We start from the raw sequence: 128,166 nt of genomic DNA on the forward strand, positions 1-128,166 counted from the left end.
ATCACGTTTCAAACTGCGCTGTAGCTTTGTTCTCCACAGAAAAGGCACCTGCGATTATCCCAGTGTGTGTTTCCTCTGCGAGGGGCCAAAGAGAACTTCACCCCGCGCGTCCGAACTACAGACGGGATCGTCGGTGTGTGGGTAACGCGCACCGCTGTTACCTCGGGATACGACACAATAAACACGGACTAAACACGGAATAAAGACGAGAGTGAGACTTTGTTACCAGTTCGCTGATCGCCGCTCGCTGTGGTCCGGTGTGCGTCCTCGCGCGAGCCCGCGAGCCGCGCACAGACACGCGCTCTCCCTCCTTTATATTACGTCCCATTTGTGGCGTTCGCGCTTGGTCCATTTTCAGACCCCGACAGCGAATCGATTTGCATTGACACGGACGACGCACGGCCGTCCCACACCAATGGCAGGCTGTGCCCCACCCTCCCCCCCAAAGGGCCCGGGAGGAGGCGAGGGGGGAGCGGGGAGCGGGGAGAGCCCGGAGGAGCACCGGGCTCCACTAATGCTCCACGGCTGAGGTGCGTTTGTTCCACTTCTACTGTGGGAAATCACAGTTGAAATTGGCTTGATGCATTTGCTTTGGTAAATATAATATTGTGGCGCAAAGTTGTATAAATAACTCTTTATAATATAACTCTGGTGGTTATTACACATTTACTAACACTGAACACGGTGTAGATTCAAGTAGACAATCTCTTATGTGTCTTTGTGAATTCAAGGCCAAACTCCACAGTCTGAATAATTTTGATGTTTTTGTTGCCAAGCAACAGCAGTTGTTCTGTAAAAAAAGATGAATTCATTCAATACCTCCAACTCCAATATGTTTTAGAGTGTTGTAAATTATATATTCACATCCAGATGTTCAAACTAAGGCAAGAAGTGCAAACACTAACACACGGTAGAAATGACAGTATGAGCATAAATATCCTCTATCACAAACCAAATTGCAAGGTTAAGAATGTTGTTCACTGACAACGGCAATACAACTTATTCTGATTTTGGATTAGGCTAGTTAACTTCAGTAAATTATTTTTGTGTTGTACTTTATAATGTTATCTTCTTTTTGATGTGTTTTTGAGTGTTTGGTCCTTTCATTTGAATATTGCAAGGACCAGTTTCATATGAATGTATCTGCATGGGCTTGTTTATACGGACTAAATCCATTTCCATAATGACAACCCAGTATTTGTCTGTCCAACTCACGCAAAATGAACCCCTTCAGCAATTTGCACCTTGTACGTCGGGCTTTCATCCAAATGGTTGATGTGGATTGTTTAGTGTGTAAGGGAACTACATCAGTGACATGACTGGAAAAACATACCCTTCTATTGCACGAAGCATTGGTCATTCTAAAAGAGGGTTTTACTCCATCAATAATCACTACATAGCAACTTATTTTTGTTTTGTAAATACATCCAATAATAAAAATAAATTGTAGAAAAAGCTCAATTTGTAGTCATCTGGACATTGTATTTTTCCCTAAATTTTTCTTCAATGGATCACTCTTAGAGGAATGAGGGATAACACCAACTTAATAAAATTTAATCTAAAGAAATATTCCAAAAGGGGTGCTGTTTTTTTTACAATGTTAAAACATTAAAAAGTTTAGTGACACAATTTGTTTATCAAAAACACTGAACTACAAGCACATTCTAAAATTGTTAAATGGCCTCAATAACTGCTCAAATATATTAAGGCAGTATTACTAAGGGAATATCAGATTTATGTGAGCATTACATTTGTTTTGTCCTGAATAAGAATCACACACATGAAATGTAATACATTAAAAAGGCTGACATTCAGAAGTTGTTGTTTTTTTAAATCTTGGAAGTGATAAAGCATGTGCAGTGCACACTTCGGTGGATCGGTCAACATAATCTTTGGTGAAAATGTAAACATTGCCACAGATCAGACAGATGGGAAATGTGCACAGATAAATAGTGTATATTTGACTGCATATTGAACTCAACAACATTATAGAGTGCATACATATTTGTTTTCCTGTCTAAATGAAAAAAACAACCAACTATAGAAGAGACATCCCCGTTTAGACAATGAGTGATAATAGATTGTTGCTGCATCAATGATATTCAGCGAGTATCCCATTCCTGACAAACACTAATGGAAAGACTGCAAAGGCACTGTGTGTAGTGACGAGGGGTGTATGTACATGGACAGAAAAAAGATAAAACAATATTTATATGTTTACATGCTTAAGAGAAATCTGATCCCAAAAAAATGGTGAAAGGTGTAAGGTGGTGAAAGATAATTAGCTGTTTTTAACTGTTGTATTTGGAAGACAAAGTACCAGTGCATTTTAGACCAAGTCTTTCATTACATGTTTTTCATTACATCGTTAAATTTTGCATTTGCCACATTGGTTTGCCCTTTTTTGTACACAATTTCCTTGTCAAAACCTGCAACAGTCTTAACAATCAGAAACAAAAAGAAAGCAAAAAGATAAACACAGCACTCTTTGATCCAAAAACAGTGTCCAGATCAGGACTACAATTGAATATTTTTCTACAGTGGAACACTCCTGGACGAATGAGGGATTACACCGACCTGTTTATTACAATAATCTGATAACTCCAGAAGTTAGAAAATCATCAGATCTTTGGTGTGCGTGTAAACACAGCCAGTGTCTTTGGGCATAATTTCAAGCTGAAAAAAAATCTAGACAACAAAATTGAACAGAACATATTAAGGACCCACATTATAATGTCTGTAGACATACAACTGCCTTTCTGCGTTACAGTATTAAAAGGTAAAGCAACACAATCTGTTTACAAACATGTGCCTGTAAATGCGGAATATCATATATAAAATGAAACAACGTAATTACAATAGAAAAGTATACACTTTTGTATATGCTTCCAGACATAAGGCACTTGAGCAGACCCCTGTACAGTGCAGAACACAGTAGCCTGTTATTCTGCAGTCTGTCCATTCATCCATCCATCTACACATCTTCTTGTGTGTTTCCTGTGCTCTACCACTGCTCCCAGCTGAAATCATCACCACCTCCAAACACAACAAAAAATCCAAGAATGGTGAGGAAAATGACAGCGTTTCCAGTCATTACCAATCCACAAGCCCCCCATTGAATCTGCAAGAGCAAAGAAGTTTGTCATTAGAAACGCAGTAAAAACAAAACTATTACGGTAAAATATGTGTCTGTTTTTTTCTGACAAACATTGCAATTGCAATTCAGAATCAGAATCAGGATTCAACATGTGTTAGAAGACTTTATTTTACTGAGCTAATGATAATTTAAGTAAGTTGAACCTGTAATATAAAATGTACTTCTTTCATTGTTGTGTGCCCCTGCCCAGGGCGGAGACTGCATACAGAAAGTAGCAGTTGCTAAATCTGGTGAAAATCTTATTTTCTTTTGTAAGATTAATGCATTTTTACATGGTCACTGACAAATGAAGGATAAATAAACAAACAAATGTGAAATGCTAAACTATTACATGAATAAAATGGATTTAAGAGCATGTTTGTAGCGATCTAAACAACTGAGTTAGCAGGTTTTACACATGATACAATTATGTTATAATAATTGCAGTCTTTGCAATTTGCTAATTGAGACTGTTCATATAATTTGATCTCAATGCCTAAAACTCAATCACAATGACCCGTACGAATGAGTGTTTGTACAAATATCACTGCAATTTAGATGTATTATTTGTCATGATGAGAATATGCCAAATGAATTGTTGAATAAGAAAATCTCAGCGCTGTGATGAAACCTTTTGCTTACATACAATAATATTAGGGAGTAAAAAAATAAACTGGACTCACAGTGCTGGTGCGGGCAAGTATAATAGGAAGCCCAAAAGCTGATACAACAATGCCAGTGGTTAAGAAATAGGCCAGCTCTCTGCAGGCGTTGCTGCTGGAGTCATCATCACTGAGACGTCTGGCGATGAACGTCGGGATAGGGCTCAGGACGTAGAAGATCAGAACAAAGAGAGGCCAGTAGACCCTGTTTGAGGAAATGTGTAGAGTTACAGCACACAATTTCTAATAATGATGCTCAAACTATTGCTCAGTGCCATACAACCGATGAAAAACCTTACCCATATTGCTCCAGTCCACATCCCAAAAGAAGAAAAGTCAATCCAATAGCACCACTGAAGGACAACCCAACAAGTGCTGCGAAGATGGTAAAAATATATGACCAAATCAATACAACTAAACAATATTTTACACAGAATACAGCTAAAATCAAACAAAATAAAGATGTATTATAACCTCGATTGAGTAGGTTGTATGTTAAACGCAATGGAAAAGTGTTGACAATGTTTCCAGATAAAGATCAAACAACAAACGCGTCGTGTCATCGTCACTAAATAACTCATAGACGTATAATCTGACAGTAAAACGTACCTTTTATACCAGCCATTTCGTCTTTTGTGGAAGAGTTCGGTTCCTTTCTGTTTTGTTTATTTGCTCTTTCTTCGTAGGCGAACTTCCTGCTTCCGACTTTTTCGTGCTTCAGTGTCACGTGACTTTCTTAAAGACACAGTACCGAGAAAACAATGAGTTACTCTACTTATGTCAAAGTGTTTTGTGTGAGGACTGATGAGTGTAATGTGGCCTTTAAAGGATTACACTGACATGTTGAAGGTAGGCACGACTGACTGTGTGTTTTAAGCAAACGGCAAGCTTTGGGCATGGATTTTGAGTAGTAGAAATAACCTAAAGAATTACAATGTTTATATAATGATCTTTAGTGTTGTGTGTAATATCTTGCCTTACTATTGAAATCATAACTAGGCTTTGACAACTAGGCCTACTACAATAACCTAGGCTATATCATTATTTATAAAACGGCTTATCAAACCTAATACAGTGGTGTTTTGTTGCAGCATTATGTGGAGCTAAAACCAGAACAATGAGGGCGTCAAAGGGCATCCCATCAAAGGGCATCTGTGATCACAGATGTACCTGATGGAACTGGAACTGTGTGTTGGCTGCGCGGAAACAAGGGTTGTTGTTTTTTTCAGCCTCGCAGGCTTTTTGCTCTTTACAGGTATTTTTATGCACCTAAATCTATACTTCTCACTGGGGGTGGGCCATACTGACAAAATATATATATATACATTTTTTTTTTTTTTTTTTTAATTCACAATAGTCAAACTATATTATGTCAAAACATGTTTTTATGTGTATAAGTTGAGTTTTAATTATCAGACATTAATCACAAAAGTTCATATAACATATTTTTCATCATTATTTTAATCAGCTCTCTTAATAGCATGTTTTACCATACATAATGCACTCAATATTAAAATTTAGTACATCGTTAATGCCCACCTCACCTTGCCCCCTGAATGTTTGCTTACAAATAAGCATCCCACATTGTGCATCATTTCTTCTCAGACATGCCTTCATAAGTTCAATTTCAGGATGTTAGTGACTGTGAAATTTAAATGTATCCAAATTAATGAAAATTGGATGATTCCCATATTATTAGCAGGCGCTCAGGAGGAAAACACCCAGGTCTTTCAGTCACAATAATGGCTGTGAGTATTTGAATAATAAAACATTTCCTGTCATGAATTCGCATAGAAAGTAACAGCAACTGGAACTGATTTGGAACCACATGCTTGGTGAAGGGTGTCAAGAGCTAAAAAAGTATGAATGATATGATAACCATGGTCCAAAAACACAAAATCACAAGCGCTAAAAACAAAAGTAAAAAGTTTAATGTTGTTCAGTATAATACATTTCAGCCCAAGCAGTAAGTACTCATATTATGGAGTATGGAAGTGCAGCTCAGTTTGTGCAAAACATACATTGACATTAAATAACACAACATTAGTCCAGTATCATGTGATGACTGAAGGGCCCGTTCGTCCTGTCCTGTGATGCAGCTGAGAAATCTTCACTGCGATGGTTGTTAGGGGCGACAGCATCACCTGTTCAAAGAAGCCATCTTTAAAACACCTGGCTCCCAGATGGTCCTGAATATTCAGCCATGAATATATATTATAAACTATGAATTCATTAATATAAAAAAGTCATATCTGTAATATCTCAATCATCCAGGAGATTCAGTTGTAATCACCTGGAATTTTTTTTAATTTTAAGATGTTTCAACTCTTCTCCAAGAGTCATTCTCAAGCCGTGGCTCTAGTCTAGTCGGATACTTATACTACTCTGAGTAAGCCCTGTCCACCGGGTGGAACCTCCTGATAATAGCCTGTCCTGCTTTTGTTTACACTGTGAGTTTCACCTGAAACCAATATTCTATTATTCTTTTACCCTAACACCTCTTTGATGGGCCATAGGGGTGAGGATATCTGATTCTCACACTAGATCCACAGATTGAGAATGACTCTTGGATGAGAGTCGAAACATTTTGTTTTTCTAAAACAGTGTCCAGACGACTACAACAAGTTTTTTTCTACAGTATAAAATAAACCTTATGCAATATCTTTTCAGCGTACAGTGTGATATGTATATTTATACAACCAATAGTTGAGTAGTAGATTATTGCAAATGTATACCGCTGATAACCACATATTAATATGGCAGATTTGAAGACCTAATCCCTAATAAATTGAAGGTTCAACATTTATGGATTCTCAGTTTGAATTTGTCTTTCCAAAACAGTGAATCACCCATAGAATGATATAGTCTCCCCTCTATCTGAAATGAAGACATCATATACTCTGTCATGAACACTTTCTTTCATAAGTGGCCTAAGAACAAACTTCTTTTGTTCAATTTATGATATCGTACAATACATTGTACGCACTAATTTACTATTATCACATTACTCCAATACCTGAGTATCTTGAAAAACATTGTGTTGTTCGTAGCTGTCGATGTATATTCTGACTATGGCCCCCTCACTGCTCGTTCCACTAAGTCTGTAGATGATTCGAGAGCCATCAGAGAAAATGATCCTCAACCCCTAAAGAGAAAATAGATGTCTTTTCAGTACACACTGCCACAATAGAGAATGCCAACAGAATGATGCTTGCAATTTCCCATAACCACTGAATACACCATAACAGGAAAAGCATGTCATAAAAATGAGCCATTGGCCTGTACCTGGTTCCTGGAGATTGTGCTGTCAACGGGGTCTGTGTACTCAAAGTTGTCTGCTTTTTCTACTTGAAATATTTTATCTTCCACAGCAAATCTCTGTCTCACAAATGACTTTTCAGTGATCAATATTTCCAAATCTTCCATCATTTCACAGGCTGTGTCAATATCTACATTCTCATAGTCATATCTGAAGACAAGACAGCAAAATATTACTGACGATGATGTATGTTATTAACTTAGCAATAACAAACCTAGTGTAGTAGTTTCTTCCATATTTTAACCAGTGATCTTTAAGAATGTCTTCCACGCTTTGTCTTCTTGCAGCGAGAATGGACAGCCATGCCAGCACAGCCCAGAGTCCATCCTTTTCACGAACGTGGTCACTTCCTGATGCACACTGTTACGTAAGTCATTCCTCTTAACATACAGAAGCTCTACACTCGATTTACTTGTACCTGTGCCAAAGCTTTCTTCCCCACACAGAGATAGACAACCAGCATCCATCAAATTCCCAAAAAACTTCCAACCTGTGGGAGTCTCGTACAACTCTATTTTTGTGGCCTTCGCGACTCTGCAAACAACACATCTATTTTTAGGCCCAACACAATAACATATAACTTGCATCTTTATTATAGTTAGCTCTAAAAGTAATTAGGCAAAACCACATTGTTCATACATGCAGTTAACATTCTTTAATCTCTGGGTTTCATAGTCCTTAGGCCAGCTGGTTTCACCTGTCTAAAGCGGCACTTGTGGGCATACTGCGGGCAAAGCCTCTGACCCCCGTTTGCTGAAAGTACGGGATGGAAAAGATGTTGTCCGCGATAACAGCCACAGAGTCGGATGGTGACACAAAAAAGCCGTTCCTACCAAGGATCATGTTACGATCCTAAACAACCACAGTGAGAAGACATGGCTCAGATAATGAGCTGTTGACTTTGTATAAGATAAGCTCTTCACATCACAACTATATGTTTTTGGGGTGTTAACAAACCCCATCTCCGTCAAAGGCTGCACCAAAATCCCACAGTCCACTCCTCATATCTTCCACCAGGTCTGCAGCGTAGGTGGGATTAGGAGGCTGGCCCCCAAAGTCCTCCAGTGGAACACAGTTAATGACTGAGTTGGCAGGACAGCCCAACTCCTCACACAATATCCTCTTCACGTACGGACCAGCAACTGAAATGAGAATGTCTGGTTTAAGACTTTTCAAAACTTCGATTCAAATAGTTTAGTAGTATAGTCATAATGATTGGCAGTGTTACCTCCATGCATTGCATCCACTCTAATTTTTATCTGGTTTTCTTCAAATAAAAGTTCTTTTAAAGCAGCAAAGTCAAAAATGTTCCTCAAAAGATTGGCATACGATTCCACTGAGTCCACAATTTCCACTAAAACAGACATAGAAAAATACAAACATATCAAAACAAATAATAACAACTTTATGGCAGCTTGTTGATTTTTTCTTCTGCAATTCACCTTTAAATGGCTTGAACTTGTTCTCCAGGTCAAATGACTGTTTGCCGACAGTCCTTAGATCCACCCTGAGTCCAGGGCAGATGGCAAACTCCTCAATAGTTCTGCTGATCTGAAAGATCTTGTTGGTAATAGCCTCTTTAGCTGGCCCTGAATATAAATATGTCAATATTTGAATCACTCAGGGGAAATGGAATTTTTATCATTTGTTTATGACTCAAATCCACATCAACATTTAGAGACTCTTATGCTAAGCTACAGCATTATCATGCAATGCCTGTCCAGACAAAGTCTTTATCCGAGCACGGTTCACTTGAGCCTTGTTAAATGTCTCTCTGACTTCTCTCCTCACACTATTTTTTACTTGGCCTGTGCCGCTGCGTGCTCTGGCCTCTCCAGTTACTCTACCTCCATTTGCCAAGTTGAACTTAATGCCAAAGTATCCCTCCAGTCCCCCGGGGTTATGGCTGGCGGTGAGAATGATGCCGCCGATAGCTTTGTATTTCCTGATCACACAGGAAAGGGCCGGCGTGGAGAGTATCCCATGGTGACCTATGATAACACGTCCCACCTGCACAAATGCCACAGATGTAAAGGAAACTCATGTGCAGTCCTAATTTATCCCCCTGAGAGGGGAAGGTATGATCAAACATTAGGTTAGTGTTTCATATCACTTAGAAAGACTAACAAGATATTCAGTTTCAGAACACAAGTCACAGTCCAAGCCAGTCACATGATATTCAATCATAGCGTAGTATAATGTGTCTATTTTTCAGATACTGACACAGAGTTTAACACTGTTTATCTCATTAGTCCCATAGGGGTTATAGGTCGAAAAGTATAGTCATCTGGACTAGGTGACGATATATATTTTTATTGTGTTTCATTTTCTTCAAATGCAGAAAAAATTGTTAAAAAGAAAGACAAATATTGGACATTTTCTTTCCAACCATGAGTCAAGCTTCACACAGGTGACTCTGATGTTCACTCTTCACAACTTTGCTCACATTTATTCACGCACACATTCCACAGCACAACACAAAACACTGACCCCATTGGCTGCTGCCATTTGCACAATGACCTCGATGGCAGGCTTGTTGAAGAAGCGCCCATCTCCTCCCAGCACCACAGTGGATCCCTGCCGCTCACGCAGGTCAATGGAGAAGAAGATACTCTGGATGAAGTTGTGCAGATAGTAGGGTCTGGTCTGAAACACACAGACCCTCTTCCTCAGGCCGCTTGTGCCTGGTCTCTGGTCCTGATAGGGAGCTGTGGCCACTGTGAGCACCTGCAGAGGACCAGGATCCATCCTTTATGGAAACTTCAGGCTAAATGTGCAGTTTGGAGACCTATTGTTGAGAGGAAATCCCCAGCCTATCGACATGGGGGGTATTACATTGGCTTAGAATGGGAGGGTGAAGGCTTAGCCCCTCCTTTAGTACTACGCAGCCAGGAAGCACATGGGGACTTCTGAATCCCAAAATAACATTTCAGTTCAGACCAGTGTGTGGCAAACTGAAGACTCTGCCCCACACATGTGCAGGGATGTCACTGTCAAGGCTCTGGGCCCAGTCACAAAGAAGGGGGCGTGGCCTAAGTGTTATGGGAGCAACTTATCTGGGTGTGAAGGCAGCAGCTGTGTACAGTGAAATGAAGTGTAAAGAGAAGTGTTGCGATGAAGCGGCACTATTTCAGGAGAACAATGTGCAAAAGTGTGAACAGAACATTTATAGTGGTTGCAAAGGGCATCAGAAGAACATACTGATAAATACATAGCTTTATTTTTCGTCATAAGGCGCTGGTACAGCTGGCAGCCCGGTGTAAACGCTCTCTCTTCTTTCTCACACTTAATGTGCTTTATCTCCTATATGTTGTAAATATAGTTAGTATATTTTTTCTATTTTACTGTACGATAGGGACACGCGCTGGAATAGTTTTTTAATTCAACTGTTTTTGACTTTTTTCGGCTGGATTTGAGCGTTTTTCGTTGCGTTCGTTGTGTTGTTGTGACGTGAGCTAGCTCCGAGTGAGCCAACCAGCCCCCCCCCGCGCCCTCCGGCCGCGCTAAAGTACTGCGTGTCGTCGGTACACGTTTATATACACGTTTATATGAAAGAGGAACTTCACGAACGATCGGGACACGCACTGGAATCGCTTTAAATTAACTTGTTTTGACTTTATTCGGCTGGATTGAGTGTTTTCGTCGTGCCGTTGCGATGTGTTTTGGCTCCGGCCCCGCCCCCCGGCTCCGGCCCCGCCCCCCGGCCCGGCCGGCGCCGTACCGCGTTTCCACAAAGGAGGAACTCATGAAACTGCGGAGAACTGTCGTCTTACCCGGAGATCGTCACGTTATCCCGTCGCAATACTGACCTAACCTAATACTGATGTGCAATTCTGTCATATGTGCAATTGCTGTTGGAATTCATGTGCAATTCATGTGCAATTACTGTGAAATTCATGTGCAATCTATGTGCTGTCGTGACACATATTCATGTGCAATTACTGTCGTGATCACATGCAATGGTATTTATTTATTTGTCTATGGGAGTTTTTATTTATTTATAGGAGATCTTCTACTGAAAGTGTTTTTCAGACTTCCTATAAGTGATCTGTTCTTCTGTATCTACCTCTGTATCTACCTGCGTTGCACCAATGAAATTTCCCCATGTGGGACAATAAAGGAATATCTTATCTTATCTTATAAATAATGACATGTTTAGTAACAGTTCAATTACAATGAAACTATAGCAATGTAGGATGCAAATTTGTGCTAAACAACAGTGCCCCCTATAGTTCATTCGTGCTGTCCTAAAACACGTATGGAAAATAGAATATAAAAGAGAATATCAGTAAAATTATAGTAGTAGCAGCAGTAGTAGTAGTAGTAGTAGTAGTAGTAGTAGTAGTAGTAGTAGTAGTAGTAGTATGATAACTGATGTTGCCTGATCATATATTTTATTATGTTATAACGTACAAAAGTTTGTTTTAGTTTTAGTTGTAGTAGTAGTAGTAGTAGTAGTTGTAGCAGTGAAGTGTATTTGTGTATGTAACATTATCAACACATGTTATGTTGTAACACAGTTGTTTGTTGGTTTCTAAAGCAGGATTTTATGAGCTTTTAACTGTGTCATAACGGTGTTCCCTCAGCATCAACTTACTCGGAGTGGAATATTGATTTTTGGTTGAATAATCTTGTATTATCCTGTGTAGGAGGCTTGAGAATTTCACCTACCCACTATCCCCGCCCACATCCCTGAACTTCATACTGATGAATACTTTGATCATTCAAAAAAAATTTGACTCATACATACAGGGCTCAAAAATGTGAAAGGTGAAAGGCCACTATGAAGAGGCGGGGCTTCTCATTTTTGCAGTTTTGAAAAGGAAGTCAATGATATGGTTAACTAAAGCTGTTTTAGATCAATGTGGTTAGCAATGATCAAAATGGTACATATACCCCAAAAAAGCATAATCTTCTATTCTAAAGTGTTGTTACATATGCACATATTCACATTGTATTGTGTACAACAAAGTTCTATAAGTTTATTTTATTAAATGAATCCAGCATAAACATTTAGGTGGTGGTGACCGCCAACATACACAAAATACATCAATAAAAAGCCCTGGGTTAATATGACCTAACTTGTAGGGTTTCACATGACATCACAACTTACTATTGATTTGTATAGTTTAAATTATATAGGGTTAACTTACTACCTGAGAACAGCCAACATTTAGAAGAAAATACCACTATTTGATTTCCCCGTGTTTTTATGTCCCGAGTTGTCCACTAGAGGTCGCTGCACATCGCAAGTGTTTTCCATCCCGCTCCACTCAAGAGGTATTTATGAACATAGACAAGGGCCTGAAGAGGCCGCACAGACATTTGGGCAAACTTTAAAGAGCTGGAGCCCTTTTTGCCCATTCTCCACTGGATCCCCTTCTTTCGCTCCGGATTCTCTCTTGACTTCAAGTATTTTCCATTCAGGTTAGCACCTTTACATTCATTAAACCACCATACACCTGCAAGAAGTTTAATATCAAATATCCAAATCAAATCACTTTTTAAATTTCAAATTTAGAAATAGTTGTGACACTTGCTGTTTATCGATGCTGCCATGTATAAACTATCACAAGCAGTTTAAACATAGCTCTTTTATTATGAATACACATTGTGTTGCAAGATTATATTCTCTTTTTATACTGGTTTCCACCTTTACCCCATATACTGAAAAGGTATTTCATTTATTATTTTGGGAGTGTCTACAGAGCCGCAAAACTGCCATGTTATTTTGTGCCGCGGCTCCTGAAACTGCTGAGCTATTTGACCGCGCCGGGTTAGACCGCGCAGGGTTAGACCCCGCCGGGTTAGGGTTAAGGTTAGGGTTAAGGTTAGGGTTAGGGTTAGGGTTAGGGTTAAGGTTAAGGTTAAGGTTAAGGTTACGGTTAGGGTTAGCCATGGCCGTGCCGGGGCTCCCGAAACTGCTGGGCTATTTAACCGTGCCGCGGCTCTGCAGCCACGGCCTATTATTATACCTATGTCTTGGGCACAGTTGCAATGAGGCTGGTTGTCCAGCAGGGCGGAGGGCCTATTGGTCCTGCAACACTGCCTTGCAATTGTTGCGACCCTGAACCCCGTCGTCCCTGGCACAAACCGTGAATATGCCCATGCCGAAGGCGTGGATCATGCATACTTATTCCAGCTATGACAAAAAAAGTCAACAATGAGTGAATGGGCGCAGCCTCCCATCTTATCCCTATGGAAAAATTGCTAAATCGGTCCAATTTCCATGTGTCACACTATAACGAACTCCTCCTAGGGCGTTTGCCTGACCAACCTAAAATTGAGTGTGAATCATAATCTTGGGCATCAAAAGTTATCCAAATTATTATGATATGTTTAACGGTGTATGTGAGGCTGAACTTTTCCCAGAATTTGGACTAGTTACTAAATAGTTTTTTTCAAATGACATTACATTTTGCACAATTTTTCTAATTTGGCATCCCGATCAAAAAAGTCTAGGGGCCGAAGACATATTTTGTACGGCGTATGACAGAAACCTCCCATTTTATCCCTTTGGGAAAATCACAAAATCTCTAAAATTACCACATTTTTACACTTCACACTATTATAAACTCCTCCTTGGGCGTTAGCCCAACCAACTTCAAATTTGGTGACAATCATCTTCAGGAGCGGGTAATCAAAATTTATAATTTTTTTTTATTTCAATCGCTACGGTCTCTGTGCGGCTCTGCCACAAAGTTGACTGTCACTAATGGGAAAATTGCAAAATCTTCGAAATGTTCACAATGTGAACGTAAAATGTGAAGCGTAACATTTTAACAAACTCAATAGCCCAATCAGGTTCAAATTTGGGAAATATCATCTTTAGGAGTGTCGCATCAAAAGTTATCAAATGTTTTATTCGGTCTCTATGTGGCGGAGCCAAAAATTTGACTGACAGTTGCGTTAATGTGCACTGAATTGGCCATGTCCAATGTGTCGCCGTCTGTTTAGTTCTTTTTAATTCTACACACAATGAGGGGGCGTCAGGGCCATCTTTATCAAGTCAAAAGTGCAGAGTACGAGGGCCGGCGACCCGCGAGGGCTGTTGGATGCCGCTTGCGGCTTTAATTGTCCTTGTCCTTTGTGGGGTCCGTGTTGTTACCCATGAGGTTGGGCAGATCTCCAGACAGAAGAGTGAGATGAATGGTGTAGTTGCGCGGCGGGCCTTCGAGATCAAATCTATATTAAAAAAACGCCTGGGCTGTTTCCACTCCTTCAGCTGGATTTGGGGGACGGAGTTGCCCTGGGCAGAAAAGAGTGGCTTCGCCTGAGTCCAAGCCAAATCTCCCCTGAGAGAGACAGAGCTATCAATACAGTTCAACAAGAAGAAGTGAAAGTGACGGTATCAAGACTTATTCTAACCTATGAAATAACCTTGTAAATCTCCAAATCTACTTTTCCCAAAAGGTCAAAGAGAGTCCAGCGGGGCAGTTCTGTGATGAAAATAGGTACTAAAATAGAACATAATGAGCTTTTAATGTGCTTGGATGTTGTCATGCAAGTGCTAATCCTAATATTAGACATGGGATATTGCTGATGCCTCTTTTGGCCTTTCAACTCATCACTTCAACAAGCAACATGTTAAACTCAGTGCATATCCTATTTCTTATGTTAATATAACGAAATGTAATGTTAATATGTACATAACTTCTTTTAAGAAAACATGGACCAAATGGACTCAAGCAGGAATCAAACCCAGGCCGCTCTGGCACATGGCGCACAAACATCCTGGCCAGTCTTCTGTTCAGTAAACTCAGTGCTGTAACAGATGAATGATAATAACACAATCAAATTTGGACACTCAAATCGCTTTACATTGTTACATTACATTAGTCCTTCAGTCCAAAACTTGACGGCGGTAAGCTTCTTCTTTGGCTAAAAAAACAAAAACTGATACTCTTTCAGAATTGTGGATAAGCACTGTAAAACACTGAGCTGTTTCCTCCCTTTTGTTGGTAAATAGAGGACATACATGGTTTGTTCTAACTGAGGATTCACCAAAACATTATAGCCAAAAACAACGTAATTATTCAGTGGCAGTTCAAACAAGTTCATGGACATACAGTCAATACCCAAAACAGCAAAAGACCTTAAACATTAAAAGAATTCTGCAGTGACTAAAGTGAAAAGAAAATGAATATCCTGCTGCTTTCTGATCCCTGCAATTTACTTTGTGGTCCCAAAACGGTCTTTCAAAGTTAATAATTAATAAGTAAATATTCAGTTTTTATTTTGAGTTAATTACAAACTTGATATATAGTCCAGATTGCTCTTTTCTAAATCCCTCTTTGAGCAGACCGCTCTATGTTCCCTTCTGGCCAAGTTTTTGCTTATGTGGTCAGTCTGTCAGCAGCCGTTTGGCTTAATGGAGTATTTTTTTTAATGTCTTCTCTCCAAGTCCAACCACAATCCCGCTCGGAGTCAGTTGTCTGCCTGTGTAATGGAAAAGAAGAATTTCACAGTAGTTTGAGCTTATTTCTTTTCCATCTTTTGGAGGACAAAGCAGCAATGGGGCTCTTACTTTAGATCTCTTTCTAACCGGTTGATTCATTTTCGTTTAAAGTCGGGGGTGTTAAGTGAGTGTAAAGTCTGTAATGTATTACTACCATCCATCCAAACTTGAAATGCTAGTTATAAAATCCTATATTATACCCCATAATATATCAATGTAAAGGGGAAAAAAACTCCAAAAACAGGAGAATAACTGAGTCAGCTACAGGAATAATTTCATTTATACCACATAATGGCTTCAATATAACACATTATGTGTCTCATAGTTTGTAAATTTCAACACAAAAAGTTGGAAGAAAGTTTAGTTGTTGTAGTTTGGACAGTAAACATTAACCACTGATGTTGCTATATTGCGTCACAGAAAAAGATGTTGGTGACAGTGAGAGAATGAACCCTTATGGACACCCAGCCCTGTGCTCTGCCCCCTCTTTGCCTCATTATATGGGCCGCACTGCACATAACATGGGATAGTGTTACACATACTGAACAGGGGCGGTCTGAGTCATCTGAAACCGTAAGTTCACTCCGCACGCTGTTAACTCTTGCCCCATACCACATTATTTTGTCGCTGTGTGTCCCGAAAGAGCTACTTCGTTCTCATCCTCCACCTCTGACTTCCGATTGGTCAATATGCGGGGGCTGTGAGCGGGGCTGACCACAACATCTACCCTCCTCCTCCCTGTCAGTCTTCTTGGACAGACGGCGTGTTCCCAAGCCCCTCCTAGGTCTGGACTCCCCTTCACACACATGAGCTTCTGTTATGGCAAGGCAACACTCTGGCATTTACCAAAGGACCACAGGAGACCAGCAGACAAGCCCGACTGGACTGACAACAGCAAAACACAGCACATACTATGCCCCGAGGTAAGCAAGTAACTTATCTTCATCTCTCATCTGTTGAACTCTTATTCAAGGCAGTGATGCTCGAAAATGGTAACCTTGACTGTTTTCGATCCAGGGCAAAATTCCGGGTCAGAGAGGCAAACGACTGCTAACATGTTAAATGAAACAGGGGGCAAACCACTTAACATATGCTGAATAGTAATCTAGATGATAGCTTTTATTGATTAAATGTTAACCCGTATATTTATTGCAATACTTAACAGAGAAACTGTGCTCTTTCTATTTCAACCCTGCTGTGTGTTAACATGCCATGCCTTCCTACTGGGGCATGAAGTCCTTGGCAGCTGTTTGATCCACATGCCGTACAATGAAGCTCATCTGGCACGATCAAAAGTCCGGCCCGTGTTAGTTTTGGATGAGGAATTCTCCAGAAAGACTTAATATAAATATATAGACGTCTACAGCCATGCAGGAGATTAAGGAGGAGCAGACGAATGTAAAGTTTCAGTTTGTTTGAATGGAAAAAACACAGTCTGTACAGCCAGGAGAGGAAAGAGTTATATTTTCCATGAATAGACTTTATGAAGATGGCAATAATGTTCAGGTTTACTGTAGACATGCATCTCTAGAACGTTTTAAATATGTTGAAAAGCTTCATCACTGTCTATTTTAGAATAAGTGAATAATGTGTCCATAAAGTATATTTGTGGTTTACAAAATAGAAAGAACGGGGTGGTGCCCGCGACTGTGTGGGCACAATATAGTGCAATGTGTTCAGACTGGCATCTGGCAAAGTATTTTCTCCTCTTGTGAACTTGTGAACACACAACATAATGAGACAACCACAAGTTACAGAGTTAATACCACGATTTACAGTGTGTGTATATATATACCGGTGTGTATATATATATATATATATATATATATATATATATATATATATATATATATATATATATATATATATATATATATACCGGTATATGGTAGTTGTGATAAGTCAAAGTAATAGATTAGTAACAGTTTTTTGTCAGTTTATTATCTGTAAGGATTTTTTGTCAGGTATTTTTTGTCCTAAAATGTCACCATAGTGTGTCTTGACTTAACATTTCATTTGTGACTTGGAAGAAGAATGCTGTGGACAGAGATGTGATTATGGGTTTAGGCTGATGCAAAGAAAGGGATCTGTGAGGAGTCGCATTTACACAGAGCTTTTGAACAGCTGCGGTGAGAGAACTAAACACAAGTCCACATGACTTTATTCTGAAATGAGTTGAATTTGACTCTATGTTTTGGGAAGGACGTCTTGACAGAGCAGAGTTCTTTAGTTGGGGCCTGGTTTGGGGCAACGGAAATATTTGACGTTTCATTTCTTTGGGTTTCCTGTGAGGCGAGCCTACAGACTACTAAGTGTGGACGGTTTCGACCTGTGCTAAAATATGTACAAAATGGAATAGTTTCACACACACTTAGCCTGGGGATTTGTACGCTTAATCCACTACTTTACTTTAATTTGACTTGGAACTGGCCCAAAGAGGACACTGTCTTGTAAGGCGGTGAAGTTTATCACATTTAAATGCTAATCATGCTTTAAATTATTTCTGTCTTTAATTACAAAATGTTGTAATCGAAAATACAATTAATTACTGCCTGTTCAGAATGATGATGATGGTGTTCTGTTCTTCAAATCAGAGCCACTTTTTTCATCTGCAAAGGTGATTAAAACAAATGTGTCACAGAATATGAACTATATTAGGTCTATACTTTCCCTACATGTTCATTTTGACAATTATGAGCCATAATCAGCATCCCTACTGTAATGTGCACATACTTTTAACAGTCTTTGATCATATGCACTGACTTGTGATTGATGAACTGTGAATTGCTCAGGTCAGAAGTGAATATATGAAGTAATCAATGGTGAAATGAAATATCATGCTTTTATTTGCATATTTATTTTTTTGTCAGATTATGACACCACCCACTGAATTGAATGCATCTAAAACTATAAGACCGTCTTTTCTTTTTTATTGTTGAATTAAAGATGCAGCTTTTTGTTTTGCTCTAAATGTTGCTCTTACGTTGTGCATGTTAGACCTACAATCTTCCTGTTTGTCTCTCAGCAGGTAATAATTAGATTAAGTCTCCGGGAGTGGTTTGTGTTGTAATTTAATTTGGTGGTACAGAGCAGACAGACATCTATCATAGGCACTGTAACATTGGCAAAGTTTTGTGCTCCCTTCTATGGCAACAGTGTGTGTTTGCACTGAGACTTGATGATAGGCCAGACACAGTGATATTTAGTGAGATGTGAGCAGGTGCACTGGGCACAATCTGATTCCTCTCTGAGGAAGCGTGTACCAGGTTTATATGGGTGTTTTGTCTCTACAGTAAACAGAATAATAATGGTGCTTGGATTAATTTGAATAAAATCAAAATTGCTGTTTAAATGGTCACAATTAGTAAATCTCAAGCACTGCAATTAAGTGACATGATTTTCTCTGCTTAAAAAAACCTGTGAACCCTGTCATAGGAGCTGATACAAAATGGGGCTTAGTTACTTTAGAGAATGTATGGGTTCTCTTCAGCTCATTTTGTGCCTGTGTTAACCCAATGATCCCTGGTCCAGTGTGTCTAAGGTCTAAGGTCACTTGGAAAGGCTCCAGTCACCCACGGTCCCTAATGGAAACAAGCGGTAGAGGATGAATGAATAATATAACTTTAAATGCCTGTTTTTAATGGTAATGTGAATAAAATTGGTCCATACATCTACAGTTTGTTGGTTTGGTTTTCGCTATATTGCAAGCTGTTATTAGGGTTGAAAAAGGTACATTTAATAGCTCTGCGGCCTGGAGGTCATGCAATCCCATTCAGTAAATAATGTGAGAACGTCAGGGTGTTTATCTGTAATTTTTAAAATGGTTGCAGTTTAGTGCTCGCTATCAGAATAACTATGTGACTGGTGGAGGTCAGAATTCCCAGCAGAGGTTTTGGTGGTGCGCGCCTGTTTACTGCATAGCTCACATTGTTTGGGGCTGTGGCCGAGCTCCACACAGGACACAGAGCTGCCACAGAGGCTGGTGGTGGTCAGGACGGGGGGAGCGCCCGGAGGTGAGGGGCAAAGGGAAAGTGCAAGTACTTGGGGGCATTGGAAAGTGATTTATGATGGTGTCAGTGAACCACAGCTTGGGGGAAACCGGAGGGAACTAAAGTGTCTCAAAGTTTAGTTTTGCCAAGAGGAGATGGCACCAGAAGGATGCTGTCCTAAATGCCTGGCATACTAGAAGGCTATTGAATATTTATCGTGATTCTTGTGTCTTTTATTTCATTTAATGGTTTTACATTTTTACTTTTTTGATACAGTTGTTCTTGGTTGTTTTGTTGCTTAGGACTAGTAGAGTTAAATATAACAAAATTTTAAATATCTGTTCTTGCATCAAACTGGTTCTGTTTATGAATTATACTATATGAATAAAGTGGATTGGATTCTATGAAACATGTTGTTTGGTAATGAAACATCTATATTTTCTTTTCTTGTTGCCTGGTTAGTGTAGCGATTGAGTTGGCTTATTTTAATTCCAAATAAATGTTTTTAATCCTTGGTCTTGACTAAACTTTGTATTGGAGATTGTGATATCATGTCTGGCTGTGGTCTTTGCTCTTTGAGGGCTTTTGGTTTAAGCTAAGTGTGTATGAGAAACAATTTGATTGCATAAAAAAACATAAAACAAGCAACAAAGAGACAAACGAGTGCAATTAAACTTACCAAAATATAGCGGCTAAAATGCCGAGGGGAGGAAGATGGTGACTCAGAACAATGGTCAGGCTGTATTTATGTCTGTAGGAGTGTGTTTTCCTGCACTGGCCAAGGCTGCAGAGGAAAAAGTCCAGAGTTATTTTCAACTCTCATCCTCCTCTCTCAGGGCTGTAATCAAAAGAACGTCAGCTGAACCACTGGTGAATAATGAGTGCCCAATGCATGGAAGAAATGAAGGAGCCAGAGTGTGAGAAAAACAGACAGGTTTGTGGCAAAGGTGAACTGCGCAGGGAGAGGAAAGTATGTTTTGCCTTGTGAGACTGAGGGAAGGAGTGAGCAAGAGGGAGATGCAAGAGGTAGATTTGAGTGGAATGTAAAAATGTCATAAAGAGGTTCCATGTGGTTATAAAATCCCATAAAACACCCCGCAGCTCATGGTCAGGTCATGGAGCAGCAGCAGAAACTTGGAAAGATATCCAAAGCAAGGTTTATTAATTCATGAGTGCATGTTTGTGTTGACATGAGATTTCTTTGTGTTGACAGATTCTGAAGGTAGCGTCTGATGCAAGTCACAATGATGGAAGGGCAAAACGGTACGTCAACTGAATCCAAACAAGTCATATCTGGGAAAGTTGGTGATGTGAGTGCACCGATAAAGTGTAAAATTATGACCACTGAAAGGTTAAGGGAAATAGGGTGATGTAAGAAGGGGAAATGTGGCTTTACTTGGAACTTGTTACGTAGTTTGTGGAATATTATATTGGCTGTATGCTATGAACAACAACTACAATTTAAAAACTAAGTAATGATAATAATACATTATATCAATATTGCACTTTTCTAGACAAATGATACAAATAAATTTAAAAAAAGCAAGTAGACAAGGCAAAGTAATTTTGGATGTGGAGAAAAAAAGTTGCATGTGAGAAAAAGCAAGAAGCAAATCATTTCAAGCAAGTTTTATATGTTTCAAAATGTAATAAACTAAGCTTCTATAGATCAACTCCAAACTGGAACTATAAACGTTGAGTGTAAAAGTGTAAAACATTCATTTGTCTGCATCTTTCAGGAAATGGATTTGCTCATAAAACCAATGGATACAAAGGGAAGCCCCTGTACTCCGTGGAGACTCCGTATGGCTTTCAGCTGGATTTAGACTTTCTTAAATATGTGGACGACATTGAGAAAGGCAACACAATCAAACGCGTCTCCATCCAGCGCCGGAGTAAGGTTCCCCGGGCCAGCACTCTCCCCCGCCACCTCCACCTCTCCTCCTCCGGCTCCCGTCCGAGCCCATGGGGGTCCACTGGGGCACTCGGGCCGAGGTCACGCCAGTCGGGTTCCAATCACGGTTACTCCTCCTGGTCACATGACAACACGGCACCCCTTTCATTGGCCGGTTTCAAATCTCAGGCTGAAATGGAAGCTAGGATAAAGGAGTTCGACGAGCAGCCTTTAGGTGAACATATTAGGCCGCATCTCCTCCGGGCCTCCAGTCTACCCCTAACTGTTCTATTAAGACAAACCTCTGAATCCACAGATGATGCAAGCAGCCTAAGGAGTTCTAGGGATTGTCTCACGGAGAAAAACAGATCTTTTGAAGACTTATTGGACTCCCATCCCAACTCTGGACTGATAAAGCGTCTTTCCGAGGCGTTAGAACGTGTTGGAGAACTTGAAATGGAAGTGAGGGTCATTCCAGAATTGCAATCTCAAATTCGCAAACTCCAAGAAGAGCGTGAGAGATTGCGCTTGGCCCTTAGTTCAAACATGCAACCACCATCTTTAAATGGATCTTACACATCATGCCACTACAATACTATCGATGTCAAAAGGCCCAGACATGATGGCCACATTAGTGACAGGCTCAACAACTTGGACTCAAATCTTTCGCATGAGTGGAGGAGTAGTACAGATCTGGACGAGCTACTAACAGTGACATCGCTCCAGGCCAAAGTAGCAGCGTTGGAGCAGAAACTTCACGAGAGCGGGCTGGAATTGAAAAGAGTCGCTGAGATGCTAAAGGAACAGCAACGTGACAGTAAGAGGAAAGAAGACAAGATTGATGAGCTCATTTGTAATCCTGGAGTCTGGGTGAAAGCGAAGCGAGTGGTGGTGGAGCAGGACGGAGACGAGACGGTAGTGAAGAGTCTGGAAACAAGAAGGCAGAAGTTTGACTCGGCTAAAGGGGTGCGTGAGGAGGCAGCAGAGGATCAGGTGGACACAGACGCAGTAATCCGTCACATAAAGCAGATCAGACATCGCTTGGATCAGCAGTGGGATTGTCTGTGTGAGGAACAAGGAGCACAACACATTGACACCAAAGTGAGGTCTCTGCAGCAGGAGATGGTGGGCCTGGTGGATCTACTTTCATTCTCCTACGATCAAGAGAAAAACACACAAAAGGAGCAGCATGTGGTTTCAGAAGCCTCTCAATGTGACGTGAAGAAAAACAGATGTGGACAATTAAAAAGCCTGGACCAAAGGTTTGTAGAATTTTCAAATTGAAAAGTCAGCTTGTTTTGTTTTTTTTGTTTTTTTGTTTTCACATACTGTATCTTTATCAAATACAAAATATATGTTAATCTTATATTAAAAACATATTCTACATATTTGTTATACATAAGGCAAGGCAAGGCAAGTTTATTTGTTGAGCACATTTCATACACAAGGCAATTCAAAGTGCTTCACACAGCAGGAAAAATGCATTCAAATCACAAAGAAATTACAGAAATACAATAAAATTAACTAAATTAAAAATTATCAATCCAACTGATTTTCTAAACTAATAAAATCACAAACAAAAGAGAAGAGTGCAAAGATAAAAATTAACTACAATAAAATTAACTAAATTAAAAATTATCAATCCAACTGATTTTCTAAACTAATAAAATCACAAACAAAAGAGAAGAGTGCAAAGATAAAAATTAACTACAATAAAATTAACTAAATTAAAAATTATCAATCCAACTGATTTTCTAAACTAATAAAATCACAAACAAAAGAGAAGAGTGCAAAGAAAAAATCCTTTCAGTCATATGTGCAGCTAAACAAAACTGTTTTTAGCTTAGATTTGAACATTGTCAGAGTAGAAGCCTGTCTCACATCTCACATCTCACATAATAAATCACACATTTAAGATTAGGTCTGAAACCCATTCGTGCTATGAATTATGAATGAATTGTGATTCAGAATGTTAATGCGTTGTGACAGTAAAGGTCAAGAGTTGAACTAACGCTCTCATTTAAATACACATTGACTAAATCTAAGCGTATTACATTTCTTTCAAAAGGCACCACTCCACCACAAGTGGAAACCAGAACAACATGGAACAGAGTAAATGCCCCAGAGAGAAGATGGCGGCTGCCCAGGTGCATGATGGGCCAGCGGAAATAGGCGCAAGTCCAAACAGACACGTGAAATCGGGAGGAACAGATGGAAACACAGTGTCTGCAGAGGCTCCAGAGAAAACAATGAAGATGAGAACGGCCCCAGGAGAGCAGATGGAGAAGGAGCCTGGCTCTGACACTTGTGCTGCCAGCAGGTGAGACCATCAGAGCCTGTGAGTGGAGAGAAACAGGCCTTAGTCCTCAAGAGTATTGTGTTATAAGTATAGAGCATATTTCCTTCATAATACTGTCCTCTTCCTACAGTGAAGTTAAAGCTGAATTTATTGCTGCTTGCCAGTTTCTCAAAGATCACATGAACAATATGGATAACCCCAACGATGACATGGTACGAGATTACATGCATAATACAAACATTTACCTTTTGGTATGCAATAATAATACAGTAATAATGTAATTATATTCATTAAGACACCTTTATGTCACAGTTTTTTTTATACTGAGAACTTCTATGCTCTCTTGTTTGCTTGCAGAGGAAAGCTTTGGTCGTCCTCTTCCAGAGCTGGTTTGGTACAGCAGCAGAGGAAACGTCTAAATCCAGCTCTGTGGCAGCTCATGTGAGAGAAACAAAGACAAATGCACCGTCACTTATGGCCTTCCTGATCAACCTGGCAGACGACAACGGAAACACTGTGTTACATTACAGTGTCTCCCACTGCAACTACAGCATCGTCAGTGTTCTTCTGGACACTGGTCAGTTTACTCTGCATAGTAAAGTATGTGGTTTCGACTGCATAGAAAAATGTGTATACAACACTGTATTATTCAACACAGGCGTGGCCGACGTGAACATCCAGAACAATGCTGGATACACTGCCATGATGCTGGCCTCACTAACAACCCCTGATGGTCCCAGTGGCATGGAGGTGGTTCGAAAACTTATGGAACTGAGCAGTGCCAACATAAAGTCCAGCCAGGTAACTAACTGTGAACTAACCTGGTCATTTAGCTCAGAAGATTTAGGCCAATGTCTACTATATGAGTGATGTGTTCTTTATTGCTGGCAGAAATCCCTAACATCTCTTATTGGCCTCCTGCAGACAGGCCAAACAGCTCTGCACTTGGCAGTGAGACACGGGCGAGTGGTGATGGTGCGCCTGCTGCTGAGCAGTGGTGCGGACGCCAACATTCAAGACAAAGAGGGAACCACTGCGCTGATGTTCGCCTCCGAGAGGGGCCACACACACATCGCTAGACTGCTGTTGGAGCGCAGCCAGTGTGACCTCCACCTGGCAGACAAGGTGGGAGGGTGACGTCAAACCTCCATAATCAGAGGATTCTATGACTAATCTGGAAAGAGAAAGCACAAATATTATAGAGTCAGCTCTGTTTGTTAGATTAAGCCAATGTGACGAGCCAATCTATATTTGTCATTAATCTTGTTAGTGTCTGTTAAACAGAATGAAATATGAACTTATTATAGGACTAGATGCTGTGCGAGTGTGGGTGGTCGGATTGGGTTTGAAGAATAAGGTCTTTGAGATGAATGAAGACACTGAGATGAGCTTATCCTCTGTCAGTGACAGATCTACCAGTCTAAGAGGCATACATATCTCCTACTTAAGTGAACCAGTTAAGAAGCACGACTCACCTTGGCTCCAACTTAGGTTAATGACACCAATTAAAAGCAAATTAAATCCATTCATAACACATTCATCTCAGTTTATCTGTATGCAGGACAGCAGTAGTCGCAGTACATTGAATTATTTAGACATACTGGTGATTACTTTAATTAGGATTTATTGTGTCAGGCCATTGCCTTGGCTTATGGCTATCTTGTCTTCTACAGCATGGTCGAACTGCCCTGTCCATTGCCACGCAGGGGTCCAACAGTGATACAGCCGCTCTGCTGAAGGCCCACGCTAAAGCCAGGGCGCTGTAAGTGTGGGAGAACATGCAACGTGTTGTTCCTGTTGTACGTTCATCCACAGGCCTGAAAAAATGTCAGCGAGGAAACTTTAAGCTGTAATTTTCTTCTGATGTCCTTATTCTGTAAACATTCTTCTTTGTATATACTACTGTACATTTGCAGTTTTACCAACCTATATTTGTGTTTGAGATCTTGCACAAAATGGAGACGCAATGGAAAACATATTTATTGGTATACTCTGTAAATGTGGGGATAAAGTTGCTTGATGGTCATTGATCATGTGTTTTAAACATATGTATATTGCTCACTGCAGTGTTGCACTTTTACAAAATGCGTGTTTATAGATTAAATTAAATGTGCATTGTGCTATTTTTGCAAGCAATAAAGACTTGTGATTTTGGATTGGATTTTTTGTCTGGTACACTGAAATGCACATAACTAACCACTAGACGGCGCTGATTATCCAGTTTAAATCGGCTACAAAAGTCTGCCCTTTAACCAACCAGACCCTGTTACTGACTCATCTAAAAATAGGACTTTGTGAACAGTTCTGCAGGATGATGTGAGATGCACCTGTCTCCAGATTGTACAGTGGTTGTAAAGGCCCAGTCAAGCGAAAGAGCGCACGTGTCTGAGTGGCCTTTGTTTGCTCAATTCTCAAAGGACACAGAAGATACAGCTTCATCTTCCAGGGAGAGCTCCAGATCATGTTTGAAGATAAGATACAGAGGACTGAGACAGGAGACGGGCAAGACGGACAGAGCAATTCCACTCCCAGAACTTCTGTACATAATTGAATGTTCCTCAAGCTACTGTACACTTGATGAATTTAGTACACCATGTGTCAGTAGCATCCTCCATTTAACATTGTGGCAATTTTTTATGTTTTAAAAAACGACTGAATTTGAATGTATTTAAAAAGAGGACCCGGGATTTGTATTAAAATAGCACCAGATGGTTTGATTCAATATGGATGATGCTGTTTTCTGGTGATGGATTTACAAGAATGAATAGGAAATGCTACTTTGTTAAGAAGTGGCTTTCACAGGCACTAAAATAAATTGATGTAGTGGCAGATTTGTTTGAGCATTTGTATTCATTAAGATAAAATCATAAATGGTAGTACATTTTCATAATTAGTGTGACATTAAACAGCAAGAACAATAAATTACATTAAGGAATATGCTCTTTTGTTTTTGTGACACTAATATGCATGCGGGAGATTGTCTCTGTTTTTATATCTGTCCAGATACAGATTAACCAAATAAATGATATTAAAATGAACTGACTGTTGTTCTACACTATGTATGTCAAATGTTTCTAAAATGAATAATGGTGAAAGAATCATCCACACAGAAAGATTTTTGTCATATTTTATATATCAATATATAGCGTTATCCAAAGTAATGATTACAGAAAAATAAGAAAATGAAACCACTTTGGTCTTGACGTAGTTTACAGGGGTCTCAGTCTTTTCACTGTGAACAAAAATAACACACAAAAAAGAAAACCAAAGGCACAAAAGAACAAACATTGATGTATAAACACTGAAGATTTTGGTCAAAAATACATAAATAAATGGGCCAACCTTATAAAAAATTACTCACAGCAAGAACCTACACAAACCACTTTCAAAAAATCCAGCATGATTTTACAGTGTTCTTTTATACAAATAAATTAATACTCCGTCAAGACTTTATCTAAAATCTTATGTACAACTTCTTTTACATAACTGTATAATACATTATCAAAAAAATATGAAAATGTATTTACAAATCAATGGGTTTAAAATCATCCTCAAATCTCACTCTTTCACTCAGTCATGTCTCCATTCACAGCTTCATACAGCAGTCCATGCAACAGCACAGAAGGCATTCTCAGAGGGTTGTGCAACAAAGAGCATTCGAACAGTTCAGATATGATATGGATGGACAGTAACACTCATGCAGAATCACAACAAAGGTCAGACTTAAAAAAATGTATTTATAAAAAAATTGGGACAAGACAATTGGGTAATTTTGGCAAAGTGGTACGATAAAAAGTTGTAATTTTGTATTCAGCACTGAGACTGAATTGTGAATATGCATATAACAGCTCGAATGATCCACATAACTTTAGGACGGATGTGCGTGTCTCTCTCCTCTTTCATTGAATATGCATATAAACCACAACTAAACCGGGTCTGAATAAGGTCAAGACCAGGTCCACACTCACTGCATTAGGATTTAATTAAATAAAAAATGGTTTTGTCATTAGTCAAAGTACTACTGCCCTATTTGTCTGTCATTTGTTTTTCCTGAGCATTTTCTCTCCACCAAATAAAGCTTAAATATACTGACATAGAGCCCATCCTTCATTTTGAACAGGCAGTCACATAGACACGTGAAGACCACATACTAAGTTAATCAATAACAATTAACAATATTGCAATGTGTTCCTAATGCAAACATTGTTGTCAACCAATAACACGCAAAACACAATAACACATTTGAGAAATATTGAGCAGTCCTACTCATTTCATTCACACATTTTAAATTGGAATTTCTACACTTGATTCTTCTGAAAGGCGGTGCACATAGTCAATGCCTGTGACTAGAGGAGCACTTCCACACTCTGTAGGGAGAGAAGCAGGGCAGGGCCGCCTCCTGTTATGAAGTACAGGACAATGAATGGCTGTGCTGTCAGCGGTGAGCCATTATGCATGCTGCAAGTGTTTTCAGAGGCCAAGTGCACACTGTCTCTGTCATCTGGAGAGAGTGTGCTCCTGTCATCTCCGCACCCAGGTGTAGTTTGTCACAGTGAAAGACAAGTGATCAAAAAACAGTGCAAGCAAATGACACAGGTATTGCTTATTCTAAAGCACTCACTATCTAAATACTTAGCGATGTTCATTCAATAGAATGTTTCTTTCAAAGCGCCATTCATTCGTTTAGGTTTTGTCACCAGTTTCCTTTTAAATAAAGAAGATGTAGTTTTACTCTGAAAGGAAAAGAAAACTATTCATGGTGAAATCAAAGTTAATACTAAAAAGTGATGGCAATTCCCAAAGACTATGATGGAAAGTAGGTTCTAACAGATTGTCCGATCAATGCAAACACTGCCTCCTGAAGAGTCTAATTCTCCTCCACATCACAGTGGCCCAATAGGTTTAAAACTAACCCACACAAACAACAATGAAAGACACTTTTATGTCACAAACACAGCCTACACTTCACATCACCACACAACCACACCACTGAGTTTTCACACAGAGCAATGAGAGCAGACTCTTTGAATGGTTTTCAAATAAAAAACATTATAACGCCAAACCTCTCTGTTATGAGTGGCTCAAATCATAGATCAAAAGGTGAATAATTCATATCTATCATAGAAAGTAATTCAAAAATTGCACTGCTGTTTTTGTGGAAATTTGCATCTGGCATGGCTCTAAATGGCTGCATGTGTTGAACCCTTGGCATTCTTCAAGTCACTGCTGAGTCCAGCAAGTGTGTGTGTGCCTGAGCGGACATCTTCCTCTGAGTGGCCTGTGTTCACTTTGCAGTGGTTAGCATGGGCTGCTCCGTGTACCAGTGAGTTCCTGGGTCAGGCATACTGCCCCCTAAAGGCAGTGCAATGAACTGAGGGCAGGTACCTCCTCCTGCTCCCACCACCCCCATGCTGACGCCCTGCGGGTAAGGGTGGTGGTGCGCGTGGTGAGTCATGGCATCAGTCCGACCAATGTGGATCTCGTCCTCTTCCCCTTCTCCAGTGGTCTTACGATACACGGGGTTGTCAAAGTTCATGCTCTTGGTGGAGTTACGGCGATAGTTCCTCCAGACCATGTAGACTCCGGCGCAGACCAGCCCAAACACCACTGTGGCGACGATAGGAACTGCATGTGTTTAGCACAGAGAGGCGGGGACAACATGAAGGGGCAGCGTTAACAAGGCAAACAGTCCATGAGATGACACAGTGATATGTACAAGCATGCAGAGGGGAAGGGGAGGGGCCTGAAGGAGAAGGGCGGGGCAGATAGGAGGCAAGGGGTCATGGGACAGAGAAACGGTTCAGTGCACGTGTGTGGGTCCCAAATGTGTTCACTACAGGTAGCATTCTTCAGTGTGAAAATAAGTGAGTGGATAAGTTAGACAAAGCCTACATGATAAAATGGCTAAAGTCTACTAAATTGGAGACCAGTGATTGATGTGATTGTGTGTAACGTGACATTTAGGTTTCACTTTGATAAAAATAGCTCTACTGATCAGTCAGCCCTAGGGCGCCATCAGGACCCAACAAAGCAGCACAGTGTGGGTGAATAATAAAGTGATGTCAAAGACATCAAGAGCTGGGAGCCAGACTCCTTTGATGAGCTGCATGGGGTCAGAGTGACACAAACACTGGGGCCATAGGCAGCAGCAGGCTTAATGCAGCGCTGCAGGCTTTTACTTTGGACACACATTCACAAAGAGCACACTTACCGATGGGGATGACCACTCCCAGGACCGCTACTGTCAAGTTCTCGCCCATAAGGAAATGCTCACTTCCAGCTGTCGAGAGAGAGGGGCTCAGCATTAGCATGAGGGACCAGTGGCACTAAGAGAACTGACTGAGAAATGAGAAAAGTGTTGCATGGCATTTCATGAAAGATAAAATTAATAAACAAGAGTGGCTGATAATGGATTTGTGTCTGAAAGGAGAAGTGAACAAAAATGGTGGATTAGGATCCCTCTGATGAGCCTCTGGTGTTTGGTGCATTACCGCGGGCTGTGACCTTGGTAGAGGCTTGACATTCACCACCTCTTTCATATGCCTCATTAGACTCCAGTGTCACCCACATCTCGTGTTTTAAAAGCATGTTCCTTTATGCCAATAATTCATTATTTCCAACATGATCACACAAACATGACAAAAGCATCACAGCCGCATGCGGAAAATAGACACTTTTACTTTTTCCATTATCTGCAGAAAAACAATTGGACTGTTGAAGGCTGAGTAAAAGTGCTACTTTATGATCAACTGTGAAGGGTTCCTATTAACAGATAATGGTTCCGAGTGCTCTGTAGAGTTCTTATCCAATGAAGCTGATAAATAGCCTCTCAGTGTAATAGGCATACAAATTGAGAGAGTAGTTTTATTTCCATAAACAATGTAGAAACTGTTTAAAATAGCCGTTTTATAAAATTATGTGAACTTACAATGTTGAGACACGCTGCTGTCTCCTGCTGTGGTGGTGGGCATGATCATGGCTGTGGCAGTGGAGTGCGAGCCAAGCACTTTAGAATCCACTGACGAGACAGGCTTCAGTGATAGGAGGGACGTGGGGGACTCCAGAGAGGAAGAGGGCGATGTGGTGAGGTGGGAGGCCTTGTCAGCTTGTGAGTATTCACCAGAAGGAGTGGTCAAATCTTCCCCCAGAGCTGTGCTGGTGCCAGGAGTGGGTTCAATGAAGGGCGTTGGGGTTTCCTTTCTGGGCGCGCCTGATCAGACAAGAATACAGTATATTAGTTGTTTTCTCTAATTAATGGTTGGCAATTGGTAAAGAAGCAATGAGTTTTCTGAGTTTCTGGGAGTAAAGTGAATCTTTGGCGCCCCTATGTAAGGAATGAACATTTGAGTAGATTTACATTTCTGTGCAGTATAGGACTAGCGTACCAAATTCCTAAATTTGACCAAATGAACTCACGAATCCACCCAAACCTTACCCTAATTGTGAAAGAATATTTTTTCTAAAATAAACATTTGCAAGAAAATTGTGACAGTTAGAACATTAAGCTCCACACCAGAACAAAATGAAGAAAATGATGATTAGTTCCCCCAAAATCCCCATAGCAATATTTCTTATTAAAAACACTAAAGGTAGCAGTAGATTGACATTCATAACAGTTTATCCACAACTATTATTGTTATAATTGATTATTATTGTTAAGAGGTTATATTGTCTGAAAAAGAGATTTGCATATGTTACTGAAATACACCATGTAGTATTGGGCTTAATTTACCTATTTCTACAAAGTCAATCATTCAATTGGACAGAGACCAGGTGCTGACCACAAAGAGAGTACAAGTGCAGCCTGCAGAGTTTTACCTTTGCTTTCTGCACATCTTTCTAGCTTGTCACCTTCAAAGGAGATAATGTGTGTAACACGTGTTCATGCTTGACTTAAGCGTTTAACAGAACTCAGAACTCAGAACTACAGTGTGGGATCACCTGGCACGCAGCCTCTCATGTCCGGGCCCAGGTCTTGTCCGTCGGGGCAGGCGCAGGTGTATTTGGGCGAGTGCTCTGTGATCTGAGGAGCCTTCAGACACAGGTACTCACAGCCTCCGTTTGCCACACTGCCAAGATTACAACTGTCTGGGCCTGTAGCAAATCAAATATGGAGATGAATTTGCTATTGAGATAAACAGTGCAAAAGGAGATTTAAGGAGATTTAAGGAGATTTGAGGAGATTCCATGACTTCCATCAAGAAAATAAAACCTCAACTTACCTCAAAACATCTCGATGACATACATTTAAATATATTACAGTTTACAAAGACTGGCAGTATGAACTCTAAGACATTAACAACAAAAAGTAAGGGGATTAAAATTGAATAAAAATATTTAAAGTGGTTTGATTGGGGCAACTTCTGATGGAGCTTTGATGCTTTAACTACTTTCGCAGGCCTTGTCATCATTTATTCATAGCCTCTGCTCCACTCTATCCGCAGAGGAAACTTGCTCATAGAGATTTGACTTTTGAAAGTGTTTCAGCGACACATTGAAGTCTTTGATAAAACGACAATAAAACCATCATGCCTGGAGGCTGTCGGAGGTGATGGAAGACCGCAATGTCATGAGGCTCGTTGAGGTTTTCAGCCAGTGTGTGGATGTCCTGCCCCGTGAGCCTGTTGGCCATGAAGACTGCTGCACTGTCTCGGTCAGTCCAGTAAACTCGATCCTGAGAGGCAAAGGAAGAAAAACAGGACAGTTGGCATCTTCTCCAACCTAAAACATCCAAATGTATCCAGTGGTTCGAGTCATGGTGGTTGGTCTATAATGCAGACTTGTATCAAACTTGTGGGTTGATAGTGACTTTTTAATATCAGAATTGGCCTTAACTTTTTTATTTTTTGAATTTGCGCAGTAGTATCTGTCATTCATTGGGTAAGATCACACAGGTCAGCCAGAAGCCACTTGCATCACCTTGTTTTGGGCTCAACATAATTCCTTCCTTGGTCCACTTGTGATAAAGACAGGGTATTTCGGGCAGACCACATATGAGCTTCATCTTATAAAAGATAAAGCCATATTTAGTGTTGATATACACCTAACCTGTTAGTGGTCATAATAATGTGCTTTATGCCACATAAATAGTTGAAAAATACAGACATTTACTTTTCACTCACCAGCACGGAGATGTGATGGACTTTTGTGGCACACTGAATTATTATTCACTCATACATTTATTCATGAAAACAATAACATTTGGAGGCTGACATTTTTTTTTACTGCAGCTTTGAAAAACAACAGATATATTGTGACTAAGTGTCAAGACAACATGCCTCAAAACACTGTTTATCTGTGTCAAGTCTACAGAGTGGGACAGGGAAGACCATGTCTGTCAGAATACGCCAATCTGAACTCAATAAGATTATCCTGGTGCATGTAGAGCAGGGAGGCTAACATGCTCAACACGAAGGTCACCTTGTACCACTATGTAGCGACACTGAGCCAGCACACAGATCGATGCCTGTATGTATTATGTAGGAGGAGGGTCTATCAGATTTCAACCAGAGTAAGATAAATAGGGAAGATATGTGAAAACAACATAAAAACAAAAAAACAAAAGAAGACTTCCAGGTAAATATCTTCTCTGCCAAAAGTTTACAGAACGCTGGGAAGACTTTGACATGTTGCAGAAGTCAAAGGTTTACTGAGAAAGCATCTCAAAGAACACGGGCAACCTCTCTATAACAGATTAAAAGGTCTAGTTTGGCGTTTCCTCCTGAGAGAGCGAGGCTTCCCTGTGCGCGAGCTATGAGTCATGAAGGTTAAGTCAACAAACATTTAAGACCAACCCCAGACATTTCACATTTGTGAAGCGTTAGACTGCTTTATTTATTTAATTTATGGTAAAATCAATAGACCATTTTTTTGCAATCATGCTGCATCTGACAAACATTGAAGTCATATTTTCTTTGCGCTCTCCTTATAAGCTATACTTATGGATTTCTCTTTAAAAACAACAAAACACAGCCCCTTTCTGTCACCAAACCGCAAGTTTTACAAAACACTATAATAATAATAATAATAATAATAATAATAACATAATAATAATAATAATAGAAGTAAATTATTATTATGATATTACTTGTAGACACAATATTTGCTCCCTCTCATATATCGAGTCAAATCGAGACATCTGCATGACAAACGACAAACCTCAAAAACAGCCAGGGCGTAGGGGTGTCCCAGTCTCTCCGCAGACGACAGGTGCGTCCTGCGGTGTGCTCCGTTCAGGTCCACACTGGAGATGTGGTGCAGCTTTGAGTCCACCCAGTACAAGCGCCTGTTGGCCACATCTGAGGAAAATACACACATGCATAAACACTCGCGTCCCTAAGCCCAGCAGAAATTGATTGTCTTTGAGGTAAGCACTCCTACACTCTGACCAGCAAATCCCTTTAGGTGATATTGATCGCCTTTTAAAATGTCAGTTTCTCACTATTAAATTCACCTCAGCTCCCAATTGTGTCCACCTGTCAGCTTTCAAACTGTTCAAAATCGAATCGCCAAATTCTGTGATCGATTGAAAAGTCTTTGTTTACTTTAATAAACTAACATTCTACTTAAAGTAAGATTTGTACATTTTTCTGGAGCAGTGTCCTTAGTCAAACTTCTTACCTAATGTGATACCATTGGGCCATTCAATGTTATCAGCCACCAGCACCTGTCGGTCCACACCATTCATCCCGGCTTTCTCAATCTTCGCTTGAGTGCCCCAGTCAGACCAGTACATAAAGCTGAAACAGAAGTTAAAAAACAGTTTATAGAGTGTTATTTTTACTTCACTTATACGTTTTCTGTCCACATTTAGTGTCGCAAGATATAGTGTTCAAGAAAATAGCTTGAACACTCAAAGTATACAATGACGAATGGAGCAGAATTCCACTTCAAGGCCAAATGGAGCTGTCCATTCAGCACCACCAGCTCACCATCCTTTATGATGAGTTCATACCATTGAATGTACATCACAGAAAGACCACATGCTAATATGGCACAAACCGAAAAAGAAACTACAGACTACAATATAATACAAAAAATATACATTTAGGGGTGGGCATTATAGACAAAAAGCATATCTCGATATATCTCGAAAACAATCTTCAGACCAATCCAACAAAAATGTTTTAAAACGTATATTTAAACATATAAGTTGAGGTTTAATTATCAAACAAATGTGAAATGTCTGTAAAATGAATGACAAAAGTGCAGAAATATCTCCATATACCCTTATCGGACATTTTTTATTTGTATTTACAGTTTTAATTAGAAGTTTTTGTATTGTTTTTTCTCATAAACAATATACTTGATATAAAATTGTTAATATCTTCATAACAACATTCACAATATTATCAATGTACTGTATTGCCCACCTCCAATTTTACTTAATATACTATGTCTGTATATTGTACCTTTCTAGAGACTTATTTATCCTTTTTCTTCCATTTATATCCAGCTTGTTTTAATTATTCCCTTTGCTCGTTGTCATTAAGAAACAGTTTGAATAGCTACATGGCCCAAGTGATTTTCCCTCAAAAAAGACAAAATCTAAACAAAAGAAAGATCTGAGAGCATGTTGCTCACTGACCAGAGGGTAAGAGGTTTTTTCTCCCCACATGTCACATCCAAACTAATATTGATCCAACTGCCTTAAAGAAGGTGTCACTTCGTACCCGTGGTGTGGGTCGACAGCTATTGCTCGCGGCTCGCTCAGGTCGCTGTTGATCAGGACTCGTCTTTTGGTGCCGTCCACTGAGGCCACAGAGATGGACTTGTCCCCGGAGTCTGTCCAGTACAGATTGTGTTGGAGCCAGTCCAAAGCCAGGCCCACGGGGGTCTGCAGCAGAGAGTCCACCAGAGGCACCTGCTGGGACGGGTCACTGGCCTCGTGGATGAAGGCGCTGCAGGAAGAGGAGCAGAAAAAGAAAATAAAATGCTATTATCACGGAGGACAGTGGGAGGGGGATGTGTACTTTCCAGATGACAGATACAATACAAACACTGCAGCGTATTATGCGTGCAGTATGTGAATAAGGTGAGAATAATTTTATGTCCTACTGAAATGAAAGCTTAACCGAGGCTATAACACTAATTTGAACAGTGTTTGATTTAGATACGGACTAAGTAAAGCTTGGGTTCAATTGAAATAAAGTAAACTGGATGAATATATGATGGGAACTTTAATTCAAACATGTAAAACCTTTTAAACGATATAGTCAATCATAATGGACATGGACAATAATTAAGGAATACAGACCACACATTTCAGTTTGTTTAAAAGGGAGAAGGAAATTAAATTTAAGTTTAATCCTTTTTAATTCTACCCTTAAGGAAAGTTATGCCTATAAGAATTAGACTAGAATTTTACATCAAATATTAAATATCAAAAAACCAGCAAGCCACTAGTATAACATCAATAAAGCTGATTATAGTATACAATAAAGAATTGATTTGTCCACAATGATGTCATAATAAATACATTTGCGTAGAATAAATTGGTGTGAGAGAGACTATGATAAAGAGTCCTAGTTTTACTGTCTCATTGTAAGATCAGTGTGTGGTCTTCTCAGCTTGCCTTTGCTATAGGGAGCATTTAAATGCACATAAATAACCAATTGTAAAATGATACAGTAAATTCTCAGGGTGAATATTTCAAAATTGTCAAGGGGCATGTAAAACTACAGGTAATAGTCGAATAGAATTTTCATGTTTCTGAACACAGTTAAAAATCACAAAGCAGCTCCATGGCATGTGCAGAGCGTACTAAACCACCATGGCCCCTGTGCAGTAAAGTGAGGAAGCAGAGGAGAGTGGACTGCTGCCTTCAGGCCAGACATTGAACAGGGGTCGTGTGGAGGTCATGGTGCTTCTCAGGTGGACCACTTATCAGAGCAGACAAGGCCACGGTCAGTGTGGCTCTGGACTGTTAATGACTTGGCCCCAGCTAAAGGTGGCTCAAGTGAGGGGAAAGCGTAGGTGCAACTTTAACCGAAATTACAATAGTGAGTTTCCCCGGAGAGAGATTTCTTTCTTAATATCCATTTTGTAAAGAGAGAACGCTGCTCCAATTAGAAAGCACTCAGGGAAGAGGGCGCATTTGAGATAACGATGGGACGAGTGGAAAGAATGTTGCATTTATTAGACTAACTGTACTCAGTGTTAATGTGGAGCAATATTATAGGTCGTAGAAAATACATTTGTAAGATTCACAATAAAGAAATGCGAAACCAGGGTTTGTACAGTTATTGAATATTTCTCTATGATTCATATGTTTGCAATATTTACTGTAAAAAAACCTCCATGAATCAAATTCTGAGTTTGCAACGCTCAAAATAAAACACTAAGTCAGGCAATTGAGGCATTGCAGTTTTGTGGTTTTGTATTTACCTGTAGATCTTCCTGTGAAAGCGGTCGCACCAGAACACCCTGTTATTGGCCACATCCAGGTCCAGAGCCACCACGTTCTTCTGCGTCGACGCGACCTGACTGTACTCCCTCTTTCCCAGGTCCAGCCTCCTGATCTCATGGCGGTTTGTGAACAGCAGGTACGGGCTTTTTCCTGTAAACACTCAAAAGCTCAGTTCATAATAACAGATAATTTGGCTATTACCAGTAATTATTGTGATGGAGCTTCATAAGATGTGATAGCGACATAATAGCAACTGAGAGGAAAGTATTTTTTTTTACATTATTTGATTGTGGCGGTAATTAAGCTAAAATCAGGACACAACGTTAACCAAGTAATTAAATGGTGTCCGTTGCCAACAGGAGCTGGAAGACAATATTCTTTGATTAGAGAGTGCTGAGTATCACTGTGGTATTGATCGCTGTGTCCGCATGCATTATTAAGTCTACACTTCTTGTTAGCTCCAGCAAATATAGTTCAGTGGCACTTCTGTATTTATATCAAGTAAAGGATTTCTGCAAGTTTCCTTCGGTGCAGTCTTTTAGTCTGATTTGATTTCGTGACAAGATTGAAAAACAGATTGACCAATTAAATGCCATTTAAAGATAATTGTCATTTACTGATTTTGTGAGCAGACGGTGCTTAGGTCTCGAGGCGGATAAACAAATAGAATCAATGCAGATTCATGAGCTGTGCAGAGAGAATGTCACATGAAGACAAAGGGTTTACTAATGTCTTTTTATTCATTTTATTATAGTTAAATAGAGGAACATGGACATCTGTTCTCCTCCTACTATAATTAAATTTTACAATTTACTATTGTAAATTGTAGTTTGTTAAGGGTACAGTTCATCTTCCTAGTTTTAGGCCAACTATAGCCTTATAAGCTGACATACAATGACAAATAGTCACCCTCACAGTTATTATGTATAGTATTTAAGTGTAGGTGAGATGTTTGCATGTTTTCCTAACCCCTGTCTGCATTTTTGATAAAAAACTTAGTTTATAGTTTGAGACCTGATATGCAATCTTTAAGTCTACAGTAGAAAACTGTACCAATTCCAAATACATCTTTTCCAAGCTCAAAAAGTACTATATACCTGCAGCCCTAACCAGAGTAGTAGTGGAATGTCCTGAAAAGTTAACGGTCAATAGACTGAAAAATCTTCTTATTTTGACCCACTGCAATTTATTTAACAACAGGGCCTCAGCAGCTCAGACACAGTCAGTCTGACACTCCTGATCTTATGAAAGGGTTTGGTATTTGCAGATTTTAGCTCTGCATTTGATACTGTTCCTCCAAATCTTCTGACCCAAAAACGTTTTGACTTGAATGTGAGCCATGCACTTGACAAATTGATGGCAAGTGAGGGTAAAAGGTACCTTATCTAAAGCCAAAGATTGCTGTACAGGTGCAGCAACTCCACATTTTGTCATCTTGAATGAGTGAGCAGACTGCCAAGCAAAAGAGCCTTCTCAAAAATGGCGATTCCATCTCCAGTCGCCACAAAAAGATAAACTTTCGTGGTGTAACAGGCATCACTTTATTCACTCTCTATGTAAACAAAACCAAGGAGAGTGCTTGATCCTCAAGCTCAGCAAACTCATGATCCTTGTCATTAATAGTGGACAAATTGAGCAGGTTGACTCATTTAAATAAATATCTAGGTGTGAATATTGACACCCTGTTTAAATGGCACCTACATGTTGACTGTCTTTGAAGCTCCCCTTCTTAAAGAGACATAGACTATACTACACTAAAAATATGCCTTGGGTTTATAACACCGTAGAAGAGTCTTAGGTTACAGTAAATGTTCAATGTAAAAACAAATATAGAAGACTGGAAAGCAAGGCAATGAAAGGGTTGAGCAGGAAAGAGTTTCCTTTTCTCTAAGACATTTTTCAAAACTCTGTCCTTGCTCAGGTCAGATGTGTCATTGGACACGCTCAGCCGGGTGCTATCGAGCGCATTACTTTAACAGCAACATTGTAGAAAAAGACTCAGTTGTCATCTGGACACGGTTATTATTAATCAATAATAATATTCAGTTGTAGTCCAGATGACTACAACTGAATCTTTTTCTGCAATGAATTACTCCTGGACATATGAGAGTTTACACCGACTTTAACAGCTACAGATTCAAACTTGTGAAATTGTTGCTTTAAATTGTTTTGAATTATTGTTGTAATTAATCCTATTGTAATAAATCCTATTATTAATTCTATTGTGTCTGTAGCTGGACACTGAACCAAATCAGATTTAAATTGTCTTTTTCTTTTGAATTGCTCTTTATCAGACCAATTTCAGCAAGTTCAGCAAAATCCTCCGTTATACCATTATAACCTTCATATCAAACGTTTGGTTTGAGATTGACCTGATAGTAGGTTCTGATAGTGGTTGCTCTTTAAATCTTTAAAAGAAGAGCAACTTCTTCAACTGAATCTGAACACTGCTGGTTTAAACAATAATTTAAGAAAATAAAGTGTTGTCATTTATTTTTTTATTTTAGATTAACTATTTTGTAGATATATATGTCACATCTATTGTGCATCTTTAACCAAGAATTATACACTTTACCAAAATGGTCAAACTAGAGAACAAGGCAACATGTTAAATAAAATCTTAAACATAATTAGCTATGTAGTAGTGAAGGCTAGAGCTGCTTTGATGGAGTCAAAGTCAAATGCTGTTCCTGGAGCCTCAGAAACAACACCGACACACAGCAGGTTGATCAACACACACGCAGCCAAGATAGGCTCAAATGTAAACTTAGTATTTATGTTATAGTGGATAGAAATGATCTCAGCTCGATTTAATTGAGGCACATCAACATACCGGGAGCGGCTGAGAAAACTTATGCCAGTTAAATCATTAAACATGAATGACATGGAGTGTAAAGATGTAAACTGACCCCTTTAAGCCTCTGGACAGTTTTGGGTGAAAGAAGATTAATTGGCTTCTTAGCTGATCACTTGTTCTGAGTTATTTCCAACTGTCGTCAACAAGCCGAAAAGCAGAGAAAAGTAAATGCAGTGTAATTAGCCCCCACTGAGGACTAGCTAGGTGCTCCTAAAGAAATGCTGTGGCTCATTGTAAGTGTTTGACACAGCGCGACACTCCAGTTTGTCACACCTCAATGTCTCTAACAGGATGCGGCAGGTGCGAGCAACAAACACACTTTGTATTTGTCCTGATGATGAAAAGATGAATTTAGAACTTGAAGAACGTAAGAAGTTCATGATTATGGTAGCAGCAGAGGCAACATATTATAATTAAAAACAAGACTTAGGGATGCATTAGTGGGGAAAAAAAACTAGACTAAACTAGTTGTATAAACTTGTGTCAGAACTCACCTTCAGCTTTACATGTCTTTGTGACAGGATCCATCTCATAACCTTCATAACATTCACACTTGAAATCTCCCTTGTAGTTAATGCAGATCTGGCTGCAAGCATTTGGGTTCTCACACTCGTCAATATCTGCAAAATAGACAGTTCAAATATATATTCTTTTTAATTCATACAATCTTAAATGCAGAAAATCAAAAATAAGAAAATCAATGTTTTGCCATTGCGTCCTTGAGTTGGCTTAAGTGCATGGCGGTGTTTTAGCATGAGAAAGTGCGACGGTGTGAAGGATATTCAATGTGTGAGAGTGTGGAAAGCTTTTCTCCCTTGTGGGAATGACATTTGACACATTTTGAGTTGTCCAAAGTATGGTCATCAGCCAGCTCACCAAGTGAATGTGTGAGATGTGCTCCTGCTGCCCTCTGGAAGACTGCTGATACATTTTTAAGATGATTTTGAAATAGTTGTTTTTATAATATGGAAAATTGTAAATTGTCTATGAAAATAAAATAAAAATAGCTTTCAAACACAATTGGAGTGTAATTTTTAAATACAGATGTGAAATCTATCAAATGAAATAGCTGCAGTTTGTGGTGTATTCTTCTTTCGAGAAGGAATTAAACCTCTGCATTTGACCATTGCCGCCAGGGAAAACTGTCAGGAGCAGTGCAGAGCTCGGGGGCCCATCTCCAGATAGTTAGCTAGCTCGTATTGGTCAAAAGTACTATAGTTTGAGGATTTGAGCTAACATTCCTGGCAAAACAATTACAACTACATTTGGACAAGCAGGTGAAATACCTCACACATGAAATGTTACACCTCTGAACTCTGTTTATCACTCAGGTTCATTACAGAATACAGAACTCACCCCTGTCAATCATTTGTTTATTCATAAAGCTCTCATTGGATGTTTATCTGATTATGTAACATGCTTATTGAAACTCAGATGAAGAATTCATAGATTAAGATCCCATTAAGTTTATTTTAGAGTCACAAAGAGTTAGGAGAAAAGGCTTTTAGGAAATTTGCTACATGATTACAAAATTCAACTTTTTGTGTTTGTTTATACATAATAAATTATGATAATGTTTTATTGGCATCTGTATATCCTATGCTTGTTTGTTTCATTTGTAACTGTGTAAGTGGTTTTATGTGCTGACAGGTGCTCTTGTAAATGTGAGCTTGCTGTATAAATAAAGGTTATAATAATCATAATAATGTGTGCGTACTTGGACAGTAGAATCACTGGAGAATCTGCCCTGTCTTACCTCCACAGGTTTTCTTGTCCAGCAGCTGATAACCTGCCGGGCACTGACACTCGTAGCCGATTGGTCGATCCATGCACACGTGAGAGCAGCCGCCATTGTTAATCATGCACTCATTCAACCCTAGAAAACAAAGAACAAACAACAGAATAAGGATTTTAGATAAGGATATTTTTATCTCTGAGCTTCTTCTTGCGGCTCACACTGAAATCTTCTATTTTCCACAGAAATCAAATATACATTACACATTGCAGATTAATGTTGTAATGAGTTCTGACGAGTAAAGACATCTAAAGCACAGAAACTACACTTTTAAACGCGTCATGGGGATGTGCTCAAGGCTGACAAAAAAATAAAGGACAAAATCCTGACGGATGTGAATATACTCTGTCAGCAAACTCAGAGTTTGTGATTCACTGGAGAGGAAGAGTCTCTGAATGAAAGTTTGAGGTCATTCTTTCAGCGTGTGAACTGAATACATTATGTGACTTAACTATAAAAATGCAACTCCATTTCAATAAACACTGGCTTCTGGGCTTTAAAAGAATTCCGTGTTGAATTCACTCTCAAACATAGAGAGAAAAAGGAGTTGTCAGTAAATGTATATAATAAATACAAGCAAGAAAGCTGTTCATATGGAAATAACATAAAAATCTGTTGTGTTTTTTTTTTTTATTGCTGGTGGTGATGCAAATCTATCTGGGTATGTTGTGTATTATTTTGTAGACTTCATGGGGACAGGTCAGTGACTGAGGCGTGGAGTAAATGCAGAACCAAGTTTACATTTGTTTACCCTACCAGAAGAGCCAAGAGGTTCTTGATGTAATGAAAAAGGTGGCCTGACTCAAGGTGAATTTAAAGTAAGTAAATGCTGAGTGTAGCAAATGCCGACATTCCTATTTCCAATTCAGCTGGAACGGCTACAGCAATGTCCTTCTCAGCGCTCCAGCTTTCTTGGTTTCCCTCCCATCGACAGAGTATGCCATCTGCAGAATCTATCTACAATATCTGGCAATGTCTATTATTATTGAATTTTTTTTTAAGACTAGGCTTATAAAGAATGAAAAAAAAAAAAAAAAAACTCTCTACAGGAAAATATTCTTTGGATTGTGCTTTCAAGGACATTCCTGCTGTAAAGGTAAGACAGTATGTCTTCTGAGTAGATAATCATAATGTCCGAGTTGGCCCTCCACCTCCGCCTTCACCATAGCAACCCTTTATATACATTCTACCTGTTTGTTGTGCAATTACAGTGGCAAATGAACGAGCCAGAAGGCCGTTGCTAATAATAAGTCGGCAAAAGAAGATTTCTCAATCACAATAAACACCTCATTATTGTTTATTTAAGTGCTTATTTTTTCTGGGTGAGGAACATCTTGCAAGTGAACGGTTGAGTGGACTGAGCGATGGTGGTGTGCGGACAAGGTTTTAATGAGCTGTGAACAGGACCTGAGCTTAGGTGCGGAGAAGAATTTGCGACGGGAGGATGGATGGACAGAGGGCAGACCAGAGGAGAGGGAAGCAGCAGATTTGCTTTCAAAAATAGCAATTTTGGTCATGCAATTCGCTCCCTTGCTCGAGGTCGGCACACTCTGCCAGCTGTCACTTTCACCTTCAATAATGTATGTTCCTGGATAATAAGACTAGACTCAATTAAACTGACACATGCACAATACTTCACTAATCCTCTATTCCCCTTTTTTGAAAATATGATTACAATGTTATTCTTGTAATATTTGTCTAAAAAGGACTATATAAAAGAAACAAACCTCCTCAGCTGTTATCATTTACATAAGGTCTGATGCAATGATGAAAGCATGTCTTACCACATTCTTTTTTGGGCTCATCTGATCGGTCTTTGCAGTCCTTGTGTGAGTCACACACCTTGGAGCTATCGATACACTCTCCATTCTTACAAAGAAACTTTAGGGGCCCCTCACATTTTGTAGCTGAAAATAGAAATGAGCATCTGTGCATAGATTTAATTCATAAGCCACAAAAACATTCAGCAACCGAAAATGTAATAAGATTTCAAAGCTGATGTCATTTTCACAGTAAAAAGGTTTAATTTCCTGTGGAAAATTATTCATTTAAGACTGAGGAAGCCAGTCAGAAAAAGAACAAAATACTAAGACCCAAAATAAACCTTTTACCGTAACAGATTTGGATGCAGAAACTGTAGTGCCTAAAGTGTAGATGGCCTCACCATTGACACAGCCGGACTCGTCGCTGTGATCCAGACAATCGTGGACCTTGTTGCACTGTTTGGTGCCGTGGATACAGGAGCCATCTCCGCACTGGAACTCATCGGGGCGACAGGTTAGTAAGGCTGTGGAGACACAAGGGGATTGGGATGAAAATCTCTCTAAAGCAAAACAATTGTTCTCCCACAGTTTGGGCTTGTGCAATACAACGTGACAAATGAAGATGTCAGAAGTGCTACAGAACAGTTCTCTGGATAGTGTCACTGATTTCACCTTCATCAAGAATCATGAGCTATCTTCTTGGCCTTGTCTAATCTTCCAGAATTCTGTATTTTTTGTATAGATGAATACATGTAATCTGAATGTGCATCAATTTACACTGTAAGGCGCTACAGTGACATAGTTAAACCGCGATGACAAATGATTCTCAATTTTTCAAAGACTGAAGTGGCAGGTGGACGCCATAGAAAATTTCATTACCATCGCAGGCTCAGAGAAGCTTTTCATCAACATAGGCCCATATAACTCCCCTCTAAACCGCACTAAAAGGCAATATACACGGCTGAGGGCTGTATGATTTACTGTTATCACTGTGCAGGCAGGACAGTGGGAGCGTAATGGGCTCAAGCTTGCACCAGTTTGTTGAAATGACACTTACTACATACAAATTCATGAAGTCATTTTCTCCTAATAATCTAAAATATATAGAGATTGGCAAATAGATCACTGTTTCAAGCTCTGGTTATTTCACATACAGAATAATAAATGGCTGCATTATAACAACCCTTGAACCCAAATGAAGCTAACAATGTCTGCACCTCTCTGCAACCTAACAAGACACATCTCTTGTATAAGCAGCTGACACTTGTGGGCATTAGATGTGGGCGTCTTCATAATGAATGGTACAAGTACGGCATATTCACAGAGGGAGGAAGGCAACTCCTTCAGCCATGACCATTTAATAAGCAAACCCTTTTCAAAAACCAGACACCATCTTTACAAAACATTTGTTGAAACAAACAAATGTAAACAGCGTAAAATGAACTGGTTGAGGGATGTGCTCACCATGGGACCTTTAAGTTTGACATTGTAACATAGTAAAACTTACCATTTGTGAGTCATCCTAGTTAAGCTCCTAATCTCTAAAGTAAAGCAAGAAATATAAAGTAGAAACGGTCCACTTACGGCAGTCTATCTCGTCTGACTTGTCCTTGCAGTCGGGGTCTCCATCGCACTTCCAGGTCAGCCTCACACACTCTCCGTTGTCACATCGAAACTCCCCTTCGGTGCAGTTGGCCCGTCGGTTGTTCAGGTACGGGATGCCATCTCCTCCGCACCTCTCCGGCCCCTCGTCCGAACTGTCCAAGCAGTCGGGGTCTCCGTCACAGCTCCACATCAGGGGCACGCACTCGGAGTTGTTGCACCGCAGCTGGTTGGGCCCGCAGGTTTTGGGTGAGGTACATTTGAGCTCATCACTGCCATCCCCACAGTCATCGTCGCCATCGCACACGTACACAGTGGCCAAGCACTTTCGATTGGCACACATGAATTCACCGTCCGGACAGGCTTTGGCATCTGGAGAAGTATTAAAAAGATTTGTTTGTTGATATAGGGACTTGGGTTGTCAAAAAAGTCAATACCTAGATACGAATTAAATCAGAACTAAAACTAGCATACTCATAAAAGCAAGTGTTGATACAGAAGAGGGGGAAAAAACACATAAATAAGACAAAATTGGGCCTTTCAGAATCATGTTTTAGAATCAGCTTGAGCTATATCAAAAATAGTATAGGAGAACATAAAAACTGCTATAATTGTATGTTGAAAATTACTCTTTGTTGTCTAATAATATTGAGGTATCAAAATTGGTGTTGAGCATTGAAAATGTTCCTTAGTATTTAATGTAGTTTGAAATGTCAGCATCGTGACAACACAAAAAGGACCAGGAAGTAATAGTAACTGATGTGTGACACGTCACAATACAGGTGACAGTTAGCAGCTAGCAGCCAAAACATGTCAAGGTAAATACATCTCACAAACAAAATTGTCACTCTTATTTTTCATGTTATTGATATTCCATATAATTGTAATTTCTATACCTTCAGTTATATGTGATAGAATATGTATTCTAAAATGCATGTTTGCATAAAGAGATAAAATGCATTATAAATCGTAAATAGAATAAAAGTTGGAAAAGGAATTATTTTGTTTTCTTGACCTTATTTGACTTTTATTGAACCAGGAAAGTCCCACTGAGATTAAGAATATTTTCTGCAGGGGCGTCCTGGCCCCAGAGGGGAGCAGCCTATTGTACATACATACATTGTATTTAGGAGAAAGGGGAACCAGAGCACCCAAAGGAAACCTACGCAGACACAGGAAGAACATGAGATATTTTGATAATGTGTCCTTCCTGAATAACAATCAAAATAATTTTCCTAAAATGTCAACCACTCAAAACACTTCACCAGCCCATTATAGTAAAATACAAAGCTAGACCAAAAAACTAACTACAAAGTGTGTTGTTGCTTTGTAGTGAAAAAAATAAAATAATACACAACATCAAAAGAAAGTAGCAGAAATTTATTCGAGGCAAATTTGTGACTTCTAATACAGAAGTCACAAATTTGCCTCGAATAAATTTCTCTGAGAGGGAGAGGAACATTGGCTGGGAGAACATGAGGGAAAACTCCATTCTGTGATAGCATCTCTCAGTCAGCCTCCTCCTGCTACAGTTGTCAGTGTGTGGCTAACAAGAAAACCTGATTTTTCTTGTTAGCTATACTCAAAAATAACTATCATAGTCAGTGCAGCAAGAGCAGAGGCTTGCTGGGAGATGCGATCTAGGTAAACCCACATATAGGTCAGAGCAAATATTGAATCAAAATGACCCTGGTGTTCCTTCTTCCTGTACACTGTATATGCGTTTATACAACAGCCCAATCACCAGCATATTCTCATTCCTTAACTTTATCTGTATAAAACCACTTCCAACATGAGCCCACAGCGCGAAAAGTCCAGCGCAGGGAGTAGCACTAATTCAACAAAATCTATTGAGTCCAGAGGGAAAACAACAAGTGCTTTGAGAGGGATTGTTTTACATCCTATATTGTAGTACCATTACATTGTTGCTTGCACAGCCTTGGTACCCCTTTCTTGTAAAAATGGATTGTGTCACGTCGAAAGTAAAACTCGGACCAACAACGTACAGATGAAACTACTTCAATTGTGCGAGCAGTGGTAGTGTAGTTATTATTTACAGACAGAGAACAAGTGTTGAAGGAAACAGAATTTCTAAAATGAAAAAAAGCCTCAAATAGTTTGTACATTTGCTTAAGAAAATCAGTGTAAGGAATAATGCACGAGATTAAATAAGTAATGCAAAGATTATATGTACAATATGGACTGTATGGTGTACATTTCTGCATCTTCCACTCCTCAATATGTATCTACTGCCATTCTACAACTCATAACTACAACAAAATACCCACAGCCAAAAGGAAGTCCTACTTACACTATGTCACCTCAACCGCTGTGATTCCATATGACCCACACATATATGAGCCACAGAGACATAGTAAACAAATCAAGTTTAAAGCACTCTCAGATTTCAGGCTTTTAACTCATCAATATTAAACCAGCTATCAGACTGGGATGTGCTTCATAACGACCTGTTATACATCCATCCTTTCTTTCTCACAGTAATCTGCCACTGAATAATTAAAGGTGTCCAACAGTCTCCATTCAGCACTTTACACAAGCGACAACCATTAGTGATGTGCTGCAATGGCCTGAATACACAGGAGACACGGCTTTGTGCTCACACTACAAGAGTACCATCTCCTCTTTAGGTGACATATATCCTCTCCATTCAAAAGCATTCATATTTAATTAATGGATTGAATCTACTTGCATGTGCGGTATCAACACAAATCTAAAATTAAGGCCAAAAACAGCAGAACGTCGCAAAGAATAAACATGTCAATTGCGTTCCTTCTCAGAGCCCTCGCCTCATTTAGAAGAAAAACCTTACTTTGACTAGCTGTGTGGAAAGTAAAGGCTTCTCGCATCTCGTAACCCACTTTAGAGTTTTTCTTGCAGCAACGATGATAAAAGATTGTTGCTAGAGGCAACCAGTGCTGAGGCAAGAGTTGACTGGTCGCTCTCTTCGCGTTAACGCTGATGAGTGTGAGTCAGGGTCAGCGGCGAGCGTGTGAAAAAGGCCCACCACACCAAAGTCAGGACCAGCGCTCGCTTTGTTCAGAGGAATTTAAATATTACTCCCATGAGAGTACATTAAGGATCTACAAGGAAGTTTAAAGTCATAAGCTAATTGAAAAGCCATGTAAAGTACTGCAGAACGAATCAAAGGGCAGAGGCACTTGGGCCCCGCAAAGTTGCACAGTGTGTATCTGGAGGCCGCTGTTCTTTTTAGCAGGTACAGACACTTATGTACTATCCAAATTTTGTGAAAGATGAACAAGAGGGAAAAGCCACAACACGACCGAGGCAGACCAGCTCCTCTTTCTTGTCAGTGCGCCCGATCCCAGCAGACAGCGGCGCATGGGAGAAATGCACTGCGACTAACTCCACATTAATCTCCACATCACTGCAGGCTGAGGACACAGCTCTCACCAACGCCGTGGATGAGAGTAATGCTGAATACAGAGCGCATCTTCTACCGAGAGCCTCTTTCCACCTAATGCATTATTCAAAATGTGGATAACTCAATTAGAGAAAAGCCTTGGAAAGATTTACTTTTACCAAGCCATGATGATTTAGCAGAAAGCAAACTGATTGTACTTAGAGTCTGTGCAAAACTATTTAACCCTTAAAAGGTGCAATATGTAACTTTTCTGGTGGAGGGTCCGCTACCTGCCTGCCTCCATGGAGATTTTTCTGCTCTGCCTGGAATAGATTGTGGCATTCGATTAGTCTACCTTCCATTCATTCAAAAGCAGGAGTTTTTTAATCACAAAAAATACCCCAGAAAAGATTTTTACTGTGAGCGGGGTCGTGTTTGCATAGATCTGACTAGTAACACGTGGCAGCACCTGCTTGTCTGTATCAGTCTCCACGTGTATCAGTCTCCACATGTAGACAAAGCAGGTGGTGACTCTTTAGAGGTTACAGTGCACTCCTCCACCAACCTGAAGGTCAGAGGATCCACTATCGCCTATGAATGTGCTGAGTGATGGTCGGAGGGGCAGATGGCTCAGATTTGCAGCCTTGCTTCTGTCAGTCTATGCCAGGGCAACTGTGGCTACAGATGAAGTTTACCAAAGAATAATGACTTTAGTGTAGCGATCTAAGAGGCTACAAGAAGCTAAAGTAAGACTTTAAGGATCAGGCTTTACATTTTACCGCTGACAGAGGGAGTAAAAAACAACGGACAATTGCTGGCGTTATTCAAGGAGTAAGGAAACACCTTTTGGCAAGTTTTTTAGCTATACCTCTACAGCATTTGAATTTTAAAAAGTGGTCAAAAAATGGTGCATCACATTTATCGTAGTATTTGATCTTTGTGTCCGTCCTTTCAGCTATCAGCTTGTCAGCAAATTAAGAAGAGGGCAAGGACAACTGCTGCTAATTTGTATAAAGTCCTGTGTTCATTCTTTTTTTAAACTTCATCTTCTGTAGCTTACATAATATACTTTTTCCGTTACAGTACAGTTTAAGTTTTCGGGGTCACATCTTGAATGGATTTTTGAAGCTTTTCATATTTCACTGACCCTACAGCGGTGCTCTGTACTTCCACTGCTGCACCCTTTATCACCCCTTTCCCCTTTTCCTCTCCTTTCCCCCAAAAAGACAGCTGTGTTATCCACTGCTTTGAAGTGCGCTCCCCTGCACCGGTGCCAGCAGCGAGCCTGCAACTAACGCACCAAGTCTCATTCAAACCAACTGGTAATTTCCTGCGCTCCTCCCTAACACCACACGCCCTGACTGCCAATGTGAGAGATCTGAAGGCTCCAGTCTGCAGCACTTAGAGACACATCCAGCTTTAAGTGTTTCTCCTGCTGACACTAATTACTCTATCATTGTTTCACAGACACTACTGTTCTTTAGGCACTTTGTCAAATCGGCATTTCAGTTCATTCTTGTGCTAGACTAAAAGTGAAAATGTTGGCTGTTTTGAAATGTGGTGTGTTTATGTTCCAAAAAGCAACCGACGTGGCTGACTTATTCAGACTTTCCTGAAATCTTAAGTAGCCACATTGTGAGTGAATTGTGGTGACACGTATTAGGCAGTAAAGTTAGTGAGTTAGAAAAAACAGAAACATGAGGTTTTTAGAACATTTGGCCCAGATGAAGCGAGTGAACTGGTAACTCTTGAGGACGTCCAGATGGAGGATTGTAACAGACAAAACAGGTTGTGTTTCTTGTGTCATTTCTGGCAATATTTTTTCAGTTACTTTGTTTATGTTTGCAACACACTAATGACACAGATAAAGCTGCAGCTTGAGGACATTTTAATAATTTTGAACAAAATAGAGAGTTTTTCCACTCCAAACACTAAATGTTCCTGTTTCCTGTGTCATTTTGGTGTGAACTCCTACTTTGTCAAAAACCTTCTCTCTCAGCAAAGGGCAGGTTTTAGAGTCTCTGTAAAATTAAATGAGTAGACAATTATCTCAATAATAGATTCATTGTGAATAATCAATTCACTGGCCTTGTTTGGACCCAATTGTGATGGCAACATAACACAATGTGATAAAAACAACCAGTCTTGTGTTAAATGCCTTGTCTGCTGAAGTTTGAAGAATGTACAGTACATCCTGTACAGTGATGTACAGGATGATGCTGGCTAATGTGATCCGCTCCAGACAAGCCTGCCAATGGAGCATAGAGTTGGGGTGACCGACTTTACTCTTGTAAATGAATCAATTTTGTTTCTCCACCATGCTGTAAATGCAGCATTTTGTGGCTAAATCAGTTACTGCGCATTGTCAACATCTAAATGTAAAACATTTTACCAATTACAAACCTGAAATAACACCGCCTGATGCGTTACTACAATATGAAGTTGTGTTGGCTGTGCAATGTCAGTCCACCATTGCTATGCGCTGATAAAGCAGTTAGTTTCTAAAGCTGTGCATACTAGCGCTGTGCCAGAGGATTTGAGAGCTGGGAAAAACTACTTCCTCAATACACAGTTGGAAAATCAGGTTCTGCAGCTTTAAAATGCAATAAGGCATTGCTGGTTCTAGAGGTGGGAGTGATATTGAAAAAAAGTATCCAAATAATGAGACGATATTATGTCAATCCAACAGAAATGTGTTACAACATGTCTTTAAATATATTAGCTGATGTTTAATTATTAGACAAAATGTGAAATGTCGGAAAATTGTATCAAATAAGTGCAGAAATATCACCAAAGTCTACAACATAACTTATTAATAATAAGCTCTTTTTTAATACAAACAATATACTTGATATTAAAATATTGCATATCTTCAAAACAACATTCACAATATTATCTAAACGTTGATATATTCGCCACTTCTGACTGGTTCTAATATTGAGGTGCCAAAAATACAGTGACCAAAAGAACAATAATTGCCACTAGCACTGTCGTCCTTTAGTTGTTAAGTCGATTAGTCGATTAATCAGTCAATGAAGTCTGATTCTGCCTAATTATTTTTTATGAGGATTAAAAGGATGTTTATGAACCACAGCAGAGAAGATAAAGCCTGGAGTGAATTGGGGGGCGTTTTGAGAGATTGGGGTGGGGGGGGCGGGCTCCCTGTCACTGCCGAGAGGCTTACAGCAGCTGCATCAATACGGACATTAGAATGAAGAAAAGGATTAGCACGGGCTAGACTGCGCCTCAATGGGCAGTGCTGTAAAAAGCCATCTAAGCTAAGAAGGCATTAGATCTAAAGTCGATGAATCACTGGCACTTGCATGGTATGTGTGCGGGGCCACTTTGAGTACAAGGCAAGCATTGACAGGGCACTTAAAAGATCTTATAGGAAGAAATAAAGCGTGAAAAGGGTAATGTACATTTTGAACTGCACATGATTTTTCAGGCTGCTTTGGCTCAACCGAACGTGTAATTTTTTAAAGGCAATGGATAACTGAAATGCCAGACTTTGTTTCCTCCCACACATATGCAAACAACTAGGTGGGGGGAACATAGAGGAAAACAAAAGCGTTTAATGTAATATAGAAAGGGGATATCTTTTTTCAAGTGCATTTTCTGCCACGTGTTGCTGTTTTTTTTGCCCATTACTCAGACCCCACAGGCGCCACACCCTTCTTTAAAGCCGGACGCCTCAATCACATCGTCCTGACACGAGGAGGCGAGGGAGGCGAGCGAGCCGTGGAGAAGGAGAAGCCAATTCTTCATGCCACCTCAGAAGTAGGGCAAGGATAGTCCCTTCAGGCTGAGGGGGCGGGGGAGCCATCCTGCCTGATTGGTTGAGTAGGTGGTGACGTTATTTTGGAGAGACGCAAATCAGAACTGAAATGACAGCTCCGGATATGATTCCACAAACTTTAATCAAATTCAGTTCAAACTCTTTTAGCCTTTAATAATGATCAATGAGTGTTCTCCCTATTTTTTCCCCATAAAATAGAGTTTTTAAACACAAAATAATAGTTTCTTTAATATTCATCATGTGGGCCTATAATGGTATATGTATAGATGAAGATCTTATACATCTAACCAGGGTACGTCTAGATATGTCCTATTTAATGGCAGGAGATATGTTGAAATATTTAGAATATTGCAATTGTCGTTTTGGAGATATGCTAAATTAGAGTAAAGAGTATACTGTCCATAATTGTCTCAAACAACCGTTCAAAGTGATAATTCTATTTGTTTGCCACACATTTTACCCAAATGTTTAAATTTCATCCAGGTATTGGAGATTACTCAATGAAAAAGCTGGCTGGAGTGTGAAAAAGGAAAACTGGCTCTTGCCCCAACCTAAAAAACATCCATATTATTTGCCAATTGGCCTGACATCACTGTTTGAATCCCTCATCATTTACAGGAGCAGTGCTTTGTTATAAGCACTTTGCACTTAGGTTTAGCCGTATAAACTCTCACCCGCTGCACAGTCTTCCTCGTCTGCCCCGTTCTCACAGTCCTTCTCTCCATCACACCTCCAGGACAGAGACACGCACTTGTTGGTGGCGCCCCCGCAGTCAAACTTCTCTGGGGGACACGTCTGTTTGCCTGTTGGAACAAATCATAGTGATAGTGAGATTACTGTAGAGGTCTGAGGCCCAACATAACAAAAACAAAGGGAGGCATCACGAGACATCCAATTGCACCCAAGACGCGGTTAAAACACATCCAGAGCTCCACAACTCCTGCCCCTATTGATTTTACTGCCTGGACGCGAGCTGCAGAAAGATCGTGAAAAATAACAAACACTCGTCCCCCTCTTTCTCCATATCCTGCCAATCTGCTCGAGTTGGCACAATGTAGATTTGATCCAGATTATATTTATTATGAGGCATGTTGTTAATTATACAGCTTGGCTTACAGCGCAGCCCAAAGCAGCCAAAACAAAAAGCACAACCAATGAAATATAATTTGCAAACATTGTTGACATCCGATGTTCAGAAAACTCGTATTGCTGTATTAAGAGAAGCGTTTTATTCCATTTTCAAATTGGTTTATGTACGGAATGTGTGTTATTGTTGTGTATTAATGTTATTTTAGAGTAGACATCCTCAAAAAAGATGAAGATACAGATTCAGTACTTTAATTGGCATTCGAAACATTTTTACAAGGTCATACACTTTAAATTGTAAGTTAATTTCTTTCTAAATTAAATTATGCATTGAATGCAAAGATAAGTAACTTTCTTTTCAAAGCCTTGTATGTTTCACACTAATCAGACCTGCTGCACTTTATCACTATAATTAATTATTGGAGGAAGGAGTGAAGCGGCACCGCGATTTCTCTTAATGTATTAAATCAGGGAATTAAACAGATAATTCTATGTTGTACTCATAATCACTTCATAATGCATATATATATATATATATATATATATATATATATATATATACACACACATATATATACATATATATACATATACATATATATATATATATATATATATACATACATACATACATACATACAATGAGATTGAGAGACTTTTAAAACGTATCATGCAGTCCTTCTTTTCTCGTGACAGTGAAAGGATTTTCCTAAGGAAATATCAAAGCCATCCACAGTGAGTGAAAAGATGGCAGATGACAGCAGAGGAAGTTGCTCAGAATGTAAATGTAACTGAGGAAATCATAAGCTTCCTCTCCTTTGAACAGAACTCAAACTTGAGCGTGCCGAGCGGAGGCCATACACAGGCACTGACTATTTAAGTTGTGATTTTATAAAGACACTGGTGATGGGTTTGTGCTGGAGGAGGAGACGGCACAATAAAAGCCAATTACTCACAGATAAACTGCTGTCGATGCTGGCGGTTGTTTACCGTCAGAGTGAAAAATGGGAATTCATCTCCACTGTGGCGTTTTGGCAGGAGATTCACTTTCAATTCATAACCTTTTACAAGACCTGTGGCAGCCCTCGGTCCAACACAGTCAGAGAGTAATGATTTACTTTGGAGCGTCAGGATATGACCTTGTTTCTCCTGTCAGACTCTACTCTACGGTGCCTTTCAAGAACAAGAAAGAGCCTGGAAATGTTTAGGGCCAAACAGAGCTGGGTTTTTTAGGCAAAAACAATATGAAAGGCATGATATTAGGCCAAATTTGATGATGTAAGAAAATGTTCAAGGGATTTTGTTGTCCTTTTTATTCCAGTTGTTCTGTTTGTTTAGTCTGGCAACAATGACATCTGACTATATCATATTTTAGATCTGTGTTATGACGGATTCAGGCCAACTTTAGTTCAGTTTAGATGGCATTTCAAAAGTTTCAGACGCACTCTAGTGGAAATCCTTATCTGTTGGATCAGCACATCAGCGCAACTGCAATATGTGATTAATTGTCTTATTATAACTTGCACAAAGTGAGTTGTGGACGTTTCATACGCAGTTAAAATTTCATTAGGGTTTCAAACACTTCAGTTCACATTCTAAAGCCGTTTGTGTGCATTCTACAATCCATTTGCTCAACCGCAGTATTAAAACCGCTGTAGCACAAGCCTTTGCCCGCCGCATGACACATGGAGATCGTTGTGAAGTTGCACATGTAAACGAAAGTACAAAGACTAGAACTAGGCTTAGAGCTGATCTATCCAGCTCTTTGTAAATTATAGATTAACTACAGTGCTGCTTGTCAAATAATCTATAGAAACATGTTCTTTTCCAATATTCAAGTGGATTTAAAAGCTTCTGAACGCTAAACATGAGAAAAGAGCTATGCATTAGAAGACATCAAAATCAAAGTTTGATGTTTTGAAACTGAAAACTGTATAGAATATGTTGTGAGAATCGCCTCATTAAAAAGTCAATAATAAATGCAGGCGTGTGTGAGTGAATAATTAGAAAACGTCTCAGTGGACGTTGACGCTCACTATCTGTAAAGTGCGTTTAGAAGAACATGAAATTGAAACAGTCATTGGAGAAATAGCTATAATTGTGTGAATATGACATTTGCTTTTCAAGGAAGATGTGTGTTTCAGTCACATTATACATTTTGCAAATTTAAAAACATAATTTGCTCTTGACGCTCTCCAAAACAGTCCACAAGTCAAAAAGTGATTCAATTTGTGTGAGATGTAAAAATGGCTGAGGGAATCTGACATTTGCTTCTGGTCCTTTCCAGGGATGTTTCAGCTGACGCCGAGGTGCACTACTGGTCTACACTCTGGTCCAACATAAGCTTTACAAGAGCAGTGGGATAAAATGATAATATTCAAATAGTCAGATTGTACTAACATCACAGACTACGGTTGCCATTGATACCCAGACACTAACTGACACAAAAGTAGACAATCTGAACAAGTATAGATAATTCACAAAAAAGGACATTTGACATTTCCCTTCATTGTTTTAGAAGACCATATGGTAGTGTTAAAAAGCTAAACGTATTTGGAGATTACATAATCTAAAACAATAATTGTGATAATATTTTGCGTAGAAATCTTTGTATTGTATAGCACCAGAGACTGCAAAATCAACATACATTGTCATGATATTTTGTATTTTTCTGTCTCTATTTTGGCTGCACTACATTTGTTCCTTATTTTCAACAGGCCGGAAGGATACAAACACAATTTCAGTGATGACTTGCAGACGCTGGATTTCTGTATCAGAAAGCAGTTTTTCACTCACTGTTTGCGCGTCCATGTTGTCAGTTTGTTTTTTATAGTTGGTCCCTGCCACCCACTCAGTCCCAAAGGATTATAGCTCACACATTATAGCGATAAACTACAAAGAAAAGAGAGAAGGGACCAGCCTGTGCTCAAACCAGAAGATGTCAGAAAGTAGCTGACATTTCCCTCTCTTGATTGTTGGGTGACAGAGTGGCTCTTGCACAGAGATGCTGAAGGCACAGCTGGCTGCAGTGGGCCACTTCCTCCTGATCTGCTACAAGAACTCTGTATCTCCCATGTTTCTCTGGAGTCATTTATTTTTTAGCTTTCGCAAGTAACTTAGTGTGGCCCGCATTTAAATTCTTAATGTGACAGTGTAACGCTACTCCAGCGTGTAATTGGGAATCAGTGTGCTGAGCCAGGTAAGATTGTGGCACAGATGTCTGCAGGAACAAGTCCAGGAGCTACATCACAATGTTGAGAAAAAGTGTAACTTAAAAAGTAGGGGAAAATACAAAAGAATTATACTCCATATTGACTTGAAGGCAACATGTGCGAGACTGTGCAGCTAGGTTAACAGGCTTAAGTGGAGCGTGGTACATTAAGGTGCACACGAGCTGGATGTAATTAGCGGATGTTAAACTGTGGTGCGCGTGCTACTCGCCCGTCCGTGTTATTTACATAATTGAAACTTTGCATTGAAAACGATTACATTATAAAGTGAACGCACAGACAGCAACCCATGCCATGTCACAGCAAAACATAATCCAATTACAGTGTAGAGGTTATGCACTTGTGTCATTTTCATTGGAAAAACACGCCCACTAATGTTTAGACAGGAGTGGCAGCACAAATGACACGTTTCTGTGCTGTTTTTGCCTCATTTATCTCGTTCAAATTTTCTTTCAGTTTTTATTCTTTCAGTTGTTGCTAGCTTGGTGACTAATGGCAGCATAAAGGATACCTTTTCTAAACCCATTTAACTAACACTCAGAAGCAGCTTTTTCAAGGAGAGACCACTCAAACTAGTTTTGGCTCTCACTGCTGTAACTCTCTGTTGTAGCATCATGTGCACAACCTCTATACAACAGTGGCACGGCAAAGTCTTTTCCTGGTTGAAATTAAATACTTGTTCATACTTTACATCTATTTGGCTTTTTTAGCCTGCATGCTCTATTTCTGCAGAAAAATTAATACATATTTACTTCTGTATAGGTTAAGCGAGGTCTGAGAAATGCCTCACTGACTAGAACATGAGCTTGAGAATCTCTACCTTGAATTTAATTTAACAGTACAAACATTTTAGCAGCTCTCAATTACGGTTCATGTTGATTAACAGATTTCCTGTTTGCAAAATTGCCAGCACATTTTTAGTTGGTGTTCAAAGCCATGAATTTCCATATAAATAACTTTATATGATCCTGCAGATCAAAATCTCTATCCGTTTAATCCGTAGCCAAGAGATGAATCTTTCCTTCATTTATCTTAGATTGGATTCTCAGTATCTGTGTGTGATTCTGTGAAGGCTCAACTTACTGTGGGTGACATAAAAGGCACATGATGCATTATTCATTAAAACTGACCCACACAACTGCGACCAATAACAACACAAACTCTGTTTGTGTTACTTATCACTATTAGAGCACAAATGCTAATCAAAGCACGCTCAATGTATACCTTATTACAGTATGTGTGTATATATGAATATATAAACTCATAAACTCACATATAACAGGATGCGGAATAGACCAGATTTGTTGTTCTTGTTTTATTTGTTTTACAGAGATTATAATTTACAGTAGCCTCAGTTGAATATGAACATGCGTTTACACTGATAGTCTCACTACTAAAAGATGCTAGGGATAAAAAGGTATCAATAAATGGTATGTTGTTTGTCTTTTCTATTTGTCTGAGGTGACCTGTGCTCTCTCACACCGTGGAAGTGTGTGGGCGAGATACAGACTAACAGTAAAAAAGTCACAAATCCTGGGTGTTAACGGCTCGGCTGAGAGGTAATGGAGGCCTCTCTGGCTCTCAGCATCAGACAGCATCGAGCGCGAGGCGTGTGGGTGGACACAGGCAGGCTGCACTCTCTAACGCTGCCAGAGCACTGATAAGGGCTGCATTAGCATGCAGGTCTGCCACATTCACAGGAACTAGGTAGATGAAGGCGTGACAGTGTACCCAGGTGTGATGGGCGAAAAGCCAGTGTTCCTAATCAGGCTCAAAACAACCACGCTCACGTAACACTCAGGTCACGCCACGCTCACGCCACGGCACACTCACGTAACACTCACACTCACACTACGCTCACGCCACGTCACACTCACGTAACACTCACGCTCACGTAACGCTCACGCCACGCTTACGCCACGCTCACGTAACACTCACGTAACACTCACGCCACGTCACACTCACGTAACACTCACGCTCACGTAACGCTCACGCCACGCTCACGCCACGCTCACGCCACGCTCACGCCACGCTCACGCCACGCTCACGCCAAGCTCACGCCACGCTCACGTAACACTCACATAACACTCACGTAATACTCACGCTCACGCCACGTCACACTCACGTAACACTCACGCTCACGCCACGTCACACTCACGTAACACTCACGCTCACGTAACGCTCACGCCACGCTCACGCCACGCCACGGCACACTCACGTAACACTCACACTCACACCATGCTCACGCCACGTCACACTCACGTAACACTCACACCACGCTCACGCCACGTCACACTCACGTAACACTCACGCTCACGTAACGCTCACGCCACGCTCACGCCACGCTCACGCCACGCTCACGTAACACTCACGTAACACTCACGTAACACTCACGTAATACTCACGCTCACGCCACGTCACACTCACGTAACACTCACGCTCACGTAACGCTCACGCCACGCTCACGCCATGCTCACGCCACGCCACGCTCACGTAACACTCACGCCACGCTCACGCCACGCTCACGTAACACTCACGTAACACTCACGTAATACTCACGCTCACGCCACGTCACACTCACGTAACACTCACGCTCACGCCACGTCACACTCACGTAACACTCACGCTCACGTAACGCTCACGCTCACGCCACGGCACACTCACGTAACACTCACACTCACACCATGCTCACGCCACGTCACACTCACGTAACACTCACACCATGCTCACGCCACGTCACACTTACGTAACACTCACACTCACACCATGCTCACGCCACGGCACACTCACGTAACACTCACACTCACACCATGCTCACGCCACGTCACACTCACGTAACACTCACACTCACACCACGCTCACGCCACGTCACACTCACGTAACACTCACGTAACGCTCACGCCATGCTCACGCCATGCTCACGCCACGCTCACGCCACGCTCACGCCACGCTCACGTAACACTCACGTAACACTCACGTAATACTCACGCTCACGCCACGTCACACTCACGTAACACTCACGCTCACGTAACGCTCACGCCACGCTCACGCCACGCTCACGCCACGCTCACGTAACACTCACGCCACGCTCACGCCACGCTCACGTAATACTCACGCTCACGCCACGTCACACTCACGTAACACTCACACTCACACCACGCTCACGCCACGTCACACTCACGTAACACTCACGCTCACGCCACGCTCACGCCACGCTCACGCCACGCTCACGTAACACTCACGCCACGCTCACGCCACGCTCACGCTCACGCCACGCTCACGTAACACTCACGTAATACTCACGTAACACTCACGTAATACTCACGTCACACTCACGTAACACTCACGTAACACTCACGCCACGCTCACGCCACGCTCACGTAACGCTCACGCCACACTGACGCCACGCTCACGCCACGCTCACGCCACGCTCACGTAATACTCACGCTCACGCTCACGTAACACTCACGTAATACTCACGCTCACGCCACGTCACACTCACGTAACACTCACGTAACACTCACGCCACGCTCACGCCACGCTCACGTAATACTCACGTAACACTCACGTAACACTCACGCCACGCTCACGCCACGCTCACGTCACACTCACGTAACACTCACGTCACACTCACGTAACACTCACGTAATACTCACGTAACACTCACGTAACACTCACGCCACGTTCACGTAACACTCACGTAATACTCACGTCACACTCACGTCACACTCACGTAATACTCACGTCACGCTCACGCCACGCTCACGTAACACTCACGTAAAACTCACGTAACACTCACGTAATACTCACGTCACACTCACGTCACACTCACGTCACACTCACGCCACGCTCACGTAACGCTCACGCCACGCTCACGCCACGCTCACGTAACACTCACGTAACACTCACGTAATACTCACGCTCACGCCACGTCACACTCACGTAACACTGACGCTCACGTAACGCTCACGCCACGCTCACGCCACGCTCACGCCACGCTCACGCCATGCTCACGCCACGCTCACGCCACGCTCACGTAACACTCACGCCACGCTCACGCCACGCTCACGTAATACTCACGCTCACGCCACGTCACACTCACGTAACACTCACACCACGCTCACGCCACGTCACACTCACGTAACACTCACGCTCACGCCACGCTCACGCCACGCTCACGTAACACTCATGCCACGCTCACGCCACGCTCACGTAACACTCACGTACTACTCACGCTCACGCCACGTCACACTCACGTAACACTCACGTAACACTCACACCACGCTCACGCCACGCTCACGTAACACTCACGTAATACTCACGTAATACTCACGTCACACTCACGTCACACTCACGTAACACTCACGCCACGCTCACGTAACGCTCACGCCACGCTCACGCCACGCTCACGTAACACTCACGTAATACTCACGTAACACTCACGTAATACTCACGTCACACTCACGTCACACTCACGTAACACTCACGCCACGCTCACGTAACGCTCACGCCACGCTCACGCCACGCTCACGTAACACTCACGTAACACTCACGTAATACTCACGCTCACGCCACGTCACACTCACGTAACACTGACGCTCACGTAACGCTCACGCCACGCTCACGCCACGCTCACGCCACGCTCACGCCACGCTCACGTAATACTCACGCTCACGCCACGCTCACGCCACGCTCACGTAACACTCACGTAATACTCACGCTCACGCCACGTCACACTCACGTAACACTCACGTAACACTCACGCCACGCTCACGCCACGCTCACGTAATACTCACGTAACACTCTCGCCACGCTCACGCCACACTCACGTAATACTCACGTAACACTCACGTAACGCTCACGCCATGCTCACGCCACGCTCACGTAATACTCACGTAACACTCACGCCACGCTCACGCCACGCTCACGTCACACTCACGTAACACTCACGCCACGCTCACGCAACGCTCACGCCACGCTCACGTAACACTCACGTAACACTCACGTAACACTCACGCCACGCTCACGTAACACTCACGTAACACTCACGTAATACTCACGTCACACTCACGTAACACTCACGCCACGCTCACGTAACGCTCACGCCACGCTCACGTAACACTCACGTAACACTCACGTAATACTCACGTCACACTCACGTCACACTCACGTCACGCTCACGCCACGCTCACGCCACGCTCACGCCACGCTCACGCCACGCTCACGTAATACTCACGCCACGCTCACGTAACACTCACGTAACACTCACGTAATACTCACGTAATACTCACGTAACACTCACGCCACGCTCACGTAACACTCACGTAACACTCACGTAATACTCACGTCACACTCACGTAACACTCACGCCACGCTCACGTAACGCTCACGCCACGCTCACGTAACACTCACGTAACACTCACGTAATACTCACGTCACACTCACGTCACACTCACGTCACGCTCACGCCACGCTCACGCCACGCTCACGCCACGCTCACGTAACACTCACGTAATACTCACGCCACGCTCACGTAACACTCACGCCACGCTCACGCTCACGCCACGCTCACGCCACGCTCACGTAATACTCACGCTCAAGCCACGTCACACTCCCGTCACACTCAGACCACGTCGGACTCGGAAGAGGTGAAAGCTACAAATTGTGTAGATTTTTTTAGTTGGAAGTTTGGCATAAGGAAGAATGTGAACATTTTAACAACTAGTGCACACCAAAAGTAAGTATTTTGTACTATGTACACGCTGACAAGAAGTATTTAAACTTAACTCTGCTATGGATATTACAGCCCATTTCATCCCTTTTGTTCATTACTTTACAAGCTGATCTTGACAACACACTTTTCCTATACTTCACTAAATGATACAAAGATATCAGAGAGGAAATGTATGTTTAAGAAGCATTACATTCCAAATTAGTAAATCTACAAGTGACAAAAGCAATATTAAATCATTTGAACATTTACGCTTTCTTTCTGATATAATTTACTTTTGTAATATTTGTGTCTATTCTTCAGAAATATCGGAATCAGATACAAGGAACTCAAATCATAAATCTGATTTTCATTTGTACATTAACTGTTATTCAGTACTCAACTAGTTTCTCCAAAAACTTTTTAATCTTATTTGAGTTATTATTTGTGTCACTATGTGAGGAATTAGTCCCCGTCCCCGATGCTCGCCATATACTGTAGTCACAAGGTTGTTTTTTATTTATCCTGTAGTGATTTACTACACGTATCCCCCAAAATTAAAAATGTGTAATATAAACTCAAGTAATGCAACAACTGTGGTACCGAAAAACACTTGAATTTTCAAAAGATCTTCCACTCCATTGCATGTCTTTATTCTCTTGTACCCAAGTCCATATAAATGGTCTGATCTGAAAGAGAATCTGCCATAAAACTCCCAGGCCAAAAGCACTTACTGCATGTCTCCTCGGCCTCGTCTGATCCGTCTGGACACTCCACTTCCCCATCACACCTCCAGCGTCCCGGGACACACTGGCCGTTGAAGCAGGCGAACTCCGCTGGGGCACACGTCTTCCTGGCTGTTAGGAGAAAGCGACAGAAAGATAACAACGTGAGAAGTGGGAGTTAAGGCTCAGAAAGAGTTGGGTCACTTCACAAAGAGACTGAATAGATGAAGCGAAACTTGCTCCATTATCTAAATCCAAGCCATTGTCACAGTAATCGTCTGAGATAAAACTCCTCATCTCGGCCTCTTTCAGTGCAATCTCCTCTGATATCCTTCGCTAATTACCTTCACTTCTGCTATTTTCATGAATCCTTTGGAAGCCGCACATTCTGTTCCCCAATCTCTAGTTTTCCATTACGGGAAAGGAAGGAAAGACATTGATGCTGAGATCTGAGGTTAAACATTTTACAAGACAAGATTGTCACTACTCTTGAAATCCTCAACAACCAACAAAGCGGAAAGAAAAATACGTTAGAGCTAATAAAAGAAAACAGGCAGTGGTCGGCTGCTGCTCTTGTCACATGACTTCATATCTTCTGGTGTCATGCATGAAGCACATATCTATAAATTACATTGCACTTGGAGCATTTACACTGTGCACACTGTCACAATATCTGATGGAAATGTAATTGTTACACAATCTTTGTCCTATAGTAAAGTAAAAATCAGTTTTTTCACAGTATAGATATTTTATACAAGTGTCTATTTCTGTGAAAATTTGTCTCGTTGTGCGCTCTCTGCATCTAATTCAAGAAGACTCTGTCTCTGTTTTTCATTCTAGTAAGATTTATTAATTGAGCCCAATTGAGTCTAGATTTTGTACAATAACATATTTTTGTAAATTTTCACAGCCAATGCATGTGTTTGTAGTCCTAGTTAAGGTTTACAAAAAGGTGTATTGTTCTTCACACTTTATTTCTATTATAAAGTAAAGGTGTACAATTATGTATGTGTTCTAGTATGAGAGCTACGTCACCAGCTCATTCTTTCTCATCGCCCTGAACAGTGAAAGTGAATTGTGCCATTGAAGCCAGAGTCACCTTTGACATTATCATATAGTATTTTATGGCAGTCCAGCTGCGAGAGCGCAGGACAATTTGCCAAAAATTGTCCTGCGATAAAAAATGGCATGTCTTTACGTTTAAATCTTGTTTGAATCCTCCATTTGCAATTATCGCTCGTGTCAAAGCACCAATGTCAAAGCAATAACATTATCCCAGTTCGCTTGTATGATCCTAGTTTCTATAATGTGTGAAAGAAGAAATAGGTCCTGCTGCCCTTGCCTCAATAACAGGTATAAATAAAAAAAAATGTCATATTAAACATATAGTACACACTGAACATTAGGGTATTAAAAACTAGGACAAAGTCTAATCCACAGATATGAAATAATTACGTAGTTCATAGCGCATATTTAAAGGAGAAATGTTATGCTTTTTTAAGGTACATATTGAACTACTATAACAAGTCGTTAACCTGTTTACATATTGTTCATTGTAAAAATAGTTATCTAAAACTGGCTTAGAAGAAACAGGTCCATTGACTTCATAATGGCATTTCACTGTATCAAGCAGCAGATTGTCATTTAAACGTTTTTATTCTTGAAGAGACTACATGGCATTTTAAAACCCTACACAAGAGTCTTAATTTTTCAAATAATCACCACTAAGGATGTGGGCAGAGATATGAGTTAGGTGAAAGCAGGATTTTTTTTTTTTACTCAAGCCTCAGTTGCAGGACAAAAGATAAACTCAGACATGCAGGAATCCAAATATACAATTTTGAGTAAACCAATTATGATGAAAGTAGTTTGAAAGCAGTTTGTGAGCCACTCCTTATTTTGAAAGATTGCATGTGTGGCAGAGTGGACCAATGCGTCCACTATTTTACTCCATGTTCACAGTTTACACTCACATTTCCAACAACGCCACCTGAGATTCTGGCTCAGGACCAATCTAATCGAAGGCACGCAAGTTCGTCGTTGGAACAACAGAGGCATGGGTTAAGTTATTGATACATTTATTGATACAAATTGTCGATGTTCACAGTCCGTTATCTTCATAGGAGACAGGTTGTCATACGAGCGTTCGCAAAAAGCGTTCAGTTAAAGCGTTCCCAACAAAAGGCAAGACAGGGTCCTCTCCGGGCACCTGGAACAGGATGGCTGCAGCACGGCGCAGCTAGCGCGCGTGAGGCTTTACGCCGCGGTCGCCGCCCGGCCAACCGCACGCCGCACATCCCGGAGGTCGCACACCACGCGGGCCCATGGCAGCACCGCGGCACACTGAATGATAACACTTGTTAGACATACAATATTTTCTTATTCACATACAACTCAAAATACCTGGACTGAGGAGCGAGGTGGAGCACCCAGCAACCAGGAAGTGTGTGAGGTCAGAGGCCGACTGACGTCACCAGACAGCAATTTATGGACGTACGCTTGATCGATTGACCTATCAGGGGCATCTAAGGAGTGGCAGGGGCCCGCCTGCAGGCTATCCTGCCACACATGCAAATATTGGCTGTTGTTTGGTTATTATTTTCAACAGTATACACCAACTCCTCAACTGCTTTAATCTTCTCTCCAGATCCTAGTTTTTCCGAATAAGCATGCAGTTGTTTATCAAAGATCACAGAAAGATATTTCAGCACCACTTAAGTGCCATTTGCGTCTCCATCAGGGACAGAACATGTGCTTTAGACGGATGATTATGGGCCAGAGCAGATTGTGACATCCTTTTAACCACCTCTCCCTCCAGTGTATAAAGTCATTAGTGAAGCGCTCAAACACTAGAAGACATTTCTCAGAGTTTCCTTGAAGTGCACAGACAGATATATTTTCAGTGGCATTTTTCACCGATGCAGGTGGCGCAGCAGACGCCCTCAAGGCTGCAGAGTTTCAAAGGCACATCTTGGCAACACTATGATTAATTTGTCAAAATATTTTTAAATAAAAGACAAACTTTTATCTTCCCATACACAACTTTCTATAGTTTTCTGTGTTATTATGAGTAACGGTGAAAATGTTGGGCTTTGAGGCTGAGTAAAAATGTGTAAATAGTTCATTGGATGCAGTATGCAATGTGCTTCCCCAACTGGTGGTTTGGGGACACAAAACTGGGCTGTGCTTGTCACAGTGTCTTTAAGTCGTCCTTAAAGAAGACATTTTATATATTATTCAACTACTTTGTATTGAACTATAAAATATGGTAATATGTAGATCACTATTTAAAATGTTGCTAATTATTCACGACAATGCTGATCTAAAACAGCTTAGAATAAGAGAAACACGCACATGACTTCCTGTTCAAAACTGCAGAACTGATAAGCCTTTTCATAGTGACATTTCACTGTAACAAGCAGCAGATTGTCATTTACATGTTTTTTTTTGTTTTGGAAAAGTGGCTGTGACATTTTAGAACCCTACATGTGTCATTCAGAGTCTTAATTGTGTTAAATAAGTAGTACAGAGCAGTGGCATAAAGGGTGAAAACAGGAATTTTCTGAGCACTCAAGCCTCAGTTGCAGAAGGATTACTCAAAAACAAGCAAGAACAAATCAAGATAGAACTAGGTCATGAGGAAATAGTGCTGTAACAAAGTAAAAAGCTCATCAAAGTTGAGGCTGCTTAATATATAATTTAAGATCACCGTTTGAATTAAATGGTAAAGTGCATATTAATTAACATGACCCCATGTTTTTATGTATGATTTTGCCAAAAATGCATTTTTAAATCTGTAGTTCCATGACATGGGTCCCATGGTAGTTTCAAAAAACAAACTTGAGTCTCATGCCTACACACAATGACTGACGTAGACATTTCACCCTGGAGAGACAAAGAGACCACGAGAATGGACTGTTGAGCAAGCTTTATGAGAGTTATTTGGCGCTCAGACCCCGGCGGAAGACGTTGCAATCATGGGCACTCCATGATCTATTTGTATTAGATGTCTCCCCCCGGAGCCTGGAGACTGGTGGTGGTAGATGTGAAGAGAAGGTAGAGGATGAGGGGAATGTAGAGGAGGAGCTGGGGAGGTGGTGGGTCGCAGTACGGTTTGAGCGGCCGAGCCATCAGCCTGAGGGCTTAAATGCGACCGCCTGGGCGCTGATTGGGAGCGGGGAGGAGTCACTTGAGAGCGTTGATTGGGGATGAGGAGCAGGTGCAGGGGCCATGATGCAGACGCCCCCTGACCTTTCACCCGCCATCTTGGCCGGGAAAAACTGCATAACCTCTTTGGGATAAGCGCAGAAACCTGGCAGAGTCCATGGTGAAGTGAGGGATCTGACTCTCACAGACGGACAGGCGGGCGCCGCTTGAGTGCGATGATGGCGCTGGGGAGAGGGGTCCTTCCATGGTGGCCTTGACGTAGATGGATGGAGTTAGGTCTTCCAGGCTGAATTTACGCAGGCTTCATATCTTCTCAACGACATGAAATGAGCTCCTTATTTCTGAGAAGGTCCACAGGGATCATGGTTCGCTTGGCAATAATTACCTCGTCCAGTGCATGCCATCTGCTAAGACTGACTTTGTGTTTTAATTAGAAGAGCTTTTAAAATGGTGCGCTTGTGGGGGTGAAGAGTGTGGGGGGCGAGCTGAAGGAGAAGTGACAGAGGAATGTGAAGTTGTTATATATGCAGCAGTAAAAGCTACAGGGCCGTGAGTGACAGTGCCACAGTAATAATAATACTTTGCTGAAATGGACATGTGGAGCTGAGTAAGGACAGGTGGCATTATATTAGTCATGATATTACACAAAGGCTATCATCTCAACATTCACATGAAACTGTTGTGGTGTTGTGATTAATACAAAACATGTTAACTAATCAACTCTTGACATTTTCATACACTAATTTAATCATAAAACATCATCGTCTATCTGGATTTTACACAGATTGAGATGACCTGCCACGTTTTGCAGGATTTTTTATCGTTCAGTTGTTATCGCAAAAGGTTACCTGCATGATTCTATGGAAATATTAAATGAAAACCATACTTCGGAACATTCTCCCTGCAGATGTATGCGTTTTATGCCGTACTGTGGGATATTACAGCTAAAGGAACAGCAATTCTATGGAAACAAGCACAAAGAGGCTCCACTAGGCCAAGTACAAGTCAGGTTTGTGGGGAGGCAAGCCAGCTCACAGCAAGGACACATGTTTTTATAAGTTTTTGGGCAAGGCAATGCAAGTTTATTTGTACTGAAGGCAATTCATAGTGCTTTACACAACAGGAAAAACACTGTGTATAGTAAAACCTTCCAAAATGAAGGAAAAAACAGGGGGGGAATGTTTATTGTTTTTTGCTAAAACGTTGCACAAAACGTATGCCTTTATTAGTATTTTATTTAATGGAAGAAATTAAACAATTTCGTGATTGCTCTTTATTTTTTATGTATCCTCTATTAAAGGTGGAATGGACGATTTTTTTCAGCAAATGTTTTATCATATTTCCTCGTGGCGTGGATAAATCATTTGTCCTGCCACATATCAATCATAAAACGCACCTACCGCTCACCTGCAGCTGCGTGCGGTTCGTCCCCACGTTTCCGCGTGCCTAAGCGCATGGATCTATCATAATATAGTTCCCTCAGTGTACGGGGCAAAATGAAGACGGAGAAAGACAGTTCGAGCTGACGCAGAAGTGAACGTAAATCACGTCGTGAGACGAGAGATGCGATGCGCTCCGTTGCGCTAATAAACAAACGCACGTGTGTGTTGTATCAGTCCGCACGGGGGAGTGCGCATGTGCACTTCCGCCTGTGTTCTCAAATCGCCGAAAAATCGTCCATTGCGCCTTTAATAGGCATATTTTACCTCAATCTGGTCATCCTGATGGCACAATTATCTTACTAAAATAATAACAATGCCTTGACAATGCCTTAATTACATTTATATCTACATTTCTAAAACCATCAATCACTCGGGATACATCCCATGCATATTATAAAGAGGGTGAGTGAAATGGACAGAAAAACAAGGACGTGGCTTGTGTTCCAATCAGTGAAACCGGAGTGTGTGCTTAGAAAAGCGCTTAGATATCAAGGCACTCCAAAAACGTACAAAAGAAGTTTAATGAAAGGCCTTTATTCCTACAGAGGTTTGTCAGGGCTTAAAAAAAAAGACACGCGCTAATTAGTCCAATCAGGGTTTGAATGGCAGAGTTTGAGCTGGTTCTGAGTTGCAGCCCTCGTTGTACAGCACGGGCGCCTCAAATGGGATGTGACACGGGCAGATTGCACTGGGGGCTTTCTCCGGCATGTCCCTGCTCAGACGGAGGAGGAGCTCACCAACACTGCACCTGCACCCATGCTCCCCAGCCCTGCCTTCTGCTGCGGGCCCGTCCTACCAGCCGTTCATGCCCTGCACTGCTTTGATGCCAGTTGAGCGGGCGTGGATAACATATCTCCACAGCCCGTGTCTCCAATGGCCCTATTAAGGAGCAAAATGTGTGTCGGATTCAGAAGGATGGGGAAAGACTATACAGCCCAAATCACTGACATCTGATTTACGTTGCAGCTCTAGGGCAAAATGTGCAGAGGAAGGATCTGGCCTTTTCTTGTATTACGACACACTTGAGTAACTTTCATCTCACATCTGACCTGCGCTTTAACTGGAGTCTTTCTATAACGCAGGAATAAGTGAACAGAAATAACCAAGACGTAGCGTAATTTTAATTCAACCTTCAAAGAGCATTGAAAGGTTAAGCACATGGTTTATTCAGGTGAAATAAATGCTAAATCAATTGAATTATGAAGGTTTTATGGTAGGAGAAAATATTTTATATACATATTTATTTTTTTTATCAGAAATGTAAAGTCTCTGTAAAGTAACAACTAGACAGATCTTGTCAGAAATAATTGTTTCCACTGGCAACAACAATAGATTCTTTTGCAAGTTCAATGTCAAGATTTTTACTTCATAGAGTTTGAGAATTGAATGCAAGTCTAACAGAATTAATAACGGAACTTATTAGTATGCATCTGATAACTTCCTGAAGCCTACTGACAATATACTAAGAAATATACTGTATGCCTGAACCAAAACAGTCATTACGCAGACAGCCTTTGGTCATTTGACACACTCTCTAACCCTTGCAGAACTTTTCCTCACTATGAAGAATATTGATGTCCGCTCTCTTCATTCGGGGCCACGCTAAGCTTAATAGGTAATGCAGTGATAAGCACGTTCTCCCAAGCGTCACAAGACAAATGGCCTCATTACCAGGCTCTGAACTACAGGAGTGTTGTCGGGGCAGGAAACATAATGTATCCGCTTGAAATCCACTACCATGCAAATGACTGAGCCTCCACCAACTAATGGGATGTGTTACAGAAGCATACAAAACACAGACAACTTGGAACAAGCTGTTCCTGAAATGTGTCTGCAAATGATCATTGGATCTTATTAAGCTCATTTGTGCGCTGATGTGACACTGTCTATTTTGGTCAAGTTAATTTGTTTCAATTTACGTTTGGTGTAAATAGAAACATGATCTGATCCACACAGCGTTTGTCAATAACAGTCTGTCGCTGTGATTTTGGATGTGTGTAATGAAAAGAACGATTCTGTAACCGTCTAAAGGCCACATGCCACTGCACTTCAATGCAAACACTTTGCATTCTCAGACACACAAAACATCTATTGAAATATAGCTCCTTTCCCAAATTATTTATGGCTACACAATTTTAGACAAAATTGTAATTGCCGTTACATTTGCAATTTATGTACAAAAATATTCTGTTCAAAGTGCTCATTTCAAACGCATCTGGGGGAAATATCATTTGAGAAAGGTTTAGAGAGTTTAGAGGTCCAAACAATGACATGAATGAGATTTTGTTGTTCATAGTGGACATTCTATTACATAAATAATTGCAGTCTTTGCAATGTGATGATTGCACCTAAAGTATATTCAAATTATTGTGTTGGGATATGTTGTGCAGCCCTACAAACAATGATATAAATTACAGCTAAGGTTAGAGTGTAGAATTACCACCAAGATTGTCAATTCTCCAACCTGTGATTTAATATAATAAAATCTCTCCCTCCCATTATTCAAACCCATTTATAATAAAATGGTGACTATATTGACAAGTGAGAGTGAATAGCTCATTGAGCCAGGCCAATACTGTAAATGAGAATTTGTTCTTAATGTTTCACCTGGAAAAGTAAAGGTTAGATATTACCACCCCCAATCCAGTACATTGGGGGTGGTATCACTGTGTCCAAGTATACAATGTATGAATGTTTGTGGCGTGAATGTGAAACAACGGGTGAAAATTAGCCCCTGGCTTCAATCCGGTGTGTTTACAGTATGTGTATCATGTATGTTCACTAAAATGCACTGTCCCCACCAAATAAGAGCATATTATGATGATGACGACGACGACGACGACGACGACTACGACGACGATGATGATAATAATAATAATGATAATGATAATAATAATGATAATGACAATAGTAGTAGTAGTAGAAAACGTTTCAGTTGTAATCATCTGGACACTGTTTTTAGAAAAACAAGACATGTCGACCATTCATTGTCTTCGTGGATATCTCCATGGAGACAAGCAGGTGGCGGACACTCCACCAGAAAAGATACATGATGCACTTTTAAATTAAAACCTAGCTGCTAGGACTGGGCCATACATATACATATAATAATTTGATTAATTCATGCTTTCAATAATTAAATATGTGAGAAAAGGCTTGAATGTCAAATTGAGGGCATCTTTGCTGTGGCTTCCACATGCACAGAACGGCCAAATTTAGTGGCTTTTTAGACTCTTCCCTCATGACTGTTTTCTTTTTTTAAAGAATGTGTTTCCTGTAGGCTTTATTAGACAGGAGAGGAAAGTGTGAAATGGGGGGTGAGAGAGAGGGGAGGACATGCAGTAAACTATCGGCGTCAGGACTCAACCCCCTCAACACTGTGGGCGGCTGCACATGGAAAGCAAACAGTCTGATTTACAGACTATAGCTCAATATTGAATCGAGATTAAAATGATAAAAACAAATGCAAGACTGAAAAGAAGGTGTAAAGTATATCTACAAAACCAATTACAGTAAGTCGACCATTTACTTTTTTAATCGCCCAGTCCTACTTGCTGCTTTATGAAGTGCTGCCCTTCCAGTTTTTCTTTTGACACTGGACCCTGATTAAAAGGCACTGCACTTATTATAACTCCCAAGCTGCTAAAGGACAGTCTTCTCTGCTGTTGTCAGGTCACATTGGTCAGGTACATTGGTGCAGACACTGTGTTGCTGAAGAGAGTAAGCAAACTCGGCTAAAAAAGATCCTCTGTTTCCAAGGACAACTCGCGGTGAATCATCATGAACTCATATTTAGACACAGGTGGGATACACAGGTTTTCACCAGAGCCAGAGCGCAATCGTCAGTCCAGGTGTTGGAAAAGGATATTTCCTGTTTAAAACATTTCCCAAGGAGTCCATCTATTTTTCCTTTTTATAGTTGCCATTACGCATCACCATTCAAAAGGTATTTTCACCTAACTGTTTGTTTCCATATAGTCTTGTCAAGATACTTACATTTCAAACTCAATTTTGATGCTAAGGAAAAGGCTTGATACCAATGTCGATACCACAATAACAACAATAACAACTAATAGTAGCCTAGGTTCTTCATTTTATAGTGTGGCCTTTTACCAGTTCTGATGCTCAATCAAACATTCTAAAATTGTGCAGGAAAAGTCCAACCTTGTCCTGTTTACATGTTTGTTTGTTTTGTTTTTTTGATCAATACTTGCTCAAGCGAGTATCTAGTTTAGATTTTTCTATACTTTTGTACTTTTGACAACCCTGACAACAGTGCTAATTTATCATCCCTCTGAAACCTGTAGTGATCACCCACAATAAAAAACAATATTTCCTTTACTGAACTATGACCTTGACCTTTTTACTTTGGCTTTTCATTAAAATCGCCAAACCATGACTTCATCATTATTTTACTAACAAATATAGCAACATGAAAATCACTGATTTAACCAGTTGTGACCAATGAAATATAAAGCACATACGCTCGCTCTAACTCAATCATTTGTTTCCCTCTTTCTTTTTAGATCTGGCTGGTTTACTGCCATTACATTACCGGTACATGCCTTCTGATGTATTATTTTTAAATCCTCGCTCAAGCTCGCTACAACAAACAGCAAGAAAGCGGGTCCAAGATATGATGCATTTTTCAGAACAATGAACCAAGCAGATGGAACATGAGAGGATTACACAAATACAAACCCATGCAAAAGTCTGATTGTTGCAGACTCATTATTCACCAAGATATCATTTGTGAATTGTATGTTATTGTATGTAACTGGTGCCTGTTTGCAGCAGTCACAATGTCCCAATAAGTGGAGCAGTGGAACAATGAGCTGACCTACATTTACTAACAATACATGCAGCAGGTTGAGGCAAAAACAAGTCGCAATAAATGGCAAAACGGCTCATTATTAAGATTATTTATGCCACAGTACAGTACATTTGCATTAATCACACAAAATAGTTGAACAATACAAAACAACTGTGGTGAAATTAACATTCGGGAAAATAATTCAGGAAAAAACATCACAGTTTATAGCGGTGTCCAGGACTGAGGGATTGTGGGATTTGTAGGCAGCTGTTTGCAGTGATGTAGTGTGTGATGGGGTTTGTATCTCGCCCGGTTCAGTGATGCAACCGGTCGTAATGCCTCTTGGATGTACTGTAGTCTTTGTTGGAAAGTGGTACAATGGTTCTTTTACTGTACATTGGCCCCTGAGGATAAACTTCACTATTTTAGATGCTTTATTTTATTTTTTTACAGAAGAAATTGCATCATAGTTTAAATGTTAGGGTTATCATACTCATTTTTGCTTTAGAAAAAACGCTTTGTATTGTTTTGATTTAACATGGTTTAGATATAATAGTGACTATGGCTTCACAGTTAATGAACAGACATTTCTCCAATCTTATCCTAAAGGGATGGGCAATATTGACACTATTAACACTTTTTTTTAAGTATAACCCGACAATAGTCACACAATATTATGTCAATCCAGCAGATATGTTGGTTTAATTGAGGTTTCATTATCAGACAAATGTGAAATGTCTGTCAAATTAATCACAAAAGTGCAGAAATATCACCTTTTGCTCAATTATCTACATTTTGATCAATTGGCCACATCTATTGTCCTGTGGTAACAACAGTATTACTTGCATCAAACACTACTTGTATTTCTCAGGCCTGTGTGTGCAGAGGTGATCCTTAAGCCTGAAGTCCTGCACATTTCTAATGATCCACCTGGAGCACAGAGTTCTCTCACTCACACAGAGACATAAAGCACACCGCCCCAGACCCAGGCGACGGGAGGCCAGCAAGGGACACGGTGTGCAGGAGAAGAGACGACAAGCCATTATTACAACTACAGGCTTGTGAGCTGATAGGGCTTGTTCTTATTAGGTTTGCCAAGTATACAAGCATTTTCAAATCAATGATGTTTTTCAAATCAATGATGACTTTTCTGAGGTAAGGCAGCATGTCTTTGATTTGTCTGAACGCAGCTGTGGAAAGCTGAGGCAATTACTATGTGTTTCATTGAGGAATTTGTGCTTGGAGCCAAATAAGGCATTTTGGCTGTGGAATCTCATTACCGCGCATGATAGTGCAGGAAGGAGAGGGTTTAACAGCAGGGGTTTGAAGAGTCCTGCCACCTCTGCTGTTAGCGAATCCACTGAAAGGGTCACATTCACAGCCCTGTCCACAGTAGGAGCTGCTGAATATGCACCTAAATTACCCTGCTGACATCTTAGAAAGACCAGGAAATGCATAAACAGTATAAGTAATCTTGTTGGACAGGTGGTGCTATGGAACTATGCAAGAAAATAATAATATTACATAGTGGTAAATTGTAGGGATGACATATCACAGCCTAGAATAAAACTTGAGGATCTTCTAGCCATATGACGATTAAAAATATAAAAAGCTTATCTTAATACTAATGATAACAACAATATATATCACCTGAGGGCCCACAAAGCAATATCAGCAGACAATGATTATACAAAGGCAGCATCAATAACTGCAGAGCCAATGTAACAGGTTGATGCAGTCGAGCAGCACCAAGACAATTATCTGTATAACAGTGTAGATGTCGATGGGGCCTCACTCGAACAAAAAGTTCACAGACTCACAGTCCAGCCCACAGCTCCAACACGCTTCAGTTCAGAGGAGAATCAGATTAACACTTAAGCCTCACGCCCCAACTCTGACACTGATTTGGGCATTCATTTGGCCTTTTCTTAACATTTTAATAGACTGAGTTCTCTGTGTATTGGTTCATGGTTTATCATGATAAAAATAATCAAAATCACAATTTGAATGGCCAGTGAAAGCAAAAACAATTATACTGTCCTCTGCAGAAATGAAAAAGTCACTATGTCTCCTTATATAGACCTTTACAAGCGTACTGGTTGTATTACTCATATCACTCTGAAATAAAACTTCTCCTGGACCAGTTTAAATTTTCACTGTGAATTATGTTTTTTTTTTTTTTTTATGTTAAATAAACTAATCACACAACTGTAAAACTGTGTCTGAAAAAAATGTGGATGTTCTGTAGTCCTCAAGTCCTTTATTTTTTATGTTTGTCTTATTAAAAGTAAATACAAATGACTTTCAATATCAATGTCTTCAACATAAAGAATACAGACTACATTTGACCCTAAATAGAAAAGATTGTTCCTTCAAAGGCTGAATTTTACTTCATAAACGTTGGCTGACATATGATTGGCTGTGGACTTCTCGATTAAAAGGACTGAAGCTGATCATTAACAAATAACAATCACTGAATCTTGATCAAGACAATTCAGTCACAGGCTTAAATACAGCTTCATTCATTTGCTCAAGTTAAAAGGAAATATCTCTCAACTGCACAGAAGATCGCCAATGATTTTATTAGTTTAGACAATCAGTTGGATTGATAATTTTTAATTTAGTTAATTTTATTGTATTTCTGTTTCTGTAATTTCTTTGTGATTTGAATGCATTTTTCCTGCTGTGTGAAGCACTTTGAATCGCCTTGTGTATGAAATGTGCTCTACAAATAAACTTGCCTTGCCTTGCCAAATACTTCCATCCTTTTCTGCGCTCCTGTTTGAGTTTGGCGCATTCATATTTTGATCTGTGGGCGCACGACAGAGTATCCTCTTTCAGAAACACAGAGAGTGATGCCGCTTTTGTTTTGGATTGCTGACGTGTTTATGTTCCTATTACAGCGCCGTCGGTCCACAGACCTCCTCTACAGCGTATCGATCAGAGCCGCGCTTTCACCTTTAATGATCCGGGCCGAGCTCGATACAGACAGAAAACGGTCTTTTTCACACAGTCAGAGAAACTTTGATTCAGACGTTTCTTTCATGCGTTTCTAACCCACAATCCAAGGGCAAATCGCAGAGCATACATAACGAACAAAAATATTTAATTAATAGAGGTGGAACTGGAATGGAAATGGAAAATTGTTGTATTAGTCTGTCGTAAAATTAGAATACCAAGCGTGTCATCCATAAAAACGATTAATGAATGATATAAAAGAGCTGATTAAACGAGGAAATTACATAAACTTTACACAGATATCTTTCAAACAAGAGAGTAAGCACTTTTGTAGGTAATTTTACAGTCGATTAAATTTTACCTGAGCCTCAACCAAAAATAAATCCTGGTAGAGGTGTGAAAAATGTTTGGTTGAATCCTTAATCATGATTATTCAAGTCACAATATAATCATAAGGGAAAAAAAAGATTTGTGCTGTATAAATAAATCGTGAGACTTGTAGGCAACAACAGTGAGTAAATTCAGATCAATCTAGTCCCCAAATGTTTGATTTTTGTACAAGCAGGTATTAGCACATTTCTTACAGATTGTCATAGTATCCTATCATCAGTGAGATAACCCAAAAGTATGTCAAATGTTGTCAATATCACCAACAGCAAATTCACAACATGAACTTTCAGATATAGTGCAAAGACAGCTCCCTCAAGTTCAACAAATGCTTTAAAACAAGACATTAAATTCACAATTTTTCTTGAGAAATGAAATCTTCCACTGTTGATGCTTCAAATAAGTTGAAATGAATAAGCAAAATCTCAGCACAATTTATCTTGGACGCTCCGTGTGGCTCTGTAGACGCGGACAAAGATATTTTCTCAAGAATCATTAGGCACGTGTCAAAAGTAATTACGGCTGCAAGACCAGAAGCATCACTCATTATTAGGAAATGGCATGATGCAGAAAGCATGGGAATGAATTATGTTTAATGGACCGCTTTGATAGCCACAGTATTTCAGACGGACAAACGCCAAACCATATCAAATGTTTCACAGTTTTTACATGACAAAAGTATAAACTGTAATAATGATGGTGAAATAAAATTCAAGTATATTGGATGAAGAAAAGAAAGAGCTGTGTGAATGTAAAAAAAAAAAATTAAAAGTAGGGATGGTCAATATAATGATGCTGATAATATTGTTGTTTGTGATATTAGGGTTTCCCAGATATCATATCGGTCCAATATTACAGCCGATATTTGGCATTGTTATTTTTTCTAATCTGCTCCAGTCTCTTTGTGTCTGTGTTATCCCAGTTTGTGCATCAGATGTGACTTTTTCAACAAAATAATGAAATTAAATGGAACTAAATGAGCAAATTAGGCTAAAAATGTGTCTGTATGTTTACACAATAATGCATACATTTATATATCAGAGATGTTTTATTGTGTTTTTTTACAAGTGCATTAATGAGGTCATAGCTTTAAAAAAATCTTGAATTATCTTGCAAATATTGGCATTTGCAGATGGTATTGACTGAATTGAGTTGAGTTCGTCCTGCGCTCCACTGACCCAACGTTTTAAAGCATGAATTGAAAGATTAGCTCTTTTCTTCTCCAGATCGGCCCAATTTAACCCTGAAACACAAAAGCGCTCGAAGGTTTCACTGAAAACCCGAACTGGCCTGAAGAGATATATGACTGTGACAGGGGGCACAGAGAGCAGGATTTCATATTTCCCATTGCAGACCAAATTAGCTTAACTGTAACACACCCAGAGGTCAAAATCTTGTTCTGGAAAAAGTTAATCAAGATGTTCTTCTGCTTTGTTCCAGACGCTGCTTGTTTTTCTAACCAATAATGTAAAAACCACATAATTTCACAACCTACTTCTGGTGCTTGGTCCGACCGAGATAATACACAGTTATACAGCTGTGTGGCAGTGGGTGTGGTGTGTGTGAGGTTTGGTGAACAGGGCCAATCAAAGAGTAACACAGTGGAAGGATTACTCAGAGCATGACTAAAGTCTTCACCACCACCAGAGCTGATCTAATGTACAGTAGTGGAGGGACGGTGGGTGGGCAGAAAACATTTACTGTACATTAGCCGTCGTTTACATATTTTACTGTAAAAGTGTCAATTGGTTGAAACAAAAACTGTATAGAAGTAAAACAGCATTAGATAGTCAACTGGTCGAGTCCAACAAGAATGAAAGCGTGTCATGTTGGTTAAGTCCTGTTCAAGAATACAAAACAGCTTATAAAAGTAGGAATAGAATAAAGTAGAAGCAAAAAGCTTAAGTTACTGTTGTTCAAACTAGATTTTGATACTGAGGAAAAAGCTTGACACTTAAAGGCGCAATTTGAGAACGCAGGCGGAAGTGCGCATGCGCACTCCCCCGTGCGGACTGATACAACACACACGTGCGTTTGTTTATTCGCGCAACGGATCACATCGCATCTCTCGTCTCCAGTAGATTTCTGTCGACTTCTGCGTCAGCTCGAACAGTCTTTCTCCGTCTTCATTTTGCCCCGTACACTGAGCGAACTATATTATGATAGATCCATGCGCTTAGGCACGCGGAACCGTGGGGACGAACCGCACGCGGCTGCAGGTGAGCGATAGGTGCGTTTTATGATTGATACATGGCAGGACAAATGATTTATCCCCGCCACGAGGAAATATGATAAAAAATTTGCTGAAAAAAAATCGTCCATTCCACCTTTAATACTGATTTTGAGACCGGTAAAACCAATTTTTTTTATGATAAAAAATATAGTTTCTTTTTCATAATGTGATCTTATGCTACCCAGACCATTCAAAAAACTATTGGAAAGACTTTTTTCAGTATTGATACTGAATCTAGTTTTGTCCCTAGTTTCAGTCAAAATTAGTATCGAGATAATGATTTTTGACAACCCTAAGCCCCAGTCACAAGTAAAATAGGTAATAGCATTTCAAACTACAAGGAAAACACAGATAGATCTGGTTGGATAAAGGGCAAATCTACATGTAACAGGTTCATTTATTGTAGTATAATTACACAAAATTGTCCTTTTGTTTTGTTCATAGCTGCTGTTTGATTCACTGTGCTGTCTTCGTCCTCCAGCCACTTCTTTGGTCATTTTAATTCTTCTTCATGTGGCCATTGTGCATTTCGAGGGTGGCGACTTCCTCTTCCTTTTTGTAAATCACATTTGGGAAGAGTTTGGGCTGGATTGATAAATAGCACCAAATGTTGATTCTTATTCCTATTATTGTGAACCGGATTTAACGGAAAGCGTCTCCAAAAAGTTCTACTGTGTCCCGTGGCTCTTTATTGCACTGCATCACAAATCTACAAAATGCAGAAGTACAACAGTTATTAACAGTTATAATGTTAAATCTGTAATAACAATACAATTATAATATATAACATTTAGGAGTTACCTTAGGATTTAATGACAACTGTACTTCTCTTCTGGAAAGGGGTAAAAGGCTTAAACTATACCTCTAACTCTATACAAATGGGTGCAAGGTTTCCAGTAAAAGAGCTGAAGGTGACTTGTGTGTGCTCTTAGCTGCAGATTCTCTCATGCAAACACGTCTCAGATGTTTCCATTACAACACGCTACATTTGCTTCACAAAGATGTAACTCTGCACTTGGCTTCACTTAAATGAAATAAGTCCCTCATTTGCTTTTTTTCTAACCTGTGTGAAACTGGCTCACATTTTTGCCCTTTTGAATCTACAATATCACAAAATGTTAATACATTTAAATATGCTTAAATGATATACTGTTACCTAAGAAGACTGAGCTTTTTAAGACAATATCCGAGCCTCAGCTGAATCCTTTTCAGATTTTTTATATTATATGCACCATTTCTGCAGTTTTATAAGGACTTGGCCGAGAACAAACGCAAGCTTGCACTACAAAGTCAAGATCTTGTAGCGTTCACTTTAACACAGAATAGTATAGAGTATTTTATTCTCTTCCACTGCATAATTTGAGCAGAATGATATATGAAATAGATTCACAATTGTAAAGGATTGCATGGATATGAAGAAGTGACACAGGGAGTTTGGGCTAAATAATTTTCCCTTGAAATTGTGTAGTAATCAGTTCATGAGCACAGCACATGCTCCAGGTGTTCTGACAACAGCTGATGTGTCCACACAATCTACACACATTATTTTACATTCTCTATTTTGGCAATGAGCCTGCATAGCAAATGTGTTAAAATACAGAGTAAAAAAAGGCTTTTTTTCATTCCCTGATACTGCATATTTGACTATTTCATCCATCACTAATAATACAGGTCCAAGCTCAGGCTTAATACTTTGGGCTGTTCGCCTCATCGTCATTTAGCTGATTAATTGGTCGATGGTATCTCCATTGACATTTTTTTTTTTATCAGTGGACCAATTTTATCTTCTCAAAGATTTATCTGGACAGCAGCAGAAGGAGAAAGCGTGGAGTGAGTTAGCGGGGTTTCTGGAATGACAGTTTAATTTGCCTTTTCACTTAAAAATACTGTTTCCTTCTTTGTACTTCTAAGTATTTTTTACATCCTAAACATTTACAGAGGTTTTTCCAGTACTACGCCCCGCCTCTTTTTAGTCAAGTAATTTATGCACAAGGAATATCTTTGGTTGAATAAAAATTTGTTTAGTTGACTCCAGCCTTAATACTCCTTATGCTGCTTTGATACAACTCCTACATAAAGGTGAGAGATATATATTTAAACATAACAATATTACAACTGTTGTTTTGGAGATATGCAAAATTAGAATGTGAGTATAATGTCCATCAATAAAAGTATAAAAAATACTTCAAAAAGAGTCAGAAAGGTCTTAACAAACAAGTATAACGTGATATTTCTGTCCATTGTTTGTTCATTTTATGGTCCATTCACATTCTGAGTGATACTTGAACCTCAACCTCAAGAGATTTACAAGCACGTTTAGCACATTCCTGATGCTTTGTCAAAATATTGGCTGAGTATCGTCATGGAGACACTGCAATTGTTACCATTTCTGAAATTGTGGCTCAATAGATAATGTGAGTCTGTCTGTGTGTCTGTCTGTGCCTGTTACACGATTTAATCTGCATCTCAACAATAACAGGGCAAAACAGAGCCTCAAAAATCAATGCCACTGCAGCACTCTTCATCTTCTTTTCCCATTGCCCACATGCACCTGCCCCTCCATCACTGTGCGGACCCTCATCTCTCCACGGGGTTGTCTGCTGATCTGTGTCACAACTCATTACATCACCGCTCCCCTAACCCAATAAAACAGAGCAGCTTCATTGGTATTGCATCCACCGCTGTATTCTGCCTCTGTGTATGATAGTGGAGATTTACAGTGTGTGTGTGGTGTGTGGTGTGTGGTGTGTGGTGTGTGGTGTGTGGTGTGTGGTGTGTGGTGTGTGTGTGTGTGTGTCATAGTGATGTTTTAAAACTGAATTCCTATCTCCAGGCAAAGCTTAGCAACTATAGCTTTGATCTTAATTTGCCTGCCCAAAGCACAAGAGTTCAGGAGTCCATCTGCCAGTTCGCTGCCCGTCCTACTTGATTTTCCATCAGCGTTATTATCATGCTACTTCCAACGATACTTCTACTGCTTAATGTTAACAGAGAGAGGTGAAGACGTTCTTGAACAGCCAGCAGATCTATTGTCTGCACTCTCCCGCACATCAACTTTTTGGGTCTCTTTTCCTCTATTACAAAGCTCATCATGTTTCTGCTGTATAAGTCCTACACTACTCTTTAATAATAGTAGTTTATTTAATTATCATGTGGTCTTATTCTAGTTTTAATATAGATCAAAACAATGTTGTCCTTTTGTGTTTGTCAACTCTATCCTACAATCCAGCAGCTTTAATGCATTTGTTATTTTAATGCTTGGCACGGGAAGTCAAATGTTGTTTTGGCTCTTATTATGTTGGATGCCCTTCCACTTGCAATAATATTTCAAGGGATGTAGGTCTGTCGAGGGCTGGAGGATACTGACAAAAATGAATGTCTCAATGTTTTTTGAGTAAAATAGTCATACAAATAAGTCAGTCCAAGAGAAATGTGTCAAGATGTCTATAAACATATTAGTTATGGTTGAAGTATCATACAAATACAAAAAATGAAGAAATATCACCATACACACTTAACTTTTTTAATTAAACTACTATTTATCCTTTTTTTAACTATAAAAGTCTATATTAAAAATCACAAAAAGTCTCGATATATTATTGCCCATCTCTAGGCTTGTCATAATGAACAAATAATTGAAAATGTAAAAAGGCATATGATATCACATCTAATATCTAATAGTCAATTTGCAGAAAATCAAAGGATCTAACACAAATTGCACACGGCCTTGTATTACCATTGTATTATCAAATATGCATTCTGCTATTGAAATATATTCCACATTATACATATTGGCCTTGGGTTTTCTTGGCCTTATGGATGATCCTGGCACGGGCTGTCTTTGAGTAGTGATAGATGATAAATACGATACTTTCTAGCTCACTTCCCACACAAAATGGCTGCTGTGATCTAAACCATCGCCATCGAAACCATGGCTTTCATATTCAAAGCCATGGTATTGTATTTTATAAGACAAAATTAAATATAATTGAAAATGTATCGATGTGACAGGGAAAAAAAATCTTAATAACACTGTTGTCATATGGCTCAGCCCTAAAGACAAAGTGCACTATGGGAACCTGAACCAGCTCTGGTGTAAATGCTCGGTACATTGAGCCAAAGAGAGCATCACAGCATGATAAAAATCCACACTACTTTACATTTTACTGACTCATTGTGGATGGAATTAATATCGTCTTAATCCAATTGATTGTAAATTTTAAAAAATCTGTATTAGTCTATTCCAGTTATTAGCTCAAACTCAATATATCTTTTAGCAACAACTTTGTGACTAAACCAACAAATCAACACCAACAAACAGGTGTTAGACCATGTCGAAGTTTAGTCTATAACAGACTGCGAGGGGCGAAGATCGTTCTCAAGTTCTTTATTTGATGAAAACATGGAAAAACAGGCAAAACAGTAGCGTGTTGTTCGTCTTGCAGCTGAGATTCGACCCGTCACAAGAATTAGCTGTGTTTTATAAAGCTGTTGCTTGGGTCTGATAAAATGGCCTGACGTTGATATGACGTCCGCTTTCAAGATTGTTTAGACTAGTCCACAGATAATCAGAAAATACACAGAAAGTTCATCGTGACCCATATGCCCTAAGATCGTCGTGACTCATGATAAACAGGACACAGACATGACATAATTTGATCAATATCCACAACTACATCAGTTAAATATTTACTGCCGTGATTAAATGCATGTGCGCTACAGAACACAATGAAACACTAGCTTTTAAGTGGGTTTACGTGAAATGTGCAGGCGTACTGGATGAGTTTCACTAATCCTGATCCTCCCCTCCCCCTTATCTGTTTCTGGCTCCGCTTCGCATCTTCACTAAACACGCTCAATAATCCGCCATTATAGCTCTATTGGAGGTGCAGACTTCCTAATAATGACACGGGTGGACTAACTTTGATAGGGACAAACACAGGGCAGCAGGACAAATACAACACATACAACAAATAATAAATACACTTAAATACACCCAAAATGCTCAAAAGCTACTTGGAAATCCACCAAACGTCCCCAAAAATTGCTTTACTCAGGCTATGGATGTGAATTTGTCGTGCTTTATCACAACGCTGTGGGAACATAAATTGACTACTGAACCCAAAAGGAGACATGCCTCATTGCGTGAAGCGATAAAGACATAATCTTTCCTCTATGTGTGTGCACAGCGTCAACAAGTGTGCAGATTACCAAAGAATTTGATAGCAACATAAACAGCCTCCCAGTCTCCCCCTTTAGGTAACAATGATTTATTTCCCCCGGTTTCTTCAACTTCACTCACTTTTATCACACTTTTTTGTTGGCCCAGATTATCTACAAGCTCCAATTTTCTGTGTTGAAGCCTTCTCCGTGTCCACGTCAAGAAAACAGGCCTGTCATTGGAACAAGTCTGCTCCATAAGCTGAGGAGGACTCTCTGCTCTCTCCCGTTTAATGATGGATGTCATAAAAAAAAATGCTTTTACAGATATATGGAGACTGGAGAGTGGAGCGTGGAGTGAGTTCTGTTTAAATTGTATGTCAACAAAAATTACACTGATGTATGATGATAAAGGGAAATAATAGTCTTCAGTTACTCTCTGATGTTCTTAAACACATGAAATTGGAAAAAACAACAACATTTTGCCATATATAATCTAATTTTAACTGATAAACAGTATATTATTGTGGAATAGGTCAAATGACATATTAAACTACTAAAATATAAATAAACCTGCATGTTTATTCGGGGGTGCCATTTTGCACTGGATAGAGTCGCTTCTGGGTAAGATCTAAAGAGCAACTTTTTCACACAGCAAAGCACTCGCACAGCTCTTCTCATCCCAAAACACAACATAGTGACCTATGATTAAAAAAATACCAACCATTATGTTTATACAGTTCTTTTTCATTTCAAATGTAACGTGCAATGATATCAATCTGGTGGTTAACAGTTAATCAATAATTGTTTACCTATCATAAATCAATCAAACCATATACTCCTTAAGGAAATGTGCATCAATAACTGTTACTGAGATCATTTCAGATTCAGTCTCAAAGTATTCATTTTTTTTATAATAAATTTGAATGTGTTGTGAAACCGTATTGTCTGCTTTGAAACACAGCTCCACACCGTGTGTATACGTGGGTCTTGTAGTGTCTCTCCAGAAGATGTAAAGGCTTTGTGCACTGACAGGGCTCTAGTCACTGCAATAATAAAGAATCCACGTGTCTCGATTGAAAAGACGTGCCACCGTGTCACAAAGGTAAAGGAGTTTAGGTACAGGCTCTCGAAGGGGGAAGGAGCACTGTGCTGCTGACTGTGAGCTTTACGGGGCATGTTGGCATGTAAAATTCATGGAGATCAGATGAAACAGATCTTTATCAGAGGTGAAGATGAAAAGAATAGTGCCGAGCCGGGCTGTGACACCTTGCTCTAATCTGTGCCTCGGCTGCCAGGAAAACACAAGCCTGAAATGAAGAATGTGAACCAGCACATTGGAGTTTTTACAGTGAATGGAGAAAAGTTCGGGAAAACAAATAAAATATTAATAATAAAAGATTTATGGAGATTTACATGAAGGGCAAACAATTAATGTGTAGTTACCAGCACAGATCAAATTAACAACACGTTCAGGAGATTGACAGTGTTTAGACCTTAAAATAAACGGTATTCACAAGCACGTTTTAGCACATTCACAAAAATATGGATTGATTAACATTTTCAGGAGACCCTCTCATGTTTTGATACTGTATACCGGTACTTATTACATACATATTTTGTACACCTATATAATTTCTTATGTGCACAGGCAGTATTAAATCATAAACAAAAGTGGTAGCTGTAAAGATGTGCCTGGTAATACACATGATATAAAAATGGTGTGCCTCTACAGAAGCAGTGAGCAGACCAGCGGTCAGTGGGGAGCCCGGTGTGACTGAGGGGGAGGAGGGTGCAGTCTGGAGGAGGGCCGGGGGGATGGGACTTCACCGCGATGATGGAAAGAGCATACAGCATACCCATTTATTACATTTCCATAGGCACTAGCAGTTTGTCCAGGGTCAACAACGGTACATGCTCAGTTTAGACACAAGGTGAGACTGCTGTCACGAAAACACGGGCTGCAGAAAATGTTTAGTCCCGTCAGCAAATCTCATAACCATGCTCTGTTGCACACTCACTGCAGTTGGTGGCTTATGCTCATACAGCAAGATGGAATATATATTCGAAGTAGGAAGATAATATAATGTTTGAACTGTCAGTAGTGAGTGGCAGGAGCTTTTTGAGGACATGATTGAGCTTTAAAACAGAGACAAACAGGGCTGCACGACAAAGTAATTCAGTCTTCCTGTATTCATATATCATACTGAAAAACAGAACATGCGATGGATGGATGTCGCACTATTCATATTAACATTTCACATCATCTGTCTTTTAGGAGAAAACCAAATGTTGATATTAAAAAGAAGTATATACAAATACAATGCTGTAATGTCATCTGAAACCCAATGTACTTTTATTCCATTACATTGCTGAAAATATACAGCCAAATAATAATTGTGTTGGCTGCATGGATGAATTATATGACACATCAATTATTGAGAATGACAATACTCCAAGTGACCTGCTTTTCTTGGCCATGCCTGAGGGAACATCCTGCTCTGAACTGAAACATGTACAGTCTAAGACCAAGACATCCACAGTGGAACATTTATAAGTATATATACAGTACATGCAGGGGACACAGCAGGGGACTGAGACAAACAAGAGCTATGTTTTTCACAGTACAGTGTATATAGCAGTACACTGTCTGAAGGAGGTGCAGGAATTTCTCCGGAGCCACAATTAAAGCAGACACAAAGGAATCTGCCAGGCCATGCACACGCACTGTGTTGGCACAACTTCACTAGATTCAGCATCTCCAAATACGATATATAGGCCACTGGCTCGCAGTCAAAAAGGGAAGAAGATTCTATTATTTACTCACAAAACACAAATTCAAGACCTGTGGAAAATATGAGCATGATCGGAGAAAGTAAGTTCAAGTTTGCCAAAAATATAATATCCCTATTGTCAGCGAACAAATGCAACAACAACAAAAACAGTCACAAGCTTTACAAGAAACACAGTGAGTTCAGAGAACACATGTGTTTTGCCTGTTGGTCCCTTAATTATAAATGAGACTAAGCCATGCCTCGATACAGTTCTTTCATAAATGCCTGTGTATTCAGTGGCCTTTGTATGCCTCAGCCTGTGTTCAGTCTATGCTCCACTCACTTCAATAGATAATGATTATTATGATTATTTTCACTTAAGAGCTGATTATAAATACAATGAAAACGAATAGGCTTCAGTTCCAAGTCAGTTGTTGGATTTGTCATTAAATATGCTCTTCTAGCGATTCGGGTCTAGCATTTAAAGCCTGATTGTGCTGAATGCGTGGGTGATTAACTTACGGCAGTTTTCTTCATCACTATTGTCTGAGCAGTCGTCATCATCGTCACACCTCCAGAGGGTCGGTATACACCTTTGGTTACTGCACTGGAACTGTCCATCTTCACACTCATCCGTTGCTAGGAAAAAGAAAAGCACAAACACTGAAACATGTGCAAGACTGTGCAAAGGTTTATTTAAATTGAGATACTGTAGGCGGGCTGTGTTGGTACAAATTTGCAAATGAATGCCTAATTGATATTCAGCATTCATTGAGGTCAATTGGATTTGGAGCACAGAGCGTCAGGGCCAGGTTTCTCACACTTATTATCTTTTCACAAGCTATTATTAAACTAAGAGAAAGAGACAATTGCTGAGCAGAGGGGAGAGTACAAGGCATGCTACTAGCTCTGGTGCGGTGGGCTAAGGGATGCTCACTATCAGAAAACACTCAACACTCCACTGATTTCTAATTGTAAAATAATCACGTGATTTGACGCACGTCCACCTGCTCCAGATATACATCACACATTGGAATTAGTTATAATAAATACAAGCAAATATGTTCCTTTCTTGTTCTTCTTTTTTATGATGGGAGAAACACAAGGACTGAGTAACAGACGCGCGTCCAATTGCACAGCTCATTAACAAGCTGGACGAACATGTTCACGTTTGATTCACTACGAAAGATCGATTTAGAAACGTTTGCGCACTAACCTCCGGTGAGATAAAGCCGCAGGAATAGCGAGTGCAAAAGTAACAGTGTCCGTATATCCGTCCACATCTCTGGAGCAGGTGATGGAGCTCATTCACATCCACTGAACAAAAGCCCGACAGCAGAGCTCTTCTTGTTGTAGCGCTGCGACGCCAGGCTCCGCTCCGCCGCGCGGCGCACCGCCCCCATCCGGCTCTGCGCCTCCCGATTGGCTGGAACACGCGTGACGGAGTAGAAAGTGGGTGGGGCAAGAAATAAATCAAAGTTGTTGTTTTTTTGTGTGGATGCTCTCTTAATGTTCAGTGGAAAGTAATGAATGACTTCATGTTTAGGTTTCACACTTTTTTAATGGGAAACATTAAAACCATATTGCTTAGGCTTTTTCACACCGATGCGTTCAACATTCCATATTAAAGGTTGAATGGACGATTTTTTTGGCACAAATCTAAGTCTTATTTCCTCGTGGCGTGGACTGCCGATTAGTCCTGCCACGTATCAATCATAAAACGCACCTACCGCTCACCTGCAGCCGCGTGTGGCTCGTCCCCACGTTTCCGCGTGTCTAAGCACATGGATCTATCATAATATAGTTCCCTCAGTGTACGGGACAAAATGAAGACGGAGAAAGACAGTTCGAGCTGACGCAGAAGTGGACAGAAATCTACGGGAGACGAGAGATGCGATCCGTTGCGCTAATAAACAAACGCACGTCTCAAATCGCAGAAAAATCGTCCATTGTGCCTTTAAGCTGACTGAAATTGAAAAGCCCTTAAAAACATGAAAGCCACAGTTTTACAACCTGGGGTACAGGGAGCCTGCAAGCACTATCATGGGGCACTGGAAATGGTGTCGGATTTTAAGATATTTGAATAAAAATGTTGCATTTTTTTATATTAAGTTTTATATATAAAACTTAATTTTATAGCTACCCGGACACAGGAAGAGCATGCAAACTCCACACAGAGAGGCCTCGCGACAATAATCATAGCGCTAACCGCTAGGCTACCATACAGATGTATGATTGATACATCTATATCCAGTGTCCATCATGGATCTATTATATTATGGGGTGGTGTCCATGTTTAAGTTCAAAGTAAAAGTCAGTTTTTCCATTTTATAAATTTCCAACATTATCTCAGTCCAGTTATTGGCAGCTGGACTAGTTCATTCATTCATTTTTTTGTCACTGCTTTTTTCACTGCAGCCATAAGGACACTCCATATCTATTAATAATCTCCATCGCTGGAGTCCTACATCCACCATTAAAGATATTCTATCCTTAAGAACATTTTGCAGAATTTTGAACATCAATAGGCCTATTATTCAAACATGAAAATAATAGTATTAATTGACAGTCAAATTATATAGTAAACCATATGGAGTACCATGCATAGCATACAGTATAGTGAGTAACACTTGGAGTGTGATCAGATGAGTAAAGCAAATAAAACGTTTTAACATTCCAATGAAAATGAACATATGAGAGTTGGCTTTTGTTGCCTAGTGTCTCGCCTCTGCATGTTTCACTTTCTCAGGTCTCTTGTTCCTAATCTTGTTAAACAGACTCTTTTTAATACAGCCCTCAGCAATAATACAATGTTACTCATCTATATGCAAATGATGGTAAGGTTACTCAGCTCCTCAGTGGCAGGAGCAATAGAAGAAGACCTCTTTATACCTAACCCGATTATTGCTTTGTTACAACCCAAATGCTACCTTCTGCCATGACTGATAAAAGTGCATCGGTATGATATTATTCACAGGGCCTGTGGCTTAGAGGCAGAACAAACAAGGCTGCTGTTCAAATATAGGCCACGACCAGCGCTGATGCCATGATCAGTCATTTTAATGGAGATAAGTAAGAATAAGTTAATCCTTTCTCCTGTCCACTCCATGCCTGTCAGTGCCATCCTGTGCAGGACTATAAGGCAATTGCATGATGCTGGTATGGCCTGTTGTCATGGCAGCATAAAGAGTGTTTTTATTTGGTTCAGCATAACCTTGTCAGATCATTACTATTACTGTTTGAGCTGGACCAATGTTAAGCATAAGAAATCCACCTTCAATTGGAATGAATATCTTGGCCAATGATTAGTTGAGATGAGAACTCAGCAGGAAAGATCAAATAAACCTGATTGGGCGGCTTAATGATGCAGATGTTAGCACCTCAGCCTCACAGTGAGAGGCGTCAGCTACACTAACATGTATGGTTGTATAATTTGGTGATGTCATAATCTCAGTTGGTGGACAAGTGCCAAAGTAACTCTATGGGAAATTTACTGCTTTTGAAAGGAATATCCAAAACAAACCAAATTGAACCTTTTCATGATATTATTTGTTTGAGATTGTCTCCACAAACCTGCAATAGCCCTATTAATCTTATGGCTTCAACTGACATAATTTCTGTCTTTTGGGGCTGGATCATGCCACCACCTGCTGAAGCTATTGTGAAAAAAAAATATTTCACTCTTGTTTATTTATGCTAACAGAGAATATGTTGGATTTTGTGTCAGTTTTTGTTGTTGTGGATAGGTCCAGTAATTACATAGAAATGAACCATAAACCAGGTCAATACAGTCAGAATCCAACAGTTAAACAGCAAATTCTACCTGAGAATTCTTCAACCTCTGAAAAATTACAAATCTCGGTGGGACTATGACGGTTAAAAAAATCATAAATGGGCTCCAATCCATCAAAATAAGGAACAGTCATGTTATGGATCATTCTTTTGACTTAAATATATGTGTTTGAAGAATAAGGAAACAAACACTTAATCTTCTCTTCTCTGCTTTCTCTTTATCTTATATCCTTCTCTAAGCTCATGTTTGTTCATACATTCTCAATACACCAAATATTCCATCTGAATACTGCATTTGGGTTGACAAAAAGTCAGAATATGGAGAATTCAGTCAAAATAGAAGATTGATGCAATTGAAGCCTGTTTTTCTTCATGTTGGCAGAGCCAGATCAAAATCAACTTGAGCAGTCAGAAAAAAACACTTAAAACGTCTGAGGTAGTGTAGCCAAAAACTGACTCTAGCAGGAATAGGCTGCTATTACTTCAAAATAATATCACTCAAAAATAAGTACAAAGTCAGGTAAATCAAGTAAGTCATGTAAGAGTAAAAAAGTATTTGTGAGATGTACGGAACTCTGTCTAGGTGTAATATAAATTAAGTCACTGTTTTTGGAAGGGCATAACATTGAATAACTCACACCCGCACCAAAAAAAAACTATTGTGGAGAGATGCAAGAAACACACATGTTCGAATCATATTGTCAATGTTGCAAACATAAAGCACTGTACTTGTAGACTCACAGTAAAAGCCAAACTTTTTACGTATGTATGGTATGGTACATGGTATGTAACCCGTATGGTTACACTGTAAAAAACATATTTTACTTTAGACTCCTCAGGGAAGTAAATAAAATAAAAAAGTTACTGAAGTAAATGTAGGCTACTTAAGTGTGAGACCCACCTCTTTGAAATTGAAGCCATTGTCCTATCCTAAAGATCGCTGTCAATTGAAAGGACTTTAAGAAATAAGTTTAATTAACTATGGCAAGTTTGCGGAGCTAAGCTCCAAAAGGTTATTCATTAGTGGATTTTCAATTTGAATATTTCTTTCAAAACTGTTAAAATAACACAGTTACATGATATGACATCATCATATTCTAAAACGTGAACTCAGCCTCAGAGAGACGTATACATTATCAAGGTTAATCAACCCAAGTGCTGACTTTGCTTTTTGGTTTTTAAAGCTCTGGTTTGACTCTAGTGGTATGGATCGTCCCAATGAATGGTTCACTTACAGTAAAGCTCTCTATCTGATGGGCTCCGTGCACTGAAGTAATTAACTCTGAGTAAGAATCACAAGCTGAAGAAGACGATGGCTCCAGAGGAGATGATTGAATCCGCGCAGTTCAACAGATCCATGCGCTGTGGCGGTGAGGTCAGTAAAAGCACCTGCTTTTATACTGGATAGGCAGTTTTGGCTTAGTAAGCCTCACAAACTATAATGATGTCCTTTTCCCAACATTAAACGTTATAGTGCAATGGCCTTGCCATGGAACTTCAAAACATTGAGTGATATCGTCACCATGTGGATGAACAAGCTCATTACATTTGAATGTGATCACATTTAACGGATATATGATCAATTATAATTTTAGAATGTTCTTGGAATATTTCTACAGGCATACTAAAATATCATTATTCCTACATAATAACAGATCAATAATAACAGATAGCAGACTGTTGCATACTACGACTCTGTGGTGGCATCAGCCCTCCTGTATGGTGTGGCCTGCTGGAGCAGCAGCATCAGAGAGGGAGAGGAAGAGGCTGGACAGAGTCATCAAGAAGTCCAGCTCCGTCCTGGGCTGTGCTCTGGACTCGGTGCAGGAGGTGGGGGACAGGAGGGTCCTGGCTAGATTCACATCTATGCTGGACCATGAGTGTCACCCCCTGCAGGACACTCTCTCCGCTCTGGAGAGACTGTGAGAGACTGACCTCGCTGTGGGAGGGAGAGGTTTCGTAGGTCTTTCCTTCCTGCTGCTGTCAGACTCTACAACAAACACTGTTAGTCCTGAACACTCACAATACTGACCTAACCATGTGCAATTCTGTCATTTGTGCAATTACTGTTGTGATTCAAGTGCAATTACTGTGAAATTCATGTGCAATCTATGTGCCGTTGTGACACATATTCATGTGAAATTACTGTCGTGATCACATGCAATGGTATTTATGTATTTACTTATTTGTCTATGGGAGTTTTTTGTTTATAGGAGATCTTCTACTGAAAGTATTTGTCAGACTTCCTATAAGTGATCTGTTCTTTTCTTCTGTATCTGCCTCTGTATCTACCTGCGTTGCACCAATGAAATTTCCCACATTAAAGGAATATCTTATCTTATCTTATACCGAATTTTAACAATAGAAAACAAAATCTATGCATTTAAATGTTCTTATTATTATTACACTAGCATTGTTTATTAATTTGTTTGGTGGTTTGTTTGATCATTAATTTATTCTAAAATGTTGATGTTGGTCATTCTTGTTGAGCCCTGTGGATGTATTAGAAAGATTGCGCCATGTTGAGCACAGATATGTACCATGAAGCAGCCGCTAGAGAGCGTTCTCGCACATAAGCATTATGCTGTATTTTGTGGAGAACGGCCTTGAATGAGGATATTTCCCAGAGTGCAAAGCGCAAAGGTCAGCCAATTAGGTTACTCAGAACTGTCTCCAAATGTAAAACATAAAAGGCCATAGGTCAGTTTGTAAGGCAATGGTTGTGTCATGTTAACACCCTTGTATTTCTTGAGTGAAGTGTCATCATAAAGACAAACATTGGTCTACATCACCAGTAGTGTCATGGCCTTGTGGAGCCCCAGTGTGCCTAATCTGAACACTAGCAGAGCACTGTGAATGACGCTATCCTCAGGATCACAGAACAACCATTATGTACACCAGTGACATCACATTCACAGCAGCAAACGCATCAGCACATAGCCTCCTCCAAACCACCAGGCCTATTGTCTGTCCTGGACGAGTCTATGACAGGACAATTACTTACATGCTCCAAAGCAACTATTGTGGTTTGTTATAATCTTGATAAGTGGATTTCTCAATTCTGCAGGCACAAGAGGGATGCGATACTGGGCTGCTCTGCCCGTCAAGTTATCAGAGTTTGAGCAGAGTTATGGAAGCGTGAAGAAGTACTGGACAAGTACCTGAAGAGGATACATCAGTGAGTGCATCAGCATCAGGGATTTTTAAAAGATAGAGAGAGAGAATGCCTGTTCTCCGCTTGATGTTTTCCACCTTGAACTGTCATGCTTTTACCACCTGGATGTAGACAGTGACATTCTCTAAAAAACATGGGGCAAAGTCAGATGGTCAGAGAGCTTAAGTGGTCTGGTCGGATGTACATGGGAAAAAAATATGACTTATCGCTCACCTAATGTACTGTAAGTATGGCTTGTACATTTTCAACCATCTATTCATGGGTTTCAGCCATAAGAATTCCTTCTTAATTTAGGATTTACCTTGGAAATTGTCCTCTGTTTTTTTAGCAATAGCTCAATTCAAACTTTTCAAACAAGGAAGGAGTCATTTGCATAAAACACATGCATTGGTGCTTGTAGTCAATACTCAGAATCACAATATAGAATTCTACTCATGACAAATGCTTGTATATATGTAAATATTAAAATGCTTGTTTATTAGTAAATATTGAAATGCTTGTATAGTAGTAAATATTAAAATGCTTGCTAAGGAGTTTGTTTTATGAGACCTTTTAGTGTTTTGCTCTTTGTGTCTACACTGTAGTTTGAGGAGGTGTGGAGGACATGACACATCTCCAGATTTATCACCCGCGCCCCCTGCAGCTGGAGTCGGCCCTGTTCCAGCAGCGTGTTCTGGATGAGCAGGTGGAGCTGTGGTGGTTCAGACAGCCTCGACAGTCCCTGCTCTGTTACTGCGCCTCAGTGGCTCTGATCCTGGGGCTGGGCTTTGGAGGTGTAGGGCTTTTGTCCACCACTTCCAGCCTGTCGGGAGAGTGGCGGCTGGCTGTGGGCACTGCACTGTGTCTACTGTCCCTGGTGGTCCTGCTCAAGCAGCTGCTCAGTTCGGCCATTCAGGACATGAACTGTGTGCACAGTCAGCGGCGCATCGAGCAGCTGAGGAGCGGGGGCCGGGTGGACCCTGCTCTTCTCCTGGCTGTGTGCAGCACCGTGTCTGTGTGTGGGACAGTGCTGCTCTGTGTGGGCTCAGTGCACAGGGAGCGGGACAAGAGGGACATGCTGCTGTGTGGAGCGGGGCTGCTGTCTGCGGGAGCCACCCTGACTCTGGCTGTGGGCCTTTACACTCTGGTTCTGCTGTTCAAAAGGAGACAGAGAAGGACACACGGGGCCCATAGAGTGAGGAGACTCAGCGGAGCAACTGTCCAAGTGTTCAGTGTCTCTGGCCGGGATTTCTCCTCCAGCTCGACCAGCCTCATCTAAGACACTGTCAACCGCTTTCCTTTTCTGTATAAATTAATAACTGGAATAGTAATGATCACATGTATGGAACAATACCTTTATTATGAGAAAAATGTGAATTTATACAACATAAAATCAACACAATATTCTAATCGTCTAGATTTCTTTCATTAAAGAATAAAAATAAACACAATTTATGCTAATGATTTATGCTAAGTAAACCTGTTTTGGTTTTTCATATTAAACACGATCATTTGCTTTACTTTTTCATATTAAAGGCTTTTCAGTTTGAAGAGGAAACTATACACTTAAATACACATCAGTACTGACAGTACAGTTGACTAGTGTCAGGCTATAGTGAACTGCAGGTCCAGGTCATCGTCACTGTCCTCCTCTTCCTGTTCCTCCTCCACCTGAGCCTCTCTCTCTGCCCTCTGCCTCTCACTCGTCTGAATGTAGTTGTCTTCAATAAATCCATCGTCATCGTCTTCCAGCTCAGTCTGTGTCCCAGTGCTCATTCCCACTCGGGATGATATACTGTTGGGGAAGGCCATTTCGTCATGCCCGTACTGGCTTATCCCATCGCCCTCCTGCAGAAGAGAGTGTCTGTAGCTGGCCAGGAAGCGATGGAACACCCGAAACTTAACAGCCATGACAATAAGGACTGAGAGAGTGAGGAGTGTGCCCAACCCTGCAGCCAAGTAAGTCCACTCCTGAGACTTCCCGCCGCCATCTGGAGCAACAGCCCCTGGGACAAGACAAAAAGGCTTTAGCTCCCATACACTGTAAAGGGGTCACAGAGGGGGCAAAGTCCACACTCACACACAACTGGTTGTAAATAGCTGCAGGACAGTAAAACACACTTCAGGTACTTCTGCTACTTACTTTCAAGGGAAGTGTTTTTAGTTGGACTTCCAGGCTCCACATCCAGCACTTCTGCCAGGAGATGCCTTTGTGGACCTCCACCGAGCTCCGAAATTGAAGCGCACATCACATCTCTTTCAAAAATATTGAAAATGAGCAAAAATACCACTGTGAGGTAGCAGCCCCGACTCATCTTTGTTCCTCCTGAAAACATGAATCAAAGCTTTGTCAGATATTAATTTCTGAATTTAAAAATATTATTATTATTATTGTTATTTAAAGCATGTAACCACTTATACTATCAACAATAATATATTATTGAACTACTTCTAGAACCTATATGTTTTTGAAGCGAATGTATATATATATATATATATATATATATATAAATTCACTTCAAAATATACTTAAGTTCTAGAAGTGGTTCAATAATGTAAAATTAAATAGCATATATGTTTGACATCTTAAAATGATGACACCCAATTTGAACCGAAACAGCAGTTACACCTATTCTAGTTTGTATGATTTTTTTTAAATGATCCAACAACCAAGTAAACATTTAGTTTTTTCAGTTTAATTCTGTCATTATGTAGTTGAGGATTTGGTTTGTTCCATAAACAATGGTTCAAATAGCTTGTAAAGTCACATGACAGTAGCACCAGCGAGCGATACTTAACAAAAGGGGCATTTGTTCTGATCTTATGTCACAAATGCTAAAACGTATAAGCCTTACCAGTCAGATGGCGTCAAGCTCTTCTTTTCGTCCAAACAAGTGGTGAATTGGTCATTTCCCGTCTGAAATGACCGTGGGCAAAGGTTGCATTGCTCAGTTAAAGAGGGGAACTTCCTGCTCAGTGCCTTCAAGACACTGATGTTAATTAATAACTTTAGTAAGAAAATGAGTTGGAGATCATGTGACAAACAGGTTTATTTTCTCACATAAATCTGGGATAATGTTGTGACCAGCGACTGCTGATAACACAGATTCTCTCATGGCTGATATGGTAAGCTTAAGATATGACTTTGTAAAGTGCTTACATTCATTTTCAATGGAAATAACAAACAATTGGGTTCCAAGATAGAAAGAATGAAGAAAATGAACACAAGTGTTTGTTTGATATGGGGTTAAAGGTGTCACATTGGTGTTAATTCACTCTCATATGTTGAATATATCTTAGATGTCCTTTTATAATATGCTCATAAACCATGTCCATGGAGGATTTCAGGACCACATAAATGATAATAACACATTTACTATAAGGACATTTAAATTATGTTTTAAATGTGAAATTAATGGGTGGTTTATAAGTAAATTTATTAAATGTAAAATTAAATTAGAAAGTGTATTACAAAAATACTATAATAAAATTTTGCATTTAAGACACAATTTAACAATATATTAATTGATTCAGCTAATTGTATTTAATAAATCCATTTTTATTCTCATTTATTTGTCAGATTGAAACCAAATTTAACTATAGACTAATTAATTCAACTCTTACGTCGTACAATAACATGTTTATTAAATAATTTTTTAAAAACAAATTGCCAGTTGGATTCATAATTCTGCAATTAATACAATCTTTAAATTGTAATCTAATAGAGCAATTCATTATTCCTTAAGATTTTCCTTTTTACTTTGCTTGTGGTCCGTTTATTTAGATAAGATAAGTTAAGATAACCTTTATCCACAATGGGGAAATTCCAGTGTTGCAACACAGATTAGGAAAAGAAGTGGAATAATAAAAAAACAGGTAATTAGAAACAATTTTGAAAAAATACACACTCTAATCGGCTGTTTTATGGACGGAAAATTTTGTACCAGGGATGACTGACATTATTTCACAGTATTGCTCATGATTATAGACGCTGAATGACACATGTTCAGGGCTAACAGGTTTTTCAAGAAATAATTGCTCTTGTGAGGTAAGCGGAGCGTTGGAGCATGTAAAGAAGGCTATAATCAGTCCAGCAGGACCAAAACAAAGACTAATTTTACATTCATGGCCAGAGAAGCTTCAAGAAAAATGTTCTTGATGATTTTTTATTCTTAACAATAAAGAAAAAAAGCACAGACAAAATATAAATAATAATACTCTTAGCTCAACCACACACATTCACATATATCAAGTACATGTTTTTCAGTCACAAATGAAAAAACAAAAGGCTACAAGGACAAAAAAAATCAAAGCAACAAGCTCAAATTAAATTGGAACTTGTTTTCCCTTTTCTTCAGCACTCCTTTGAAGTTATACAAGATGAAAATGCTGCTCTGTACACATACTGTCAGTTCCATCACATGCAGTGGGATACTGGTTCATTAGCTCCATCTCTACAAAGATCTTGATACAATTTTCTGAACAGTGTCACAGTTTCAAGTTCCACAGTGGTGCTTAATTGAGCGCTGCAGGCACGTAGGAGTGAGTTTTGACAGAATCGGGAAGAGGAACATCCTTTGGCTCATGTGGAAAAGAGGATAGTACTCCAGGCAATAGTTGCATTCATGACGGCTTGTCACTATTCTGTTTTTATATTCTATTTCTGTTTTATTTTTGGATGTCAGTTCGTTAAGTAAAACTGAAAAATATGTCCCAATTGACAGGTTTCACTAAAACATTTTCATTATTTTATTTAAAGGTGCACTATGTAACTTTCCTGCTTGTCTTCAGATGTTATTGCATTGCCAGGAATGTTCCAGAATAAGCCAGTAAACATATATATCCTGCAGGTATTGGTACTGTTAAAAAAAAAGAAGATGATAGTAAAAACTAGATATGCCCCCCAGATATGAGGTAGTGACTCTGCAGTGCAAGAAAATAAATTGCCTGGTTTTCCAAGTTTGACCATTTTTGTCACGTTGACTATTTGACTTCCTGGTTGGACATGGGCCGGTGACACATGTAGAAATAAACAAGGGTCACATCGTCCCATCAAACAAAGTATAGCATTTAGAAAAACATGGAAATCTGTCATGTACACTTTTAGCTTTGCATATAAATGATGTGGATGATGACAGATTGACAATGGCTGAATATTGTCCAAGCTTTTCTAATAATGTTTGTTGTAAAGCTGTCAAGCCACTTCATGAGGAAATATTTTCTTTTGGCAATCCCTGATTCTAACACAATATCATTGAATTGTGTATTGCACAATCATGCAATACACACCTAATATAAGTCAGAATCGGAATGGGGTTTATTGCCATTGTCAGTGAACAGAATTCACAAACTAGGAACTTTGTTGGGCATTAAGGTGCAACACACAACACTTAATAATAATAATATTAGCAAAATATATCAAAAAGAGCATGCATAATTGTGTTTAATCTAACTGAAACATGTAAAAGTCTCCAAATACATATGATAATCATGTCCTTGAAAATTGACAGGAAACACTGACTTGAAACATATCAAATAACTCCCTCAATAAGGTTTACTGGAAGAGCACAGAAGTAAGCGCTGGTTATCATTGCATCCCTCCTCAATGTACAGAAGTTGTAGTGTGCACACAATATTTTCATTTCATTAATTATTCAGTGTTGTTGTATAGAATAGTATGTAGTCGTTGCAGTCCACATCTATTTTCCAGAATTTATAACAGATGGTGACTCAGTATATTGTAGCGGAATAATCACACACGATAAGTAATGAGAGAGTGGAGTTGAGGGAAAATGTCTTTATTTGAAGCTCTCAGAGAGTTGCATGAGGAAACCTGCAGAGCATTCATAGAATGTATTTGGAAAAACATCACAGAATAAATCCATGACTCCTCCCTGTGATATTTGTGCATATGGCTCATCTAGACCTATATCCTCTGGCATATTTTTCAAAAAACATGTTTGAAAACACAGATCAAACATAAACATTTCATAAAATAGAACAGTAGATGTTAAAATGAGACACAACAGGTAGAAATATGTCGGTGTAATCCCTCATTCGTCCAGGCATGTTCCATAGTAGAAAAAGCTTTAGTTGTAGTCATCTGGACTCAGTTAGAAAAAATTAGATGTTTCGACTCTCATCCAAGAGTCATTGTCAATAAAAGAAATTTAGGTTGATAACTCCGATATTTATACTATTATGTGGTAAGTCCAGCCCATTGGGAGGAGCCTTCCTGAAGAGGAAAGAGTTGTTTGTTTCAACAGAAACTTACCCTCTTGGTATCTACCGAGCCTATTCAACCCTTTAATGGGCTATTAGTCTCCCCTTTGTCTTTGTGAGACCCTGGCTCACCCACCCTGAGTACCTGATTAGCATCTAAATGTCCTGGTACTGGTCCTCTACCTCTCCAGGGGTTCAGGATCCCATTGTAGACTACAGGAAGATTGAATCTGAGCCCTCCATTTCTGTTTAAAGAAGGTTTTTCTTTTTTAACAAAAATAGCTTCCTTAACTCCTCTTTCAAACCATCTTTTCTCCCTGCTTAAAACCTTCACCTCACCGTCTTCAAACGAGTGATTAGAGGCTTCAAGATGGAGATGCACGGCGCTCTGTGGTCCTGAACTTGTATTTCTTCTGTGCTGATAGAGCCTCTTGTGTAGAGGCTGTTTAGTCTCACCTATGTACCGTTCTTTACAGCTTTCTTCACTGCATTGGATCGAATAAACTACACTGCTCTGTTTTTGAGTCGGCAACTTGTCCTTAGGATGAACCAGTTTTTGTCTTAAAGTGTTTCCTGGTTTAAAATAAACAGGGACTTCGTGTTGTCTAAAAATTCTCTGCAGTTTTTCCGACAGGCCAGACACATAAGGGATAGAAACACCCTTCCTTCTCTGTTCAGTTTCCCTTTTGTCCTGCTTCTTGGTTCTCTTCACTCTGTTGAGAGCCCAAGCGGGGTAACCACAGGCTGAGAGGGCATTTCGGACATGTTTTTCCTCTTTCTTCTTGCCCTCTGAGCTGGTGGGCACACCTTGAGCTCTGTGTTGTAAGGTTCTGATCACACCCAGCTTGTGCTGTAGTGGGTGGTTGGAACCAACGTCTATTTTTTCTAACTGAGTCCAGATGACTACAACTGAAGCTTTTTCTACAACAGGTAGAAATGTAAATTAAAACGTGGTTTTAAAGTGGAGCTCACAGACTTACATAGCACAGAAAACCAGTTCTAAACAGATAGTACTTTGAAGAATGTTGCACAGGACAAAGCACAAAGAAAGCTTTTTTGTCAGTAGAAACCACTGATTTCAGGCAAAGAGACTTGATCCCTGATGATTACTTTGAACATGGTGTATTTTTTGTGCTGCTGGCATCCTTTGGTTTGCTTTATCTAAAATAAATACAATACAATGACAAAAATGTAAGTAAACAAATGGTTCATACCAAGAAATGATGTCTACAATGTACACGTTGTAAAAAAAAAAAAAAAAGCAAATTCAAATTCAGTATTATTACCTGGCGGCAATATGGAGTTGCACGCACATCAAACAATGGATATGTGTGCTCAGAGCAAACACCGTTTTTTCCACCCACTCTTTTCCTTTTCCAGTATCTGTTTTAAATGCACTTATTTCTGTCATTCCTAAAGCAGATCATCTGTGTGGCTGCAGTGTCCACAATACATAAGCATAGGAAAATTAGAAACTATTTAATTACACTGTCACCAATAAATTGCTATTATAAAAAATATTGCATGACAGAAAACAAAGGTCATAGACTACTATGCGCCAAATGGTTTGGTGTTGATGACTTGCGTCAACTTAAAGGTGCACTATGTAACTTCTTCTGGTGAAGGGTCCACCCCCTGTTGTCTCCACCATGGAAGTATAATAAGAGCTGGAAGATGAATCAAAGATGGCGCCGTATTTGTTTCAATGGCTTATGCTTAAAGATATTTTTGTTCTGCATTACGTTTGTATTATGCGCCCCCCAACTGTGATGACAGAAGTGTGTACCACATGATCAGTCCTGACCAACCTAGAGCGCAACTAACATGGAGCTAACCTATGTGTTTTGGTTGTTAAGGTTACGATACACTTATTATCCAGGTAGGGTAATTAGTCCTCTGCATTTGACTTTCAATGCTGCTAGGGCCACCTGTCAGGAGCAGCGCTCAGGACACATCTCCAGGACGTGGGCTGGACTTGGTTAGCACCTTAGCTGAAGGATTTCACCTATGGTGCATGTTTTGGGTTGATGGGAGAAAGTGGAGGGCCCGGAGGAAACCTATGGAGAAGCAAACAAACTCAAGGCCCCGGCAGCTCAGAAGTCGAAGCCGCAACCTTATTGCTGTGAGGCGAGAGTGCTAGTGACTCAGTTAATTTGGTGAAAATAGAGAGGAATCCCTTAAAAATCCTTTTTTATGAAAGCTGTTGGTCAAGCAATCACGTGCCACCCTCAGCTCATGCCTCGTGAGGGGCCACTGTTATAGATCCATGGTGTCAACAAAGATATTATTGGTCTGAAATATTATAGAGTGGCATAATCTATTTTGCATTTATTCAATTACAAGTTGTAAAATATGACGTTTAACCATGGGGGAGTCACCTGCTTGTTTTACTAAAGAAAGAAAGAAATTTACCAGTACCTTACTATAGAACATTTCAGACAAAGCAATGACATCTCCATGGAGACAAGCAGGTGACGTTCTCTCCCTAAGAAAAGTAACATAGTGCACCATAAAGTCAACTGTAAAATGTTTCATTGTCATCCTAAATTTGAAGTGCTTGAATAATCTGATATGAAGGACAGTGGGTGGAACTTATCACAGCTAAAGAATCACACATTCCCAAGCAGCACAATCAATTCTTTCATTGGTCGATAAACCATAAACAACCTAAAACAAATGAAAATGTTGTGGTTGAAATCATCCTTTCTTTGTGTTGTGTGTCCAAGCTCCAACACAAGAGGACACAACTGTATATAATATATCTTTGGAATTTAGAAAGGTATTCGGCATATTCTGTACGCATAAAGAAACTGAGGAAAAAGCAAAAATATGCCTCACAATAAAACCGTAGTAAACCACTGACTGTTTCAAAGAATTCCTCATTTGTAAATGCAGTTTGGCTATCAGGACGGCGCTCCGCACATCAGATTCTGTAGCAGGTGCGTAAGAAAAAGGCGTACGTGACACTAAATGTACTAGGAAAAAAAATCCAGCACAAAGAAAACGACAAAGGCATCAGATATCTCCATTGCATCCTTCACAGATCCAAGTGTTGCTTTACCTGGATCATGCATCAGTCAAGCACCATTCAACTTCGTATAGATCTAACAAGAGGGACTCTCCACTTTGACCGCAGTCAGATTTGCTGGGAAACATCTCTTAAAAAGATGATCTGGATTGGGTTGCTGATTGTCGCATCCCAGTTTCCTGCTCACAAAAAACTTCCCATGTGGAGCGGGAAGTTGGGACACTCTGTCATGGCTCGGTCCTTCTCCCAAATCCACTGTTAAAAAGGCCAACAAACAATTACCAAAAACACCAAACACAATTTTTAAGATGCTGTATTAAAGGAGTTGCAGTAAAGTGAAAAACTATCTACCTGCGGGTCTGGGTCTCAAAGCCAGTCCGTTGTCAAGGCGACTGGGTTTTGTGGCGATAAAGACGTAGCAGAGGACGCAAACAATGATTAGAAAAGCCAAAAGGACAACAGCGGCAACAGAGAGGCCAACCAGAGCGCCAAAGCTGACAGGACACAAGAGGGAAACAAAGAAACCATGAAGGAAGAAAGACAAGACTCCAAGTTTAGATCAGAAAATGCATTTGAAACAATATAGTCTAGTAATAATGAGCATAACAGCTAAGGAGGTTTTACAGAAGTTGTGTGGACAAAAAATGTGTACCCCAATATTAATCAAATTACATAAAGGTCAATTTTAGAATGATTTTGATCAAGACCTGCCCCACATGATTGTATTAAATAAACTATTTGGCACCACAGCCCAATACAGCGGCTAAATTAGACAGGTTAATTGTTAATAACAGATATTGAGTCCAATAGTTTGGCAGCCAAGCAAAAATGAAAGATTAGGAAGCTGATATAGGGGACCAGAGAAAAGATCTACAGTGTAGGTTCTCACACACCTGTCCGAGACTGCAGGAGTACACCTACTGGCTACTGAGGATTTATTTTCTATTTTATTATTTCGGGCTAATGATACATCGCTTACACTTGAATAAAAATGAAAATATATGACATAGTTTAATAGTCACACATTTTTCAGCAAGATTCTTTTTTATTTCTATACAGTATATGCAATTGGCAACTTTTGATTTGTTTACACCTTGTTTAATAAAGAATACAACATTATGAATATGTATTTTTTATTTCATTTATTTCACTCCCCATGTTTTGTTTAGTCCCTCTAATATAATAGATCCATGTTTAGTCCCTAAACTGGAACACCGCCGTGCGTTTTACGATTACCGTAATTAGCAGGCAAAACGCGCACCATTCCATCGCCCCCTGAAAGCCGGACCACTTTACGGCGGTCCCAAACCTGTATAAACCTCCACCTAAGATGTCTGTGTAACAGGTCCAACACAGATGGCGCAGGTCCAACACAGATGGCGCGTAAACTTACCTCAGCCACCACATGTATCCATACTCGTAAGGGAAAAAACTTTGCGGATCATCGCAGCAGTATTTCATATCGTTAAATCCACAGCAAAACACGGCCAAAGGATTTCCTGGTTCGGGGCACGAGAACGCGTCCACGAGCGCGCCGTCCACGCTGATGTAGCTGCTGCATTCAGTATCCATGGTGCCGCATGAGGAGAGCGCAGCCGGGGCGATGGCGGGGGCGATGGGGGGGCGTTGACGTCCGAATGTGCAATTAAAGTAGAAGAAAGTCATGGATCATAACTGTCATCTGCTCCATGGTTCGGTGTCCGCGTGGTGCAGTTTTACGCATCGCTCCTTCATTGAACTGAACTGCTGCGCAAAGAGACAGACGCGGAATAAACTTCAAACTTAAGACCTCTCTCTCTCTCTCTCTCTCTCTCTCTCTCTCTCTCTCTCTCTCTCTCTCTCAGTACCTCTCTCTCTCTCTCTTTCCTCTCAGTACCTCTCTCTCTTTCCTCTCAGTACCTCTCTCTCTCTCTCTTTCCTCTCAGTACCTCTCTCTCTCTCTCTTTCCTCTCAGTACCTCTCTCTCTCTCTCTCTTTCCTCTCAGTACCTCTCTCTCTCTCTTTCCTCTCAGTACCTCTCTCTCTCGTACCTCTCTCTCTTTCCTCTCAGTACCCCTCTCAGTACCTCTCTCTCTCTCTTTCCTCTCAGTACCTCTCTCTCTTTCCTCTCAGTACCTCTCTCTCGTACCTCTCTCTCTTTCCTCTCAGTACCCCTCTCAGTACCTCTCTCTCTCTCTTTCCTCTCAGTACCTCTCTCTCTTTCCTCTCAGTACCTCTCTCTCGTACCTCTCTCTCTTTCCTCTCAGTACCCCTCTCTCTCTCTTTCCTCTCAGTACCTCTCTCTCTCTCTTTCCTCTCAGTACCTCTCTCTCTTTCCTCTCAGTACCTCTCTCTCGTACCTCTCTCTCTCTCTTTCCTCTCAGTACCTCTCTCTCTCTCTCTCTCTCTTTCCTCTCAGTACCTCTCTCTCTCTTACCTCTCTCTCTCTCTTTCCTCTCAGTACCTCTCTCTCTCTCTTTCCTCTCAGTACCTCTCTCTCTCTCTTTCCTCTCAGTACCTCTCTCTCTCTCTTTCCTCTCAGTACCTCTCTCTCTCTCTTTCCTCTCAGTCCCCCTCTCTCTCTCTCTTTCTCTCTCTCTCTCTCTCATTTTGCTTTTCAATTCATTGTTGTTGTGAACCCTGAGAACCCCCGTACATGTCGGCTAAAAAATGCTTTAAACACTTTTTAGGAGTTAGGAGAAGTTTCCGGCCCATTATAGCGTTGCAGGGGGCGCTGGTGATGTAAAATGTACATATCAACAGTGTGGGGTAGAATTACTTTTAAAAGTAACTCTAACTCTCTTTAAAAGAAAACTAACCCTAAACTGACCACACATGCTCCGAGTGCAGCAGTGGTGTGAGTTTGAATCCCGACTCTGACCATTTACTGCATGTCCTCCTTTCTCATCCCCCATTTCACATCTACCTTTCCTGTCTGGGGTAAAAAAAAAAATCTTTAAAAAAAGAAGAAAACTGTCACAATAGAAGAGATGTCACACGATGATGATGTTTTTTTTAATTACTGGGTTTGATCCAAATGGCCAACCTCCTGTAGGGAACAATAAAAGCTACGATATTTAAAAATTTTCCAAAAATTGCAATTTTGTTGAAAATTTACTATGGCCACGTCCAATGTTTTATTTCAAATTCAATTGATAATCTATCCTCCTTGCATGTTTTGATCAAGTTTGAAGTGTTTTGTGTGCTGTTGGAGGGTGCTGCCCGGGGCACGAGTGGTTAAGGCACAGCACATTTACTTGTCCTAACCTACTTTTTATGCCAAGCTCCATTTGTCTACATTCAAATGTTTCAGAGCTCCCATTGCTGCCATGTAAATTCATGTTTGAGGTGGTGCTAATGAGCCGTCTTTAAATATTTTTTACTCAAAATTACAGCTCACTACACATTTATTATACCATTTACTTCCTTATTCATCACTGTCTACTGCTTGATTTTCACATCTTCCCTCAAAATCTTAGAGTTACAATAAGGCTCTCGCACCAGACTAAAGGGGCCCCCTTCGCATGCTCGCGCCCTATTTGTGAAATACACAGAATCTCTAAGATATGACACAAAAAAATATCATTGTTCTGCACTCTGGCTATCAGTGTTGGGAATGTTCACTTTCTACATGAACTAGTTCAGTTCATAGTTCATAATTCAAAATTTTGAACTAAGTTCACAGCTAGTTCAGTTCTTTTTTTTCCAATATTATGCAATTTTTTTTCAAAATGATTTCCACAGCCCAAATACAACCACAGGCAGCAATTATTGTATTAGTTTAATGCTGAAATTATGTGTCAGATTTCATCTTCATATCCAATTTTGAATCCTACCCCAGGATTTACACTCACATTTAAGGTACAGACTTCCCCCATTTGTTGCTGTCCATTCAGTCCACACTAGCAGCAGTTGCAGCTTTCAGCCCCACAGTATATCCTCAAACATGAGGGAAAACTTGCTGGGAAAAGTTTGCACATAAATGTTAGATTGTTCCCATCCTCACCGACCTTATCATAAAACTCACGTAACTGGTCGTAGCAGGGCGACTCCTGCTGCTCTGTTCACTTCACATTGCGGTCGCGTCAATGCTGCTTTTTGTTTTGATGCGCATGCGCAGTGCGGTGCAACGCGCAAAATCTGTGTCTCCGCGATCTATCGGCCTCCACAACTGGAGCTCTCACACTTGCCAGACATAGGCTCTTTTTGGACAACTTAACAGTGTTTTTTTCGCCTGGAACTCTCTAGAAATCTGACACTTTATTGAACGGAAAAAAAGAACGAATTTGCCGTTCATAGACACCAGAATGAGAATGAACGCGTTCACATTATCGTTCGTCAGCAGTAATACCGTTAATCAGTTCACGTTCACCAAAATTAAGAACGCGTTCATGAACTTTCGTTCAATGAACGCGTTCAGGCACAACACTCAGGCACAACTTCCAACAATTGAGCAGGTTAAATGTTCACATAGATGTGGACTGTAGAAAAAGCTTCAGTTGTAGTCATCTGGACTCAGTTAGAAAAATTAGACGTTTCGACTCTCATCCAAGAGTCATTGTCAATAAAAGAATTTAGGTCGAGAACTCCAATATTTGTACTATTCTGTGGTAAGTCCAGCCGATTGGGCGGAGCCTTCCTGAAGTGGAAAGAGTTGTTTGTTTCAACAGAAACTCCCCAGGACAAAAGGGAAGATGTTATGATCCATGGATTTACCACAGAATAGTACAAATATTGGAGTTCTCGACCTAAATTCTTTTATTGACAATGACTCTTGGATGAGAGTCGAAACGTCTAATTTTTCTAACTGAGTCCAGATGACCACAACTGAAGCTTTTTCTACAATGGAACACGCCTGGACGAATGAGGGATTACACCGACATAGATATGGACTGATTCATGATTTGTTTGCTGTACAGATACCATCATTATGTGGCAAGACAAGGGGGTTACAGGCATTTACATTCATATTTTAGTTTAGGAGATGGATTAAAGCACCAACAACGCTATTACGGGCTCCCCCGCTCAGTGGCATAATGGTACAGTCCAGGAGCAGCTGTTGATGCGGTAGCGCTATGCTTGTATGCACTGTGTATTGCCGAACAGACTAGACAATATACTGATTCATACTTGAGTCTTCTTGATACACACAAACATGGTGTCAGAAGTGGATTTTTCAGCTGTGAAAACAACATCGAGGACTCTGAAGGTTTTTTTTTTCTCAAGGAAAATTTTTTTGACGCTAGCTTGAGCTAACAGACGCTAGCATGGCAACGAGCATTCCGCCGCCCGAGGAAATGAAGCTAACCGGCGATATCGCTAACAACTGGGACAATTTCAGGACAGAATTTGATGACTATTCTTTGGCCTCGGGATTAGCCGACAAGGACAAAAAAGTACAAGCTGCAACATTGAGGCGCGTAATGGGAAGTGAATGCCGCCATGTCTACAAGCACAACTTGACCCTGTCAGCGGAGCAACGAGAGGACGTGACGGCTATTTTGGATGCACTGGAGAGCTACTTCAAGCCCCAAAGAAATGTCATATTTGAAAGATACGTGTTTGGAAACTGCAAACAAGACGAAGGTGAGCCTATTGACTCGTTTGTAACAAAACTGAGAAAGAAGGCTGCTTCATGTGACTATGGTGAACTAAGAGAGGAACTAATACGGGACAGGCATGTCATAGGCATCAGCGATGAGAACGTGCGGCAGCGCCTGCTCAGAGAAAAAGATCTCACATTGACGTCTGCGATTGACATTTGTAGGGCAGCTGAAATGACTGACATGCAGAGAGATCTGGGCGGCAGTCGACGGCAGGGGCCTCCAGGCACATGTCGTAGATGTGGCACACAAAATTATTTGAAATAGTCAGATGCCAACAAAGACCCCTCCTTTCAGGCACAACAAGCGCAGAGCTAGCTCTAATGCACTTCACCAACCCTGGGGAACTGAACAGAATAGAACAGGGTACCCCAGTGTCTTTAACCAAACAGCAACTTATTGACTCGTATGCAGATGTGTTCAGTGGGCCTGTTCAGTCTCTCCCTGGGGAAATTCATTTTGAGCTAGACAGCAGTGTAGCTCCTGTACAAGCTTCACCCAGAAACGTCCCTGTGGCACTCTGAAGCGCCGTCAAGACTCAGCTGGACAAACATGAGAAAGACGGTCACGTAACCCCAGTATCTGAGTCAACCGAATGGATAAGCAACTTAGTGTTTGTCAAGCAGCCTGAAAAACTCAGAATTTGCATTGACCCAAAGGCCCTCAATAAAGCCTTGAGGCGCTCTCACTACCAAATGCCCACACGTATTGTACAAACTCCCTAAGGCCCGAGTCTTCACACTTGTGGATGCACGTGATGCTTTTCTACAATGTAAATTGGACAGAGAAAGCAGCTACATGACAACATTCTGGACTCCGTGGGGCAGGTACCGATGGCTTAAGCTGCCTTTTGGAGTATCTGTCGCACCGGAAGTGTATCAACGTAAGCAGCATGAACTTTTGGCAGGACTCAGAGAGGTTGAGCCAATAGCAGATGACATACTCATTGTCTGGTATGGGGACTCCGATGCTGCGGCAATGGCGGATCATGACACAAAGTTGGTTGCAGTTTAAAGTAAAAGAGGTAAAATTTCATGGACACATTCTGTCAGGAGAGGGCCTACGCCCGGACCCTGAGAAAATAAGAGTGGTTCAGGACATGCCCAACCCCACTGATGCTAAAGCAGTCCAAAGATTCATAGGGTTTGTGACCTACCATGCCAAGTTTCTGCCACGCCTTTCAGAAGTGAGTGAGCCACTGCGTTGGCTACTGGACAAGGATGTGATGTTTCACTGGCTGTCTAAACATGAAGCAGCAGTGCTGGAGATCAAACGGCTTGTCACAGCAGCACCAGTTTTGAAATACTACAATGTAACAAAACCAGTCACAATTCAAAGTGACGCAAGCCAGAAGGGACTAGGATGCTGTCTCCTACAAGATGGACAGCCAGTTGGATTTGCACCTCGTGCACTAACATAGACTGAGCAGAACTATGCACAAATTGAGAAGGAGTGCTTGAGCATTGTATTCGCATGTCAGCGCTTTCACTATTATCTATATGGCAGGGATGAGATAACATCAGAAACGGATCACAAGCCACTCATCTCAATCTTCAACAAGTCACTTTTGAGTGCACTGAAACGCCTGCAGAGCATGCTTCTCACTTTGCAAAACTACAATCTCAAGGTAACATACAAACCCAGTTCAGACATGCACATTAGTGACGCTCTTAGCAGAGCCACGGTTGTCTGATTAACCAGTCTGATTATCTGAATGTGACAAGCCAGCGCCTAGAACAGATCAGAAAACACACAGATGGGGACACTTGTTTACAAAAGACAGTTGTCCTGCAGGGGTGGCCTGAGCACAAAGGAGTGACTCCTGTAGCCATTCGAGAGTATTGGTCTGTCAGGGATGAGATTAGCGCACAGGATGGGGTGCTCTTCAAAGGTCAGAGAATCATCATCCCAAGATCACTGTGCCCAGAAATGCTAAAACGTATCCACGTTTGTCACATTGGAGGCGAAGCATGTTATAGACAAGCAAGGGAGACTCTTTACTGGCCCAATGGCATAATGGTACAGTCCAGGAGCAGCTGTTGATGCGGTAGCGCTATGCTTGTATGTACTGTGTATTGCCGAACAGACTAGACAATATACTGATTCATATACAACTGTCTTGAGTCTTCTTGATACACACAAACAAACGCCACCTGGGATAGGCCCAGGACCGAAATTAAAGTGAAGGACACGCGGGTTCGTTATTGGCAGACAGACACTTGGTTCAGTTTATACATAATTTAATTGTCTTTTCAGTTCAAATGTACCGTACACAAGATACATCCACAAATTAGTGTAGGTCAACTCACATTCGCGGAGCCTGCCACGCCAGGTACAGGACCGCCACATCAGACAGTACAGTCACAGGAAATAAAACACAATGAGTGTATAAGAAGAAGAGGCAAGACAAGATAAGACAAGACAAGACAAGACAGTAGGTCGTCCTCAGTGCCATCGCTCCACGCAGCCGCTCCATTGATCGCCTAGTTACTGATGGACAGATTTATTAGTACCACAACCCCCTTACGTGGGATCTAAGCGAACGGCAACACGTATCACTTTCCTGACACACCACGGCTCAATCCACAGGTGTGATAAAATGTAAATATATGATTATATTTGTGTGTTAAAAGTTATCTGCATCATTAGCCTGGGGGGAGGGAAAGGCATGTATTTCTAATAACATGTGTGAAGATGTTGTAGAAGCAGCCGTGAGGAATGTTCCTCCCATCCTGGGGACCAGATGGGTAGAACATTCACCAAGGTTTTTATCTCTAAAGATAATACCAAAGAGTCGTAAAAGACAAGTGCCTTGATGTGAAGCTGACCAATGAGAAATGTGACCCGCCTCCTTTTTATGTGTGATTTTAATAAAATGACTTGTAAGAGGGAGGAACGCTGAGAGTGATTTTGGAAAGTCGTTCAGGTTGCTTACAACATCTTGACGCGGCTAAGCCTTGCTCTCCCTTGCAAGCCACACAAAAGACTGACGTTTCTGTGTCGTTTAATATTCTAAGTTGAATTATGTTCTCTGACTGTTAAGTAATAGCATTGATTCATGTGTAATTTCTTGACAACAGGCTTTACGCCAAACAGCGGAACCGGAACCGACCAAACGTGGACAACGAGGTGACCGACAGTGACAGTGGGGCATAGCGAGCCACCAGACACACAAGCGAGACGAAATGTCCGCGTGAGACATGGCAGGGGTGAGGCCCTCGGAGCGACGGCACTAAAGAAGCCAAAGTAGGTTAGAACGAAATTAAAATGGTCCATTATCCTTATATTTACACCTCATACCTGAGGACGACGGGAGCCCAACCCTCGGCGCAAACCCGGAAGTGACAGCAGTGTCAAAGGTCAGAGAGTGAGAGCTGGAGGGAGCGTCCCCTGTCGGTAGAAGATGGCAGGCGCACACTGCCACAATTATCTCATGGCTAACATTTTATTTGACAATCCACAATTTCTTGAAACCAAAACGGTCCTTTTTACATTTTGCGCATGAAAGCCGTGGTATATACAATAACTGATTTATTTATTGAACATTGAACATACATGTGATCTCACGTCTCACGTCCCACCTGATGAAGACACTGGAGCGGCTGGTCCTGGACCACCTCCGCTCCACCGTGAGCTCAGCCATGGACCCGCTGCAGTTTGCATATCGGTCTGGCATCGGAGTGGAGGACGCCGTCATCTCCCTGCTGCACCGCTCTCTCTCTCACCTGGAAAAGCCTGGCAGCTCTGTGAGGATTCTGTTCTTCGATCTTTCCAGCGCCTTCAACACCATCAGCCGCTGCTCCATGACCTGGCAGAGTGGATCCTGGACTACCTCACAGACCGACCCCAGTTTGTGAGAGCCCGGAACTGTGTGTCTGACACTCGGACCTGCAGTGTGGGGGCGCCCCAGGGCACTGTCCTCGCGCCCTTTCTCTTCACCCTTTACACTGCAGACTTCAGACATGACACGGACAGCTGTGTCCTGCAGAAGTTCTCTGATGACTCTGCCATTATCAGACTCATCACGGACGACGATGACGAGGAGTACAGAGGACTGGCGCAGGACTTTGTGGACTGGTGTCAGCGGAACCACCTCCTCATCAACGCGGGGAAGACCAAGGAGATGGTGGTGGATTTCCGCAGACGCCACCCCACTGCCCCCTCACCAGTGAACATCCAGGGACGGGACATTGAGAGAGTGGACTCATACAAGTACCTGGGTGTTCATCTGAACCACAAACTGGACTGGACTCATAACACAGACGCACTGTACAGGAAGAGCCAGAGTCGGCTCTACCTCCTGAGGAGACTCAGGTCTTTTGGAGTGAGAGGGCCACTCCTGAAGACCTTCTACGACTCTGTGGTGGCATCAGCTCCTGTACGGTGTGGCCTGCTGGAGCAGCAGCATCACAGAGAGGGAGAGGAAGAAGCTGGACAGAGTCATCAAGAAGTCCAGCTCCGTCCTGGGCTGTGCTCTGGACTCGGTGCAGGAGGTGGGGGACAGGAGGGTCCTGGCTAGATTCACATCTATGCTGGACCATGAGTGTCACCCCCTGCAGGACACTCTCTCCACTCTGGAGAGCAGCTTCAGTGAGAGACTGATCCACCCTCGCTGTGTGAAGGAGAGGTTTCGCAGGTCTTTCCTTCCTGCTGCTGTCAGACTTTATAACAAAAACTGTTAGTACTGAACACTGGCAATACTGACCTAACCTAATACTGATGTGCAATTATGTCATATGTGCAATTGCTGTTGTAATTCATGTGCAATTACTGTGCAATTACTGTGAAATTCATGTGCAATCTATGTGCTGTCGTGACACATATTCATGTGCAATTACTGTCGTGATCACGTGCAATGGTATTTATGTATTTATTTATTTATTTGTCTATGGGAGTTTTTATTTATTTATAGGAGATCTTCTACTGAAAGTGTTTTTCAGACTTCCTATAAGTGATCTGTTCTTCTGTATCTACCTCTGTATCTACCTGCGTTGCACCAATGAAATTTCCCCATGTGGGACAATAAAGGAATATCTTATCTTATCTTATCTTACATAGCTACAAAATAATATGTGTCTATTGATTGTTTTGAATAAGAGTAAAGTCAATAGGCCTTTACAAAAGGTGATGCTCTTGAATTTAGACTATGACCCTGAATACGGGTCACAGTCACATGACACAGCATCTCTGATATTTAATTGACTTTTGTTGTGACTATCATCGAAGAGTATTCACTAAATAATAAACAAATTACTGCCTCTAATAATTGAAGTAAAAACACATAATTTAACTGTTCCCGTGTCTCTACACCATCACTCACACTATTACCTCAGGGTGAAGGAAAATCATCCTTGATAAGTATTTCATCTTATATAAATTGCCTGTGGGACTAAATTATCAGCAGAATGGACAGTGCATAATGTGGATGAGGGTTTTAATGAGGCCCACCATTTGAGGGAATTGTGATCAAAGCAACAAGGCAAATGGGAAAATGGCTGCAAGCTTTAATATTGGAATCATCAATCCTGGACTATATCAGAAATTAATTATGGGCTAAACCTAAACCAAAAAGGAAACTAAACTGGGTCTAAAATAAGACTAAACTACATAAGGTTTTAAATAACCCAATGGAGGACAAAACTATTTGTAGAATTGTTTCTAAATAAAATAAAAGTCAAACTGCCTTGAAAGTCAAATAAATGTAAGATCTAAGATATTCAGTTTTCATGTCGGATTGGTGCAACATAATTTCACCCGTTGCTATAACGATACCTGCTGCATAGATTTGACACAGATCTTGTAAAGCCATTTCCTGCTGGCGCACTCCAGAGTCAGTACAGCTCATTTTGCACATATCCCTGCATTGGTCAGTTGCACATGCACACAGCCAGTGGATGACAAGTGTTTGTTCAAATGAATGAGGCACACCACTGTAATCCCAGATTATCTCTGACAGTCCAATCCAGAAACAGGGGGAAAAATTGGCAAAAGAAAAGGGATTATTTGAGGGCAGTGGGTGGGGTGTTTTGCTGTGGATGTTGCTGTAAAAATGGACACCAAGCTGTTGGTAAACCTCATGGTACAGTTGGAAAAATGACTAAGATAGAGAGGTTTGTCTCCAGAGGACCAGTCAGTCACTCTGGTTCATGAATGTCATGACTATAACCTTGGGTACTCCCTCTCCGTCCCTCTCTGTCCATTTTTCTCACCTTTCCTTTCCTTTCTCTCTTTCTTTATTTCTTTCTCTCTCTCTTTCTTTCTCTCTTTTTCTCTCTCTTTCTCTCTCTCTCTCTCTTGCTCTCTCTCACTCATTAAAGCCCAATGTGGTGACCTCACATCAGTATTCCTTCATTGATGTGAAACTGTTTTCATACAAATGTCTTCAAGTCAGCATTGCCAATAAAATGACTTATAAAGCTGAATCCATTTTCTATGTCTATGTGGCAAATTGGGTCCAAACACTGACCTGGTATTTCTTCTGTTAGTGCTGTGATGGTGAGTGTCAAAAGTCAAATATCAAAGTTAATTTTGAGATCATTACACTTTTTTACCAAGTACAATCTGACATTATGGTTGGCTGCAGAAGGCAGTGTAATGTTCAGAATATTTACTAATACACAATGGACAAACAACATTATAAATGTCTGAAGACTCCTGTTTATGTAAGAACATTTACAGAGCCCAGAAAATGGCTGGACTCCAAAATGGCTTTCAACGAGACAACATTTCAATCACAATCGTCCACATGTCCTTGATCTGAGAATCCAGACATTCATGAAATGCAAATGTTTGGCTTTGTCTCGTTTTCTATGTTCACTGCAGTAGCCTAGTACATATGTGCCACCGTGCGTATCCACACACTATTTCACACTAGAGTTAAAATGACTTAAAAAGTCAATTTTGATCCAAAAAAATCAGACCGCACTGTCTGTGTCAAACACCTACATGCAGTATTATTGTTATTATTGGCTCGAGCCATTCCATGGAATGGATCGAGACATTGTTCTTGCCATGGTTTCTTATTATTCTTATTATAGTTTTGCATGGTAATTTTGCCACAACTCTAACATTGATGAATGTCACACATAGGATCATAGGTCAGACATGGGGGCATAGACGCGATCGGCTCGGCCCAAACTCCAATAAAATGGAGGTTGCGAGAACGCCCGTCGCAACAGTGCCGACTAGTTCAAAAAAGAAAAAACATGAAACGCTTAATCTTTGGCCTAGGCACATGAGACTTAGAACAGTGATGGAGCTACCTTTGACCTCTGACCTTTGACGAGTAAAACGCACCTGGCAGCATCGTTCTATGATAAACAGGAAGTCAGCCATGTCGAATCAAAGTGGCACCGCCACGCTTGACTTTTTCTTTTCAAACTCGTACTTGTCCTAGGTTTTTTGTCCAATCGAGCTCAAAACAACACTTTTTGCATCTAAAGACATTGAAATTTAATAAATATTCAAAAGAATGTTGATATTCTTTACGGTCTCCGCGTAACACGCCCTCAAGAAAAGCTTAATTTCCTGTTTTTTCAAGGACAAGTCACGCCTAATGGAAATGATCTACAGAGCTAATATTTCACTCACTAATGCGTTTTTATGATCTGATTGGAAATAAATACCGATGTAACAAATGTACTCTATAGCGCCCCCTACCCATTGTGTGAAAAACTCAACATTGTCTGATTTGTTTGAAACTCATGGTTTATATTTTCCTCGAGACACCATGAAAAAAGTGCATTGCAGATATTGTGTATTTTCACAATTGGCCAGCAGAGGCGCAATGAATGCCTTCACTTCCTCTTCCTCTTTTATTTTGATGGGACATTTCCTCTCATGCCGCAGTCTTAGCATTAGCATTAGAGTTAGCGTTAGCATTAGCGGCGGGTCTCAGTTGCTAGGTGATGGAGGTACAGGGAGGAGGGGGTGCAGCCAGGTTACCGAGGCTCTCTCTCTCCCTTTTTCCCTGCTCAGGTCAGTGCAGAAGGTGCCTGGATCGCCTGTGGCACTTACAAAATAAAGGCCTCTGTGTTTTACAGATACAGAAGGAGTTTTATTTTGACATAGCCTGACAGTGACAGATGATTGTCTAAAGAATAAAGTCTAAAGAATAAAGGCCTCTGTGTTTTACAGGTACATTGGATGCCAACCGCCATAAAACAACAATAACAACAACAACAACAACAACAACAACAGAAGGAATTTTATTTTGACATAGCCTGACAGTGACATATGATAGTCTAAAGAACTTGTTAAAAGTCTTATGTTTGTTTCTGATGTTAAACAAAAATATTATTGTGACCACGCCCCCAGACTAACCCTATGGCCGCCATCGTCCTTTGATAATGAAAAGACGCTCAGTCAGCAATTTGGTTCACCTCAAACTTTAACAAACTTCTCCTAGGGCGTTACGCCCACTGGCCTCAAATTGGTGTACGTCCTCTGGACAAGTGGGGCTGTCGCACGGAAAGGCGGTCGCGCTGGTGGCGAGAGCCATCATCGCCGCTCTGCGGCTTTAATTAATATAGTTCTTGCATGGTCATTTTGCCACAATTCGGACCTATGTAAAATACTCATGTAACAAATTTACTCTATAGCGCCCCCTACACATTGTGTGAAAAACTCAACATTGTCTGATTTGTTTGAAACTTTATATTCTCCTCGAGACGCCATGAAAAAAGTGCATTGCAGATATTGTGTATTTTCACAATTGGCCAGCACCTTTTATTTTGATAGGACATTTCCTCTCGTGCCGCAGTCTTAGCATTAGCATTAGCATTAGCATTAGAATTATTCTTCTTTAGACTTTATTCTTTAGGCTTTATTCTTTAGACTTTATTCTTTAGGCTTTATTCTTTAGACTTTATTCTTTAGAAGCAAACTACGCAATCGTCAACGGTGAATTACTGAGCTTCGTTTGGTATGTCGCAAAACGCAGCAGAAAACATGGACGGGCGGGAAGGCGGTTGCGCGAGAGCCATCATCGCCGCTACCGTGGCTTTAATTATTATTGTTGTTGTTAAACAAACGCACGTGTGTGCTGTATCAGTCCGCACAGGGGAGTGCGCATGCGCACTTCCGCCTGCGTTCTCAAATCGCCGAAAAATTGTCCATTGCGCCTCCTTTTTTATTTTTATTTTTTATTTATTATTTATTTACTTTTTATTTTTGACATTTCAAATACTAAAAGATGTATCTGGAACTATTTTGAGGTAGTACCCTTTAAATTGAAATTTTAGCCTAAAAATAGCACCTTTTAAATTTATTGACATTAAAAGTCTTTCTTTAGAGATATTCTCTACAATTCTAAAACTACTATTTACATATTTGGCAAGGTGTTTTTTTATTTTTATTTTTTATTTAGTTAATTTTATTGTATTTCTGTTTCTGTAATTTCTTTGTGATTTGAATGCATTTTTCCTGCTGTGAAGCACTTTGAATTGCCTTGTGTATGAAATGTGCTCTACAAATAAACTTGCCTTGCCTTGTTGTATGTCTCACAAGACATTTCAAAACAATAGTCAAAACTACACAAACCCATATTCTGAATTTAGGCCAAGGCTCAGTAAAGACACAATTCAGTGAAAGGCTGGTTTAAAAAAGCCAGATCTCAACACGATCATTTAGCTCATTGGCTCTCAGGTCCAAACCTGTTACACAACCATCTCATCAATCATTCCGGTCATCTTAATGTTGTGAGTGCTTTGGGATTAAACAAAAATAATAATAATTAAAACATATTTATGGACAAAGTCCAAACTCTAACAAAATGCACATGTATACCATGTGAATTTGCTCCAATGAGAAAAATAGAGATGTAACATTGTAAGATAATTTCCGCTTGCCTATTTGGTATATTGCAGCTTTGTATTTCACTAGCTATAGAATGAGAGCTCTTTACCTTTAAATGCAAGTTCACATTGGACAAAAAGATCTAAAAGGCTACATGCGTCACCTTATTATATACAATTATAATTGTGAGAATTTTAGAAGCAAAAATATGAAATTCAAAGTCAAGACCAAAAAGAGGCTGCAATATCTGGCTGTTTATGTCACATTAACTTTACCAAATCATTTAAAACGTTTGATTTCAGTTTGTTTACACTCTGGAATAGTAATGTAATAGACAATGTAAATGAAAATATGTGAATAATTGTGAATAGTCATACAATGTGCTTTCTAATCCAAACATTACATTTCATTTTGTTCGAGTTCGACTGAGAGATTGGGAGTGGAGTCCTAACCTCTGACAGTTACACTCCAAAGCCACAGCGCGCATTGAGGTCATATTCACCCACTGTTCTTTCACTTCACAGCCAGCAACAATCTGTAAACCATATACTTTTGTTCTATTACACTTGAATTATGGATGGATGATTTGTGTCTACCTTTTCAAATGCACAGCTGTTTAATCAATGTATTTTCAACAGTTTCTGCAATTGCAATTATGTTTTAGCTAAAGAACATGTAAAGTGATGCTAATAATAATCACATAAACATCACAGTTACACTCATACTCAGACATAAGTCAAATGAACCCCATTATTGTGCTCTTTGACACAAACAAACAGGTCAAAAATACAAGAAGTACTCCATGAATCTCTCTCTCTTTGACAACTTTACAAGGGTTTTTGTTAACTTGATAGATCTAGAGAGGGGTAATGCAGATGACCGCGCAACCATTTGGAATTTTTACAGTAAGTGGCAAAATTGTGAACGTGTAAATGGTGAGAAATTGGATCTGCTTTTATGAGATGATGAGATGATCTAAGATGTGAAAAATCTGCTTTAGTACAATACCAAAATCAACAAAAGTCCACAATTTTGCTTCATATTGGTTGACTGCTTGAGGAATAAATGTTATTATACAGAATCTAATCCAAATGATTACAGTTGATGTTTTGTTTTTTTTCCTGCAAATTATGGAAATAAAGAGAAAAGTGGAACCAGCAGGAGGCTGGTTAATAAAAAAGTGGAAAATGACTGTAATTGTATGTAATTCCTCATACTGTACATTAGTACAAAACCCAATTCAGTGACTGACAAGACCGAACAGGCTCAAATTGATTGAACTGAATAGAACAAGATAATTAGCTATAAGAGCTACTGGTAATTATGCCCATCCTTGTGCAAGATATTTTATTTATACTGTCTGTGTAACTTAACATGTTGTGCTCTGAAAAACTAAACTGTACACGGTAAATAATATTAAAGGCACTAAAATCTTTCTGGTGAAGAGTCCGCCCCCTACTTGTCTGAAATGTTTCACAGTATAGCATTAAGATTATCTATGTCCATGGAGACAAACCATGCCATATCTGTGGAGAGTTGTGAGAATGCATGTTTTGTTTTTCATGAACACTTTTAACTGAATTAATAAATATAAGTTGCCATATAGTAGACCAATCCAGGAAAAGCAATAAGTTCTCCCGCCCACCAGATAAAAACAGGGATGGATGTGCTGAGGTGACATGCACTTAGGACGTAAAGATAGAAAATAATAATGCCACTCAAAAATCTTACTCCTAGAAACATTGAGAGCACAATGTTTTGTTTTGCTTAATCAAAAGCTAATGGTTTGTTTGCCACATTAACATTATCCATCATACCTTTTTAACTGAATTTGGTGCATAACAAATTAACCTACTGCTTTTACGTGAAGAGGGCAGTGCAGAGTCTGTCTAATAAATGAAAAGCTTTGTGAGAGGAATAATACAAAGGGCCGTGTATCATCATAACACAGAAATTGGATTTGGATAAATGCATCACAAATCCCCTCCCCCTTAGAAATCTTAGCTAGATCTTCAGAGGTAATATTTACAACAAGAGGGACTTTATGTATTTAATTCAAATTGTGATTGTTTTTACATTAGAGAAAAAAATATTTGTGACCTTTCTTATAACTTAACCTTTACTAGGATTAATATCAGTCTCTGTAAATATTGATTATCAGCCACTGCAGCATAACAAATAACGACTCCAATATACTGTATATATATTTGTGAATGCTTTTTAAATAACTGTGCATTCACTTTTTAACCCTGCGTCACAACATTTTAAAAGTTGTGGCTTGAAGGCAAAAGTTGTTAATTTTGTGAGTACATGTCATTTTGTAGATAAAAAAATACAGTTGGTGAGTGGTGATTGATGTTTTTTTGCCGGACATGAACTGGACTGTAATTAGATGCGCAAACCACTAACCGCACATTACTCCATCATTACATCGCAATGTGACATTAAAAGAGAATAAAAATAAGGGAAAAAATAAATGAATTGCAATGGCGTGACAAAGACATAATTTACCTCATACTGAAGTTTTGCAAAAGAGCATTTCATTGACGATAAACAAAAGAAACAGAATGTGAAGGACGAGGTAAGGTCGCTTGCCGTTTGCTAGAACTTGAGGCGTTGCTTTTACTTCCCATTGGCACAAGTGAATAAGTATGCAGGTTTGATTACTATAGAATAGATTAGTGTTAGAGTCGAAGTGCAGCAAACTGCTCTCCTTCTGCTGCTCTCATTCTCCAACAGATCTCAAAAAGGACTGGAGTTTAGTTTCATTGATTATAAAACACACATCAAATTCTACATTAAGAACAGGATTAGGATAAAAAAACAAGCTTTGTATAATCCCTACCCCATTCTCTTCACAATAATACGGTTACTTACATTTGAGAAAATTCAAACCATTTTTAAATACATTTTCCAAAGAGATACAGAAAGCGACAACTCATTCACGTTGAGCATTGGATTTTCACATATGAACTTTAGTTATTTGCTGTCCACAGCGCAAATACATTGAAACTATTTACTTTCACTTTAACGCAGCAGATCAAAACACTATCCGCAGTGGAAGGACTGTAGTCGGCCATCTGCTGATCTAAAATGAGCGAGTACACGTACCAACACATCAAAAATATTTTCCTGTCCTTCATACTTCCTGCAGTTAAATGTCTCTTCTAGTCTGTTGTTGGAGTGATCGGACCGCACTGTTACATGCAGCATCAATACTTCTCCAGATGTATTATTGGAATCTTTGAAATTAGACTCAGCTCAGCTCAATGGTAGTTCCCGGGTTACATGAATGCAAAAATGATTTTAATCGCACTATGTCAATTATCCTGTTTTCCTGCAGGTGACTCACTCTAACTTTACACATTTTCAACACAAACACAAAATAGACAATTCTGGCCAAAAATAGTAAAAAAAATTAAATAAAATCTGTCTCTAATTCAAAGCTGTAAATGTATCTGTAAATGGATTTGTTTTTTTTGCACTGATAAAGCGTCCTTTTTCCACCAACCTGAGGATGAGTCTCCTCTTGCTTGTTTCCATGGAAATGTTGTTCCTTAAGCTGTAATTTTTTATGTTTAGAAGTGGTTTTAACTTAATATTTCCATGGAATCATGCAGGTGACTCTCTAACCTCCAAGGTGCAGCTTAATAGAAGAATTGATGATAATAAATTATGCATTTTATTTATTAAGAGATTTTTGGGACACTCAAATGGGCTTTACATTGCATTATTCATTCACTCCACAGCTGGTGATAGTATGAAGCCACAGCTGCCCTGTTTCTCCAACAATACAAAATATAAAAAGGCAAGGCAAGTTTATTTGTAGAGCACAAGTCATACACAAGGCAATGCAAAGTGCTTCACACAACAAGGAATAAATGCATTCAAATCACAAAGAAATGGCAGAAATCACAAAACAGTTCAAGACATAAAAGAGAAGAGTGCAAATATAATAATTTAAATCCTATTTTTTCAGCTTAGATTTGAACATTGCCAGAGAGGAAGCCTGTCTCTCCCAGATTTTAGCTGCCTAAAACTGAAACGCAGATTCCCCATGTTTAGTCCTGACTCTGGGGCTGGTTAATAACAACTCAGAAAAAAACAACAGCCATATTTCGCATAAACTTTAGATTTTAAATTTAACACCAACAATGGTACAGCAAATGTTTGTCTATCAGTTTTAAAACACATTGTCACAAGCATTCCGCATGGTTTTCATTTGCTCTGAAAGAGTAATTTAGCTTTACCTCTGGCTTTGTCTTGAAGCAGCATTCAGAGAAACAATTATGTTACAAGCTAAATTCAACCCTGAATAATTTCTGTAGAAAAGGAATGTAATGGTGGTGTGTATTCTATTGTTTTTGTCTCCTGTGCTGTTATGAATACTGCTGCAGCTCCTAAAATGATCATCTCTCTCGGTCTCTCCACAGCAAACACCTTAGATAATGTCTGATGTACCGTACACCGCACATCCTTTATCCTCCTGGAACTGAAACTCATTCAACAACCATAATTATGCCTTATACTTGCCCTTTCTGGTCCAAACCACTACACTTGTTATTCTTTCCCGCCATACTCTGGGGTGGTAAGATACATCTCGACTGACTGAACATACATATACGTCATCGCCATTAATCACACATATACTAGGCAAGGTGGATGAAATGTGTCTCCAAAGAACAAAACAAATACATTTTTCTGTTTGTATTGGACATTCCAGAGGATTCACATGGATTAAACCATAAACAAACAAACAAAACTATTACTTTGCTCCATTTGAATTATTTCTGGAATTATCTCTGGAGTTCAAATGATGTATCGACAGAATATATATTTTTAAATGTACACTGAGCATGAACTATATGTTGGAGTCGGCCACGTTTTTCATTTCAACACTGGCAAGCAAGTCAAAGAGTGTTCAGCTAAGGTCAGATGCATTAGTGGGCAATCATCTGGTCATCTGGACATGCTGAAGCAAACAGGACCTCTGGAAAGCCAGGTCACTCCAGATAGTTTGACTTGTTTGTTTTGGCTTGTGCCACGCCAATTTTTCAATGTTCAAGCTTCTTTACTTTTTTTCATTGGGCAGCAACAATCCTCCGTCCAATTGTTCAGAGAGCTCTCTAATCCTGCCTTGAGTCGTGCAGCGCTGCCCTAATAGGATCGTAGTATTAACCCCGATGACAATACCACCAGCTGTCGGTAGAGCCCCCTTTTGGCCACTGGAGGAACTTCAGCATGGGAGGAGGGGAATGGGGCATTGGATTAGAGGCTGGTGACTGATGCTTAGTGAGACAGACTGACATAGATTGGACAACAAGCGTATGTGGAATAACCAAAGACGCAACTCAGACGCCGATACGTAAAAAAAAACGCTCAACTTTTGGGACTACCTTTGTTATTTTGACTTTTTTCCATTTCAAACTCTCCCTTGCCAAATCTGAGGTTGTTCTTTTTACCACACGCTGCACCCATCCCAGTGCCTACCCTTGCCCTTGAAAATCCATCCTATCCCATACCGCTTTGGCCTACGTTTTTTCATCTCTATGGCTGAATAATCGCCATCAGAAAGGGGCTTAGTTCTGGTTAGGCCTGGTGTGGAGAAGCTGTAGCCCGGACCAGAGCAAGCCAAAAGGAGGACAGGAGGAGGCGGGAGAGGAGGTCGGAGAGGATGGCGGTGGCTCTGGATGAAGTTTGGGGAAGGGTGAAGAATGTGTGCAAGCAGAACGGGCTGCTCATCCTGTCCGTGCTGGCCGTGGTCATCGGCTGCCTGCTGGGGTTCTTCCTCAGAGGCAAGCAGCTGTCAGAGCAGGTCAGTGATGAAAAGACCCATCCCTCAACCAGGAACGTCAAGATTGTTCGGTTCATCAATATTATGTATCCAGGTCACAATATAATCGTAAGAACTAAAAAAAAATTAATTGTGAGAATCGTAGGCAGCAACAATGAGTAGCTCCAGTTCAATCTATTCCCCAGAAAAGTCCAGCTACATGAAGTACTCTTTTATCCATCTGTTATGTGATAATATATTTACCTTTTTATTCAGAAAGTTTGATTTTTCTAAAGCCAGACTTGTGAATGAAAGCAAATGAAAGATGTTGATGTCGTTTGGTTTGTGAATAACCGTAAAATTGTGATATTGAGACATCCTTACTCTCAACTTGTGATGCAAAAAGATCAGTATAGTGCTGGGTGAAATACTGTGTAGATTAAATCCAACCATATGCAATCATGCGGGGAAATATTGCTATTCATTTTAAAATATGCGGTTTTATGTTTTGATATTAATTGTCCATCACATCGCCGTATAAGATAAGATAAGATAAGATAATCCAATATTGCCATAACACAACCAACAAGAAAAAAAGATTATATTTTCCTTTTGGTTATGTCCACAACTCCTTATGTAATGTAACATATCTTCTAAACAGTGATTTCAGTCGCATTATCCTCCTGCATCCGCTACAGTAAAAGTATAGCTGCAGTGATTTAGGAAAAAAGCCTTGATCAAAAAGCAATGTATCTACCTCAGCCTCAAAGGAAATTCTGCACTCTCCTTGGCTTCTGTCTAAAATGTCAAATTGCATCTTCTTACATGGCGAGATTGCCTATAGCTTATCTGATGAATTGTGGCTCATTGAAAGTGATTGCAGTAAGGCAGATTAACACCCACTGAGACATTAAGTCAACATACAGTTCGTGTTACATTCTTACATAATTTCACTGAATAGGAAGAATCAGTCTGAGCTCACGGCATGTTTGGTTGCTAAAGGGAGGAGCCAGGTGAAAATTGGTGTTGATTGGTGATTGGAGCAGACTACAGTTTGCTTTCTCTCTCAAAGCAAACTGTAGTCTGCTCGCATACAACACCAATCAACACCAATTTTCACCTGGCTGGGGAAGTTTAAAAGGTGTAAAACCCAATAAGATCCAACTACAAAAGAGGCTGAAAAGAGGTTATTACTGCCCATACCTAGAGAAGTCGTGTCTTCATAGTGATTTGGGGCTTTTTTTATTCTCACTTGCAAATTTGCCAGTGTCACATTAATTATTAGCCTTTTTTCTTTAAATCTGCTATTTAACATATGCATCTCATTAGCGTCCGTTCAGCGGCAACACACAGCATTAAACTAGTTTCTTATCTTATTTACTTGCTGTCGTGGGACTCTTCCCTTGACAAAATGAGTTTTCTCTGTATCTTATATAAAAATAGAGATTAAGCAGCTTCACATGTTGCCTGTTTCACAGAGCAATGACACTAGTAATTGACATCTGCATCACTTTTTGGTCCCATTGATAGAGATTTTATCTGCAAGTGCAGGTAGTGCAAAGCTGATTTACAATCTGACCAAGAAATCACACACAAACTGAAATAGAGCATGATAAACAAACTTTTGCAGCAGACATTGAGCAAAAGAACAAAAGAGAGCAAAAAGTCATACACAAAAGTCATGCCATATCGGAACATGTACAAATGATATAATAAACTTACAGATAAAAGATTCATCCTTTCAAAGTTCACAGTTCTACTACACAAGGAGTAAATCATTCTTCTTCTTTTATTTACAGGAGGTGAAATACTTCCAGTTTCCAGGAGAGCTGCTAATGCGCATGTTAAAAATGTTGATTCTGCCTCTGGTTGTATCGAGGTAAGTAAATATTCTTGGTATTGCATGTGTGTCTTTGGCAACACTGTGGTCAGAGGAGGCATAGAAAGGCAGCCACGTCTTTGTATAAATACTTTTTTTTTTTATCTAACAGGGAGTGTATACATTAATCAACATTGCTGTGTCAGTCAGCCGGTCCAAATATAAATGGCTATGTACTCTATATCAGGGGTGGGCAAACTACGGCCCGCGGGCCACATGTGGCCCGTTTGTCTAGTAATATAAAAAGATTTTTATTTATTTTTTAATATTTTTTTTTTTTTGCCCTCATGCATCTGTCTGCACTTGTATCCTTAATAAATATGAAGTGAAAATAATTAAATAATAGATTCAATAGCCTATATTTGACAGAAAAGTGACATTTTATTTGATATTTAATTTTTTAGATATTTTTTTTCTTCACACCAATGGTCGCGGGCCGGCCCTCCGCTACTTGCTTGGATTCGAATATGGCCCTCTGAGGAAAATAATTGCCCACCCCTGCTCCATATGGTAAAAATATTCATATTCAGAGATATTTTTATTTTGCAGCTCAGATTGAAGTGAACAACTGGATGAATTATTTAAATGAAATAACTTCCTCTGCACTATAATTATTCCACCGCTGTCTATTTGCTGAATGTCTCTCCTCGCTCTCTCTCTTCTATTTCACTCTTGTTGTTGAGCATGAGACACAAAACACCTTTAAACATATTTTCATTCTGTTCTGAAAGTAATCAATATGTTTGTGATGAACTGACCCAAATAGTTAAAACACAATGTTTTGATTAGTTAAAAAATATTTGCTCAAATACAACTTTTGTGCATCACGGTGAGTGTGTCCTCCTCCCACACGAAGAGATTTGTTTTGCAGATGAATGTTTTCTGTGGCTTGCAGGAGCATTTCATTTCCCACTGAAACTGCACCAGCTGTGTCCTTTTGCCACCAGTTAGACAGGAAACGCAGTAATGTTAAGAGTGGGTTATACAAGATATTTTTCAAGTTCTGCTCTGAAGTAGTGTCATTTTTCTGTGGAAAATCTATATGAAAAATGCACATAGAGAATAACAAAACCTGTATGAAAAAAACTTTATGTAGGATGCATCTGTTTTCTTGTGATTTGATGATAGACAAATCACTGCCATTAATATATTATGTTTTATTATTGTACCACCTGTCATGTGTGAGTGTGCGTTGTCTTGTTTTATGTATGCCACACATAATAACAGCACATTTGACAAAGAACGGTCAGATTTTGTAGACATTTGGTGACTTACATCTGTAATGGAGTGGGCATATTTGGAGAAAATCTGCCCCTGTATTTCCCTAGTTTAGTCTATTTCAAGCACAAAGCTCTAGTTGCCATTTTGAGGTCAGAGAGGTAAAACAAAACCAAAAAACTCCCAAAACAAATCATGCAAAAGCACCCGGCTACATGCTGGACTGCTTTGTGCAATAAGCTACTTACAATCTATGCAACGGCAAAGACTGGATGAGAAGTTAATCCTCAGTCTGTCTCTGTCTCATTCTGCTGCAGTTTTGCTTCCTGTATGTTTAATTTTCTTAATATTATGTTAAACTGTACAGCGGCTTTATGGGTCCAATTCTGGGAATCGCATGCCCCTCGAGATTACGCCAAAAGGTGGAGGCACATGAGGCAAAGTGACGATAATTACATGTAAGCCAGTGGGTGCTGCGCCAAAAGCTTCTGAATTCAGTCAAATCACCTAAGCAAACGTAATCATTGTGGTATGCCTGAAAAAACTGCAAAGCACAGGTGTCCGATGTCGAAACCTTTACAATCTTAGATAACATTTTGGCAAGTAGCCTTCACATCAGACACTTTTTTTTGGACCACAGTATATAAAATGTAAGTATATTGTGGTTACAGCGCC

At 40.2% G+C, this 128,166-nt stretch overlaps 7 protein-coding genes across 8 annotated transcripts in view; 3 read left to right on the plus strand and 4 right to left on the minus strand.

The window, feature by feature from the left end:
- Nucleotides 1-1,941: 1,941 nt before the first annotated feature.
- On the minus strand, nucleotides 1,942-4,520 carry LOC140356288 (leptin receptor gene-related protein). Its single transcript, XM_072441138.1, has 4 exons — nucleotides 4,408-4,520; nucleotides 4,098-4,173; nucleotides 3,820-4,003; nucleotides 1,942-3,121 (listed from the first exon to the last, which is right to left on the minus strand). Exons 1-4 carry the CDS (start codon nucleotides 4,421-4,423, stop codon nucleotides 3,005-3,007), a joined length of 393 nt encoding a protein of 130 aa, XP_072297239.1. The 5' UTR covers nucleotides 4,424-4,520; the 3' UTR covers nucleotides 1,942-3,004.
- Nucleotides 4,521-5,707: 1,187 nt separating this feature from the next.
- On the minus strand, nucleotides 5,708-10,005 carry LOC140356289 (phosphoglucomutase-1-like). Its single transcript, XM_072441139.1, has 11 exons — nucleotides 9,608-10,005; nucleotides 8,965-9,127; nucleotides 8,560-8,706; nucleotides 8,346-8,471; nucleotides 8,075-8,259; nucleotides 7,815-7,969; nucleotides 7,536-7,651; nucleotides 7,332-7,467; nucleotides 7,084-7,267; nucleotides 6,815-6,943; nucleotides 5,708-5,942 (listed from the first exon to the last, which is right to left on the minus strand). The coding sequence occupies exons 1-11, from the start codon at nucleotides 9,863-9,865 to the stop codon at nucleotides 5,853-5,855; spliced, it is 1,689 nt and encodes a 562-aa protein (XP_072297240.1). The 5' UTR covers nucleotides 9,866-10,005; the 3' UTR covers nucleotides 5,708-5,852.
- Nucleotides 10,006-16,020: 6,015 nt separating this feature from the next.
- LOC140356293 (KN motif and ankyrin repeat domain-containing protein 4-like) lies at nucleotides 16,021-25,913 on the plus strand. Of its 2 annotated transcripts, XM_072441144.1 has the most exons (10): nucleotides 16,021-16,148; nucleotides 16,219-16,498; nucleotides 20,401-20,827; nucleotides 21,304-22,720; nucleotides 23,527-23,778; nucleotides 23,888-23,969; nucleotides 24,115-24,334; nucleotides 24,416-24,558; nucleotides 24,682-24,882; nucleotides 25,431-25,913. In XM_072441144.1, exons 3-10 carry the CDS (start codon nucleotides 20,797-20,799, stop codon nucleotides 25,521-25,523), a joined length of 2,439 nt encoding a protein of 812 aa, XP_072297245.1. In that variant the 5' UTR covers nucleotides 16,021-16,148; nucleotides 16,219-16,498; nucleotides 20,401-20,796; the 3' UTR covers nucleotides 25,524-25,913. The 2 variants fall into 2 exon arrangements, with proteins under 2 accessions (XP_072297245.1, XP_072297246.1); XM_072441145.1 differs by lacking the exon at nucleotides 16,021-16,148 and having other exon boundaries at nucleotides 16,213-16,498; nucleotides 20,778-20,827.
- Nucleotides 25,914-26,870: 957 nt separating this feature from the next.
- On the minus strand, nucleotides 26,871-88,413 carry LOC140356312 (low-density lipoprotein receptor-related protein 8-like). Its single transcript, XM_072441176.1, has 18 exons — nucleotides 88,265-88,413; nucleotides 87,571-87,687; nucleotides 63,124-63,246; nucleotides 53,038-53,166; nucleotides 45,165-45,554; nucleotides 43,982-44,104; nucleotides 43,602-43,724; nucleotides 41,779-41,898; nucleotides 40,517-40,642; nucleotides 37,144-37,315; nucleotides 35,430-35,657; nucleotides 34,378-34,496; nucleotides 33,916-34,055; nucleotides 32,290-32,431; nucleotides 31,699-31,851; nucleotides 30,686-30,967; nucleotides 29,969-30,037; nucleotides 26,871-29,382 (listed from the first exon to the last, which is right to left on the minus strand). Exons 1-18 carry the CDS (start codon nucleotides 88,329-88,331, stop codon nucleotides 29,042-29,044), a joined length of 2,964 nt encoding a protein of 987 aa, XP_072297277.1. The 5' UTR covers nucleotides 88,332-88,413; the 3' UTR covers nucleotides 26,871-29,041.
- Nucleotides 88,414-94,011: 5,598 nt separating this feature from the next.
- Nucleotides 94,012-95,273, plus strand: LOC140356290 (transmembrane protein 125-like). The gene is made up of 2 exons (XM_072441140.1): nucleotides 94,012-94,238; nucleotides 94,600-95,273. Exon 2 carries the CDS (start codon nucleotides 94,620-94,622, stop codon nucleotides 95,271-95,273), a length of 654 nt encoding a protein of 217 aa, XP_072297241.1. The 5' UTR covers nucleotides 94,012-94,238; nucleotides 94,600-94,619.
- Nucleotides 95,274-103,275: 8,002 nt separating this feature from the next.
- Nucleotides 103,276-104,839, minus strand: LOC140355707 (protein shisa-like-2A). The gene is made up of 3 exons (XM_072440364.1): nucleotides 104,638-104,839; nucleotides 103,596-103,738; nucleotides 103,276-103,499 (listed from the first exon to the last, which is right to left on the minus strand). Exons 1-3 carry the CDS (start codon nucleotides 104,814-104,816, stop codon nucleotides 103,321-103,323), a joined length of 501 nt encoding a protein of 166 aa, XP_072296465.1. The 5' UTR covers nucleotides 104,817-104,839; the 3' UTR covers nucleotides 103,276-103,320.
- A 19,085-nt stretch (nucleotides 104,840-123,924) lies between these two features.
- Nucleotides 123,925-128,166, plus strand: part of slc1a7a (solute carrier family 1 member 7a) — a 34,060-nt gene continuing 29,818 nt past the window's right edge. The window contains exons 1-2 of the mRNA XM_072441158.1: nucleotides 123,925-124,436; nucleotides 126,194-126,273. Of these exons, the coding sequence (XP_072297259.1) occupies nucleotides 124,296-124,436; nucleotides 126,194-126,273 (221 nt within the window). The 5' untranslated portion in view covers nucleotides 123,925-124,295. The remainder of the gene's footprint in view (nucleotides 124,437-126,193; nucleotides 126,274-128,166) is intronic.

This window comes from Eucyclogobius newberryi, unplaced genomic scaffold (assembly GCF_026437365.1).
Source record: "Eucyclogobius newberryi isolate DKJ021-1_F unplaced genomic scaffold, fEucNew1.0.hap1 SCAF_12, whole genome shotgun sequence".
Taxonomy (NCBI): domain Eukaryota; kingdom Metazoa; phylum Chordata; class Actinopteri; order Gobiiformes; family Gobiidae; genus Eucyclogobius; species Eucyclogobius newberryi.

Excerpts from the sequence above, each read along its gene's own strand:
- LOC140356288 (XM_072441138.1), bottom strand. Across the intron at positions 4,004-4,097 it reads TGTGGACTGGAGCAATATGG|GGTCTACTGGCCTCTCTTTG; the intron begins GTAAGGTTTTTC and ends TTCCTCAAACAG. Across the intron at positions 3,122-3,819 it reads TACTTGCCCGCACCAGCACT|ATTCAATGGGGGGCTTGTGG; the intron begins GTGAGTCCAGTT and ends TTGCTCTTGCAG.
- LOC140356289 (XM_072441139.1), bottom strand. The coding sequence starts at position 9,865 with ATGGATCCTGGTCCTCTGCAGGTGCTCACAGTGGCCACAGCTCCCTAT. Across the intron at positions 8,472-8,559 it reads CAAGTTCAAGCCATTTAAAG|TGGAAATTGTGGACTCAGTG; the intron begins GTGAATTGCAGA and ends TGTCTGTTTTAG. Across the intron at positions 7,268-7,331 it reads GGAAGAAACTACTACACTAG|ATATGACTATGAGAATGTAG; the intron begins GTTTGTTATTGC and ends TCTTGTCTTCAG.
- LOC140356293 (XM_072441144.1), top strand. The coding sequence starts at position 20,797 with ATGCAAGTCACAATGATGGAAGGGCAAAACG. Across the intron at positions 23,779-23,887 it reads GACACTTGTGCTGCCAGCAG|TGAAGTTAAAGCTGAATTTA; the intron begins GTGAGACCATCA and ends CTCTTCCTACAG. Across the intron at positions 24,559-24,681 it reads CCAACATAAAGTCCAGCCAG|ACAGGCCAAACAGCTCTGCA; the intron begins GTAACTAACTGT and ends GGCCTCCTGCAG.
- LOC140356312 (XM_072441176.1), bottom strand. The coding sequence starts at position 88,331 with ATGTGGACGGATATACGGACACTGTTACTTTTGCACTCGCTATTCCTG. Across the intron at positions 87,688-88,264 it reads GCGGCTTTATCTCACCGGAG|CAACGGATGAGTGTGAAGAT; the intron begins GTTAGTGCGCAA and ends TCTTTTTCCTAG. Across the intron at positions 34,497-35,429 it reads GCTGTCGACCCACACCACGG|CTTTATGTACTGGTCTGACT; the intron begins GTACGAAGTGAC and ends CTTCTGTTTCAG.
- LOC140356290 (XM_072441140.1), top strand. The coding sequence starts at position 94,620 with ATGACACATCTCCAGATTTATCACCCGCGCCCCCTGCAGCTGGAGTCG.
- LOC140355707 (XM_072440364.1), bottom strand. The coding sequence starts at position 104,816 with ATGGATACTGAATGCAGCAGCTACATCAGCGTGGACGGCGCGCTCGTG. Across the intron at positions 103,739-104,637 it reads GGATACATGTGGTGGCTGAG|CTTTGGCGCTCTGGTTGGCC; the intron begins GTAAGTTTACGC and ends GTGTCCTGTCAG. Across the intron at positions 103,500-103,595 it reads TTTGAGACCCAGACCCGCAG|TGGATTTGGGAGAAGGACCG; the intron begins GTAGATAGTTTT and ends CCTTTTTAACAG.